Here is a 144,179-nt window from a genome sequence, read left to right as displayed (position 1 = left end):
TAGTTACTTAGTTTCAAGAAATGTTCCCCGTGGTCAGAGTTCCTCTTGTTTGTGCAATTATCCCTCAAAGTACATATCCATCTTCTCTTAGGCTTTTAAGCTTACATTTTTTTCAGTCTGATCATAATGAAGCAAAGATAGGATCATGAAAACCCCAAATCACGATTAATTCCTTACACGTGAAAGATTATATTCCGTTTTTCTGGGGTTATTCTTGGTTGTAATCTTAGCTCCTTTGCCTTCTTGAATATCATGTTCCTCTACTCTTTTAACATGTAAGCTGCTAAATCTTATGTGACTTTGACTAAGACTCCATGGTATTTAAATTGTTTCTGTCTGATTGCTATATTTGGTTATAATATTCCTGGGAATTTTCATAATGGAATTTCTTTCAGGAGATGCTTGGTAGAGTCTTTCAATTTCTATTTTACCTTTTGGTTCTAGGATATCAGGCAATTTTCCTTGATAATTTCTTGAAATATGATGCCTCGGTTCTTCCTTTATCCTGGCTTTCAGGCAGACCAATAATTCTCAAGCTACCTGTGCTCTATCTGTTTTCCAATGTGAAATGTGATCTTTCACATTTTCTTTTATTTTTCACTCTTTTGATTTTGTTTTATTGTTTCTTGAAGTTTCTTGAAGTCATTAGCTTCCACTTTCTCGGTTCTAATTTTCAAGGAATTATTTTCTTCAGGGAGCTTTTGTACCTCTCTTTTTCTATTGGGTCAGTTCTGTTTTTAAGGTATCATCTTCTTCAGTAGTTTATTGTGCTTGTTTTTATCAATCTGTTAATTGGGTTTTTTTATAGTTTTCTTGCATTGCCCTGATTTCTTTTCCTAATTTTCCCTCTACCACTTTTATTTGATTTTTTAAATGATTTTTAGCTCTTCTAGGAATTCTTGTTGAAGTTTTGTCCAATTTGCAATTTTTCTTTAAGGCTTTCCTTATAGCTATTTCAACATTGTTGTGTTCTTTGGAGTTTATGTCTTGTTTTTCCTGGTCATGATAATAGTTTTTTTTTTTTATACTCAGGTTCCTTTTTATAGTTTGCTCATTTTCCCAATCTATTTCTTGACTTTGAATTTTATGTTCAATTCTGGCTCTGTTCCTGGGATAGTGTTGGAGGCTCTGTCCCAATCTTCAGGCTTTTTCACATTGCTGATTTCAGAGATAGTTCTGTGAGTTTGCAATTTTTCAGTACATTCAAATTGTTGTGATCTGGGGAAATGTGGCCACTTCTCTCCTGGTCCTCACCTAGTAAGAGCCACTGGTCCCTTGCCGATACAAGTGATACTGCTCTTCAGGGTCCCTGCTCCCTTATGACTTTATGAATTCCTCTCTGCCTTGGAAGTGTGACCCATAAGTGGATTTAGACAGTGGAATAACAAGAAGGTATATTTAAGGAACATGTGACAGTTCTCCCCAGTTATGCAGAAGGCCCATCACAAAAGTAGCTAATTTCCCTTTTTAGCAGCCCTTCTACTCTGCAAGCAAACAGCAAATGTACTAGGAGCAATGGGCCTGGGATCACCATTCTGAAAGAGCATCTGACCTGAGGAGAGAGATTTTTCAATTTCCTCCTGTCTCCATTTCAGGCAATTCCTCTGAATGGTTCTGAGTCTTTGGAACGGTTCACTTCCCTAACCACTGGAATGCTGAAAATGTTTCCTCTTTTACTCCTTGTATACTGGACCAAGTCCTCAAAGCAGTTTTAATTTCTCTCCTGAAATATCCCAGAAACTGCCCAGGAAAAGTGATAATTCACTAAGTAAAGGGGAAAGGAAAAAAGGAAGGAAGGAAAGAAGGAAGGAAGGAAGAAAGAAAGGAAGGAAGGAAGGAAGGAAGGGAGGGAGGAAGGAAGCAAGCCCAACACACAAGAACTATTCCAAATTTCTGACCTTTCCTCGAGGAATCTTGCATTCCCTTCCCAAGTTCCTTCTCTGTATCAGGAGACTTTGAGTCCAAGTAAGAGTTATAATTTCTCTACTCAGTAAACTTCAGCAGCAACTGATCACCTCTAGTATTAAACATAAAATGCCTCATTTGGTTTTTAAAACCCCTTCCAACCTGTCCCATTCCTACCTTTCCAATATTCTTTCTCTTTATTCCCCTTCATCATCTGCAATCTAGAAACAATGGTCTCCTGATACTTAAATGAGGAAGGATAAAGCACATTTTAATATGCTAAAGAATATCTATCAAAACCAAAACCAAGCATCACATTCAATGGAGATACATTAGAAGCTTTCCAATTTTGTTGTTTGTCCTTCTTTCTCAAAGACGACTATGACCTCAGGGTGATGTCATGACTTGCACTGAATTTGATTTAACTGAGGGAGGGCTGTGCAAGGTCATCAGCCTCACTCTCTTCTCCAGAGGCATCTGGGTCCAGTGACAAGATATAGATCAGGATGACTGCAGATGTCTCTGGATGTTTAAGGCAATTGGGATTAAGTGATTTCCCCAAAGTCATTCAGCTAGCATTTGAGGTCAGATTTGAACTCGGGTCCTCCTGTCCACCTAACTGCCCAATTACCTTTCCTAATTTCTTGGCTAAGATGCAAAACTGCAGCATTTTAAATAAATATTCATTTCTCTAACTATTAGGGACATGGAACATGTTTTCTTATGATCATTGATAACATATGATTCTTATTTAGAGAACTTTTCATAGTCTTTGACAACTTACCTATTAAGGCATAATTCTTGGGGTTTGCTATAAAGAGAGATTCCCCTAAATCTTAGTGAAATTTTAGGCTCCCAAAGCTTCCAAACTACTAGAGCTTAAAACTGCACCAAGACTTTCGGAAAATCATGTGAATCTGTGTCGATTCCTTGCTTCTCTTGGAATATCAGGTTCTTTTTTTTTTTTTATCAATAAACATTTATTTAACATTTATTAAGTAAATTGAAAAAAATCTCTCTCCTCAGGTCAGGTGCTCTTTCTGCATGGTGATCCCATGCCCATTGCTCTTAGCACATTTGCTGTTTGCTTGCAGAGTAGAAAGGCTTCTAAAGAGGGAAATTATCTACTTTTGTGATGGGTTTTCTGCATAACTGGGGAGAACTGCATTGTGCTAGGCAATTAGTACAACTAGTCCTGAATTGGAGCTATTGTAATGAAGGGAAAAGATATTTTTTGTTCCCTACAATTGTATCCCTCCATGTTGCTTTGAAGATAAACTGACACCTTTATTTTTTAAAGTAATAATAAAAATTTTTATCTAAAGTTGTGAGTTCCAAATTCTATCCCTTCTTCCCTCCTTCCCCGCTGAGGTGGTAAGCCATCAAATATAGGTTATACATGTGCAATTACGAAAAACATTACCAGGAATATCAAATTCTTAAAGTCACTTTCATGCAAATATGTACACACACACACACACACACACACACACACACACACACACTTAAGGTCTCTCTTGCATCTAACCTGTAATATTTTATATGGAGTTTAAAATATTTTTAAAATTTCATATAACTGGAATTTTCTATTTTGTCTTTAATCATCATCTCTGTCCTTTGACTGAGAATTCTCCCTCAGACATAATTGTAAAAGTCTTTCTATTCTCTTTATTATTTTTATATGTATTGTACATTCAAATCATGGAAATTCTTGGTGCTTATCATGGCATATTTTGTAACATGAAAATCTAAATTTGATTCCTGGAAAACTGTTTTTCAGGATTTTCTGGCAATGTTGGTCAAGTAATAGAAAATCCTTCCCTAAAGCAAATCATGTGCTTATATTTTTTTAAAAGGAGGCTACTATTTTCAGTGGGGTTTTTCTTTGGCTCTTTCTTTTTATATTCCATTGATCTATTTATAACAGCACAAATCATTTAGATGATTACTCTTCTATAATTTAGTTTTATATCTCATAATTCTATGCCTTCTTTCCTTCCTGTTTTTCTTCCTTTTTTCTCTTGAGATTGGAGGCCTTCCTCTCCCCCTTTCACATGAATTTTATTTTATTTTTTTCCATAAAATCTTCCCTTGGTTATTTGGGCAGTGTGACAATAAAGTTGCAAATTAATTTTGGTAGCATCATAATTTTTATCATATTGGCATAGACAAACTTGAGTTACTCCAGTTAATCAGAGATAGCCCAGAGAAGAGAATACAAAGCTCTAATTATGGTTTCTGACACTCTTCAATTACTAGTATTTCCCTGTTTTTTTAAACTTTTTAATTTAATGTAATCAAAATCGTCCATTTTGCATTTCATAATATTCTCTATCCCTTGTTTGGTCATAAATTGCTCTCTTCTCCATAGATCTGAGAGGTAAACTATTTCTTGCTCTCCTAATTTCACTGTTGTTGTTTTTTTTTAAGTAATTTGATGTTGTATTCATTTCATCAAATGAGATAATATTTATAGAGCACTTAGCACAGGGTCTGGTACATGGTAGGTACTTAATACACATGCTTGATCCCTTTTCTTCCTCCCTTATATTCCTGTGTAGTTGTCTTTAGTAAGCAGTCCCAGGATTTCACACAGTAAGAGCCTAATTCATGTTTCATAAATGAACCAATATATTAATTAATGCACTTGTAATGACAGCAGCTGTTGGTAGCTAGAATAACTCCCTGATGTTCAACTTGGTAAAGAACTTTCGTGGCTCAAGCCTGTTAAAAGAGGGAAAAAAAGGTGTGATAAAGCCAAAAGGAAAGGGAAGACGAATTTTAGTTGCATATCTAAAACTCTTTACCCTAAATACACTGTACTATCAAAATAGATCAATGAGGACACGGAAATAAGGACAAATATCCCAAAAGCTACTGGAAAAGGACACAAAGGCCACACAATTTTCTCTTGGCTCTCTGGCCCTAAACGAATGCTGAAGATAAGTCAACAGTGAAGCGGCGATCAAGAAGCTGGACAGTCTTCAGCTGCAGTGATGGAAGCCCAGGGCCCCAAAGGAGGGAGATTGCAATCCCACCTGTTCTAATAGGTGTGAGAGCCTGTGTCTCCAGAGTATTAGCGAATGTCCCATTGGGCTACAGTCTAGGATTGGCACAGACAAGCAGGAAATGAGTTGATTCAAGGGTCATTTGAGAGGACTACAAATATTCTGCAGGGAGAGGGAAAGCTTTGGACATAAAATGAATGGGAGCTGTCTTCAAATGGATGAAGGACTGTCATGTGAAAAAAAGGGAGAGAATTCTGAAGCATTTATTAAGCACTTACTATGTGCCAAGCACTGAGGCCACCAAAAAAACAAAAAGGCAAAAACACAATCTCTTCCCACAAGGAACTTATATCCTAATGGGGAAGACAACATGCAAACAACTATTTACATATAAGATATATACAGTGCAAATGGAAGTTTATCTATAATTTATGCTGGGGAGATATGTTTGGGAATGATTGTTTGTATGTTACCTTCTCCATGAAACTGCGCACTTTTTGAAAGTGGAGAGTGCCTAGAACATTGTAGGCACTATAAATGATTGTCAACTAAAAAAAAAACCAACAATAACAAAAACAATGACTGCCATATCACACAGATGAATCCTATTTAGCAGGTCATTCACTAAAACCCTTTTCAGACCAATTGCTGCCTAACAATACTTTCCCTATCCTTTAATTGTGAAGTTTATTTTCTAAATTCAAGTGTTAGACTATGGTTTTTTTTTTTAAGTTTAATCTTAACAGTTTTAGAGACAACTAGGTGTCAATACCATAAAGGCTAGCTTCTCATCTGTGGATTGCAACCCCATATGAGGCCATGTAACTGAATATGGAGTTCACAAAATATTTGACATCAGTAAAAGATTAAGAAACTTTGTTCTGGGGCAGCTAGGTGGCGCAGTGGATAAAGCACCTGTCCTGGAGTCAGGAGTACCCGAGTTCAAATCCGGCCTCAGACACTTAACTAGCTGTGTGACCCTGGGCAAGTCACTTAACCCCAATTGCCTCACTTAAAAAAACAATTAAAAAAAAAAAAAGAAACTTTGTTCTAAGGGGTGGCTAGGTGGTGCAGTGGATAAAGCACCGGCCCTGAAGTCAGGAGTACCTGAGTTCAAATCCGGCCTCAGACACTTAACACTTACTAGCTGTGTGACCTTGGGCAAGTCACTTAACCCCAATTGCCTCACTAAAAAAAAAAGAAAGAAACTTTGTTCTATACCTATTTACCTGGGGCTGTGTAAAAATGTATTGGGGGAAAGGGGATCATTATCTGGAAATGTGATAAACATGTCATCTATACCCTGACTCAAGTGTAGTTTAAAAAATGTTAAACAGCTTCAGGCCAAGGACAAATCCCTGGTACACTCCCCTGCACATCCCCTGCCAAGCTTACATCTAATCATTAACAGACTCCTCTTTACACTCAACTATCTCATCAATTCCGAATCCATCTAATCTTACTATTTTCTAACCAATATCGTTCTACTTTTCCCACAAGATGAGGTATACTATCAAATACTGTGCTAAAATAAAGAATTTTACCACAAATTTTAAGTAAAATTAACTTGATCTCCATACAGGCAAAACATTTGGAATAACTTCCTGCAGGAGCCTTACAAGAGCTAGTTTGTGAGGAATATAAGAAAATCATCTAGCCCATTTCTATTATTTCATTGATAAGGAAACTAAAGAAGTTGTGATACATCCAAGATCATACAGACAGCAAGAAACACAGCTGGATTTTGAACCCAGAACACTGGCTTCGAATCCTGTGTTCTTTCTACTATGTCACAGTGCTTCTTCTTTGGGGGTTGGGATTGGGGAGAATGCTTCTTCCAGCATGTTTTCCACATTAATTTGCTCATTTTCCACAAAACTGCTTTGAAGCAATTTCATGTTTCTTGGGGCAAAACTTGTTTAATTGGTGGATTGTTAGTCAAGGTCCCTTTCCCCCTTCCTTTGACAGAGGCTCCCTCCAGTAGTCTGGGAGATTTTCCAGGGCCACAGAGCCACAGCTCTGGTTTCCAATTCAACTCTTTATAGGGTTACCAATGTTAAGAGGGGAAAAAAGGCAAAACAAAAATTCTAAAAGGAGCAGCCCAGCCCAAAGCGAGAAACACGATCGTTTCAACAGCCTCAGAAAAACCGCAGAAGAATGAAAGGCTTTGTCTGGAGAGGCTGTAACTGTGTTGGACTGAACAAGAGCCTCAAATTCAGGCACTGAACTTCCGTTTATATGTGGTTGGTGTTGACAGCAAAGACTGGTATGAAAAGTGGAGGTTACCTTAAACCTGTGGTTCTTATGTAATTCATGGCTCGTGTATAAATAATAATGTACATTTTCACAGCCTTCTACAGGGCAGAAAGCACTGTCAGACTCATTAGTTCTTTTGATCCTCAAAATAGGGAGGTAGAGAGTATAGAGGATACCATCACCCTCATTTTAGAGAGGGGACCGAGGTACAAGGGAGTGCCAGGAAATGCCATCCTCCGAGACATACAGTTAGGTGAGTCTGGAGTGGAGTGGGTAGGGAAAGAATACTTACTACATTCGGAGTTGGAATCAGATTCAAGCTGTGTTTTCTGCTATTGAAAATGAGAAGATTGGACTAGAGCAGGTTATCTCATATCTGGTGAAAGCATGTTTTTAAATGCATTTAACAATAGGATTATAAAGGAAACCAATTTTATAGAAACACATATATCGGAGTATTTTTTTAAAACTTCAAGCATCCCAGATAAAGAACCCCTGGTTTGAAGGATCTGTGAGATCCCTTCTACCTCTAAGTCTGATGAACCTGTCAGGTATCAGAGTTGGCTCTCCAAATTCAAAGGTGTTCCCACTCTACCATGGTGTCACTATGGAACGTAGACAGGCAGTATTTTCTTCTTTGTCCTATCTAAGCTACTGATTCTGGAATCAAAGGTTGTTGTGTTATTATTGTTGTCCAGTCATTTTAATTGTGTCCAACTCTTGGTGAACCCATTTTCTCTAGCTCATTTTAAAGAAAAGGAAACTGAAGCAAACAGGGCTAAATGACTTGCTCAGAGTCATACAGCCAGTAAATGTCTGAGGCTGGATTTATTCCGAGGTCTTCCTGACTCCAGCCCCAGAACTCTAACCACCACATTACCAGGAGTAAAGGAGATCAAATCTTGGCCTGATTGCTTTCAAGGTGTGTGTGTGTGTGTGTGTGTGTGTGTGTGTGTGTGAGAGAGAGAGAGAGAGAGAGAGAGAGAGAGAGAGAGAGAGAGAGAGAGAGAGAGAGAGAGAAGGAGGAAAGGGAGAGTGAAAGAGAGAAAGAGAAAAGAAGAAAGCAAGATAGAAAGAAAGCAAAAAAAGCAAAAAAAGATTTACCCAAGTTCCAACTATACGGAAAGCACTGTTAGGCACTGGGAGATGCAAAGAGAGGTGAAACAGGCCCTGGTCTCCAGGAGCCCACACTTTATTCTTTTTTTTTCTTTGTGGGGCAATGAGGGTTAAGTGACTTGCCCAGGGTCACACAGCTAGTAAGTGTCAAGTGTCTGAGGCCATATTTGAACTCAGGTCCTCCTGAATCCAGGGCAGGTGCTTTTATCCGCTGTGCCATCTAGCTGCCCCATCAAGCTTTATTCTAAGGGAGTTGACACCTTGAGAAGATTTCTGCTGCAAGTCAGAAGGCCCCCTGGTCTTTTAGTGGGCAGTAGCAGAGCAGATGGTCAGGCCTTTTCTTTAATGTCATTTCCACTGCTCAAATCCTATCAGTTTCTCATGTTGATCTATTTGACAACATGCAAGAATTTAGTGACAGCAACTGCTCTTCCTGGGTCTTCGGTAGCTCTGGATGCAGCCTCTGCAGGAGTATGTCCAGGCTGTGTCTCCCAGGGAGCTTCTTCCCAGGATCACAACCGAGGGCTCTGGGCTGGAAGTGTTCATGAACCCAGGGGTCTTGGGTTCAGAGTCCTGGAATATATCTGTGAGAGTCCAAGGGGAGGGGCCGTGGTCTAATCTGCCTGGCACACACTGTATTTCCTTTAGTGACAAACTTAGGCCTTTTGCCAAGGTTATGAGAAATCTTCCCCCAGGTGACCTTCTGGCATACCTCCAGGCCCACCCCTTACACACATGGAGTTGGCTCTGGATGCTCACTCTATCAGCATGAAAGCTCAGATCTATTCTGCTTCCTTGCTATGGGACCTTTGCCAATCACTATCTGCTCAGAGCTTTAGGCTAAAAACAAAACCGTAAAATTGTATTCTTTTTTTCTGCCTCCCTCTCACAGTGGCCACAAGGATGAAATGAGGTGATGGAGATGAAAGTGATTTGTAAACTGTAAAACCCTCTGTATACAGACAGGATGCTGAGAATCACAGAATTTCAAAGAAGCCAGGAGCAAAATGACAGGGCTTCAGAGATGGGATGTGTGTCAAAGGCCACTGAGCCCACCCTGTACCTGAATAAGAATCCCTCTCCATTTTCCCTGGCAAGTGGTCCTTACTAGATACCTACTAATGGAGGACTATGGAAGGGGGGAGGCATAACCTGCCAAGTTTTCCTGTTCTACTATTGAATAATTAAAATGGTTAGGAAGAGATACATTAGACTTAAATCTCCCACTTGGGAAATTCCATCCATTGTTCCTTTTCTGTCAGTCAATAAGTATTTTTAAGGACCTACTATGTGCTAGACTCTATGCAAAGCACTGGAGATACGAAGAAAGGCAATAACCCAGTTTTTGCCATCAAGGAGTTCACACTCTAATGGAGGAGACATGTCAATCACTACGTACAAACAAGATATAAACTGGATCGATTGAACAAGCAACCAAAAGAATGGACAATAATTAAGGGGGAAGGGGAAAGTCTGATCCCTCTTCCCCATGACAGACCTGGAAAGTCTGAAGACAGTCATTATGTCCCTCTAAATCATTTGTTGTCCAGGATAAACATCTTCAGTCCTTCAAATAATACTCATGTGGCCCCCATGACTTTCATCAACCCATTAGCTCTTCTCTGGTTACTCTCCATCTTGTTGGCATCTTTCCTAAAATGTGGTGGCCAGAGGGGGACCTGATCCAACCCAGGCAGAGCACAGCAGGACTGTTGATTGTCTCTCCTACTGCATCCCAAGATTACCTTCAATTTCTCAGCCACCATATTAAACTTAGACTGAATTGGTAGTCCACTCCCCAAGATCTTTTTCAGATGAACTGTCCTCTCTCTAGTCATGTTTCTGTTATTGTGTACTCATGACGTTGGATTTTGAACCCAAGTGTAAGGCTTTGCATTTATCAATCATATATTTTAACAGATTATTCCACCCTGCTCAGATCTTTCTGAATCCTTTCTGTTATCTAATATGTTAATTACTCCCCCCACCCCAACTTTGTATTTTTTAGAAATTTGACTAGCTGACCTTCTATGTCTATAATCGAGTCATTGATGAAAGCATTAAACAGTACAGGGCCAAGGACAGGGATACTCCCCCAGAGGCCTTTTCCAAAGTACATCTAATGCCTTTTTGTATCCTCTGTATTTAGCACAATGCCTGGCATGTAGTAAGGACTTAATAAATGCTTATTAATTGTATGACTGAGTGACTGATGTTGACAAATTGAGTCTCCCTTTAGGTCAACATAACTATACTATCATCTAGCCCACATCATTCCATCTTATCCACAAGGATAATACAAGAGTCTTTGTCAGGAGTTGGGTTTTTTGTTTTGTTTTGTTTTAATAAATCTCAGTAAATTATATAAATGGCATTCATTTGATAATTAGACTAGTAACACCATCAAAAAAGCAAAACAAGTTAGTTTAGGAAGACTTATTCTTTATTTTTTTAAATGCCTTTTAATTTTTTTTTTTGAGGCAATTGGGCTTAAGTTATTTAAGTGATTCACCCAGGGTTACACAGCTAGTAAGTATCAAGTATCTAAGGCAATACCTGAACTCAGGTCTTTCTGACTGCAGGGTCAGTGCTCTATTCTCTACTGTGCCATCCAGCTGCCCCCAAGGTTTATTCTTTTTTTTTTTTTTTTTGCGGGGCAATGAGGGTTAAGTGACTTGCCCAGGGTCACACAGCTAGTAAGTGTCGAGTGTCTGAGTCTGGATTTGAACTCAGGCCCTCCTGAATCCAGGGCTGGTGCTTTATCCACTGCACCACCTAGCTACCCACCCCACCAAGGCTTATTCTTAATGGGAAGAATTTTCCAGAAATAAAAATAAAGCTCATTCCACACTCTTTTCCTTTTGTGAAATTGGGAAAAGATTTGACTTCTTCTCCCTTGTGGTAGCTCTCCTTTTTTACAGAATTTTTGTAATCCAGCCAACCTGGTCTGTTTTCTACTCCCCAAACTCAGCATTCCATCCCTCTCTCATCTTTTATCTTTGTACAGTCTATCTTTCATGCCTGTTATACTTCTTCCTAATCTCAGCTTCTTAAAATCCATAGATTCCTTCAAAGCTCCTGTACTCCTTTGGAAAGCTTTTCTTTATCCTATCATTGTTAGTGTATTCTCCCTCCAACTCAAAATGTTATGTATGTAATTTGTTTACATGCTGTAATCCCCACGGAAAATGTAAACTCCCCAAGGACAAGAACTGTTTTTCTTCTGAATTTTTTATCTCTATCACCTCATCTTGCCTAACAAATGCTTAGCAAAAGCATATCTCCAAAGAAAAGTTCTGGAAAGATACCTTCATCCCACTCCTTTGTAGAAGTTGAGGGTCTAAGAGTTTGGACCTTTGAAAATAGTTTTCCGATTTTTTTTTTTGTACATTGATCTGTTTTGCTGGTTTCTTTTCTCCTCTTTCTTGTTTCATTTTTCCTTAAAAAATATTGTTATTTACATAAGATAGCTCTCTGGGAATGGGGTATCAAGATGAATATAAAGACATATTTGACAGTGTAAAAACAAAAGATGTCTGTATTTTTTTCAAAGGAAAGCTAGTAAAATTTGAATAAAGAATTGAGGAACACAACTGAAAATGGTTACGATAATTGTGCATTTAAATTACTCAATTTAAATGTAAATAGTTCATTAAGAAAGTTTAGCTGGTACTATTGTTGTCCAATAATAAGATTTTTAATAAAATATTAATATTTTAATAAATAATAAATGCACACTTGTTGGATTGGATTGCATTGGACTGGATGTGACTAGATTGAAATGATCATTGACAATTGCTCAGCAATTGCATCCTCTGGTTCTCTCCATGCCCTGAGATGCAGTTTTGGACTCACCAAAGGGAACTAGACTCTTTCTCTCCATGCTAGAAATGTCTTATTAGTTATTTTTGTTCTTCCCTTTCCAGTCCAAAAGTAGTTCTTGGTAGGAGAAACCAAAGGAACATGGATTCAGGCATGTTGACTTCTCACTGTCTTGTAGCACATAAGGTGGTGCTACTCTCTCAAACGTCCTTTTAGCAGGTCAGGTACCCAAATTTGTGCTGATACTTATCCCCTTAGAGTCTAGTATCCCTGAGGATTGGGGAGACAAGTGTTTCTTCTAATTTTACATCCCATGACTTCCTCCATGACTACTACTTGATGCCAATTAGCCACACAATTTGTTTTTATAAAGGGTTATTCACTAAGTTGGTATAGTGATAACAATTAGTCCAAACATTCCAGGTCCAAAAGCCTGGTACACACTTGTGTATAAGAATACAGAGGGCAGCTAGATGGCACAGTGTATAGAGCACTAGCCCTATAGTCAAAGGGACTTGAATTCAAAGCTCACTTCACTTAGCTGTGTGACCCTGAGCAAGTCACATCCCCCATTGCCTTAAACATCCGGGTCCATCTCCAGTCATCTTGATATATATCTTGCCCCTTGATCCAGATGGTCCTCCCTAGTGGGGTTCTGGGGGTGGAGAGGGAGGAGAATGAAGCGGAGACACTGTTCTCCCCCTAAAAAGCTCCTTCTCAGAGCTTTGGAGGTTTGACTGCAACTCTCTTCTCACTCACATCTCCATTCCAACAAAGTTCTCTGGCAGTCTTCCTAGAGCATTATCAAGTCTCTTGATCCATCCAGACAAATTTCCTGCTACACCCAGGAAGGTGTCCCCGCCTTAATCATTCCTAGTGAACAACTGAGGTGTGTTCTCACCTAGGTAAGGTAAGGTAAGGTGTCACAGTGTAGCGTCTTGCCAATCACTCATTTTAAGGAGATAATTGTCTAGTCTGAGCCCCACCCTTACAGTCTATTCTCAAATTCATATCCACTTCAATGACCCTTTTCGGTCTTTGATCCTTCTCTTTCCCTCTCAATCACCTCTTTTGTTTGCTAAAAAAGAAAAAGGTCGGTGTTTCTTAGCATCCCTCAGCAGAATTATGACACTTCTTTAGAACTATGCCAAACCTTTGTATTTCTCCTCATTTTCTTGCCCTTTCTTTCACCTTCTGTACATACCTTTTAAAATGTAAGCTAATTGATAGCAGTATAACACATTTTGTCCTTTTCGTATGTATACTAATATGCACTTTTTTGAGCTGGAGAAGGAAAGCACAAAGCCCTCCAGTATCCATGCCAAGGAAACAACTGAACAGCAATAAAATACACTTTTTATTTTATCTTATTTTATCTATATTTTTGTGGAGCAATGAGGGTTAAGTGACTTGTCCAAGGTCACAGAGCTAGTAAGTATCAAGTGTCTGAGACTGTATTTGAACTCAGGTCCTCCTGAATCCAGGGCTGGTGCTTTATCCACTGTGCCACCAAGATGGCCCCTAAAATATACTTTTTAAAAAACCTAAGTTTGTTTATCAATCTTTATTCATTCACTGTCTGCCTCTTTAGACTTCCTTTTCTATGCTTTTTAATTGTTTTTCTTTGTTATCAGAATTTCATTCTTTAGCACTTCCCATCACTCCTGGGTTGAAGCTTTAGAAATTTGATCTCAAATCTGAAGTGGAGATACAATTTTGGTCTCCTGTAAATACACACACACACACACACACACACACACACACACACACAACCACAACCACCACCACCACTACTAAAGATAGACAGGGATGTGAAGCAAAATCAAAGCATTTCTATAGCTGTCTGCAAAGATTGATTACCATTCCAAGTTGGTCAAGGTCTTCCTTGGATGCTGAGAACTGTGGGTTGATGTGGTAGGCTGTGATATAGTTCCTGGTTGATGGATGGAGCATGGAGCCATCACTGAGCGAGTCAAGTAAAGCAGGTGTATAAGAAAGAAAGAGAAAAGGGGAAGCTGATTATTATTTGGTAGGACTTTGGTGAAGTGGAAAGAATATCAGATTCAAAGTCAGCTGACTTGGATTTGAATCTTGGCTCTCTTACTATCTGTTTGACACTGGGTAAAGTCATGTCACTTTTCTGGCCAAAAGTTTCCTTATCTTCAAACTAAAGAGGTTGGAGTACATGACCTCTTGTCTCTTCCAGGCTTAAACATCTGTGATGTTATGACAGAGCCAGGAAGACTGGTGGGCTGCTTGAGATGAGTAAAGGTGTCACCCATAAAATATGCTGTTTTAGAAGTTCCAAAATTAAGGATCTTATCCCCAGATTTTTAGGATCATGGGAAGACTGGCTAAGAGGGCTGGCAGAGGTTGGACTTGATCAGTGCTTTGAGACCTGACACTGTGTACAGCTTAAGTTTCCAGTGCCCACCCACAAAACAAAATCCACATTTAGGGATTCTAATGGCAAGTGCCTGTGAATATAGATATCTGATTGATACAGGGCTAAGCCTGCACTGAGTGGCCCTTTTGGAAAGAGAACATTCTGGGAGAAACCATTCTGGGAAAATCATGTGAGCATAACTAGTGGGAACTGGGATGTTTCTGAGCAGTTGTGTGACATAGTCCATGGCAAGACAGATATTGATTTGCCACCTCATTGGTGAAACCTTTTCCTTCAGACATCAAAGAGATTGGGTTCTCTTAGCCTCCATATGTCACTTAGGCATAGACCATAGAAACCATTGATCTCATGATGTCAGAATTAAGACCATATAATATAGAAAGCTAGAAATTGAAACATCAAATGTTCTACCTAGAATGACTGTAAACTATAGGAAGTTGAGGGACCTTCTAGTCCCAACCCCTTATTTTTGAGAAAAGGAAACAGAGTCTCTGATACATGACATCCCAAGGTTGCATATTGCTAATGGTAGAACTGGGACTCAGAATGATGGGATTTCAAAGTCAGAAAAGATTTCAATGGTCATCCACTCCAACTTGTACCCACTTAATCTCAGTCCCCTCTGTAATATATTTGACAAGTAGTCATTGAGTCTTCTCTTGTCATCCAGTGGGAGATGATCTATTATCTCCACTTTGGGATGACTCTGATTATTAGAAAGGTTTTGTTATTGGTGTTGTTGTTGTTTACATCAATCTTATATGTGTCTTTGCCAATTGCACCCATTGTCCAGAAGTCTATTTTCTAATTCCAAGCAGAAAAAGTCCAATCTTCTTTTCCATACATGTGATAGTTCCTCAAATATGTGAAGACAACCGTCATATCTTCCTCAGTCTTTTCTTCTCCAAGGTGAGCAATCTCAGTTCCTTCAACCAATACTCATATGACCTGATATCAAGGTACTTCACTATCTTGGTAGCCTTCCTCTGGATGCTCTCCAGTTCATTAAAGTCTTTCCAAAACTCTGGCACTTGGGAACGCACAGAGAACTCCACATGTGATTTGACCATCACCTCCTAGTCCTGGAGAGTCAGCCTCTCTGAACGTAGCCTCATTTCACATGACCTTTTCTAGTTGTATATTACACTGCTATGTAAAATGCAGTAGGAGGCAGCTGGTGGTTTGGTGGCTAGAGCATAGGACCTGCAGTCAAGAAATGCTGAATTCAAATGGGGTCTCAGACTCTTATGTGTTGTGCCCCTAGGCAAAGTCACTTCACCTTTGTTTTCCTTAATTCACTGGAGAAGGAAAAGGCAAATGACTTCAGTATGTTTGCCAAGAAAATCCCATGGACATTATGGTCCATGAGGTCACAAGGACTCAGACACAACTAAATGACTGAACGACAACAAGTAATATACATTGATCTTGCCATACACTAAAATCCCAACATCCTTTTAGGATAAGAATCCATGGAATTATACGTCCCCCATCTTGTACTTAAAAAGTTTATTTTTTGAGCCCAAGTATAAGACTTTCCATTTATTCTTTTTTTTCCATTTACTTTTTAATATATTTCACTGGGTTAGTCATGTTGTATCCTATCAAAATAGTTTTGGAATCAGAAGCCAGTATTCCTTTTATTTATTTTTTTAATTTTCAAACAAAGATCCACATTTTTTCCCTCCCACCTCTCCTTTCTTCACTGAGAATGGGGAAAAATTATTATAAACATGCACGGTCAAGCAAAACAAATTCACACATTGGCCATGTCCAGAAAAATGTCTCAATGTGTACCCTGTGTCTATCAACTTTCATTACAAGATTCCTAAAATTGTGGGTGGTCATTTTATTGATCGAAATTCATATATCTTTCCAAATTGTTTGTCTTTATAATATTGTTGCTATTTTATAAATTGTCCTGGTTCTACTCACCTTACTCAGTATCAATTCATACAAATCTTCTCGGCATTTTCTGAGACCATTCCCTCCATTCTTTCTTATAGCATAATAAAATTTCATCATATTCAGATGCCATAAATTGATGGGCATCCTCTTAGTTTCCAGTTCTTTGCCCCCACAAAGGAGCTGCTATAAATATATTTATACATGTGTTTTTTTCTTCTTTCTTTGATCTCTTTGGGATATAGACCTAGTAGTGGTATCACTGGGTCAAAAGATATACAAATTTAATAGCTTTAGGGGTATGATTCCAAAATGTGAAGCCAGTATTATTGTCTACCTCTCTAGTGATTTTTTAAAAATTACTATACCTATCCCCCATCATCACCTCATCCCTGCCCTCCCTCTAGAAGTAAATTTCTCTCCTCACTCCTGCTGAAGGTTGCTGCTCCACCCCATTGCCTGACCCCAATCATAGCTCAACATTAAGCTAGACATGAATCCACAGAAGAGGGGTGGCTATCATCTCTGAAAAGTGAACTGATCTAAGGTACCAGAGATAAGAGGCCCCAGCTGGGTCTGTGTAAATAAGCAGATGTGGGTCTTATGTTATATCAATCACTTCTCTTCTCAAGGATCCAAAATGATTGGGTTGGACTGGGTGATATCTATTAGCTCTAATATTCTGTGAGACTATTAGGTCTCTCCTAAGTCAACAACAGAGATGATCTAGCCTGTCTAAGAAAGAAGGGAGATGGAAATAAGGGAGTCTCAGTATTGCTCCTGGTTAGAGTGACAGGTGGTAAAAATCATTGGGAAAAAAAAAAAAGAAATCTCCATTGAGTTAGGAGTTTATCACTGGGCTTCTAAATTCAATTCAACAAAGTTATTAGGTGACCATCATATGAAAGAAAATTTAATCTAGGAAGCAGAAAAACCTAGCAGCTGGGTGTCACAATAGTTTAAGCACTGGAGCTGAATTCAAATCTAGCCTCAGATACTTACTAGCTGTGTGACCCTAGGTGGTCACTTAACCCTGTTTGCCTCAGTTTCCTCATCTGTAAAATGATGTGAAGAAGGTAATGGCAATGAACTCTAGTTTCTTTGCCAAGGAAACCTCAAATGAAGTCACAAAGAGTTGGACATGACTGAAATAACTAAACAACAACAATATTTATATGTTCATGGACATCACCCCAGATAGAATATCAGCTTCTTGTGTATGGACATACTTTTCATTGTTGTTGTTTTTTTCTTCTCAATGATGGCTAGCAGACAGCTGACTCTTTTTTTTTCTTTTCTTTTTTTTTTTTTTTGCGGGGCAATGGGGGTTAAGTGACTTGCCCAGGGTCACACAGCTAGTAAGTGTCAAGTGTCTGAGGCCGGATTTGAACTCAGGTACTCCTGAATCCAGGGCCTGTGCTTTATCCACTGTGCCACCTAGCCAACCCCCAGACAGCTGACTCTTAACAAATGTTTGCTAATTGATTGCCAATAAACAGTGATTTGTGCCAATGTGAGGTCCAAAAGGCTGCTGGGAGGCTTGCTTCCCAGGTCAGTTTCCTTTGCCATGACCATCATTTCCATCTTTGTGTCAGTCTGGAAACTGCTGGCTTGTGTTCAGTTTACACTGCACTCTCAGTGCCTGCTCAACCTATAGCATAATCCCTGGGGATGTTATAAAATGAAGAGGTTTATTTAAGTCCAATTAGACTTTTCCACATTCCTTACCATATTTTTGCACTAGGCAACTAGCATTTGGCTGAAGTTGCTTTCTTGGAAGATGTGAATGAGAGGCAGTGTGGTGAAGGGGACAGAGACCTGCCCTAAGCGGTGGACAACCTGGATTTAACCTCACTTCTAGTACACACTGGTTGTGTGACCCTGGGCAAGTCATTGGAACTGTCAGTGCTTTGGACATCCTTGACTTGCATTGTTAGAGTTTCCTCACCTGGGATTCCCTACACCAATGAAATCACAGGTCTAGACCCTGTTTATTCTATTGCTATGATTACTAACTGTTATAAGGTCTCCCTAGATCACTATGGAAGATTTGTCTCTGAAAAGGCAGATCTGAAAAGGCCCTATTTATAGTAATTCTGCCATTGGCTATGTCATGAAATGGTGTGAATGACTCATGAGCAACAGAAGGTTTCTAACAATGGGTCCTGTGCTAGGAGAAGGCTCTCTATGCTTTGGGGCTGCCAGAGCTGTCCTCAGTCCTGAAGCCTCCAATAATGGGACACAGGAATGCAAGGATATAGTCAGCCAGAGAAATAAGGTGAGATCAGGCAGATTCTGTCTTCCACAGGATAGAAAGGCATGGTTGGGAATGAATGTTGTCACATGCAGTAGGAGTAAGGTCCTTCAGTTCTTCTCTTCCTTTCTATTGTTTATCCCATCTGACTGAGGGCCTGAAATTAAACACAAAACCAATCAATAATAATTATAACAATAATTTTTTAAAAAAGTATTATACCAACCATTTATCTCTTTGCTGTTAATCTCTGTTGATCTTATGTGGAGGTTTTAGTTTAAGAGAAGTCTCCACACCCACTGCTACTATTCGACTTCTACCATGTTTAGCCTGTACCCCACCCCTCCCTGACACCATCTCCCTTTTTTATCCTTAAGAGATTCTCCAAAAATTCTTGCTATATAGGGCAGTTAGATGGCACAGTGGATAGAGAGCCAAATCTAGAGTCAGAAAAACCTGAGTTCAAATTCAGGCCTATACATTTGCTAGCTGTGTGACCCTGGGCAAGTCAGTTAATGCTGTTTGCCTCAGTTTCCTCATCTTTAAAATGAGCTGGAGAAGGAAAATGGCAAACCACTCTAGCATATTTGCCAAGAAAACCCCAAATGAATTCAGAGTTGGACAACAACAAAAATATGGTGGGAAACCACCCTCCAGTATTAATAGCACCTTACCTTCTTCACTCTGGGAAGAGATATAATTACCTAGGTCTCTGCGGCCAACTCAGACCTTGCCAGAGGGCTATAACAACAACAATAATAACTCTCTTCCAAAGCATTTTTAAAGTTTCCAGAATATTCTCTTCCCAACAACCCTATGAGGCAGCCATTGCAGTTTTCATATCCCCACTTTATAGTGGAAGACAGTGGTTGGTTTAGACACCAGGTCAAAGCAGAGTTGCATGGAGTCCACAAAAGCCTGCCTGGGACTTCTCCATCCTAATGTGAACATTCCCATGTGATCTGTGGCTGTTGCTTTGAAGGTGCTTGAGTCTTTGGCACTCATCAGGAAAAAGCTATTTCTTAAGAATAATGGAAGATAAAACCCTCGTGGTTCACAAATATGAGTTAGATAATGTTGCACCCACCCACAAAATGCTACTTGAGTTTTCTCTTAAATGAACAATTTCTCCTTTAAAGACCTGCTTCCTTTGGCTCAGACACGTTGATTTCCAGCTGCAATCAATCAGCATTTATTAAGCACCTACTATGTGACAGTTGCTGTGCTAATCACCAGGGAAACTAAAAGAAGCAAAAGGCAGTCTCTGCCTTCAAGGAGCTTACAATCTAATGGGAGACACAACCTGAAAACAAATATATACAACAAGAGCTACATACAGGATAAATAGGAGATAATTACCAGTGTGAAGGCGCCATAATTAAGTGGAATTGGAGAAGGATTCATGCAGAAGATAAAATTTTATTTGGGATTTAAAGGAAGCCATGGAGGTCAGTAATTAGAGCAGATGAAGGGTGGCATTCTTGGCATGAGAAAATGGCCAGAGCTGAGAGATGGTGCATCCTGTTCATGGAACAGCCAGGCCAGTGTCACTGGATCCAAGAGCATATGTTGGGGAGTCAGGAGGAAGAAGAATGGAAAGGGAGAAGGGAGCCAGGTAATGAAGGGCTTTGCATTCCACACAGAGCATTTTGTATTTGATCTTGGAGGTGATAGGGAGCCACTGCAGTTCATGGAATCAGAGATCAGGCTGCTCTTATCAGACCTGAATTTTAGGAAAACCCCTTAGCAGATGAACAGAGGATGGACTGGAGTGGGGAGAGACCTGAGTTGGGCCAGCCCCCAACAGCAATTGCTAGGGCATGAGACAATGAGGGTCTTCACAGGGTGGGGGGGGCAGTGTCAGAGGAGAGAAGGGAACACATTGGAGAGATGTTAGCTTTCAATTCCCAAGCATCTTCCTTCAGAACCAGAAGGAAACCAATTGTTCCTCTTTCTTAGGCAAGTGGGTGCTTTAAATGTGTGTCTTTTGTCTTTCCGGTGACCAGGCTTTGCTACCTTTGATTACCCATGACTTCCTCACATGCTCTACATTCCAGATAACCTGAGTCGTTTGCTGCTCCCTGAATATATTTCATCTACCACCTCCATGTTTTTGCACAGGTGGTCCCCCTTGCTTGCAATGCCCTCCTTCCTCACCTCCACCCCTAGGCTTCTTCAACACTCAAGTGCTGCCTCCTAGATAATGCCATCCCTGGTGCCCCCAAGTGTTAGTGTCCCACTCCCTTACCTGAAGCCATCCTGATAGCTTTTTAGGGCTACTCAGGCTCCTTCTGCCCAAGCCTGGTGGTCATTTCTCCAAACTAAGCATTAACTTCTCTTATTATTTATATTCTATTTGATTTTGAAAGATGTGGGGCTCTTCAGGTTGTGTGCAATAACAGAAGGTTCTCAGTTTGTTTCTACCCCATGTAGACACAAGTGTTCACAACTGAAAGTACAGCAAGAGAAGGAGGGAGAGAGGCAGGAATCCCAGTGGTGGCCATTTCTGAAGCACCTTAAATTTCATAGAGTGTTGTCCTCATCAGAGCCAAGGAGCTGCAATGAGTCTTGATATCCTTCTCTCACTGATGATGGTAAGAAATCTCAGAGAAGGGAAAGAATCTGACCAAGGTTACTAAGGCCCTAATTAGTATAGCTGTAATTTAAACCCAGGATGAATCAATCAAAAATCAGCAAGCATTTATTAAGTGCTTACTGTATACCAGACCCTGGAGATACAAAGAAAAAAAAAACAGTCCCTGTCCTCAAGGAGCTTACATTTTATTTTATTTTATTTTATTGGTGAGGCAATTGGGGTTAAGTGACTTGTCCAAGGTCACACAGCTAGTAAGTGTCAAGTGTCTGAGGCCGCATTTGAACTCAGGTCCTCCTGAATCCAGGGCGGGTACTTTATCCTTTGCACCACCTAGCTGCCCCAAGGAGCTTACATTCTCATAGGAGAAACGAAATATCATAAATAGGTACCTGCCAAATAAGTACAAAGGAGATGGAAGTTAGAATTTCAAGGGACATTAGGCCAACCCCTTCATTCTTAAGATGAGGAAAATGAGGTCTAAGGAGGGAAAAGAAATTCTTCAAGGTAATTCAGGTAATGAGCAACAGAGCTAAAATTTGACTTTAGGCCTTCAGACGTCAAAACCAGGGCTCACTCAAGTGGACAACTTCTTCCTCAGGGTAAGAAGGTTTTGAGTGAGAACACACCATGTTTTCAGGGAAATGGACAAACACTGTCAAGATAATTCCCCCTACTGTTTCTGATATATCTGCCTTCATTTTAAAGCATTGGACATCCATAAAGTTGATGTGACCTGGGAGGTGATGGCCCAAGCTGAAGTGATTCACTGCCACCTTTGCGCTTTAGCAACATCTACAGGGAGAAATCTAGAGCTTTTCCATTACCTCAATAAATAGAAACAAAAGAAACCTGCCAGGAGGATACAAGATGAGCAAACACAAGACATCAGGGCAGAAGTCTGGGCTACCTAGCTTATGTCTTCTTTGAAAAAGGAAGGAAAGGAGGGAGGGAGGGAAGGAGGAAGGAAAAACATTATTTTCTTTTATAGGCACAGCAGTCCATGGCTCATTCACACACTCTGCAGAAGGTAGGGTTTCCTTCTTAGACATTCCATTCTGTTTTCTTGCAGTGCTCAAAAACTGTGAATACACACACACACACACACACACACACACACACACACGTATATATACATAGAATAAACATAATATATTTTATATGAATACATATATAATCTTATATAATATATAGATATAATATATAAACACAAGTTATATATATATACATTCACACACAGAGTGCAAGGCTACAACTGGGATTTCACCTTCTCACTTAGGCAAATACCCAAGAGCACAAGTGAACACTCAGTTCTGAAGGAGAGAAGGAAGGAGAGGAAAACCAACACTAGGCACCTTTTCCGGAAGAGTTCGGGAAAAGTGAGATGTGTCTGACAGTGTTAGTGATAAGGTTATATAAATTGTAGGGCTTCGGGACTGGCACACTTATGCTAAACCCTTTAGTCTAGTCTGCTCATGTTACAGATGAGGAAACAGGTCAGAAATGGGGACTTGTCCAGGGTCATGCAGCTAGATAATGAGAAAGAGAAGAGAAGGGAATAACATTTATTAAGCACCTACTACTATGTCCCAGGCACCATGCTGAGCAAGCACTTTATAAATATTTGAGCCTCTTGGTAGTTTTAAAATGGAGCAGGCTCTGCTGAGTCCCTGTCCCAGCCACACCCAGCTGGATTACCTCTTCTTGTGGTAATCTCACTGACTAAAATTCCTTCCTTCTAAATGGGGATCCTTAAACACAGATAACTTTTTACTCCTCTGAAAAACTTGCTGAACCAAAACTACCTGAAAAAAATGACCTCTTACAAGCTCTTACCTGAACACACAAAGAGTCAAGTCAAGGAAACACAGTACAGGGATTGTACATCCTTTGCTTGTGTGTTCTGAAGGGAAAAAGGAAAAAAAATACCATATCCATAGAAATGAACATATGGAAGAAATCAACAAAGCCCCATCCAGCTCCCCATAAGTAAATTCTGCCTTCGCCTAAGGTCATAAAGTAAACACAGATGCAGCAAAACCAGTCGCCAGATGGCACACAAGATCTGGAACTAAAGGTGAAGAAAGCTTTACATTTTAATACAAAAATGCAAGAAATCAGCTGCCTGATGGGCTTCCTCCCCTGTCCACAAACCCCCTTGGGAGTGGCTGCTGGGTCTCACTCAGTCCCCAAACATGGCGGTCTCCTGATGAAAGAAGATACCAGAGGGGACAACACAGTATTGGTAACCTTGGAGACATTCAGAGACTCCTGCTCTCACCCTGGGAGAAAAGAATGATGGGTCATGAAAACAGGGGAGACCGAGAAAAGAAAGTGGTGTTTAAAATGAAGGAGGGGAAGAGAGGATGGATGAGTGACCCAATGCTAGTTTATGGGGAAAGATTCATATGCATAAGAAATGTTTTTTTTTTAAATCAGTTAAAGCATAGGAGATAGAACTCTAGGTTTGGGGTCATGGAAGCTCAAGTTCATAAACTGCCTCAGGCATGTGGCCCTAGGCAAGTCTCTTCATTGCTTCTGGCCTCAGTTTCCTTAGCTGAAGATGGTGACAATAATAGCACCTACCACAAAGGTTTGTTGTAAGGGATGAAAGGAGGTATTGATATAAAGGGCTATGCCAGTGTTGGCTATTTGTACATGAGGGAATTAAAGCCCAGGGTCATACCATTTCTAAGTGCTGGAGGGAAGAGCTGATCCCAGGCTTTCCTAAGTCCACACACACACACACACACACACACACACACACACACACACATTCCCTGCTGTATCACCTGGCTGTCTTTATGAATCTCAGCACTCCTAATGAGGCTGATGCTTTGAAAGATCCATACTTCATGGGTGTGGCCACTCCCTTTGCCTGAGGCCGAATTAGAACTGGGGTCCTCCTGAATTCAGGGACAGTGCTTTATCCACTGTGCCACCTAGATCCGCCTATTATTTTTATTATTAAACTGGAGTCAACTGCATACTTCTAGTCTCTCCCCTCTCCAAATCAACTTTCAAACAGTCCTCAAAGGGTATACCCACCTCTTCTCAATCAATAAATAGCAATGACTTCTGGTTACCTCTCTGACCAAATATAGACTCTCATGTGACATTCAAAGCTCTTTACTACCTGCACTCTTACCTTTTCACATCCTTCTTACATATTACTCCTCTTCATATACTCAATGGTTCCACCATACTGACCCATTTAAGAGCTAGCATTCACATAGCTCTTTTAGGTTTGCAAAGTGCTTTACAAGTATCATCTTACTTGGTCCTCAAAACAATCTGGAGGTAGGTGCTATTATTATTCCCATTTTCCAAATGAGGTAACTGAGGCAAAAAGCCATATTGTAGAATGGGTATCGGTAACATCAAGCTTCTCCAGGAGGGATGGCTATGATGATAGAGAGTTCCAAGCCTTGCCATATGAATACTAGATACAAAAACAAGAGAAGTAAACTTTGCCAAGAAAAGACAAGATTTAGTCAGAAAAGTTTAGCTCTCTTCAAGTGTTTGAATGGCTGTCTTGGAGAAGGATTCAATGCAGCATTTAGCCCAGGACCTGGTACACAATAAGCATGTAATAAATGCTCACTGATTCACTACCAACTGACTTGTTCCCAGGGGGCAGAACTAGCAGAAATGGGACAAAGGAGCAAAGAGATAAATTAGGCATATTTAAGGGTTGTAAGGTGCCTAGTATATGCTATCCCACTAGATTCCTGGAGGCAATGCATCTCTATCTTCCTACCAATCAGAGCTGTGATGGTGTAAGAGGCTGCTTCAGACTAGCTTGGGCTCCCACTGACTGGGGGTCTTCAAGTAGTGGTTGGGTGATATGTGTTTTTCCACTGGAGCTGGAACAGGAGAAGCCCAAGTATCTAGATTCCAAATGAAAAGGTCTGTCCACCAATGTATGTCACACAGTTTGTTATATACCAGTCGGACTTGGGACTTTCCTTGCATGGAAGCCACTTCTGTAGGGCAGTTTAAAATGGGGGGTTCGTTGACCAGCATGCCGCCCTACCCCCACCCACCCAGCTCTCTGCACTGCCCTTGGAGAGTGGGGGTGGGGTACCCTCAGATGCGGGCTTGACTCTTTTGTAAAAGATGAGAATCTGGCATCTGCCTTCCCTTCACAGAAGGTCTTTTTCTTTTCCCCAAGAGGCTCCGATGGGGAATCAGGGTGTTTACCAACTCAGAGCTCCCCCAGCCTTGAGACTGGGACAAAGGGTTGAGAGGCATGAATGTAGTCGTTTATTGGTGTGGCCACAGAGCCTCTATGTTCTTCCCCCCTCCAAGCCCCTCGCTGGCCTTTGAGAAGTGACCATGATCCAATGGGAACTTTCAGGGGATAATTCTGGCACTGGCTTTGTGGAGAGAGAGAAAAGGAATGATTAAAAGGCTATTTTACAAAGTACTTTGGGTTTTGTGCCTCTTGTTGTTTTAAAGCTGCCATTGTGTGGGCAAAAAAGAAAGAAACCCATCAGTGTGCTCATTGTATAGTCTAGACATCCCAACAAAGGGGGGAGCGTGCTCCCATTTGGACAGCCCGGCTCCTGCAGATAGAAGCATGAGTTTGGAGGCCGGCTTCAAAGAAAGCCTTTCTGAGGACTGAGATATTAGAGGAGGCCTATATTTAGCCTCTTGTCAGCATTTCTATGATCAATTCATTTAAGTGGTGGTAATTTCCAGCTAGGCCACAGCCCCGGGGGTTAGTGGAGTTGCTGTTAGAAGCAAATTATTTGGACAAATTAGAAAAATCAGTTGATCCCTTTTTGATGATGATGTTGAAAATGTCCTCAATATCTACTTATTAAGCTTGTACTGGGTGGGCCAAAAGTTACCATGTTTTAATATCTTTTTGAAAATTATTTTTTCTTTATTTTTCGCCATTTATGAGACTTGATTTTTCACATGTAATGTAAATTCCTTTCCTATGTGTACTGTATATGATGCTATGGTATTGTAAATTAAAAACAAAAAATAAAGGGGGAGGGGCAGTTAGGTGGCACAGTGGATAAAACACTATTCCTGGATTCAGGAGGACCTGAGTTCAAATCTGGCCACAGGCACTTGACACTTACTAGATGTGTGACCCTGGGCAAGTCACTTAACCCTCATTACCCCACAAAAAATAATAAAAAATAAAGGAGTTATTAAATATCTAAACCCCTTTGTGACTTTTGGTCCACCTATATAATAATAATGATTTGGACTGGCCCTCAGATTTCATTGGTCTGGGCAACTCTCATGTGAGAAAGTGACTTCTGCCAACACAGCCCATAATATTCTCTGTGACTTTGAATCTTAGAATCAAGTTCTGAGGATAGATTTCAGGGTGTCAAGGAATTTGAGTGGGAAAAAATGACATCTTTATTTCAATATAATGGGTTTCCTTTGTAATTCTATTATTTTTCTCTCAAGCATTTAAAAATACAAAATAAGCAAAGTAAAAATGGCCCCTGCCTTCAAGGAACTTATAACTGAATGGGTGATGAATTATTATTATTATTTTTGGAGGCAATGGGGGTTAAGTGACTTGCCCAGGACCACACAGGAAATGTCTAAAGCCTAGTTTGAACTCAGATCTTCTTGATTCCAGGCCCAGCAATCTATCTCCTGCATCACCTTGCTATCCCGTTCAGTAAAATAGTAGGATTCCAAATTAAGTAGACAAAAATCGTTAGCATTTCATTTCCAAATAGCGTAGAATTCTAAAGAGTCAAGGGATCTTCTGACTAAATAAAATTTGCTATCATGAGGATATAATTTAAATAAGTGTGTTTGGGGCTCCCTGTGAATCTAAACTTTCCACAATATGCTTTTCTTTCCAGTGTTTCTTGTCACTGTAGTGAACTGTGTTGTAAGATCTTGTCTAGAACTTTCTCCATATCTCCTTGTATGACTTTCTTGTATTTTGTAACATATTGTGATCCAATCTAACTAACTGCCTTTGATTTTACTTCTGTCTGTGCATTAAATACATGTATGTTTGTATGTATATATTATACATGGGGCAGCTAGATGTTATAGCTCATAGAGCACTGGGCTTGGAATAAGGGAGACATCTCCATGAGTTCAAATATGACCTCAGACACTTACTAGCTGTGTGACTCTGGGATAGTAACTCAACCCCAATTACCTTTAAGCAGGTTTTTTTTTTCTTGTTTTGTTTTGTTTTGGTTTGGTTTTTGCAGGGCAATGAGGGTTAAGGGACTTGCTCAGGGTCTCACAGCTAGTAAGTGTCAAGTATCTGAGGCCCGGATTTAAATTCAGGTCCTCCTGAATCCAGGGCCAGTGCACCACCTAGCTGCCCCCCCTTTAAAATTTGTTGTTGTTGTTGTTTTTTGGCTTTTTTGTTTGTTTGTTTGTTTTTCCTTGCTGGGCAATGAGGGTTAAGTGACTTGCTGAAGGTCACACACAGCTAGTGAGTGTCAAGTGTCTGAGCCTGTATTTCAACTCCTGTCCTCCTGAATCCAGGGCTGGTGCTTCATCCACTACGCCACCTAGCTACCCCCCAGAATGTAAATTCTATTGGTCCAATAGCTTACCTAATTGCTTATACAGTAATAGCAATAGAAATGTTTGGGGCAAACTTAAAATATCAACATAAATATTGTTTCTTTTACTTACACTAATAGAAAATTGATAGAAAATGATAGAAGAATCTCATATATAATAACAATAACAACAAACCAAATACCTGGGAGTCAAGCTCCTAGAACATACTGAACATATAAATATAATTGTAAAACATTCTTTACATATTAAGGGTAGATAGGGATACTCACTGCTCATAGTTGGGCCACAGGACTACTAAGAAAATAAAAATGACAATACTGCCTAAATTAATTTGCATATTTGGTGCTATACCAATTGAACTACCAGGGAATATGTTACAAAACTAGATGAAATTATAACAAAATTCATTTGGAGAGGGCAAAAAAGGTCTAGAATCTAGAAATAATAGGGGGGAGGGAGTAGGAATAATGTAGGGCCTTCCAGATGTCAAATTGTAGTTTAAACAATAATGACCAAAATATTTTTGGTATACTTTAAAAATAAAAAAACAGATCACTGTAACATGCTAGATAAGCAAAAATTGGAGACAGCCACACTCAGAAACCCAGTGTTCAATAGAGCCTGGTACATGAATTCCTTCTGGAAGAACACTTTAATTTGACAAAATCTTTTTAGAAATCTGGAAAGCAATTTGGCCAAAAAAAAGGTTTGGGAAAGCGTCTTGTTCATGATCCAGTAAGCATAATTAATACATTCTAAGTGAGTATTTAAATATAAAAGGTCATCATTTTAAAAAATTTGAGAAAACATGGATGGAGTTATTATTTACAACTGGCTAGGGAGATCATTTTTAAACAAACAAGGGACAGAGGCAATTACAAAAGATAAAAGAAAAAAGAAAATAACATGCAACATTGAAAATGCATCCATAATAAACACATAAATACACACAAAACAATAAATAATAACTGAGAACTGCTGGCCTAGGATATGAACAAAAAGACCTCAAATTAAGAATTACAAAGTATTAGAAACCACATGAAACATTGCTCCAAATCATTAATAATAAGCAAAATAGAAAAGAAAACTCTTGTGAGGTTTTACCTCATGATCAATCAGGTAAACATTTATGAAGTACCTACTATGCCAGACACTGTAATTAGCTTACACAGTGAGTTGAGAAAGATTACAGAATATGGGAATATTCGGTGCTAGGGTGGGGAATATTGCATGTGGTTTCAGACATGGCTCATATGTCAGCTGGTTTTGCTGAACTTTATTTTTCTTGTCTATCCTTTGTTACAGGGGAGGAAAGAGGGACAAGAGTTTCTGTGTTGTTTTTTTTTTCAGACATGAATGAAATGTAAAAGCAAAAACAACTTTTTAAAAAAATTATAAGATTAAAAAAATCATAAAGTGGTTGAAGACATAATAGACTGACTGACGTTAATTCTTTTTTAAACTCAAACTAATCCAAGTCAGAACATTCTTATTTACAAAATATCTTATTCTGGTTATGATGGTTTGGAACAAAAGCCCACTTTGTTCTGTGTTTGGTTTTTTTGTTTGTTTAACAGGAGGCAATGGCAAGAATGGGAAAAGTTGGGAAAATTGTGTTCCCCAGACTTGAGGAGAAGAGGTAAAGAACAATTTTTACATATGTCTTGTGCTTAGAAATCAATGTCACTTCCAGAACGGTAATACAGAGTATTCAAAGAGCATTTATTCAATGCCTGTTATAGCATATGGTCTTGTGCTAGGCAAGGGGGATCCTGCCCTCAGAGAGCTCATAATCTAGTGGAGCAGTAGAAATACAACAAAGACCCAGACACTTCTAGTTCAGGATAAGAGCATGTTGGAATGAAAGAGAGAAGACAGTGTATTACTTTAAGAGACTCTGAAGAAGGCACTTTCAGTTGTGGGAATGAGGAGAGGATTTGTAAAGGCTCTGGAACATGAGCTGAGCCCCGATTTGGATAGACAGAGATGAGTAGAGAGACAGAGAGATCATTCAAGACATTGGTCCTGATATGAGTTTCACGGAAAGGACCCTGAATGTACATTTAGAGGCTCTGAGTATCATCGAGTCAGAGTTGGAAGGGATGCTAGAGGTCTTCTAATCTTATACCCTCTTTTGAAAACTGAGGACAGTGAGGCCCAAGAGCTATTAAGCAATTTGCCCATGGTCACGAAGATGGTAAGTTCTGATGTGGGATTTGAACCTCGATCTTCTGGAGTCCAAGTCAAGTATTTTCACTTTGCTACTTTAATAATATTAATAATGATCATGATGGTGGTTTGTATTTATGTAGCTTTTTAAACTCTTTCAGGTTTATCAGGCACTTTACATGTTCTCTCATTCAATCCTTACAACAAACCAGTAAGGGAGGTGCAATTTTTACCCCCTTTTTAGAGCTAAGGAAAGGGAGGCTGACATGTTAAGTAAGTGAATTGCTCGATGTGGCACAGCTATTAAGGCAGGATTTGAGATCAGGTCCTCCTGACTCCAAGCCCAGGGCTCTATCCACTATGCCAAGTGGTCTTGGATAATATTCTTCACTTCCTGGAGCCGAGGACTCATTATTGTATCATCGTTGATTTTGTTGTTGTTGTTCAGTCGTGTCTGACTCTTCATTACCCCATTTGGGGTTTTCTTGGCAAAGATACTGGAACGTTTTGTTATTTCCTTCTCCAGATCATTTTATAGATGAGGGAACTGAGGGAAACAGGATGAAGGGATTTGCCCAGGGTCACACAGGTAGGATGTATCTGAGGCTAGGTTTGAACTCAGAAAGCTGTCTTCCTGACTCTAGGCTTGATATATGGTGGCACCACCTAGCTGTTTCCAGGTGAACTCTAGGTTCCCTTCTCTAAATCAATGATCCTATAATTAGATTCCTGTAGATTCCTGGGATCTGATGAATGAGAATTCACTGATGAGGGACCAAAGGAAACAGTGAACACTAATCTCTGTTTTTATCTGGTTGGTAACCAGACCTCTCCCATGAGCTGACTGATTAACTTTACTTTGAAGCCGTAAGCCCAAGAATGTGTGTTAGGTCTGTGGTCATAGGAAAGTGTTATAGATTTGAAATTAAAAACATGTCCAAAGTAAGCTTGGCCCAGAAACAACAACAAGAAACATTCAATTTTGTAGTGACACCTGAGGAGTAGTAGTAGTATGCCTCTACCAGTCTCAGACGACCATGGATCAGTGCCTTGAAGAGCCACAAGCCACAGTGTGGCTCTGCAGTCCGATACAGGACCCGCAGCTCCTGAGTAACCTATAACCGGTAACTGCCACATCCCGTGTCGTATCTACCCAATGAGGAGTAGCTGGAGTGTCCTCGCCAGGGCGCTGGCCTGGGCGGATCAGTATGGAAAACAAGCTGTTGCCCATGCAGCAGGTTTCCCCTCTCCGAGACTTTGGTGGATCCAAAGGAGAGGCAGAGCCAATACAGTTTGGCACCAGTGCCGTGCAGGAGTTGCCAGACGGATGTGATGTCCAACATCCAACTGCCTAAGGGACTCTGACTCCTGATTTTTCCTCGGAGTTAACTCCCGAAGCCTTTCCCATAGATGGGTATAGCCGCAAGGCAGTGGAGGCTTAAAATCAGGGTTTCCTTCCACTAGGCGGGTTGCCTGCCAAGGCTAATGAGCCCCACCTGCCTGAGAATCAGTCAAGAATTCCCCAAATCCTGAAGCCCAGAGGAGTATTTATGGTCTGTAATTGCTATTCTATATGAAGCATGACTTCTCTCTATAGATATGCAGACAGAAAGACACTGATACTTAAATTCATTTGATTATGGGGAACTTACTGCTTCCCAAGGAATCGCATTGCATTAGAACACTTAGAGCTTGGTTAGACACAGAAGACACCAAGGTCATGCACTGCATCCCAGGTCTTCAGCGGTCATCCTGATTTTGGTCCTTCCCCTGGGCTTCAGTGACTCTGGAAGAGAGGATGATGCTGATGACTGGGCAACTCTGCCTCATTTATAGCCAATTCAAGATGTCACCCTTGTGATGTCATTGGTCCTCACTGAAAACAAAGCATGGACAAATAACAGGAGGTGGTCAGAGAAAGAATTCTCACCTTCCATTTGCAGATGAGGAAATGGAAGTACAGGGAGGAGAAAGGATTTGCTCTTAGCAAGGGTAGGATTCCAACCCCTAACTTTCTAGGCTGTTACACACGTGATTCCCCTCCATGAACCACACGATCCAGGCACACTGGCCTTATTACTATACCCACACATGACATTTCATCTCCTATCCTGAGTGTTTGCACTAGTCATTACTATGCATGGAATATTCTCCCTCTTCACCCCAACCTGTTGGTACTCTTTCTTTCTTTCAAGACACCATTGAAAGGCCACGCCTTCTGCATGAAGCCTCTTCTGGTCCCATTCCCCCAGCTATTACTTTCTTCTTTCAAAAAATTCCTGGGGCAGCTAGGTGGAGCAGTGGATTAAGCACCCGCCCTGGATTCAGGAGGACCTGAGTTCAAATCCGGCCTCAGACGCTTGACACTTACCAGCTGTGTGACCTTGGGCAAGTCACAACCCCAATTACCTCACTAACAACAACAACAAAAATTCCTTTATATTTAGTATAGATAGCTGGACATACACACACACACTCAACATGTACATATAATATGTATATTGTATCAGTGTTGAGAGCTTCTCCTCTTCCTCTGGTGGCTTCTCAAAGAAACCAGGAATGCTGAGCAGAAGGAAATCCAAAGGACACAGAGGACCTTAATAACGTCGTCCCTGACACATTCCTGTGTGACCTTGGGCAAGTCCGATCACCTTCCTTTGCCCCAGCATCCTCAGCTATAAAATAAGGAGTTTGGATGAAATGGCTTCTGAGGTCCCGAGCTGTAGGTCTAGGATTCTATGACTGAGAGCTTTCATTCTTTCATTCATTCATGCATTCATTCATTCAATATATTGGATAACATACTGTTAGCTTATCTCAGTCCACTGAATCAATCAATCAATCAATCCATCAGCAAGCATTTATTTATTCAGCATCTGCCATGTGCCAGGCCCTGTGTTCCGTGCTGGAGATGCAGATCTTTGCCCCATGCTATCCAATACCCTCTTCTTCTCTACTTTTCCCTGATTCTGTAAATATCATTAAACAGGCCAAGAAGTTGCACACAAAGTGTTGGGGCGCCATCTTCAGGTGTGTTCTATGTCTTTCAAGGAAAGGAAAATAACCACTTTGGGGTCATGAAAAGGTCCCTTTGCTGATTATCCCCCTCTTTGGAGGGGATAGAAACCAGTTCAGAGGTGATTGATTGGGAGCTAGAAGGGACTTCAGAGGCCACTGATTCCAAAGCCCCCAGGTTACAGCTGAAACTCAGGGAGAGGAGTCAATTGCCCGAGGGAACCCAGGCAGTGAGCATCACAGGCAGAATTTAAACCCAATTTCTCAGCCTCTAAAGGCTCTGTGCTCTCTCTCTCTCTCTCTCTCTCTCTCTCACACACACACACACACACACACACACACACACAGAGGAAATACTGAGTTTGGGGAAAAGCTTAAAATGGGCATTTTTTTCAGATTAATAACATCAGTAACCATCAATTTTCTGAGCAGTGAGTAGCCTGTGGGTCAGATATCTTTTCTAATACTCTAAAAGGTGTCATCAGTGCAGATGCTAATCCCCACCTCCCCAGAGGACAAGCCCTCAATGCCTTCCTGAGTCTTGGGAAAGTCCTGCAACCAATCAATACGTTTTTTCTTAAGCTACACCATTGACCAGTCAATGGTGCTGGGCTCTGGGAACACAAGCACAAGGGATCTAAGAATCCTTCCTTGACAGAAGCTTCCATTCTAACAGGAGAGACAATAAGTACTTCTAAAATAGTTGTGGCTAGATATAAAGAGAATGGATACAAATACATTCAAAATAGTTTAAAGAAAACATAGCTCAGGAGGGAGGAACAGCCTCAGAAGATGCTGATTGAACTGTGTCTTGAAGGAAGAAAGGGACTCCATGAGGAAAAGGTAAGGGCATGCATTCCAGGCATAAAGGATATGACCAATACAAGTTTGTGGAGATTTGAGATGGAAGGTCCATGCATGGGAATAGCCAGTTAGCCCATAGCACAGAGTATGGGAAGGGGAGAAGCACAATAAGACTGGAAAGAGGCCAGGGCCAGTTTGCAGAGGGCTTTAAACACTAAACAGAAGAGTTTCTTCTTCTTCCTAGAGGCAATAGGAAGCCAATGGCATTTATGGAGTGAGGGAGTGACATGGCCAGATTTGCTCTTAAAAAAGATTATGTTGGTGTTAGCCAACCCTTGGGTGATGAGCCAAGTTTCTTCTCCTACAATGGACACAATCCATCTCCAAACCCATTCAGGCCCTTCCCAGACTGGTACAATATGCCAGAGCATGGGTTCTTCTGGTGTGGCTCACAGGAACCTCCACTCCACCACCCATTAGACTGGGAGCTTCTTAAGTTTAGGGGCTGTTTTTACCTTTCTTTGCATCCCCAGGGCTTAGTACCATGCTTGGCATAGGTACTTAAAAAATGCCTGTCGATTCGACTCAACAATGAGGCATCAGAGATGAACTTTAGTGAAGCAATCAGAATCTGGAAGTCTCAGCTCTTATTCTATATCTTACTGTAAACAGCAGTTTACCCCCTTCTGCCTCAGTTTTCTATAGGTCGGATGTAGTAGCCATTGAAGGTCATTGTAAGGATACAGGAGACACAATTAATGTCAGATAGAACACTGGAGTTGGAATCCTGAGGGTTCAGATCCTATCTGTGACATTTAACAGCTGAGTGACCCTAAAGGAGTCATTTTAATCTCTCTGTACCTCAATTTCCTCATCTGTAAAATGAGGGAACTACAATCAATGACCTCTCTGATCCTTTCTAGCCAATGTTCCTATGTGAAAGGCTTTGAGCTTGTTAAAAAGATTGTGTCAGATTTACCTCAGTTAAACTTTTAGTTTAAAAACCATGTGCAGTGCCACCAAGTATCATATACAAGATTGCTTCTGTGAACATGTTTGTCTTCTTCCTAAACACTCCCCAGGAGAGGAAAGCCCAGTTGGTTTCTTGTCATGGAAGTGACTCCCAGTCCAGAGTTTTGACATATTACCATTTGACAGGTTTCAAACTACTTGTTTATGTCCAGTCTACACTTGTTCTCTCCAAACATGAACTTTCTTTTGTTATATGTGTCTGACCAGCTTTGTTCTCATAGACAGGAATATAGGTGTCTTCAGATAAGTGTCCTTGGCCAATATTCCCCATGGTTATTATCAAGCCTAAAACTGACACCATTTCTCTGATGATCTTTACCTGAATTCAGTGTTGCTTGCTGTTCAATCTACCCCATTCCCATAATCTATGCTCTTTGGCTGGACACCTAATTAATCATTTCAGTTAATATGTGAAACTTATATTCTCATGTTATTTCAGAAAAAAATATATTGTATTAAGATTTTTCTTTTTGAGGCACCTAGGTGGCGCAGTGGATAGAGAACCGGCCCTGGAGTCAGGAGTACGTGAGTTCAAATCCGGCCTTGGACACTTAACACTTACTAGCTGTATGACCCTGAGCAAGTCACTTAACCCTAATTGCCTCACTAAAAAAAAAAAAAAAAAGATTTTTCTTTTTACTAGACAAACTGCCACTTTTTCTCAAAAATATATATCTTTTTTAAATTTGAGATTTGAAAGAGTTTTAAGTCTTTGAGTCTTGGAATACAAATGATGCAGTATTAACACCTTCTTAAGAAATGTTTCCATATTAAAATGTATATTAAAGTGTTACCAGAATAGGGATAGAGACTAGACTTAGGATTTCATTCATATAGGAAACTTCTGCACTTTTTCTTTTCTTTTTTTTTTTTTTAGTGAGGCAATTGTGGTTAAGTGACTTGCCTAGGGTCACACAGGTAGTAAGTGTTAAGTGTCTGAGGTCGGATTTGAATTCAGATCCTCCTGACTCCAGGTCTGGTGCTCTATCCACTGCGCCACCTAGCTGTCCCACATGGGAAACTTCTAAATGAGGAAATCCCCTCTACTAATACAGTTCAGCACAATATCCGCAGCTTAGAGTCCTAAAGAATTAGGAAGTTTAATGACTTGCCTAGAAACACAAAGTCAGTATTTATCAGAGGAGGCTCTAAAGCCCACTGTCTTTCTACCCAAGGCTGTCCTTGGGATAATGATAACAAATAAAATGACAAACCAATAAAGTTGTTGCACTTTGAAATGTTGTGCTATTACATGTAATATTGGGAGAGGTCCCCATGCCGGGAGCTCCCTCCTTCCTTGTCTCCACCTTCTAGCTTCCTAGGCTTCTTCCAAGGCTCAATGAAAGTGCCACCTTCCTTATTTCCCTGTCCCCCTTAATCTCAGAGCACTCCCTCTGAGATTACCTCCAGTTTACCTTGTAGATATCTTGTTTTGTATGTACCTGTTTGCATACAGTCTTCCCGCATTAGACTGTGAGACCATTGAGGACAGGGACTGTCTTTTGTCTTTCTTTGTATCCTAAGGACTTAGCAAAGTGCCTGGAACATAGCAGGAGTTTAATAAATGCTTGCTGGTACAGTGGATATAGAGCCAGCTTTGGAGTCAAGAAGACTTTCATTCAACAGTTGTTGTTTGCCAGGCAAACTTGAGGATACTAAGAAAGACAAAAGGCAGTCCCTGTCCTCAATGGTCTCACAGTCTAATGGGGGAAGAAAACATGCAAACAACTCTGGACAGACAAGATATATGCATATAAATTTGGGGAAATCAACAAAGGGAAGGCTCTAGCCCCAGCCCTGCCTAAGAAAAGCTTATGACTCCATGAACATTGTGTGAAGAATGTTTTGGCTATAACACATTTCAAATAGCATCTACTAAGGCTTGAGAGGTTGAAATCTGTATCAACTGCCCCACTACTGAACTCATAGATCCTATTCATCCTTGACATGTTCCTCTGGATTGACTGCATTCATGAAGGCCTTCTAAAACATGGCACTGAGGATGAGAAACATTCTAACCTCTCATTCTGTGAAGACCAAGAGTGGCTGAGGTACTGATAAAAGAGACAGCATTGGCAAGAGGAAAGTCAGAACACCTGGTATGAAATCCTATCTCTGCCACTCACAACCTGGGTGATGTTGAACAAGTCAGTTCTCATCTCCAAGCCTCAGTTTCCTCATCTGTAAAAGGGATGGAGTTGAACTAGATGATCTTGAAGGTTTCTTCCAATTCTAAATCTAGTATTGAATAATCTCCAATAAAGGCAACAAAAATATGAGTTAAAATATGAATCACAACACTATTTATTATTTCAGTCCCCAAAGAACACAGTACTTGCCACATAGTGAGTGTTTAATAAATGCTTTTTCTATCTTTATAAATATTGAGGTCCCACTGCATGTCAACAGAGGCACTGTGTTCACCCTAGGTCTTACTACCCTTCTCTGACATTCACAAGAGCAGCAAAAACAAAAGGGTGCCTAAGTGATGCCATGGAGAGAGTATGCCACCTCGAGTCAGGAAGAACTGAGTTAAAATTAACCATCAGTTATTAGATGGGTAACTCTGGGCATGTTTCTTAACCTCTGTTTGTCTCTGCCTCAGTTTTGCTCATCTGTAAAATGGGGATAATAATAGCATCTACCTCCTAGCATTCTTGTAAGACTCAAAGAAGATGTTTTGCATTTTGCAAACTTTAAAGTACTATGCTTATGTGATGTATTTTTTAAGGATCAAAGAGATTTTATGTTTTCTTGAGTATAAGCAGCATGTGGAATGTTTTGACTTATTTGACTTATAAAATTTCCTTTTTTAAAATACAGATTTTATGACAAAAAGTACAAAGTATTCTTGAAGCTTGTTGAACACCAGAAAGAATATGCAGCGATCATGAATGACGACATCTGAGCTCTGCTCTGCTTGGTCAGATATGTTCAGTTCTGGACTCTGGTCATTCCCTCCACTGGTGTAATTTGTAATGGGGTAAGACCACTCCTGTGTCATCCTTAATAAAGAAGCCTGAAGTGTGGAAAGCTGGAAATGGAGTCTTCCATTTAAAAGTCCTCAGCATTTTGGGGTATGGGTGAGATGACATGGCCACTGAGGCTCCTCCCACCTCTGAGTGTCTCCAATTTGGTCATAGGGGATGATGTTATGCAAAGCACTTCCCCAGTGTCCAAAATCCCCCGTGCTCAGGAATGAAAAGTGATGCTTACAGATATGTCAAGCAGCTGGATTTAAAGGGCTGAGTTGTTGTTTTTTTAATACTTAATGACCATTTCATTGGATGTCATAAGCTTTAGACAGATGAGCTAGAGATGTCACCATGACTTTATAAAGTATCATGCACACACACAGATGCATGTGCACACATAAACATCTGACCTATTTCAGTCATTAGGAGGTTCCCAAAATTGATTTTTTGTAACAAACATTTATTTTATTTTTTCTAGTTTCATGTAAAGGCATTTTTCAATATTCATTTTAATAAGTTTTATAGTTCCAAATTTTTCTCCCTGCCTCCCTTTCCTCCCCCCTCCACAAGACAGCAACCAATCTCATATAGGTTATATATGTATAATCCATAAGTGCTCTTTTTTTCATTATTCTGTATTCAATCAATATCAGTTCTTTTTCTGGGAGTGTATAGTATACTTTATCATTAGTCCCTTGGGATTGTCTTGGATCATTGTATGGCTGAGAGTAGTTAAGTCCTTCACAATTGCCCACCTTACAATACTGCTATCACTGTGCAAAATGTCCTCCCAGTTCTGCTCACTTCACTATACATCAATTCATATGAGTCTTTCCAGGTTTTTCTGGAATCATCCTGCTTGTCATTTCTTATAGCACAATAATAACCCATTACAATAATATACCACAGCTTCTTCAGTTTCAGGTTCAGTTCAGTTCTTCACCCAATTGATGGCCATTCCTTTAATTTCCAATTCTTATCTACCACAAAAAGTTGCTATAGATATTTTTGTACAATTTTCCCCCTTTTCTCTTTTTCACAATTACTATTATTAACTGTTTCCCTCCATCCTACTCCCTTCCCCATGATATTTACTCTATTATCTATCTTCTTTCACCCTATCCCTCTGCAAAAGATATTTGCTTCTGACTGTCCCCTTCAACAATCTGTCCTCTTTTTTGCTCCTCCCTCTTTATCCCCTTCTCCTCCTATTTTCCTGCAGGGTTAGATAGAGTATTCTACCCAATTGAATGTGTGTGTTATTCCCTCCTTAAGCCAATTATGATGAGTTTTGGGCTCATTTACTGGCCAGATTAAATAGATTACTCCACCCAAATGTATGTGTGTGTGTGTGTTTTAATCCCTCCTTGAGCCAACTCAGATGAGATTAAGGTCTTTGGACCTATTCTGATGAGGGGAAAGTTCATTTACTGCCCTGCTCCTCCCCCATCTCTTCCACCACTCTATAAGCACTTTCCTGTTTCTTTCATGTGGGATTTCACCCCTTCCTCCTCCCCCAGTGCATTCCTCTCACCCCTCAATTTTACTCTAAAGTTGTCATCATGGGGCAGCTAGGTAACACAGTGGACAAAGCACCCACCCTCAACCCAGGAGGACCCCAGCCCTGATCCAGCCTCAGACACAAGACACTCACCCCCCGCATGACCCCAAGCATGTCATCTAACTCCAACTTTTTATGGTTCTCTAGGGTCTTGTATTTGAAAGTTAAGTTTTCCATTCAGTTCAGGTCTTTTCATCATGAATACCTGAAAGTCCTCTTTTTCATTGAAGTCCCATTTTTTTTCCTCTGAAAGATTATACTGTTTTTCTGGATAGTTGATTCTTGGTTGTAATCCCAACTCCTTTGCCCTCTGGAATATCCTATTCCATGCCCTCTGATCCTTTAATGTAGAAGGTGCTAGATCCTGTTCTATCCTGACTGGTGCTCTGCAGTACTTGAATTCTTTCTTTTGGGTAGCTTGCAATATTTTCTACTTGACCTGGGAGCTCTGGAATTTGACTATAATATTCCTGGGAGTTTTCCTTTTGGGATCTCTTTCAGAAAGTGATTAGTGGATTCTTTCAATTTCTATTTTACCATCTGTTTCTAGAATATCAGGGCAATTTTCCCTGATGATTTCTTGGAAGATGATGCCTAAGCTCTTTTCTTGATCATGGTTTTCAGGTAGACCAATTATTTTGGAATCATATCTCTTAGATCTATTTTCAAGGTCAGCAGTTTTTCCAAGAAGATATTTCACATTGCCCTTTTTTTTTTTATTCATTAGGATTTGTTTAATTGTGTCTTGGTTTCTCATTAAGTCACTAGCTTCCATTTGTTCAATCCTAATTCTTAGGCAATTATTTTCATCAGAGAGCATTTGTATCTCCTTTTCCATCTGGCTTTTCAAGCTATTGACTTTTTTCTTATGTCTTTCTTGCATCACCCTCATTTCTCTTTCCATTTTTTCTCTACCTCTCTAACTTTATCTTCAAAGTCATTTTTGAGCACCTCTATGGTCTGAGACCAATTTATATTTTTCTTGGAAGCTTTAGATATAGGGGCCCTGATTTTGTCATCCTCCTCTGAGGGTGCACCTCAATCTTCCTTGTCACTAAAGAAACTTTCTATGGTCCTCACCTTTCTCTATCTGCTCATCTTGTCTTTCTTTTACTTGACTTTTAGCTCCTTAAAGTGGGGCACTGTTTCCAGGCTGCATTGTCCTAAGTTTCAGGGGTTCCCAGGTAGTATGATTTAAGGAGGGTCAGGTTCTTCACTCACCTGGCTTGTTCCCTGGTCCATTGATAACTCCAGGCCAACTTGCTAATTAACCAGACAGCAAAACTTTCTGTGCTGTGGTTGTCAGCTTCAAAGAGCCTGTGCCCTTCCACCACCTGGGCCATTACTACTCAAGCCTACCTCCTGGTTCCCAGCTGGGATGAAAAACCCAAGTTCTGTCTCAGTACCAGCAGAGACCCCTGTAATCTCCCCCATGCCAAGGGCTCTGCCCTCTCACCAGACCGTGAGCTTAGTTCCATACGACACTGGTGCTTCAGCTGATTCAGAAACTCAGGGGGTCTCTTTCTCTGGCAAAGCCTTCCTGGGACTGGATCTGTGTCAGGGTGACTGTGGGGTAGGACTCCATTCCTATCTTGGCACAGCAACTCTCTCCTTCTGACCTTCCAAGCTGTCCTTGGTTAGAAAATTATCTCAGCACATTCTTCTGTGGATTTTGATGCTCCAGGAATTGTCCTATGGCATCATCTGGAGGTTTTGGGGAGTGATCATGTCATGAGTTTGAGAGCTTACTGCCTTTCTTCCACCCCCAAAATTGATTCTTGAGATGTGAGTGAGTGTGTGTGTGTATGAGTGTATGAGAGAAGAGGAGGAGGAGGATGAAGAAGAAGAAAGTGAGAAAGGGGAGACACAGAGAGACAGAGACAGAGAAACAGAGACAGAGACAGACAGAGACAGACAGAGACAAAGACAGAAACACAGAGAAACAGACTTACAGAGAGACAGAGACAATTGAATTATTGAAGGAGGGTGGGGGTGGGAGAGATTCCAGCAATTAAGACAGCAGCACTCTCAGATCCCATGGATAGACATTCATTGAAGGGATTCATTTTCTTAGGTGGATCAGTTCTAATGAAATGCTGGTATATCTCACTATCTCCAACTCAGTCAAACAAAACTACATCTAGATAAGCCAAGAGAACATGAGCACTCTCCACTACTACCACTATACCTTAACTTAGGTCATTGGTCTTCATCCTAGAAGGTGAGAGATTTTGGAGCAGCCCAAGCAGGGGTCTCTTGCCAACATTTCTTCCTCTGCTACCTATTGATAGCTGGAGTGGTTCGACATTTTCTTCTCCAGCCCATTTTATAAATGAAGAAACTGAGGCTAACAGGGTTAAGTGACTTGCCCAGAGTCACACAGCCAATAAGTGTCTGAGGCCAGATTTTAACTCAGGAAGGTGAGTCTTCTTGATTCCAAGCCCACCACTCTGTGTATTATGGTGCCACCTAGCTGTCTCCTGTTGCCATTAATTTCCATTGAACCTATCCACTTCCACATCCATAGGACTTGATAATCAATACTTCAATTACTATAATACTCTTTTTTTGGCCAAGAGAAAGATTCACGTACATGAAAAAATAAGCTATTATTTTACATTGATGAGTTAGAACTAGTAAGGAGGTGAGAGTGGTGTCGTGAAGTTTGGTGGGTTTTTCTTCTCAAAATAAAGCTTGTTTTTCTTAATAAAATCACCTTGGTAAGAAATGCAAGTACTGATCTGGAATTTTGAAAATATATACCCAATACAAGATATGGATGAGTATAGTTTTGAGAGAAAAAGGAAAAAAACAGCAAAGGAGAGACAGAGAGAGGGAGAGGGAGGAGGGAAAGAGAGAAGAGAGAGAGGTGGGAGAGAAGGAAGAAGGGAGTGAGGAGGAAAGGAAAGGAAAAAGGGAGAAAAGCAAAGAGGAAAAAGAGGAAGAAATTTTAAAAAACATTTTTAATATGCCTATTCTATGTAGGGCACTGTGCTATGTGTGTGTTGGGGAGAAGATCAGGGGGACACAAAACATTTCCTGTATTTCATTGTTTCCTACCACATGTTCTTGGTATAGAACTTTAATGAACATCCTTTTCTAAAAATTAATTGAAGTCTGGCTTACTAATTGTCAATGGGAAGCACAGTGGTGGAATCTTATAAGCACACAGCCCCTCATGGGTACTTCTAGTTCACAGAACAGGTCAGCCGACCCCTTTGGGGACCCCAGCCTACCAATGAGAATGCAGCTTAGGGAAGTGGCCCTAGAAAGGATGTTATGCAACATGATGAGGTTCCAATAAGACAGTGTACCTAGGTAAACCATTTAACGACCCTTGTATCTCTCCCAGTACCTGGCACAGAGTAAAGGATTAATAAATGTTAAATGAATGAGAGTGCCAAATTATATTCTTTCACTTGACTTATTAAGGGCATATTCATACACCTTGACCCTGGTCTCTAAGTCTGATATTTGGAACAAAACACAATGAATGAGCTAATGGATGAATGGATGACTGACCAAGTGAATGAATGAGTGCATGGATTAAAGAAGCATTTATTCAGTGCTTACTGTGGGGGATACAAATACAAAAGCAATCGAGTCCCCATCTTCAAGTTGCTTATTCCAACAGACAAAGACAAAGCAAACAGGGACATGGTGGCCAAGTTGGTGTGTTGTGCTCAGAGAGGCACAGGGATGATGAGTCATTAGCATATACTTTCCAGGAATGTTTGTGAGGACTTGGCTCCTATTCCTAGACCTAGGGTCTGAAGGGGTCAGGGGTGATAGGATTGTCTCAAAGATGTTGGGAGATAAGCAGAACTCTGCTGGGGCTGCTTTGGGCTAGTTATAGTGCAAACTCAGAATCAGAATTCCAGGGGTCCACAACAGTAATGTCCGATGTGAGGCAAAAGCTGGAGTGTGAGACTATAGCATCCAGATGGTCAGAGAACAGTATATTTGGGCTTGTGCTGGATAAAGAATTGTCTTTAAAATATTAACCTATTTTTAAAATCTCATTGACTTCAGTGGTACTTCACATTTAGAAACATCTGGTGAGTTTCCAGAAAGTGGATTTCTAAAAACCATTTCTAGCTTATGGAAAACCCTTTTCCCTCTTGGTCTCAGAAATGTCCATTGTTTGTGATACATCTGCTTTCAGAATCCAGAATATTACTTCCAGACAATTCCTATCAAAAGATTCTGAAAGGAGGGCACTAGGAGCAAATGACAAACTACTGCAAGGGAAAGAGAAAGGAGGGGAGCTGTGTAATATAATTATACTTAAGATGGAACTTCTAATGAATTGCAGACGAATCAGTGCTGGCTTGTGTCTCCATAAATATGTTTAACTACTGTTTACAATAATAGGAGGGGTTGAACCAGATGACCTCGAAGACTGGCAGATTCTATGAATATCAAGAAAAGGATATATTTCTTTAGAACATTTCTGGCTAACATATGGAAGATAAAAAGCAAATTTCTCAAATTGATACCTCTTCCCCCATCCAAGCTTGGTATAAAGAAAACAAAGGGATATTTATTAACAAAGGGGATGTTTTCCAAATAGCATTAACTTGCCCTTGAAATCCATACCCAGTTTTGTCATTATAGAAACAGACCTTCAGATTTATATAAAGATGATAAATACTAAATGCTTAGAAATGTTTCCTTATTTATAAATGTTTACATGCCTAAGTCATGTTTTATTCCTTAATGGGAAAATATATTCCCTAGAGTCAAATGGAAGGCTTATGAAAATCAAACATGCATGGGAAACGCAAACTATTGGACATTTGTTAATGGCCATTAGTGACCTTATGCATAGGCATTGGATCTTGAATAAACATACAGACTATTAGCTTGTTTGAGATGTTAACAGAAGATGACTCATTAATATGTTAATTATCTTGGCTTAAGAATGTCCTGTAAACTAGAGAGATGAATAGCTGGAAAACCCCTTCTGTGTTCCTCTTATAGTTGTTCAAAGTCTTTGAAAACAGAATCTCCAAGTTGGAGGGGACCTCAGCCATCAGGACATCCTACCTCTACTGAAGAATATTCAATATATCATACCTGATAAGCGTGTCTACCTCAGGTGACTTCCTAAGGCAACATAGGTGAGAGTTTGGTGACAGATGCACACCAAAGGGAGATACGATAATTTGTTCCAAAGCCCAGAAAGACATCTGACATAGACATTGTGGAGCTTTTAGGGTGTGGTCAAACATTGAAGAAGTCAAGGTCATCTACTGCATCCCAAGTCATTGCCAATCTTCCCGACTTTTGTGTTATGCTGGACTTTGATGACTCGGAAGAGCGACTGAAGATGATGACTTTGTGCAACTCCCTTTCACTTATATCCAATTCACACACGGCTCAAGACATCACCTGTAATGTTGTTGGTCCTCTTCAAAAATAAAAGATGAACAACAACAGATAGATAGATAGATAGATAGATAGATAGATAGATAGATAGATAGATAGATAGATATAGATAGATGGATAGATAGAGAGAGAAAGAGAGAGAGAGAGAGAGATGGATGGATAGATAGATGGATGGATAGATGGATAGATGGATGGATAGATGGATGGATGGATAGATGGATGGATGGATGGATAGATGGATGGATGGATGGATGGATGGATGGATGGATGGATGGATGGATGGATGGATGGATGGATGGATGGATGGATGGACGGATGGACGGATGGATGGATGGATCTATGTATAGGTAGGTAGATAGATACCAGATTTGATGAGCTCCCAAGAAGAGGAACACACAGTGGTACAATTGACATTAATAGGAGGGATTGGACTAGGTGATCTCCTAAGGCAACACATAACTTCGCGATAATCATCACACTCAAACCACTGCCCAATATGCAAGGAATAGAGAATAGAGGGTCTGCTCTTTGGTGTGGGAATGAGGAAACTCCTTCTACTAAGGCCATTGAATACATGAGCTCTAAAATTTATAGTCTTTCACTTAGGGGTTCAATGACTTGTCCAGAGTCACACAACCAGTACTGTCAGAAGCTGGACCCAGGTCTTCCTGAACTGAAGGTCAGTTTTATACCTTGATGGATGTTGTTCAATATGCAACTTTATAATATTCCTGACATTTATTCTTCATTTAGCTGGGACAGAGAACTCACTACCTAGTCAGGCTGTTTTATCCATTTTCTACATGGTTCTAATTGTTAGTGTGAGATATGCTTGATCATGTAATATACCATACAGGTTATTTCATGCATCTTGAAGAGGGGCATGGATTGATATTGTAGAATCTAACCCACCCCTCTCCAAGGGACACTGTGATGTCTACCATCAAGTGAGAGGGATGAGGCCTACAAGTGGTCCCTTTCTCCTTCCCTCACCTAGCTACAAGATAGATAGTGAAATCCCCTCCTTGCCACCTTCCCTGTCCACTGATATTTCCAGTCTATGAGCTACTTCCCTGGTCACTCTTTAAGCAAAGAGTAACTCTTACTTTATATTTACCAGCTTAACTCCTTCCCACTAAATGCTGGTTACATAAAAGACCATGACAAATAATGAATAGCAAGTACACCCATTTCCCCAAGCAAACAGAAATTATACAAGTCATACAAATTGAAATGTGCTACAAAATATGAATTGAGCTCTTTAGCTAGAAACAATATGGGATCTCAACTAAAAACAAGAGAGGGTCCAATCTCACCCAAGAACATCCATCTCTAAGAAGACATGCTAGAAATCAGGAGCATACTGAGATGCCATCTTGCCCATATATTTGTAGGGTCTTTCCCAGAGGCTCTGAAACTATATATATTTCCCCCAAAAGTTCTGGCACCAACTCGATAAAGCCCTGATGGCAAGCAGATAGATACACAGCATGACAATCCAAAATCATGTCTCCTTCTATATAACCCTATGTCATATACCACCCCCATTCCCCACCCCCATGGCTTGGTGGAAAGACAGGTTACATTCCAAATATCTTTCTTACAATAAGCCAAAGTTTGTCTCCATGTAACTCCTAATCATGGCCTTAGCACCAGAATAACCCTACCAAGTTTCTTTTTTTGTTTGTTTGTTTGGTTTTTTGGTTGTGTTTTTTTAAACATCTACTAACTTTCTGCTAAATTTCTCTACCTTCTTATCCTGCTGAAGCCTCAAACTCAGCATGTCAGAAATTTCAGGAATCTGCCTTTCTTCCTAACTTCCCTATTTCTCTTCATGAACCCAAAACCTAGTCTTCCTGGTGGTCACCCCTGACCACATGCCCCATAGCCAGACATTTGCAGAATTCTCTCAATTCTCCTATAGCTCCTGAATTAACACATTCCTTTCTAGTTACTTACACAATCCTAATTTAGGCCCTCACTGCTCCCACTGGTCTGGATTATTGTAATTTCCTACTAACTCATCTCTGCTCAATATTTCTCTGCACTGCAATCCATTTTTCATACCAAAACCATATTTTTGCAGTTATATAAGACATTTCCATATTAGTCATTATGCACAAGATGACTCAAACAAAAGAAAAAAAAGAAAGTGCAAAATAGCATGTTTCAATCTATATTCAATCAATGTCAGTTGTTTTTTTGGAGTTGAATAGTATGCTTCATCATTAGTCCTTTGGGATTGTCTTGGATCATTGTATTGCTATGAATAGTCAAGTCATTCACAGTTCTTCATCAAACAATATTGCTGTTATTGTGTACAATGTTCTCCTGGTTTTGTTCACTTCAGTATGCATTAGTTCATGTAAGTCTTTCCAGGAAAAAAAATAATAAGACAAAGTCTAATCACACCCCTCTCCTGATCAAAAACCTTCAGTGACTCCTACTAAATAAAATGCAAACTCCTTTGCTTAGCATTCAGTTTTCCATGAACAGGCTCTAATCTAACTTTCCAGCCAAGCTGGGGTCCTCACTCTTCCCCAGTCCTATCCTGTCCCCTTCTCTTGATGTATTTGCATGGAATTTCCTCCCAGGTCAGGAACAGAGGCCTAATAACACCTTTGCTTATTCAAAGCACCTTCTCCCATTAGCCCCCAGCTTGGATCCCACCTCCCCCATCCCACCCCCACAGCCTTCTCTGTTCCAAATGCTTGTTGCTCACTTTGACTTTCCCTGTGAATTGAATCGCTGACTCCTGTGATAATCATGTGCCTACAAGTCTCATATCCCCTCAGTAGAGGGTGAGTTCCTTACAGAGAGGGCCAGAGCCCCCTGTTTTCTACCCTAGATCTATCTCTGATGACAAACAAAGTACCTCTCAAACTCTGCAGTCATTTACTGAACATTTGTTTGGTCGAGTTGTTCAAGTCTCACTATTGTTCAATGTAATAACCCTTCAGATAGTAGAGGACAGCTAAGTAAGCCTAGCCCCACTAAGGTTCCTCTTCTCCAGACCACAGATCCGTACCCCACTAGCCCCTAAACGTGGACATCCCACTGACATCTTACACTCGTTATCTTCTCCCGCAATGCTTCCCCTCCCCCTAACCTTCCTGTTACTGTAGAGGCCATCACTATCCCTCCAATCACCCAGGCTCCAGCCTGGGTGTCTGAACCCCGCAGTCTCTCTCTCAGCTTCCCCCGCCCCCGCCATATCCATTCTGTCTCCAAGGCCTGTCATCTCTACTTTTGCAACATGTCTTCTATGCTGCCTTATATATTCACCCTGACCCCGACTTTCATTTCCTCTGACACAGGCCCTCATCACCTGACCCAAACTACTGCCAAAATAGCTGCAGGAGTTGAGGGGGAGGGGTCTGCCGGCCTCCAGGCTCTCCTGGCTCTGATCCAACCTCCACTCAGATGTCCCATCATTCTTCCTAGAGTACAAGTCTGACCATGTCTCTCTCTCTCTCTCTCTCTCTCTCTCTCTCTCTCTCTCTCTCTCTCTCTCTCTCTCACACACACACACACACACACACACACACACACAAACACACACACTCCCCCATTCAGTGAACTACAGTGACTCCCTATGGTTTTCTGCTTCAAATGGAAATCCCTCTGTCCTTTCCTGTCTTCTGGTCCTCTTATACCTTGAACATTGGATTTGGAGAAAAAAAAAAAAACCTGGATCTAAGAGCAGGCTGCATCACCTGGATCTCTCCGTGGTCTTGGGCAAGACATTTAACCTAGCTCTGAGCCTTAGTTGGCTCATCTGCCAAGTGGGGCATCATACTTCCGTCCACCCCATAGGGTTGAGAGACAAGTGGATGCATCAAAGACCATTGAAGCTACAGTCCAAAATCCTGGACTCAGATCCTGAATTTATCCTTTACTCTCTGGTGATGTTGAACAAGTGGGGTATCCTTGCTTCCTCTTGTCAAGCCTCAGTTCCCTCATCTGTAAATTGAGAGAAGGTGTAGATGAACTCTAAGGTTCCATCCAACACTAATTCCTATTCCTTGAATGCTTACGAATGTGAAAAATACATTTCATGGTGGTCACCATTCTCGAGCTGGATGGGACTGTAAGGGTCACTTAGCCCAACTGTCTCATGTTTGTAGATGAGCAAACTCAGACCCAGTGAGGTAACTTGTGCCAGGTCACACAGGGAGTGCGGTAGACTTCGAGGCCTGGTCCTCTCTTGGGTATGGACTCCTGGCTTGCATGTAAGGGATGGAGGGGGTCTGACTTATTCTTTACATTCATATTTCCAGGCCCCAGCACCTGTCACATAGTAGGCATTTACTAAATACTTATTGACTAACTGACTTAAAAGTGTTCTTCAACCTGTAGCTAGAAAGGATTATCCTTATTACTCAGATCAAATGAAGTCACAAACATACACACACACACACACACACTCTCACATACTCATACCTGCACACATACAAGTATACACACTCATATATATATCAGCACCCACACATATACACATATATACACACACCAGCATCCATATTCACACCAGCACATACAATACACACATATATATATATACTCACAGCACCCACATATTCACACCAGCATATATATAGACATATATATATACACACACAGACTCATCTACATATGCCAGCACCCACATATATACATACAAGCATATGTACACACACATACATACACATATACACACATACACACACTCACGCTAACATACCTGCAGCCCAAGTTTCCCAAACACAATACCTACAGGCCCAGCACAGCTGGGAGATAGAAAGAACACCCCATTCTTTCACATATTCCCAGATTTCCAGCACTCTGAGTGTTTGTTCCATGAAGCCCTTTCCTCAGCCGGCTTCCTGCTATTTATATGAGGACGATAAACTCGCTGCGCAGCTGGTTTGTTCTGTTTAGGAAGAGAACTTAGGAGAAAACATCTGGGAGAACACAAAACGGGCAGGAAGTAAATACAGCGTTGACTGTTATAAAAATGGTGCCTCGAGTTTGTTAGGAAGCCGTTTGACAAAGGCTTGGACTCTGCACGCAAGCTGGTACTGCTGCAGAGTGAACAGAGCGGGCCCCTCTAATCTTTGCTTGCCATTCCCGGCCCCTCCAGGGAGGGCCCCTTTGGGCCTTCGATAACAACTGAATGGGAGAAGTTCTCAGACTTAGCAGAGCGGTGACTTCCTCTCTTGCAGCCTCAGTTTCTTCCTCTCTAAAATGATAGTCAGGCTAGATGAGTCCTGTGCATCCTCCCAGATCTAAGTCTACAATGTCACGAAGCCTGGTCCCCTCTTGGGGCCTGGGTCATGTTCTCTGACAGGAGAGAGGTAGAAGAGATAGCTTTTGTGCTAATTCACACTCTGTATCACCACCAAATTAATATTCCCAAAGCATGCCTGCTCACATCACCCCTGCACCCCCATCAATGACCCTCCATGATCTCCTATGGCCTCTAAGAAAAAATACCATGTTTTCCAAGTTTGGAATAATAATAATAATTCCCATTTATATAGCACCTTAAAGTTTACAAAGGGCCTTACAAACATCTCATTTGATCCTAATGACAGCCCGGGAAAGTAAGTGCTGTCATTATTCCCATTTCACAGATAATGAAACTGAGGCAGAGAGGTTTAGTGACTTGTGCAGGGTCACACAGCTTGTGTGTCTGATGCTGGATTTGAACTCAGGTCTTTCTGCCACCAGGGTCAGTGCTCAATGGGCTGTACCTCCCAGATGTGTTTCACACCTTTCACAGCCTGCTGTAGGCCTGCCTTCTCAATCTCTTCCACTTTATTCCCCTTCTCTCACTCTCTGTTCCAGAAACACTGGCCTGATGTTTCCTCAGCTTGGCACTTCTTCCATTTCCGTCTTTGCCCGGCTTGTCTGTCCCCCGAAACTGAAATGCATCCTCCCATTTTAGAGGCCCTGGCTGCCTCCAAGCCTCATGCCAACTCCATCAGGAAGCTTTCCTGGGGTCCTTTAAGCCAACAGCACTCTCTCACTTCTCTTCAAATGACTATGTACACACTCATCTCTTTATCCCTCTGGTATGCTCTTGGTGAGGCAGAGGCTATTCAGTGTTCATATTTGTATCCCGCATGCCCAGAACAGTGCTTTGTGTACATAAGGTGCCTAATAAATGCTTGTTGGATTGAAACTTGGAAGCTTCAAGATGATGGGCAGGGACAAAAGCCTTCCCTACCTTGTACCTTGTAGCTTGAACCTTATGGGTTCATCAGATCATCTATTTAGAGCTAAAAGGGATCCTTAAAAATCGAGTCCAGTTCCTTGCATTTACAAGTGAGGAAACTAAGCCCTAGGGGGGCAAAGTGAATTGTGCAAGCTCCCAAAGGTAGTGTCAGAGGTAGGTGTGTTTGTCTCTCTTCAGTCCCCAGAATAAGAGTGAGTACCTTTTCTCCTACTTCTTTTATTTGGGGGTGAGTATTGTTAACAGTAATATTAATAACAATAATAGCAACACCAACAATGGTAACATTTCCAAATGTCCTTCAACCAAGGATGAGGCTATGTCTATTTCACTGCCTAATTCTACCAAGGAAGAAGTTGTTTGGAATGTGGGTGGTCTATTCTCATTGTGCCAACAGAAAACTAAGCTTGACTTCCCCTGATCTCTGCATTCTTTCTCTGCGCTTATACTAGAAAATCACTCTGGGACACCTCCACAAACTATAGTTAGGCTGTAGTGAAGAATTTCAATATGACAAAGACCTTCTTAATCCAATATTAGTTCATTTTAAATAGCACATAATTTGAAGCAATCTCCTGACTCAGTGTGTACCATTATTTCAGGGGTAGGAGCTCGATTGAGGAGGGCTATACTCAGATGAGGTTGGGGAGCCAGGGTCAAAGCTGAGTTCTTCTACTTAAAGCCCACTATGATCATGGGGAAGCCATCACAGCTTCCCTTGGATTCAGTTTCCTCACCTGTAAAACAAGAAGATTGACTTGAGGGCGTACAAGGTCCCTTCATTCTCTAGATTGATGGCATTATAATGGCAGGTTCTTCTTCTGTCTCACCCCACTCACCCAGCCAGGAGGTGCCAGATGTCAGCTGGGGCATTAACAAGGATGTCAGCACTAAGGAGATCTGACCTCAGTTCCATCTTCATTAATCAGTGACTTGACTTCATGGGAGGGCAGGATAGAACTCTAGCTATAAGGCAGGGATTAGGACCTGAGCTGCAAGCTTGACTTTTTCCCTTTGATCATCTGTGAACCAATAACATAATATGTCCTGATTGGTCAGCTTCTGAGTTGAAACTCATCTATCTTTTTTGTTCCATATTTGTTGCTGGACTGTAGTGGAATGGTATTCTTCATCATTTTAATTCCTTATCAGAAGATACTTCAGATAAAGGCCTCATTTCTCAAATATAAACGTAACTGAGCCAAATGCATACAAATAAGAGCTGTTCCCCAATTGATAAGTGGTCAAAGGATATGAACAGGCATGTTTCAGAAGATGAAATCAAAACTATTGATAGTCACATGAAAATAAATGCTCTAATTAGAGAAATGCAAATTAAAACAACTCTGAGGTACTACCTCACACCTATCAGATTGGCAAATATGATAGAACAGGGAAATTACAAATGCTGCAATGGATGTGGAAAAACAAGGATGCTAATGCACTGTTGGTGGAGTTGTGAACTGGTCCAACCATTCTGGAGAACAATTTAGAATTATGCCCAAAGGGATACCAAACTGTGCATATCCTTTGACCCAGTGATTCCATTACTAGGTCTGTATCCCAAAGAAATGAAAGGGAAAAGCATCTATTTGTACAAAAATATTTATAGCAGCTCTTTTTTGTGGTAGCAAAGAATTGGAATTGAGGAGCTGCCTGTTAACTGGGTAATAGCTGAAAGAGTCATGGTTATGATTGTGACAGAATACTATTGTGCTTTAAGAAATGAAGTGGTGGAGGGGGCAGCTAGGTAGCACAGTGGATAAAGCACCAGCCCTGGTTTCAGGAGGACCTGAGTTCAAATCTGACCCCAGACACTTGGCACTTACTAGCTGTGTGACCCTGGGCAAGTCACTTAACCCTTATTGCCCCACAAACAAAACAAAACAAAACAAAACAAACAAAAAAAGCCTTTACTAATAATAAAAAAAGAAATGAAGAGAGGGATGGTTTCAGAAAAACCTGGAAAAACTTACATGAACTGATGCAAAGTAAAGTGAGCAGAACCAGGAGAACATTGTACACAATAACAGCAACGTTATATGATGAACGAATGTAAAAAACCCAACAACACAAAAGCTTAGCTACCCTGATCAATACAATATTCTATAATAATCCCAAAAGACTCATGATGAAAAATACTATCTGCCTCCAGAGAGAGAACTGATTAATTCAGTGCAGATTGAAGCATTTTTTAACTTTCTTGTTTCAACGTGTTTGTGGGTGTGTCTGTTTTCTTTTGCAACATGGCTAATATGGAAATGGGTTTTGCATGAATTCACATGTATAATTGATACCAAATGTTCTGCCTTCTCAAGGAGGGGTAGGGGGGGAGGGAAGGAGAGAATTTGGAACCCAAAACTTCAAAGAATGATTTTTTAAAATGTTTACATGTAACTGGGAAATAGATAAATAAATGCCTATACACCATAGCTATATAACTATATATGTATGTGTGTATGTATATGTATATATATATATATATATATATATGTGTATGTATATATATGTATGTGTGTGTGTGTGTGTGTATAAAAAGAACTGCCTCTTTGATCCCAGGTTGCTTTGATTTAAATCAAGTAGAGGCTTTAGAAATCATCCTCTTGATAGAAAGTAAGCTCCCTGATGTCTAGGATTGATTCCTTTTTCTTTTTGAATCTACCGCTTCTTGTAAAGTAGCTGGCATGTGAAAGAGCTTAATAAGTGCGTGCTGCTTTGCATCTAGCAAGAACTAAGCATATCTTTGTTGATTGCTTGCTTTGTCTAACCCAAACTGCTCATTTTCCAGATGAAGAAACTGAGATGTACAGAGGTAGTAACAAGATCACATGGGGACTAATAGCTAAATCAATGCTGGGACTTGATAGATGAACAGAATTCAGGTAATATAGAGAGAAAAGTGGATGAGAATGTTTCAGCCTGGGAATGGCACCGGTAAAGTCAACAAGTCAAGTCAACAAGCATTTAGTAAGCAGTGACTGTATGTCAGGCATTGGGCTCAACGATATCACTCTGAAAATATGGCTCATGAGCTTCTTTGATGTTTCTGGATGAATCAGTCTATTAATTGAGGAATAGCTTCTGAAAACTACAGTTCAACTCCTCTTTCTTCCACTTATAATCTGCTCCTAATTGCAGATTAGAGGCTCTTTGCAAAGAGATGCATCTCCTGTGTTTTGAGCATATTGAACTCATCGGAGCATAGTAGAAAGAGTAGCAAACTTGGGATCAGGAGGGGATAGGTTTGAATCCTGCTTGGACACTTACTAGCTATGTGACCCTGCACATACCATTTCTCTATCATCTCTAATCCTGATTTTCCTGATTTCATTGATGGAGTCAATGACCATCTCTGAATCTAGGACCCTGTCATCTGAATGGAAGAGCAAGAAGGACCATCAACACTCAATATTTCCTTTGAGGAACCAATGGAATGAATTGGTCATTGTAAGGTAACTCTTTGCTCTCTAAGAATATCCTATTTTTTTATATGACAAGGGTCTATGAGTCCCCACCCCCAACTCTTATTCCTACTGATGCAAATTATAATCTGTCTACACTTGGGGAGAGAGTATTTGAGAGTTATTGAAGCTGAAAATAACCTCCCCTTCTATCTCCTGGGTTATGAGCTCCACAGAATTTAAGCAAGCCAATCCTTATATAGCAGACACATAATGGGTTCTGGGCCATATCTGGAAACCTTGGCAGTTTAATAGGTCCTGCTAGCTCTATGTTCCCCATGTACAGCTTTCAAGAATCAAAGGTCACATCGGTGCATGCCAGGAGGGCTCTAGTAGAAGGCTCCAATACTTCAACAACAACAACAACAAAAACAACAAACAACCTTTATTTATCCAATATTGGTTCATTTAAAATAGCACATTATTCAAAGCAACAGCTGCTCATCAGATGAGAAGTTCCCTAATGCTCTTTAGTAAAAATGTTGGATGATGAGAATGTGATTAATTCAAAGTCTGTTTTCCTCTGGGTCCTTTGCATTTCAGATTAAAGGGCCTTATTATATATTAAACACAGGAGGAATAATATTTGAGTTAAATGCATATAGTAAACAATGGAACTTCAAATGCAATTATCCCCACGGATGTGGACGGCATTTCCGGACGTGGATAGTTGAACACATGCTTTACAATGCACCAAAGGCAGATAATTATGCCCAGAAGTACTTTATTATGACTGTTGCTTAATTGGGGTTTATTTTTCCTTTCTTCTCATCCTAATTATGCATTCATTTGCCCACATGCTAAGTGAGGCTGACACTTCAGTGACAGAATGTTTGCTTTCATTCACATAAAGCCTTCTGAGAACTTTTGCCTTCCTTTGTGGCCTAAAGCAAAGAAAGAAAAACAATTTCAGGCCTGAAATATATTTTCTTGTTTTGATGGATTCAAACAGCCTGATGATTAGCGGATGACTGGATCGTTTTAGGGATATTAGTACAATGTAAGGGGAAACAATGAGTGGCAGTGAGGCATAGTGGGTAGAACACTGACTTCAGCCCCAGGGAGACCAAGGTTCAAGTGCCACCTCTGAAACATACTGGTTTTACAACCCAAGGTGAATTGCTTAACCTCACAGTATTATAGGCAATGCTCTAGAACTGAAGGGAACTAGCATTTATTAAGTGCCTACTGTTTGCAAGGTACTATGCTAAGCACTTTACAGATATCTCATATGATACTCACAACAACCCTTTGAAATAGGGGCTATTGTTATCCCCATTTAACAGTTAAGGAAACTGAAGCTAACAGGTGAAATAACTTGTCCAGGATCATGTAGCTGGTAAGTGAGGTCGGATTTGAACTCAGGTTTTCCTGACTCCAACACTCCACCCATTTTACTACCTAATTGACAATGAATTGCAGAGAAGGGGCAGACCTTAGAAGTTCCCTACACCAGTGAAACCATAGGTCTATTCTCTCTCCATCACTGAACTGTAAAATACAATAAATTGAGTGAAGAAATAATGGTCTATGAAATAATGCCAAAGGAGATCTGTAGTGTGAAAATGGAAAACTCATCACCAATAATAACTGACATTTATAGAACACCTACTATTTGCCAGGAACTCTGTCAAGCACTTTATTATCTCACTTATCCTCACAACAACCCTGGGAGGTGGATACTACTATTTTCTCTATCTTTTGAATGAGGAAACCAAGGCAGACAGGTGAAATGACTTGCCCAGGGTCACACAGCTAGTTAAGTATCTGAGGGCAGATTTGAACTCAGATCTTCATGACTCCAGGCTACCTAGCTACCCAGTGACAGGACTAGACAAAACAAAATCAAATGAAACCCAAGATAAGGAACTTTCTAAGACCTCAGATTCAGAAAGAGAAACAGATAAAATGGACTATTTTTTATCTGGATTCAGCCTCAGACACTTAAAAACTGGGTAACCCTAGGCATTGTGGATGCAGATACAAAGAATGAAATAATCCCTACTTGTGCTTTTTTTGTAACAAAGTAACTATAAGGAAAGCTTTTTGTAAACCTTGAGATATTATATAAACTGTGTTACTATTTCCACAGGCAGAATGTGAGGTCCTTGATGGCAGGAACTGTTGAGGTTCTGTCCTTGTATTACCAGTTCTTAGTACCATTCCTTGCATACAGTGGTTGCTTTATAAAATTTTTTTGTTGTTTTTACTATCTTTAGATGGACTACCTTTGAGGGATGTTCAAACAATTCTCTATCATGGCTTGGACCATAGGCATACTTCATCCACATGTTTTTTCCAGTGTAGATGTTTGGACTAATCTCTTCTTGGCAATTACCAATCTAACTTCAGAGACTCTGCAATCATACTGAACAACCATAAAGTGGCAGACCCTGTGCTAGGAGCTAGTGAAAGAAAGGGAAAAGGAAAATATGCCCTGCCTTCCAAGAGCTTACACTTTACAGGTTCCCTCCTTTTGGCCTTGTGCCATTCAGCATAGTTCTCAGTAACTCACGTGAGGGCAGAGATAATGCATTTTGGGGGTTTGCAGATAATGGGAAGCTTGGAAGGAGAGGTAACCCTGAAGAGAAAAGCCAAATTCAAAAATATTTCAACAGAACAATTGGCGGAATATCATACATGGAAATCCAATAGGAACAAATATACCTTGAACTCAGATAGATAGATAGATAGATGATGGATGGATGGATGGGTGAAAGAATAAATTGACAAATCAATGAATGAATGTGTAGAAATAAAGTCTGTATTTGCAAGAATTCAGGAGGTGCAATTACATTGCAGTTGATCTGAAAAATATCTGGGGGTTTTACTCTCCAGCAAGATCAACATGAATCACCAGTGGGATGTGATAGTTAAAACAATGGCTGCTTTCCCAGACTGCATTGAGAGATTCAGTGTTCAGAATGATAGAAGTGATGATTCATATTCATTGTGCCCTGGTCAAAGTACATCGAAAGTATCGTGCTCCATTCAAGAAAGCCAACTGAGAAGGAGCAAGCAGAGAAATAGGAGAATCAGGAGAAAATAGGCCACAAAAACCTAGTGAGGAGAAAGTATCCAGGAAGAGAAGATAATCCAGTGTTATTGGCTGCAGAAAGGCCAAGAAGGAGGGGGGAATGAGGAAACGGTTAGGTTTGGCAACTAAGACACCATTGGTAACTCCTTGACTATCTCACTTGCCCTAACTGGCTTTCCACTATGCTTATCTGAGCATATGATGAGGAGTGTGGGGGTTGGGGGTGGGAGGTGAGGAGTGAGTTGAAAGACTGCTGGATTTGAAACCAGAGGACCTGGGTTCAAATCCCACTTCTGTTACTTAGTAGTTGTATAAACTTAGACCACTCTACCACTCAATCCTTCTGTTCTTCATCTGTAAAAACAAATAGGTAGGACTGGACAAGTTCAAAGATCCCTTCAAGCTCTACATCTATGATTTCATGACCCTAACCATGGAACAATTTAATGGAATAAACCCAAAGGTGTTCTAGGAATGAAAACAGAATTCCATTGATGCCTGCGCTCTCTGCTCTAGAGGAGCCAAAAGGCTTACACAAGGGAGACGAGCAGAGAAAGGTTTTTTGCTGGGTGATGCAGAATGCAGAATGCAGAGAGCACAGTTGGATTCTGCTGGCCAAGAGTTTAGGGAGAGGACTGGGAGTACAAGCAGAGCACCCAAATGAACAACAGAAGAGGTCTAGTACCATCTACTGGAAGATTTAAGACAGAGATATGCTGAAGATGGAGGTAGGACATGGTAAAAGGCTATGGAGATGCAGACTGAGGAGATACTCTAGGAAGATAATGGCAGCATCTGCCACCTGGACTATCCATCCTTCATTAAATTGCCAAAGTGCAGATCTGACCATGTCACTTCCCTACTCAATAAATCCCAGTGGCTCCCTATCACCTCCAGGCAGGTGCAGTGGATAGAGCACTGGGAATCAGCAAGACTCATCTTCCTGAGTTCAAATCTGGCCTTAGACACTTCCTAGCTGTGTGACCCTTGGCAAATCACTTCACCCTGTTTGCCTCCCTTTCCTCATCTATAAAATGAACTGGAGAAGGAAATGGCAAACTACTCCAGCATCTTTGCCAAGAAAATCCCATTCAGACATGACTAAAACATTTTCCCAATAACATCGCTTCCAGGAGCAGATGCAAAGTCCTCTGCTGGATATTCCAAGCCCTCCCAGGCTTCTTACACCCTACTCCCCACCACACTTTTCAATCCGGAGACAGTGGCAATCTCGCTGTTCTACAAACAGAACAATCCAGCTCCCTGCTATGCCCACGTTCTCTGGCTATACCCACACCTGGAATATTCTCCCTCCTCATTTCTACCTCCAGCTTCCTTCAAGTCTCAGCTAAAATTCCACCTTCTACAGGAAGCCTTTCTCCACCACTCAGAATTCTAGTGCCATTTTGTTTTTAGTTATTTTCTATTTTTCCTGTATTTAACTTGTTTGAACATATTTTTGTTTGCTTGTTATCTCCTTCATTGAGACTGTGAGTTCTTTGAGACAGGGACTGTCTTTTGTTTTTGTTTTTTTGTACCTCCAGCACTGAGGACAATGCCTGGAACATAGTAAGCACTTCATAAATATTGATTAATTAATTGTTTGATAGACCACGAAGCAGAAAAAGCCCCACCCCTTTCCTCCAACACTGACTGATGTAGAATGAGGAAAAAGGTTGGTGTTGGAGTGTGTCTTTTGCCTTTTTTTGCATCTATATCACTGAACATAGTGTCTGGCAAATAGTAGGTCATTAATAGATGTTTATTGACTGACTGCCTAACTGGCTATGGCTAGGAATGCATGCTGAGATCTGGTCCTCTAAGGAAGCATGGCTCCATGATGGGTATTGTTCTTTTCCATGGGGCTTTTCTACTAGCTATATTTCTTTTCTTCTATAAGCCTTGCAGCCTGCATTTTGGTGACAGGAACTGGGAGCATCCCACTGGATGGATAAATAGATGAAACAGATATACCCAAACTATCTAGGGAGATGGAATTAGTAAATGAAAGAGCTATATGAGGCCAAAATCGATTCAAGATATGAATTTCTGACAAAAGGAGTATCCGAGGGGTGCTGTGCGAAAGAGAATTGGCCATTGAGTAAGAGACAATGCCCAGTCAGTAGAATTGTAAGGAAAGAGATAACTTCTCATTTTTCCCTTTCTCTTCCCCCCTTTTGAGTGCATGACTTGGGACTCCAACAGCTCTTCCTTGGACTTCCTGTAAAGTGAGAAGAGATGATGTCTCTCTCCTCTCCCCTGGTAGCTGCTGTTACGACTCATGCATGACAGGGAGAGCATGTGCTTGTAGACATGAGCCTGAGATTGGATCTCAAAGCTATAGCAATCTCTTCTTCTTCATGTTTCTTTCCCTGAGCACTGGCAATTGAACATCAATCCTGAGATGGATATTTCAGTCCTTAGTGACCTCTCAAACTCATGAGCTTTCTTCTAAGGCTAGAAATATACACCCCAGAATTATTGCTCATTTGATAGTGCTGAGGGAAATACCAAGAAGAAGAAGAAATTCAAGACAGACAGAGAGACAGCCAGATAGTCAAAGACAGAGACAGAGAGTCAAGACAGAACAAGAGAGGTAGAGAGAGACAGAGAGAACATAATACAAACATAATATGATGAAGTCTATAGATGCAAATGTATGTATGTGTGTGTGTATATATATGTGTGTATATATATACACACATATATGTGTGTATACACACACATATGGAAATGTTCCTGCAGATCAGCGGAAAGCTTCCCCTGATTACATCCATAATACTTATTGTCTTAAATTGTTATAGAAATGTAAGCTATTTGAATATTGGGGTGCATTCAGGATCTCATCAATATGAAAATGGAAACCCATTCATGCCCCCCATCTTGTGTGATTTGTGCCCATATCCTTCCATAAATCAATCGAGCAATGAGCATTTATTAAGCACCTAATATGGGCCAATCTATCAGGCATTCGAAATATATAGACAAAGCATGGAACAACCTCTTTTCTCAAGGACCTTGTATATTCTATCTTCCACAAAAGATGGCATCAATGTGCTAGAGATATTCTATTAGATCTTTTCTTCTATCATATACCCAAGCAACACATGGGCTTTTTATGTTTTCTTTTCCTCATTTCAAAACAGTCTAGACTTTCTTTCTAGTCACACATCTCCTGGATTATGCCTTATATGATGTGTCTCAGGCACAAATCTTTCATTGGTAAAATGCTACTACTCACTTTCCTTATGTATATTGTCATTCCCTTTGGATTCACCAGGATGACATTGGCGATTAAAAAACCAAACAAATAGATGGGCTTTGGTAAGAGGGAGCAGCTTGGCATCACTATACATTTTTCCAAGTGTGAGTTAGTTTTTCCTCCTCTTCTTCAATATGACCCAGCTCATTGTCCATTGGCAGCAGCTCTTCTAAGATATATATGTCTGTGCTACTGGTCTAATGCAAAGGACTGTCCATTGCCTAAGAAACTGGGCAATGCTCATTTTTATCTCATTATTTTATGTGTGTGTGTATCACTAGAAAGAAGCAGCCTGGCATAGTCAAAAGATAGCCTAAGGTACTTAAAAACTGAATGGACCTAAAGGCAGGGGAGAACTGAATTAAAACCCTACCTCTAATATGCACTAGCTTTGTTATTATGTATATCACTTAAGTTCTTTGACCCTGGTGTTTGGTTTGTTTTTCTTTCTTCTTTTCCTCACAAGCATAAAATGCAGATAATAAGATACTTTGGCTGCCTCACCTGGTCTCTTTGAGAGTTATATGCAATAACATATGTAAAGTGCTATGAAAATATCAGTGATTATTATCTCATAAGTTAGCTATTAAATAAATTGACGCTACATTTTATAATAGATTTCTTACAACCAGACACAGAGACCCTAAGTTAGGCAAACATCATTAATAAGTAAATTCACAGGGCAAAAGGTTGCCTAAGAAATTGTGTCCCCTGCTTGTTTTCTTATTGTTTATTTGTTTGCTTTACCGTATAGGAGATACAAACTGTCAGATATTTTCATCCTACTTCCAACTCTCATAGGTAAGTGAGGGTCCAAGTGTTAGGCTAACTACATCTCCCCCTTAATGTCCTAGTTGTACCCTTGAGGGGTCAGAAGTGGATTCCCAAATGCTATCAGCTTTAACTCCCACTAGTGTGTTCCTCCTCAAGATTCTCAGTTGAGACTCATTGAGTCAGCCATCCTTCAGTAGCTTCTAGAAAGAGTATTTACTAAGGTGGTACAGGAAGAACAATTTGTACAAAATATTCCTCCGTAGATTTGAGACACCCTCTCCCACAAAAGTCAACAGTCTAATGGATAGTGGATTCATGTTAAGGGAGCAAATATGGAAAAGGGCTAGCTCACCACTGTTGCTTGCTCAAAGCCCTCTTCTCCTATGAGGAGGATGCTCAAGAAGTCCCCTTTTAACATGGTGAATGTGTTTCCACCTATCCTTGGCTTCCAATGATGCTGACTGCCACCAAGAGATACAGGTTTATCACTAGGAAACCAATGGGAAGACAGAAGCCACCACTGTCCTAGAAGATGTTAGGACACTGATGGGAATATGGCAAATCTAACAGTCTTCAGATCCTTTAAATCCCCCAAGATATTCATTGGGTCAAAGATGGAGGGAAGGAAGGAGACCTGACCCACCCTTATAGTTCCCTCTCAGGAGGGTTAAATAGAATTACACACATATCAATTTCACCATTCCAGCTCTAAGGCCCAGAAAGCATAAAGAATACCCATAGATACTTGACCAGCACCATTTCACCTTATTAAAAGGCTTCCAAATACTTTTAGCACTCAGTCTGAGGTATTTTGATTGACCGATTGATTGATTGAAATTTGTCCTTACCTATTTAAGGTATCAGGCTAAAGTGAGGCAAGTTGATTTTGACCCCACTGTTACACTGTTTTGAGGCTAAATTTGCCAGCAGGAAACACCTCATGGAGCATGCTCAGAAGTGCCATTCATTCTGGTTTTGGCCAAGCACATGGGATTTTGAGGGCCTGACTTTAGACAGTACTGAAAGGGCTTTACATTTTGGCATGGATGGGAAACCTACAATGTACCTTTGGTCCTTCCTAACCTACAAAAAAATACTGCAGGGTAGGATATTGTGTCTTGTTGTTCATCCTTCATTCTCAAAGAGGACCAATGACATCAGGAGGGTATTAATCTTGACTCACAGTTGATTTGTATTTGAATAAGGCAGAGCTGTGCAAAGGCATCAGCCTCACTCTCTCCTCCAGAGTCACTGGAATCCAATAGCAAGACATAGGTCAGGATGACTGGTGATGGCCCCAGAGGATGCTATGTTGGTGAAAAGATGAAAGAACTAGCTCAGACTCTCTTTGCTTCAACTCAAGTGGTAAGAGGTATGCTTTATATTCTAGATGACCTGTGTGGGGCATCAGAGGATGGACTGAGCTCTTTCTCCCATTCTACCACAGCTCCCACGTCAGCCCCACAGAATGTGGACTCAAGGAAGTCAATTTGTGCCTGGGTCCACGAAGCCTTTTCTCCTTGTTGTTCTTTCTGATCAGGTGATTGAACACCAACATTGAGGTCAATGTGTCCAGGTTTAGAGGTAACCTTGGAGTTTCAAGAGGGCCAGAGATGTTAGGTACAATGAAAGGTGCAATTGGTTGTAGCAGAGGCAACAGCAAGTTGGTTTTGGCTGATGGAGGAATGTTTGCTTGTGGAAGTGACTATTCATAAGGTTCAGAACTGGTCCAGTTCTGGAGAGGAGTGATAATGCAAAGCTGAGGTAAAATGTAAAATGCTTTACTTAACAGGCCAACAAACTGTTTTAGGGCATTTAAGTATCAGCCACCCAGCTGTTTTAGGTTACTAAATCTTGTTTAAGCTATTTTGATAAAATATATGCTGTGAGCCCATCATGGTTAACATTTCTTTGCATGTAGGAATAAATTACCAGTTCCATACCTGATTCATATTGTACATCAAGTTCCTTTCTTGTTCCCCAGTTTTTGGAAAAAATCAAGACATGAGCCATAACCTAAAGCCTGAAGAAAATTATCCACAGGATTGGGGGTATTAATGAGCCACAGAGCATGAGCACAGGGAGCCTAGGCCCAGAATAATTAGAGGCCAGGATCCATTAGACAGAACTGGTTCCAAGCCACATGACTGGGTACAGAACAGGGAGTGGGAATAGCACTCCCCAGGCCCTATGGGCCTAGCTGTGTTCTTCAAGATTAGATTTGGATTTTCCATGTATTATTAACATGCAATGCTGCTACAAATTTAATGAAAAAAATAAGTACCCAAGGTTTAATAATGAGGTGCTACATTAGCCACTTGTGGTTCTTTTGCCATGGTCAGCAGAGTGACACTTAATACTGACCTAAGGATTTGGGGTTTTAGATGGAGCTTTTCTCAAAATCTCTCCTGTGTCCCAGATGTGACCTAGATTCTTCCTGGGAAATGAAAGGACAGAGCATGCTTAGTGGTGTACCAACAAACCACGCTCTGCATCTTGCCAGCAAGGAAGGTCTCAGCTATTCTAGGAGCTATTAACTCATTTTGCGTCCAGAAACAAAATACCCAATGCCAGCTGTCGATGGAAGAATGTCGTGGAAGTTGGAGACCAGAGTCCATTAAAACAACCACATCAAAACAATCAGATAGAAACAAGGGGACCCTCTCATTTTAAAATTGTCCAAATCATTATTATTTTTAGATGTGGATAATATTCTCAATGTTTCTATGCTTCAAGGAGCCATGGGGTCCATCCATTTGGGTGTGAGCTCTGTAGATGCAGAAGAAAACTCCTCCACCTTTTATGATGTGGTCTTATGGCAGAAAAGGAAAAAAAAAATAGTCACCTGGAGGACCAGGTCAGGTAATGAGCCTCTAGGCTGGTCCTTGGAATGCACTCACAGAATTTTTCTCCAGGACCAGATTTGGGTTTTTTTTGTTTTTGTTTTTGTTTTTTTTTTTGGCGGGGCAATGGGGGTTAAGTGACTTGCCCAGGGTCACACAGCTAGTAAGTGTCAAGTGTCTGAGGCTGGATTTGAACTCAGGTACTCCTGAATCCAGGGCTGGTGCTTTATCCACTGCGCCACCTAGCCGCCCCCTCCAGGACCAGATTTAAATCAGCACTTGAGAACTCCTAATAGTTTGTGCCCCAATGGCATGGACTTCAAGAAACCTGTCCCCATCTTGCCTCCCAGTTTCCTCATATAGAAAATGTAGCAATTGGAGTAAAATGATCTCTTAAGATCCACCCACCCCCCACTCCTAAATCCTATAATCTATGATTGTCTGCAATGAAGGGAAAAAAAGGAAATACTCTAAGGGAGCTATATTTGCATATAGCTCAGTGTGACTTAATGCAGGGCTTCTTAAACTTTTTTCCATTAGGGAGCTAGACAACTGTCCTCAGAAACCCAGGCCTAACCCTGCCTCTGACACATAGTGGCTATGTAACCTTGAACAAGGCTTAATAGTCCTTTAATCTTTCCGTGCCTCCACTTATCCACAGGAGGTCAACAAGCACTTATAAAAACAAGCCAAAAGAACAACAAAAGGCAAAAGAACAGAAAAAACAAAAACAAACTCCCTCCGCCAAAAAAAACCTTGCCCTCAAAGAGCTTATAGTCTAATACAGGAAAACAAGATACAAAGATAGACAGGAGAAATTGGAGATAATCAAGAGGAGAGACTCTAGAACTAAGGGGGAATCTCTAAAGACTTGTAGGAGGCGAGATTTTAGCCGAGACTTTAAAGAAGCCAGAGAAGCCAGAAGGAGATAAGGAGGGAGTCAAGCATGAGGGACAAAGGAGATATGTCATTATTTCACCACCAGATTGCACTCTCCCCTCAAGACTGCTCACTGCAAATACACACACGCAGCCTCACCATGTCACACTTTCTACCTCACTTACCCCTAGGATCAAATAGGCTCCTCTAATTTAGATCCCAATTTCCTTAGTGGTCTCTGCACCCTAGAAGAAAGTCTGTAAGGTATCCTGGGCCAAATGACCCTAAGCGTGAATATTAATAGCACTGGGGTTCAATGTTAGTGGTTCTATTACTTTGAATTCCTATATTCTATATCTTTTCAATGTCTGTCGTTGGATGGAGGGCTGGACCTGGTGTCAAGATGACTTGAATTCAAACCCAGCCCCATATACTTGCTAGATGTGTGACTCTGAGCAAATCACTTCACCACTGTCTGCCTCAGTTTTCTAATGTATAAAATGGGCATCATAATAGCACCTACCTCCCAGGGTTGTTGTGAGAGTAAATTGAGATAATGTTGCTAAAGTTGTATTTTTTTTGACAAATCTTAAAACACTCTGTAAATGCTATTATTTCTAGAATATGGGGGGGCAGGGTGGTGGAGAAGGGAAAGGAACATGCTTCTCCTATATGTCAGGCACCATGCTAAACCCTACAGATATTTTCTCATTTGATAGTGAGGGTTTGGGTTCAGTCCTGAATAATATCAAAGAAATAAGTGGAATGTCCTACTTATCTCTCTCCCGTCTGTTCTTAGGTACCTGACCAAAACAAAACCCCCAAAAGCACAAAAATAGCTCTTCACAGAAGATTGTAATTCACCTCAGGCTCCAGAGTATTTTTAGATAGCTGCATGCATCACCTTCCCCCCCCCCCCACCACCACCATTGGTTTACCCAGTATGTCCATAGAAATTACCCTCCCCCCTCTACTTGACATACCGTATCTCCTAAAAGAAAACCAAAACTTTTACAAGTTTTCTTTTTATCTCCCTATTTTGGGGGCTTTTTAAACCTTTATTCCTTCTCTTGCTGACTTCTCAGATCTTAAATAAAATCTGAATTGTAGACTCTAAAGCTCAGAGACTGTAAAAGCCATATTGGCCTCTAGTCTCTGCATTTCAATTGTGACCCAGAAAAGCTGTGACTTGTTCAGTTTTAGAGAATGAGTACTTGGCAGCGTGAGGATTCAGATACAGGTGTTGTGACTACAGGTGCAATGTTCTTTTCATTGCTTCTCCTGCGATGCCTCCTCAGAATGGGTGCGGGTCATCTCCCTTCCCCCAAATTCGGTCCATTTCATCTCAGATGCCCAACTCTTATCGTGTTTCAAAATCTTTCCAAAGCATTTTGTCCTCTTTTAAAACAAGTCCCCCTCATGCCCTAAGCCTTGGTGACTGTCACAGGTTACATTAAAGATTGCTCCCACTCAAAAGGTGCCCAAAAGATGATCTTCTAAGGCCCTATCAATGGAATTTTGGTTCTTGGCATAGGAAAACCCCTGGAAGGAGATGGGAATATGATTAGGAAGGTATGAAGCTTCAGGGAGGTCTAGGAGGAGGTAGCAGCAGGGTATACTGGTAGGTGGGAGGAACATGGAATTGGGCTAAGTAGGTAGCAGGTAATGGGCAGTGATCCAAGTCAGTAGGTGGTCTCCTCTGAAAGGTCTGGCAGGAGACAAACCCATTCATTGGAGTTCTTTCCTTGTCCAGGACAGAGCTGACAAATCCAGTCACTGGCAGAGCTTCTTGGAGGCAATATTCCACTTTTTCAAAGTAAGCATCTTTATCATTGCTGAGCTTCTCCATTGATAGAGATAGGGCTGGTGATGGAGAAAAATAAATACCACAGGTGAGAGCATGTACCTGGGGTGTGGGGGGGGGGGAGAAAATGGACAGGGTCCGAGTCATGATTGAAACAATAGCCCAAATCCATGCTGGATCAAGCCAAATACTTCCCAAAATAAATCCATGAAATAGAGATTAGCACAATGGTCCAAAACCAGAACGGGATTAGGAAGGATAAGGGAAGCATTCCAACATGGAATGGGTTGGATAACACTATGGCAGGAAGAATACAATATGCAAGGTTTACAACCAAGATAAAAATCTTTCCATGTCACAACAACACACCAGCCACAGCCCAGCCCACCTTAGGAGTTAGGAGCCTCCAGTAGTTATGGGCTGAAACACCAGGTTTCTAATCTTGAGGAAGTCATTTAACCACCCTAAGCCTCAGTTTCTTCATTTCTTTTTTTCCCCATGGGGCAATGAGGGTTAAGTGACTTGCCTAGTGTCACACAGCTAGCAAGTGTCTGAGGCTGGATTTGAACTCAGGTCCTCCTGAATCTAGGACCGGGGCTTTATCCACTGCACTACCTAGCTGCCCCCTCTTAATTTCTAAAATAAGGAGGTTGGAAAAGATGATCTATAAAGTTCCTTCTATCTCCAATTCCATGATCTTTGATCTGGTTACAATTTACCTTTCTTACCCTATTTCCTCATGTGGACCCTTTCGAGGCTGGGTAGTGTAGTGGTTAAAGCACTGGACTTGGAGTCAGCAAGACCTGAGTTTAGATCCAGTCTCTGATATTCACCAACTGTGTGACCCTGGGCAAGTCATTTAACCTATCTGTCTCAGTTTCCTCAACTGCAAATAACAATATCACCTACCCTCCAGGATTGTTGTGAGAAATAAATGAGGCATATTCCCCTCCCCTACTAGATACACTATTCCTGTTTGTTCTATGTACATACAATGTATAATCCATCTTCCCTTTTTTTTTTAATCAAACATTTATCTTTCCTGTAATATTCTCCCCACCTCTTCCCTATCTAAGCCCTTTGTTCCCAGAGCAAGAGAGGGTTTCAGTTTAGGTGCGGATTTAGTTGAGGGTTATTTGTGCAGAGATGAGCTCTTCACTGTTCTTGTGTATTGGATCCTTTAGCAGCAGTGTGGTGAAGCCTTTGACCCTCGACTCAGAAGCAGGTTTCCAAATCCATTAAATAAAATACGTGGGCTTACAAAAGAAACCAATTCTACAGAAATGATAATATCAAAATATGTTGAACTGTTACCCATTTTTTCTATTATTTCCCCTTTGTTCTTGCCTATAATGTGTTCCATTCATTTCTAGCTTTTGCTCAGAGGACAATAAAACTGAGCTCATCTTTACCTGGAGAGAAAACCCAGACAGAAAATAAACAATATTTCATTGTAAACATGCCTGTTCCCTAGGATGCTGTGAAACAGAGAATGGGAGGGTATAAATTTATCCAATACTAGTTTGGCAGGAAATCCTGTCCCGGCAGACCACACCTTCAGCAGGTCGGGAAGGCAGTGGAGGCCCAACTGTTCATGATCATATTTGATTCAGAGGAACAGAACCACCCTTCCCTTGTACTCAGCTGGCTGCTGGTGCATTCCCAGGGGTTGTGCTGGAGCCATCTTGAGCCTACCTTTGAGCCGATCCATAAATTTTCAGTATGAGTATTTATACCTTGGAAGTCAGCAGATGCTACAGATCAAGGCTAGCTATGTTGTTTTGTTGGCTGTCTAGACTTTTGGAAGTGATGGAGAAAATGTTAACAATAATGCAGATTCATTTTAAAAGTGGGCTGTGGCACTTTTCTTTTTTTCCCCAGAGAGAAAGTTAAACATTTACTAAAACCCTCCTTTATCTCCACTTCCTTCTATTCTCTCTCTTCTCTGTGGGGATCAAGTTCCAGGGCTTCCTCTTTGTCAAAACTCCCATTTCACAAGGAAGGAAAGAAAAAGCAGAGAGGAGCAGGGGCTTTAGATCAAAGCAGACAACATCTTGCAATACTTTCAGCCTTGGCTAGCTAGTAACAAAATGGAGATTGGACTGGTATTATATAAGACTTCCACAACAGTGAACTGTCTGAACCTGTTTTCCAAGCCCTGGCTCCCATCCCACAATGTTGCCTCCTCCCCCAACCATGCCCTGCCCATGATTTGCTGACCTGTTAAGCCTGAATATGGAGAAATACGTCAACCTTCTTTTTGATCCAATTTTTGTCACTGGGCTGATAAGTCTGAGTTTCAGCCTAGCATATGAGGCAGCTAAGATTGGCAAGTCAACGATGCAATCAATGAATTGACTAAAGGTATAGGAGATGAAATGAAGGGCAATGAATGCCTAGGAGCTGTCGGGATTCATTCTCTTTAGATGTTCTTTTTACATTTTACAAAACCCTTCCAGGCTTGGTTCATAATCGTGTATAAGTTCTGCCCTCTGGCCTCTTGGTGGGCTGTACCAGTAAAATGGTATTGAGACATCATGGTGCACACCACCAAGGCCACTGGCATAACTGGACAACCCAGGTGAAAGCCACAAAGGACTTTTCTGCTGAACAATCCTCTGAGGCAGGCACTAAGAGCATGGCTATTTTTCTTTTATAGACAAGGAAGCCTGAGGTTCGGAGAGTTTAAAGTCACAGCCAATGGTCACAAGCGTCTAGTTCAAATTACAGCCATAATCAAACTCAAGTGTGTTGTTACTCAGGGTCAGTAATCTTTCTAATCTGACCCTCTCTGCCTCTAAGTAGGTAATGGATTGTACAGAGGAGGCAGCTGAAACCCTGAAAGTTCAAGAGACTGGCCCAATTTAGAAACTTCTAGAATGGGGAATACAACCCAGATTTTTTAACAGCTTTTGTGTAGTCCTTCCTTTGTTCATAAAATGAACATTTACTAAAGACTTATTGTGGGCTAATTGTTGTTATTGTGCAGTCATTTTCAGTACTGTCTAACCCTTTTTTTGTTTGTTTTTAATAGTTAAGTTTTTGTTTTTGTTTTGTTTTGGGGGGAGGAGGCAATTGGGGTTAAGTGACTTGCCCAGGGTCACACAGCTAGTAAGAGTCAAATGTCTGAGCCTGAATTTGAACTCTGGTCATCCTGAATCCATGTCTGGTGCTTTATCCACTGAGCCACCTAGCTGCCCCATATGTCTGACCCTTTGTGATCGATCCCATTTGGAATTTCCTTGATGAAGGTACTGGAATGGTTTGCCATTTTCTTCTGCACTTAACTGAGTTAAATGACTTGCCCAGGGTTACATCAATACTAAGTGTTTGAGATGAGATTTGAACTCAGGAAGACGAGTGCTAAGCACTGTCTTAAATACTAAGAGGGTTGCCAAAGTTATATACAAGATAGTCCCTGACCTCATGGAGTTTATAATCTTGGACAGGAGAAAGCTGTTAATACAGATGGATTTGGAGCCAAGAAATCTTGCTTGGCCTCAGGAAGTTCATAATCCAGGAAAGGAGAAAGTTGGATATGCAAATAGTAAGAAGAGGTAAAAAAATCTGGGTTCCAGATAGTAGTCCCTTAGGTACTACTTATGTGACCATAGGAAGTGACTTGAAGGCTGAGAGCCTCAGTTCTTCACCTGTTACTGGAGCTAATTATATTTCTACAGACTGCTTTATGAAGGAGTCATCTCCCTCACTGGCACATCGAGTCAATCTGCTGTTGACTGGGTTATGGGGGGATTCTTGGTCAGCAATACCTCTTTGGTCCCTTTGAAACTCTGAGACTACGATTCTGTTTATAATCCTTTGTGTTAGAATTACACAACAAACTGTTCCATGAGGTCCTATCAGTTTAATGATCTCATATAAGCCTTGAAGATGGAGTTCCCACATCTAGCAGTAACCTCTTGGGCATCAGCAAGTAACAGCTTTGAAAAGCTTAATTGAGACTACATTCAACAGGCGATGCCTATCTATCTATATCTTTTTAAACTCTGTCTGAAGGTGGAAGAAACAGAAATAGGCTTAATGAACACCAGAGAGAACACACTTAGATCTTATCCTGGATTGCTGGACAAGGCTCATGGAGTTAGCCATAGACTCAGTTTTCAAAGAGCATCCTAAAGCAATCCTGGGAGGGATGGAATAATAGCCCTCAGCTTTCCATTCCCTTCTCCTGCATGTGGGGGATCTTCTTACTGACTCCTCCAATCCAGATGCCCTGGCTTCTCAGGTTTTCTCAGCCTTATGAAAATTTCTTCCAAAGAAAAGCTTAGATAAACTAAGGTAGAAGAGTCCAACACAGCCCACACCCTCTCCCCAGCTCACCTAAACCAAATGAAGATTAATTGGGAAATATTTAACAAAAGAAATAAAACACAGATATTATGTTTGAAAATTAAGTCAATATGCAGCTCACAGGGATCTTTATGGATGGTTTCAGTTGTTTTTGTTTGTTTTGTTTTTTTCAGTCATGTCTCTTTGTGATCCCATTTGGGGTTTTCTTGGCAAAGTTACTGGAGTGGTTTGCCATTTCTTTCTTTAGCTCATTGGGGGGGGGCAATGAGGGTTAAGTGACTTGCCCAGGGTCAAACAGCTAGGAAGTGTCAAGTATCTGAGGTCGGATTTGAACTCAGATTTTCCTGAATCCAGGGCTGGTGCTTTATCCACTGTGCCACTAAGATGCCCCCTAGCTCATTTTTATAGATGAGGAAATTGAGGCAAACTTGCCCAAAGTTACACAGCTAGCAAATGACTGAGGCCAGATTTGAACTCAGAAAGATGAGTCTTCCTGACTCCAGACCTGGGGCTCTGTGCACTATGGTGCCACCTAGATGCCCTATGTGTGGTTTGGTGGCCCCTATTTCTATCTGAGTCTAATGCCATAGGGATGTGGACTGAATTTGTAATTTCACTGGTATAGGCCAATGTTTCCCCAGATTTTTGCACCTCAAACACCTTGCAACAACAACAAAAATGTGTGTTGAGTCCTCAAGGTAATTGAATATACTACCCATATCATTCTGCAATTACTTACTAATTAAGGTTCCATTAAATAATTTTTAGTCCGAATCATCCTGGAGAATTGCCATAAAACCCATTCATTGAGAATGACAGATAGAAAGAACTCTATATGATGAGGAAGCTCCCTCTACTAAGGCCTACCAGAGTACTCTCTGGAATTGGAGAGCCCCCCAGAGCACAGACATAGGGATGTGACTCACCCAGTTTACACAGCCAGAGGGAAACCTGAATCCAAGTCTTCCTGGCTGGCTCTTCATCCTCTGTCAAGCTCTGTGTCTCAGAACTAATTCATACTAAGGTAGAAATGACTAAGTAGGCTTTTCTCTCTCCTGGGGCTATGTGCATTTTAAAAGTAGACAAGTTAGCATTTGTTAGGGGATTTCAGGCTGCCCCAGAGTCCAGGGGAGCTCCTTGAGGGGATAAATGGCCCTTTCCATCCTCATGAAATCCTATTACATCAGCAGCAGCTATTCTGCCTTTTTATGAGAAAATCACATAAGGTATTTAAACCATGGGGCTCACAAGCATCCTTCCCAGAGTCTTGCCAGGCTTGTTTATGAGCTGCTCATGTCACTTTCATCTTAGGATCACAAAGGTCTATTTTATGATATTTAAATCATCTCACCTGTCCCTCAGGAGTCAAGCAGTTATTTCACTGGAAGGTAACAATTAATCGCACTTGTCTAGGCACAGACTTTGCTTTTTTTCTCTTTGTTCCCCTGTGTTGTTAAACAATACAACTTTTCACCATCCGCTAGAAACCTTTCAGTTACAAAGGAGACTTTTGCAACAGTAATAACTGAAGAAGAGAATGTACAAATTGAAATAATAGAATGTTTAAAGCTCAAGAACATAGGCTGCAACCGCATTACAACAGCAACGTGGGATAGGTAGACCAAGTACTATTATCTCCATTTTGTAGGTGAGGAAACTGAGGTATAGAGAAACCAAAAGGTGTCCCCCAATGACAGAGCCAGTTCACAGCTGCAGCATCTCTCAACAATGGCACCTTCCATGATTTTACCACCTCAGGATCCTCTGAATTCTGAACAAATATTGATGTGACCTTTTATATGAACATTGAATTACTGTAGTTAATACTATTTTATATTTATTCAGAAGCTGCATCTGAGATGATTAATGTTTGATTGATTGAAAATAAGGGTTATTTCTTTATAGAAAGAATAAAGCTACACTTTCCACCCTGACCACTTTTCCCATCTGTTTAAATATGTTAACATAAGTCAAAGCGCTGGCAGTATCTTTTGGCATAATAGCATGCTCACATATCACTATATCAAGAGTTGTATGGGGTAAAAAATTATAAAATTACAATTTTGATTTATTTGTAATTAGAAAGGTAGCTGAGTGCCATGGTGGAGTGTGTCTGGCCTGGAGTCAGGATGGCCATAGTTCAAATCTGACCTCAGACACTTACTAGCTGTGTGACCCTGTGCAAGTCATTTCACCTCTGTTCACCTCAGTTTCCTCATCTGTAAAACGAGGATAATAATAGCAGCTACCTTCTAGGGTTGTTGTGAGGATCAAATAAATTAATATTTGTAATGTACTTAGTACAGTGTCTGGCACATACTAAGTGCTATAATTGTTCAGTTGTGTATGACTTTTTGTGACCCCATTTGGGGTTCTGTCAGCAAAGATATTGGGAGTGGTTTGCCATTTTCTTTTGCAGCCTCATTTTACAGATGAGGAAATTGAGGCAAACAGGGTGAAATGACTTGCCCGGGGTCACACAGTTAGTACACTGCTGAGAGCAGAGTTGAATTCTAGGCCTGGCACTCTATGCACTATGGGGCCACCTATCTGCCCTCAAGTGATATATAAATGTTAGTGATCATTATTATTATAATCATATATCCCATACTTAGCATATTAGAAAAATGAGACTCCGATCACAGCAGCAAATGTCTATTCCTTGGTCCAGTAAGGGCAATGATGTTCCGTAAAAAAATTTGTCTCTTCCAGGGACATCATTTATGATTCATTACACATAAATAACTTGGGCCAGGCTTTATGAATATGAGTGGTATTTATTTTTCCATCTTTATGATTACTTTAGAGTCAATAATGTGAGAACTGGGAAGATAAATTACTGATCTTAATGGACATATCTCTCATTTATTTTCAGTTAACATTCACATGAAGGCTTCATTAGTCTATATTTAATTGCAATTTTTTTCATCTATCCTCACACTTTCCTTTTTTTTTTTCTTTTGTGGGGCAATGAGGATTAAGTGACTTGCTCAGGGCCACACAGCTAGTAAGTGTCAAGTGTCTGAGGTCAGATTTGAACTCAGGTCCTCCTGAATCCAGGGCTGGTGCTTTATTCACTGTGCCACCTAGCTGCCCCCTATCCTCACACTTTACTAAACAATAATAAAATATAAAAAAATATTTCCAAGTTAGTGATTTGCAAGCTCCTTGTAGTTTTGACACATTATTATTTGGCTTTGTTAACTGCTGTCCCTCCTAAACACACTTATGTTATACATTGTACTTTTCTATAAGTACTAACTTAAAATTAATTTGGTTTTTAAAATGTTTTAATGAATTTCCCCTCATCTCAGATACAGAATCTCTGTAAATCATCTTAGTTTGAGGGAATAAAAACCTGTAGATCACATAATTGGCCACTATGTGTCACTGTTTTCTTTATTTCTTTAATCTAATTAAATCTGATTAAATATGGATGTAGAAAGAATTTGCATAGAAATAAAATAGATCAGTCCCTTAAAAGAGTAACCTAATATTTTTTTCTAAAGAAAAGAAAAATGTTAATATGTCACTGTGGTTAGAAGAGATTGACCACTGTATTTCAGGAAGTTAAATTATAGTATAAGATTAAGAAGAAAAATGAGGTATATTTTTAAGACTTGAAACTTGCTTTTCATATATACTATGTCATATAAATCATGCTGATTCATGCTATCAACAGTTTAATTGAGTGTCCATGAGCCTCCCTAGGTTGTTTTTGTTTCTTTGTTTTAATTTTTTGAATAGATAATAGCTGCTCAAAAAAAAAAAAATCTTACTCACTTGAGGCATAGCTAGACATCATAACATTAAATTATTGTAGTTAATTGTAATTTATATTTGTTTAGAAGCTTCATCTGAGATGTTTAAATGTTTGATTAACTGAAAATGATAATTGTTTCTTTACAGAAAGAGCAAAGCTATCCTTTCCCCCCTGACCACTTTCCTCATCTATTTAAATATGTTTATTAATGGAAGTCAAAGTGTTGACAGTTTCTTTTGGCACAGAATCATGTACGAATGGAATATCAAGAGTTATATGGAGTAAGAAAATGCATAGCTCTCTGGGGCATCAAATAATCATTCCCATTGTAAATTGACTTTAAGTGATGAAAACCCAGCCCCCATACCTCCTTCTTCTGCTATCCAGATTCTTTATGGATGAACTCCCCTTCCAACCACCTCTTTCAGCCAATCTTAGCACTCAGGCATATCCCTGGGTAACAGCTAATGATAAACAAAGGGTTTACATGATGTGGACACCACTACTTAGTGACTGTTCTCCTTGTAGGACTTGGATGTCACCCAGGGAATATATTCATTTCAGGCACTTTTCTTTACTTTTCTCACTCTTTCTAATTTTTCTCTGGTAGGTTACCTTCATTCTAAAAACATACTGATATGGTCATGTCCCCTGAATCCTTTTTAATATTAGTGAGATCAATTTAATAACTTTTTAAAGATGAATCCCTGAAATGTGTCCTCTATCAGACTGATGCCCTCTTGTGTTGAAGGGCTGCATGGCATAGAAAGCCATCCGTGAAGCCAGGAAGACCCGAATTCAAGTTCTACTTTTGGCACATTCTGTCAGTGTAATAGTGGGCAAGTCTCCCATCTTACATTGTGAAGCAGGAGCCCACCTGTACAGGTAAAAGACATCTCTATGTCATGAAATCCCAGGTCCTGTCCCTACCTTATTGTCTATTTAAGCTTTGTTAGCTCTCCCTTGACAGGGACACTCTTAGATAAAAACCTCATCAGCCGGGGCAGCTAGGTGGTGCAGTGGATAGAGCACCAGCCCTGGAGTCAGGAGTACCTGAGTTCAAATCTGGCCTCAGACACTTAACACGTACTAGCTGTGTGACCCTGGGCGAGTCACTTAACCCCAATTGCCTCACTAAAAAAAACCCAAAAAACCAAAAAAACAACCCTCATCAGCCTAGCCTAGAGTCTTCTTTCATCAGTTGGGTGGAACACTAGCAATCTGGCCAGCTGAGGTCAGTCCTTCGTGACAATCAGAGATAGACATGGTATAAGGTCCCCCAACAAACCTCTCAGTGGGTTCTGTATCTACAAGAACCCAATCATAAATGATCTCCCTTCTGCCAGTGCTTAAGGTTCTGAACTCATACACAAACTCAAACATGGGTCTAAGTTGAAGGCAAATAACAAACAAAATAGGTAGGAGCTCTTCATAATATTAAAAACATAATGTTAAGGGGGCAGCTAGGTGGCACAGTGGAAGAAGCACTGGCCCTGGATTCAGGAGGACCTGAGTTCAAATCCAGCCTCAGACACTTAACACTTACTGGCTGTGTGACCCTGGGCAAGTCACTTAACCCCCATCACCTCACCAAAAAGAAAAACTAAAAACAAAACAAAACAAAAAACAAAATAAAACAAAAATAACAAAAACCATAATGTTATGGGGTGGCTAGGTGGTGCAGTGGTTAAAGCACCAGCCCTGGATTCAGGAGAACCTGAGTTCAAATCTGGCCTCAGACACTTGACATTTACTAGCTGTGTGACCCTGGACAAGTCGCTTAACCCTCATTGCCCCGCAAACAAACAAACAAACATGTTAAAATATGACATTTCTGTGGTATTTTATGGACTTCAAAGAGCTTTATTTTTATCATGAGATGCTAATAACCCTGTAATACAGGTAGTGGAAATATTACTATTCTCATTTTGCAGATGAAACAACTGAGGCTGAGGGAGGTTACATGTACAATGACACATAGCCAGTTAGTAGCCAAGATTGTAAAATTAGCAGGTGTGTGCTGGTAATTCTTTAACAACTCATGCTCAGAAAAGGCACAACACACTTGTATGTTTAATTTGCATTTTCTCCATTACTTTCTTAAGTCTACATGATCAACAGAACAACATACCAAGCCTTGACTTGTAGCATTTGCCAATTTAAGCCTGTGTGTGCTGGCTCCAGCACAACCCTGAGTCATGAATTCAGATCTTCTGATTGCAATTCAATATTACTTCCACTGGATTTAAAAGGGGGGAAATACATATGTAATAAAGGCTTGTTGATGACAAATCTTGCCAGGATCGAGAAAAATGAGCCTCAAATTCCCCCTGGCCACAGCTGAAGAATTTCCCACAAGGGTCTTAAGACCATTCAAGATTCCATGACAGACATAGCTGTGGAGATCATTTTGTGTAATGGTCCACATGGGCTTTCAAAATGAAAGAAGGCATAAAATAAGGAAACAGATGATCGCGCAAGCCATCTGCAAATGCTATCCAGAAAGACTTGTCCAAAATCCAAAGAAAGGAGGGATTCTTAATTGATCATGAGGGTCTTTGGATGTTTCTTATTGTGGATGATTTTGTGCCAATTGGATCAAGCAACAGAATACAACAGAATCGATACAGTCCCCAAGAGAACAGCCTGACCAACTGCCTTGGCCAAAACAAGTGAATGAAGAAAGGCCAGGTCATGATATGAAATTGGATGGACAATGTGCTGCCCTGATTTGTCAGTACATAATACACATACCACAGATGGACAACAAACAGGACATAGAAATGAAAGGTGGTAAGAGGCAAGGTAGGGGTGAGGGACCATTCAGAAAACCACATGGAATTTTCAGTGAACCCCTGACCTTTTCCCTGCTCCCAGAGTCCCCTTTTATTGTTTATTTTGTTGGTATCTTTTGCTTTTACATCACCTTAATTTCCAAATACATCATGTCATCTCCACTACCCAGAAAGCTATACACTAGAACAAATAATTTAAAAGAGAGAAAAAGAAAGGCTACTCAGAAAAATTCACCAACACATCAAGTGAATAACACATTATATGCAAAGTATTGCACACAGAGCTTTCAATTCTACAAAGGAGGGAGGGAGGCACATCTTCTCATCTTTTCTTGGGGGACATACTTATTAATTACAATTACAGAGCATTCAGGATGTTCTCTCCTCCCACTTCCCTTTGTACACTGCTGTAGCTGTCACTTTTATTTTCCTGGTTCTTATTTCACTTTGTATCAGTACATATAAGCCTCAGCATGTTTCATGCATCTCTCATTCACTATTTCTTCTATATACACTATACTCATATTTACTATGGTGAGGGTAGGTAGGTCTGCAGTGGATAGAGTGCTGGGCCTGGAGTCAAGAAGACTCATCTTCCTGAGTTCAAATTTGGCCTCAGATGCTTACTAGCTATGACACCCTGGGCAAGTCACTTAACCCTGTTTGCCTCAGTTTTCTCATCTGTTAAAAGAGTTGGAGAAGGAAATGGATACTCTATTACCAAGCAAACACCAAATGGACCTACAAAGAATCAGACACTACTGAAAACGACTGAACAATAACATTTCTTACAGCACAGTAATAGTCCATTATAGTCACCTGTCATGATTTGGTTAGCCATTCCCCATTTAATGAGCATCTTCTTTGTGTCTAGGTCTTTGTACCATGAAAAGTTCTGCTAGAAATATTGTGGTGGACATGGGAATCCTTCTTTCTGCCTCTGATATCCTTGGCTTTCTCTTTGAATCCCCAGAGCTTACAGTTCCTAACACACAGAAAATATTTATAAATACTTATTGACTGATCCTTAAGATATATGCCCAGCAATGGAACCTCTGGGTCAAAGGTTATGGATGTTTTAGCCATTGCCTTATCATAATTCTATGTTGATTTCCAGAGCTTTTGGACCAACACTGACTATTCTTATCTTTTGCCATCTCTTCCAATTTACTGGGTATGAGATGAAATTTCAGAGATACTTTGATTTGAATTGCTCTTATTTTTAGTAATAGGACACAATATTTCATATGGTTTGGGGGAGTTCACAATTCTGTTCTCAAGAACTATCTGTTTATACCTATTGATAACTTATCCATAGAGTCATGGTTCTTATACATCTTGGATGTAAGTATCATAAATACCGGACAGCTTCCCTTCTCCTAGCTGCTCATATGTGTCTCTTGCTTTTCAATTTCATGTGTAAAGGAGATAAATAAGATGAGTCCCTAATCAAACTGGGGAGGGTTTGCCCAACCAACTTTACAACCGTATAAAGAAATTAAGTAACTACAGCAGAGTGTGAACAAGCTGAAAACATTACAAGTTGGTCATTGGATGATTAGCTGAACATTGGCAATAACTCCTTGAGTGAGGGGTGGGAAAGCAAGCTGGTTCCACTTTAAGGTATTAAACTCTAAAGAAAAAGTCAACCCTGATGAAAGAACTGAATTGTTGACACAAACAATCAAAGACCATCTTCCTTCATCGGAACTTAAGGCCCTGAAGCAGTAGGAAACACCAAATTCAAACATGGGGCTAACTGAGAACAATTACAAATAAAATAGGGTAAGAGCCCTTCATGACATCAAAACCATAATATTAATAAATAACATTTATGAAGCTTCCATAAGGGGAACCCAAGGATATTGCTTTTTGGGCCCCAATCTTTTGGGTAAAAAAAATGAGGGCTTTGAATTCCCTAGATAACATGATCCAGAATCCATCCTGCTAGGAGAGAAAGGTGGTTCCTGGCATAGTGATATCTTTGAGTGTTCTCTCACGGGCAATTGCAAGTCCGAAAGTTCCTGAGGTCAAGATTGATGTTCTGGAGAGAGAAAATATTTCATCATGCACCCACTCCTTAGAGAAGGAAAAGTCAGCCTAGTACTTGGGAGTAAAAAGCCACTGAGGATTTCAGCAGAGATTTCAGCCAAATTGTCCCCACCAACAAACAGGGGAGCAACTCTTGAAAAAGACTGTAGAAAACAAACAAACAAATAAAAATATATAAATGAATGAATGGATGAATAAAGAGATAGGTAGATAAAGAAAGGAAGGAAGGAAGGAAGGAAGGAAGGAAGGAAGAAAAAGAAAAAGAAAGAAAGGTTGTAGAGATAACATTAACAGTAGCTCTGGAGGCTAAGTTGCCTTAAACATACCAGATACTTAATAAATGCTTGTTGATTGATTGATTGATTGAATGAATGAATGAATGAATGAATGAATGAATGAATGAATGGGTGGATGGATGAATGGAAATGCCTTCCTTCCTTAATTAGCACAAGGTTACATTCACTTTTTTGGCTTCAATCCCTCAGACCATTTGTCATACAAATTTCATTCTACTTATGTCTTCCTCATGTCATACTTGGGAGGTTGATTTTTCTAAAATTTAAATATAAGATTGTATACACTTTTCCTTCCTAAATTTCATCTTACTAGATGAAATCCAATATTTTAGCCTGCTAGGACCTTTTTGAATCTTGATTCTGTTATCTAGAGTGTTGGCTTTCCTTCTCTGCTTTGACGTCTTCATAAAAGATAACATACATACATGCACATGTATGTATATACATATATTTATATGTGCAGACATCATATATTTATATTCATATAAATACATTATATATATAAATATACATGCCTACATATATGAGACAGAGACAGAGCAAATTAAGGGTTGGTTGTGAGACTTGAGTGAACCACACTGACTCCGGCTTGTGATTCAATGCTAGAACTAGTACAGCTCCCTTTCTATTCAATTATGGGTCTAGTCCAATCGTGTCCTGTGAGAAAACTTTATTCAGTTGTGAGAACTGGGATGAAACCTTACTGTATTATTGAAAGCTGGACTACACCTAGCTGCTTAGAGACTCTTAACCACGAGCCTATGGTATGCTGACCAGAAACCCAGTCAGATCCAAAGATGGATGCAAGGAGTTTTCTCACAAATGTACATTTCGAGTAACACATACATCTTATCTGAAATCTGGCCCCATTCTGATCAATCAGTTATTATTTCCACGTTCTTTTGATTGTTTGCAGACACTTGCGGGGAGTAGGACACCATATTTTCTGAATTCAGGGAATTAAACAGGCTACCTCTCCCCCTCCCAATTTAGAAAATCCCTAATCATTCATCTAATTAGAAATCAGATCACCCAATGTTGTACTTTTTCATTTAGTTTATTGGTCTTATTTGATTAATTGTTTTTAATGTATAAAAGTTTGTCTTCCCCTATATGTGGGGTCCAACCCTAAGCTGAGGAAGGGGCTTGGTCCCAATTTGTTAGGCAATTGCCATGCATTGCTTAATAAAGTAATATGCTCTGGAGATCAAACCTTTGTTTCCTCAGTCATTTCATCTTCCACCCACTACAATGTATAAATATATATGCTTGTCGGTTGCTTTTAATGATCACAGACTCTTTATTGTTATAAAAGTCCATTCCTTTAATATTAGTCTTCTTGTGATGATCTATGCCTATGAACTGTGGATAACTACAGTTTTTGGAAAATTGGAGCTTTGGATTAAATCTAATAAGATAAAATTTAGTAGGGATAAAGGCTTACACTTAGGTTCACAAAAGTTAGATTCACAAGTATAAGAAGTGAAGTGGTGTTGTTTGGCCTTCATTTTCAAGAAGGGCCAATGACATCACAGGTGATGTTTTGACTCATACATGAATTGGATTAAAGTCAGGCAGAGCTGCACAAAGTCATCAGGCTCACTGTCTTTTCCTGAATCATCTAAGTCCAGTGGCAAGACAAAAGTCAAGACAACTGGCAATGGCCTGGGATACAGTGGATGACTTTGGTGTCTGTTGCCTGACCAAGTTCTAAGCACTCTGCTGCACCTTCTTCAGCTTCCTCCATGGCCAATGGAACAAACTGTTCCCATCCACCCATAGTATAGGGGGAAGTCTTCACATACTTGGGACAGAACCTCCCAACTCACTGACAATGAGGGGTGAGGATTGCCACTTTGGCCATATCTGCTTCAGTGTCCTCAACCATAAAATGGGGATAATAATAGAACCTATATCTCAGAGCTGTTGTGTGGATCATCCAGTCAGTATTTATTAAGTGCCTACTATGTGCCAGGAACTGTGCTAAACACTGAACCAAATGACCAATATTTGTAAAAGTTTTCAAAGCAGTAACTGATATATCATCATCATCATTCTGTAAAAGTCCTTTTATTCTGATTCCTCATTTAGGCAAAGAGGCAATCTTGGCTTCTTGAAAGCTTTGGTTTTAATCTGTAAAATCTCTGAGTCTGGGTTCAGTGAGTGGCCCTTCCTGTCAGTCCTCTGTCTGCCAGGTGGGACCCCCTTACAAGGTCATGTGTTTTTTTTTTCCTCCAATGACAGACATTTGGTTGAGATATTCAGTGGTAGAGGTGATACTCAGTGAGGTGATATTTAGCTTCTACTGGTGAAATCACTCCTCCTTTAAGCATTCTAAATACACATTCAAGTGCATAGATGAGTTTCCATAGTGTCCAACATGGTCTTGTGTCAGTAATTACACCCTCAGACATCAATAAACATTGATTAAATTATCAGCTATGTGCAAATCACCAAAGAGAGAAAGAGAGCCATGATATACAATTTGTTGAATCTCTTCCTATAAAAACCTTGTTTGAGGTCACCATCACTAGTATTAAGATTCTACTTAAGAAATGACTTTCATATTATACAAATAGACTATTACGGTATATTTTATATTCATTGGCACAAATTCTTTCAAATACTAGTGTCATGGTAGAAAGAGGCTGAGAGTAGAAATCAAGTCGTCCACCTTCTTATCCTGTTTCCGACACTTACTCATATGATTTTAGACTTTCCTAATTCTCACCTTGCTCATCTATGAAGTGAAAATGCCACTTATCCTGCCTATATCACAGGACTTCCATGAGGATCAATTGAGAGAATGGAGGTAACCCCCCAGGGGAGAAAGTAATTATCTAGGAGTAGAGGATGGCCATCATTGTCAAATATTTGAGAGAGTTGGGTGAGGGTGTGGGTGAGGATGGCAATTGGGAAAAGGCAACCCCATGTGGCAGCCAAGAGATCACTTTGAAGAAGATATGCTTTGTGAACCCCTTAAACTATATAGATATATATAAATGTGAGCTATTATTATTGTATGACTTGATTGGTCTTCCCAACAATTCTGTGAGTTAGGTACTATTAATATCCCCATTTTCCAGATCAAGGAACTGAGACTGATAGAATTTAAAGTCAAGGGCCACACAGCTAGGAAATTTCTGAAAGGAGATTTCAACTCTTTTCTTCCTGCCTCTAAGTTCAGCACCACTCAATGACTGGACAGCACTTTACAAGCCATAGAAAAGTATGCAAACAACATGTATTAATTCCCTTTATTTCATTTTTTTCCCTTGAGGCAGTCGAGGTTAAGTGACTTGCCCCGGGTCACACAACTAGCAAGTGTCTCAGGCTAAATTTGAACTCAGGTCCTCCTAACTCCACGGCCCATGCTCAATCCACTGCGCCATCTAGCCACCCCAATGTATTACTTCTCAAAAAGAAATTCATTCCACATCTGAGTCATGTGTGAGAAAGATACCAGGGTATGGAAACAATCTGGGTAATGATATGAAGAGTGGGAAATAGAGCATGAAAAAGTAGGCAGAAAGGATGCACTAGGAATAGAAGGAAGCATTAGCTAAAGAAATTCAGTATTGGAGTTGACTGCTAGGTGTCCTAGGAAAGAGATCAAATTGGGATGGGCCAGAGATAGAAGTGACTAAATAAAATTGTAAACATAGAAAGTTGTCAGATTTATTTTGACATCTGTGAATAACAGCACCATGGAGAGAGCCTTGTTCCTGGACCTGATTTCAAATTCAGCCTCAGGCACTTCCTGTGTGATGCACAGTAAGTCTAAATTTCACCTCTGTTTCCTCATCTGTAAAATGGGGACAATGATAGCACTCACCACCTAAAGTTGTGAAGATAAAATGAAATGTTTGTAAAGTGTTTTGCAAACCTTAAAGTGCTATATAAATGCCAGCTATGATTAATATTATTATTCTCTCCACCCAGCTGCCACCTAGGCATACTGATCTTTAGCCTAGTGGGTGTTATGGAAGGAAGGCAATAGTAGGCAAATTGCATAGTACAAGGTAGAAGGAATCTTAGCAATAAGCAAGCCCAACCCTTTAATTCTCCAAATGAGGAAGTGGGGAGGGACAAAGATGTTAAACGGGGATTTCTCCAAGGTCATACCTCAGACTTCAAATCCCAAGCTCTTTCCACCAACCCAGGTTCAACACCCTTACTTACTACCCTGGTAAACCCTGAGAAGCTTCACTCCACTGTTCAACCTCAGAATGCTGCTATACTTCTATTTTCAGCATTTGGCAACAGTCACGTGGACAAACCATAGAATTTCAGGGTTGAAAGGGGACCTCTGGTCCAACCTATAAAGTCCCACTACATAATACTTAGAAAATGTGGTCATCTAGCTTTTGACTGATGAGCTTCAGGAGCAGCTCACTACCACTGAGACAATTGATTCTGCTTTTAGAGAGTTCTTACTGTTAGGAAGGGGCTATTTGGTGGTGGTGCGTTTTTTTGAGGGGGAGGGTGCTTCTGTGTTGTTGAAATGAAGCCTAAATTTGTTTATTTGATCCAAGTTCCATCATATTGTGAGAAAATAATTATTAATAATGGATATCTTGGGGGGGACCCAGAGATTAGTTTAGTTACTCTCTCCCCCTTACCCCAAAAAGTTCAGCCCTGGCCTGGGATCAGTCCAGGTGAACAAAAGAAATGGACATTGATCCTTTTGTTTAGCTAGGGGAAGAAGCACACCTAGAAGCTGAAATTTACCCTTTTGTATACTTTAGAGCATCCTCAAGTCATGTCAATCAATAGAACTGAATGATGCAATAACCAATTAGTTTAGATCAATGTATGGTGACCTGCCTCTATCCAAAGAGGATAAAAGCTTTGAGCCCTCTTGGCTTCCTGGACCTGCTCCCTTGGCTGAGGGCGCTATCCCTTCCTTCAGGCTCTCCCTCTTAGGGGTACATAGGTAGGTATGTAAGCCTGAGGGCCAGAGACCAGTGGGGAAGTTAGGGAGACATGCAGTCAATACTTTAATGGTATATATGGTATGAATAATAAGTGCTTACTGCCAAAACGGGTGTAGTAGCCATTAACATAGAAAGAGCCATAACTTTAGAAAGCAGAGCTTAGCACAGTATTTACAAAACACAATCGATATGTTGTATACGGCTTTTTCTTTTTCCTCTTGGATGGCAGTTCCAGAGGTGACAATACGTCATTCTTCCTCTCAAATGAGTAAATACAAAGATGTGGAACAGGTTCTATACAAAAGGACTGGTTATGCTTTCAGCCTCTTCATGGGCCAAAACAAGCAGAACCTGCAGGCTTTGGGGAGAAGGAGTAACTCTCCAGCTCTACCTAGCTGCCAGTTACACACCCTGGGTCTCCTTTCCCTTGGAAAAGCCATAGTGTATGGAAGTATCCTTTCTCCTTCTGTCAAGTGAAAACCCCAAGATGGGTACAGACTAATACTGGCTTCAAAGGTGGAACCTCAAGGGCAGGCTGGCCTCTCTGATCTCCTCCTTTTACAGACAGGGAAACTGAGGCCCTGGGTCACACAGATGGTGGTAAGTTAGCAGAGATAAAATCTGTACCCTATTCCCTCGACTCCAAAGCTAGTGTTTGACATTAGCACAGTGCCTAGCACATAGTGGGCACTTAATGAAAGTTTCTTAGATTTATTGGACTGAAATTTCCATCATGTCATCCTGCCTTCCTTGACTCATGAAATATGAGAACCAGAAAGGACTTTTGGTGACAGTTGGGCCTGGACCCTTCTTGTTTCTAAGAAAGGTTTTGCATTATTGTACTTTAAGGCTGTGTACTAGGCACTATGCTGAGCACTAGCGACATAAAGAAAGGCAGAAGCAGTCCCACTGTGTGTCAGTCACTGTGCTAGCGCTGGGGACACAAAGAGAGGCAGAAGCAGCCTTACTGTGTGCTAGGCCCTGTGCTCGCACTGGGGACATAAAGGCAGAAGCAACCCTACTGTGTGCCAGGCACTGTGCTAAGTGCTAGGGACACAAAGAAAGACAGAAGCAGTCCAACTGTGTGCCAGGCACTGTGCTAGCGCTGGGGACACAGAGAGAGGCAGGAGAAGCCCCTACCCTCAAGGAGTTCACAGTCTAATGGAGGAGACGACATGCCAACTACCTGGTACAAACAAGACGTGTGCATGATCCATTGGAGAGGAGGAGGAAGGAAGGTAGGAGCGGGCGAGGGCAGATCTAGGGAGGCCCCGCCCCCGCCAGGTCACAAACCCGCCCCGCCCCCGCCGCGTTCATTGGCCAGGGCCTCCGGGGGCGTGCCCAATTCCGGGCTCCGCCTCCTCCTCCACGCCCCCCCTCCTTCCCCTTCTCCCTCCCCTCCCCCCTTCCAGTGGCTCTGGCGGGCACGCGACACCTTCTTTGTGACTGGTGAGGGAGGGAGGCTCGGCTCACTCGGAGGGGGCGGTGGTTCCGAGGGCGGAGGGGCCGGGCGGGCGGGTCATGGGGGGGAGGGAGGCGGGGGGCCGGGCGGGCTAGGCGGGGCCTGCGGGAGGAGGGCGCGGGGGCGCGCGGGCGGGCGGGGGCGCGCGGGGGCGCGCGCAGGGCTGACGCCGCCTACGTAGCCCGCGCTCGTCTCGCGCCCGGGCCGGCGGCTGCAGCCTCGCTCCCGAGCTCCGAGCGCCAGCGCCGGCCGTCGTGGACGCGAGCTGCGGGCTGCGGGCTCCGGGCTCCGGGCTCCGGCGGCGAAGGAAGGCGGCGGCGGCGGCGGCGGCGACGGCGGCGGTCACGGCCACGGCCGCGGTCATGGAGGGGCAGCAGCTGCACCCGCAGCCCCAGCTCCAGCTCTGCGACAGCCTCATGATCTGGGTGAGCGGGGGAGGGGACACCGGGGCCGGGGGGGGCGCCGTGACCCCCCCGCCGCTCGCCGTCCTCGCGGCCGCCACGTGCGTCACCTGCCCCGCGGCTGGGGAAACCGAGGCCCCGGCCCCCGCCCCCGAGTGCACCCGTGCCCCGGACACTCGGGGAGCCCCCCTTCCCCCGCCCTCACACCTGTCCTTCCCACCTGGGCGAGTGACCTTGGCCTGGGCCGGCCCGGGTGGGCCCAGGACCCCCGAGGGGCCGCGGGCGCCGCCTTGATTGACAGCAGCCCCTCCTCCTTAGCTGCCCCCCGCGGCGCGAGAACCGCCCCCGGTCCTGGGCAGGCCCCCCCCCCCCCGCCCGGAGGGACGGGCCGGGCCGTGGCCGCGGGGCTCCCGCCCTCCCCCCGGCTCCAGCCCCGTTTGGGCAGCAGGAGGGTCTCCACGTGCACGCGTGTCCTAATGGCCTGCGCGGAGCGGAGAACAGGCTCGGGTGCCCACACCTGTGCGTGGGTCAGCTCCGATGTCCGCAGCCTTCCAGGAAACCGTGGGCGCCTAGTGTCTCATCTTCCACGCGAGTCAAAGGGCAGGTATTGTAGGTGTGGCCCTGGGCAGGGTGCCCGGCTGCCCGGGACCCTCCTGATGCCCCCTCTCTCTGTCCGCCTTGGGCCAGGTGCGTATCAAATGGAATGTTCCGTGCACAAGACGGACCCAACTGGAGAAATCCATTCCCGTAGGTTTCTTCAGATAGATAGGAAGTTCCGTATTCATCTTAAGATAGGTTTAATTATTCGGTTCTGAAAGAATTGAAATGGATCGAGTTTCTGCACTACACTTAGCAGGTTATTTAACGATAATAATCACCGGGCAATTAAATATAAATATTAGAAATTGTAGTATTACCTCGAAATATGCGTTTTGTTGACAAGAAATAAAATTAAAGACCATACAATCTATTATACTGTTACATTGTACTTACTCCTGACAGAGGTGAGGAGTTTAGGTCTTTATGATGTCATTGGCACATTAAAGTGTGTTCATTTTCTCTAGCTGGGTTTGAAGACTTTAAGTAGTGTGAACTCCATTGTACCCAGTAGATAATTGACTGTCTGCTATGTGTAAGGCACTTACCTATGTGCTCTGAAATAAGCCCCTAGGTGAGTGCCTTATACATCGTGGACTCTCAGATATATTAGAAAAGCTTATATTTTTAAATACTCATATACATATATGGGATATAAAACCTGTATGTTGATATATACACACCTATATGTCTAACACTAGGCAGTGTGTAACAATGATAGGAATAGTTCTATATAGGAGATATAAAACATATGTATTGCATGTGTGTACGTGTATGAAACTTTAGTACTGGCAGTATGTCAGAGTTGCTATAGGAGTACAAAATGTTGCTGAGTTTTTTAAGAAGCAAGAGATTCTTAAGTCTGGGGCCCTAAGTCAAGACTTTGTCAAGCATTGTAACTGAGTCTTGTAGGCTAGGTTGCTTTAGAGCTCAGGATCGGGATTGAGGATTTTATTGGTAGAGGGAACTCCCTGATGAAGAGACTTCCTCTGCCAGTGTTAGTCATTCAGTCAGCAAGTATTTATTAAGCCCTCCTTATAGGCCAGGTCCTGTTCTAAGCATGGCAAACACAATGAGAGGCAAAAATAGTCTTTGTTATCAAGGAGTTCATATTCTAAGGAGGGAGACAAGGTTCATAGAATTCTGTGCATACAAGATATGTCCATTCTAAATGGAAGAATTTCAGGTCGTGAAGGCACTAGCAATTGGGGGTAGGGTGGGGAAGACCAAGAAAAATCTCCTGGAAAAGTTGGGATTTGACTTTTGAAGGAAAACCCAGGCTGAAGTGGGGAGGAAGACAATTCCAGGCCCCTGGCTGACAGCCAGGGAAAAGACCTACACTAAGAGACAAAGTGACCTGTTCCAGGAAATCCAAGCAGGCCTGTGTCACTGGATTGGAGAGTGAATGGTGGAAGGGAGTACTTAGATGTTTCCTACTGAACAGAACTTTTGTTTTGATCCTAAAGGTCATAGGGAGCTCATGGAGTTTATTGAGTGTTGAGTGAGGGTGGGGCGATATTTTGGCCCCTAAGAGGAGATGTATTGGAGTGGCTAGAGATACTTGAGGCATAGAGGCCAGTCAGAAAGCTTTTGCAATAGATAGTTCAGGCACAAGGTGATAAAGGCCTGCAAAGTACTGCAGCTTTGTGAGTGGAGAGATGGGAAAGGTAGAAGCTATGAGCAGAGAGCCTTGGCAGTGGATTGACAAGGTGAGGGTGAGTGTAAATAAGGAAGGAGCTGAGGATAGGGCTTCTCTGCAGCCTGTGGTCTTAGAGAGTTGCCTGGGCTCTGGAGACCCTGAGGACTTTTGTCAGAGGGGAATTCTGGTCTTCCAGGCTCCAAGGCCAGTTTTGTCAAGAACACTCACTCTGCCCTGGTGCTGCTCCAGTAGGATGGAGAGAGGCAGAGTGGGAGAAGATGTTCAAGCAGAAATGTATGAAAGTGATGAAACGTCTTTTTGGAATAATGGCAAATGTTGACCCTATCAGGGGCGAGCAGGAGATAAGCCTGAGAAGGTCCAGTAAGCAGGGCCACTCAATGGATGGGATACTGGGCAGAAGAGTTAGGTGTGGTCTTGGTGGTGATTGAAGACTAGGAAACTCGCCAGATTAAAGCCAGTGCTTTTACTCTAGTAAGGCTGCTTAGGTAGCAGTGATCACAGAGCTAGAAGGGACCGCAAACAAGAGTCATCTCCCCAAGTCTTCTTGTGACCAAGCTAAACTCCCCCAGTTTCTTCAACCCAAGCTATGACATGGACTGAAGGCTCTTCACCATCTTGTTTGTGCTTCTCTGAGTAATCTCCATTTTTTCAATTTCCTTCCCAAAATATGGTGTCTGGAATTGAACACACAGTACCCTAAATGTGGTTTGGCCAAATCAATACCTCTCCATGTCTGGACATTACCTAAAGTGTGCATGAGCCTTGATGGATATTGTCTATTCATACTGTAGACTCGTTGAGCTAAACCAACAGCCTCATGTCTTTTTAAAGGAACTGTTTTAAGTTCCCCTTATCCCAATCTTGTCTTTGTGAAGATGATGTGTTTTAACTAAAGTGTAAGGCATTTGTCCTGACTAAATTTCTTCTTGTTAGATTTGGCCCAGTGTCCCAACTCGTTGAGATTTTGTTTTTCGGCTCTTGGTTGCCCCGTAGTGTGACAGCGATCTCTCCTAACTTGGTGTCTTCTGCACAGCTGATTGTAGAGGATTGCACCTGACCTAGGCAGGACATAGCAAAGGTCTAGGTCATGTTGGTGGCATTTGGCATTTGAAAGGAAGCTGTAGATCAGAAAGACTTGGGGACCTGGCAACCAAGAGGATGACAGGAAAAGAAAGAGCCAGAAGATGACTCTGGAGTTGTGACTTTGGATGGCTAGAAGAACCACGAAGCCATTAATAGAAACCGAGAAGTGTGGAGGAAGAAGACTCGGGAGATAGGTGGTTGTAGAGTGTGAAATGCTGTTGGGACATCATGGTGTGTGCCAGCACTTTCTTTTTTTTTTTTTTTGCAGGGCAATTGGGGTTAAGTGACTTGCCCAGTGTCACACAGCTAGTAAGTGTTAAGTGTCTGAGGCCGGATTTGAACTCAGGTACTCCTGAATCCAGGGCCGGTGCTCTATCCACTGCGCCATCTAGCTGCCCCTCAGCACTTTCAAATACATTGAAGCCCTGGATGAGGAAGGTCAGAGTCTGGGACGGAGCTCAGAGCTCAGAACTGGGCGGGGGTTGTGTGTGCGTGCATGCGTGCATGCGTGTGTGTGTGTGCGCGCTCGTGTGTCCACGTGCCTTCCATTGTGTTCATGTGTGCATATACATGTGTGTGCATTTATAAGTGTAGGTGTATACATACTTCTATTTGCATGCATGCATGCATATATATATACACATGCACACACATATGTATTCACATGTCAGACAAGGAGGAGAGTGGAAATTATGGGACTAGTTCAGATCTCTGAGGAAAATTCTTGTAGCCAGAGAAGAGCAGGCAGCACCAAGGACAGAAGAATACTAATTCTAGGCCTCATTTGGGTTGAGAGAGAGCAGAATCCCATTGGGGCCCTGCAGACTCAGTGAGGGATACCCACTAGTAGAACCGGGCTCATGAGAAGGGAAGAGATTAGAAGCAGCATTTCACATTCTTGATAATTTACTTTCAATGTTATCTTAAAATACAGCAAACAGATCACTTCCCAGGACTTGATTGTCCCTTGCCTGGCCACTGGGATTAGTAGAGGACCTCCTTTGTGGCCCTGTTAGGATGTCTGTTATTTTTGGGTCACACACTAAAGAGGCTTTGCTCTTAAATCTCATTGTTAAGGAGTAAGTATGAAGAAGCCTGCTCCCTCCCAGCCCTTTGTCCCTCCCTCCCCCACTACTCCCAGTTTTTTAATTCATCGACTGCACTTGGTTATATAATCTTTCAATTTACCCAAATGAAATTACATTTTACTCTTATCTAATTTATTTTGTAGCTAAATTAAGCTCTGCCAAGAGGCATTTATTTCTTGTATGACTGTCAGGAGAAGAAACTGACCTCAATATGGGCATTGTGGGCATTGAGGCAGATTCTTAGCTAGGAAACAAGGAATTGGCTCATAATGTTTTACATAATATACTTGTCCAAAATGGTCTGGGTTTTTTTCCCCCAACATATTTCAGCAAATACTACACTAAAGGGGTGGTATATAAGGTAGTGTATAAGAGTAACCCATTTAAGCTTTGTTCCATTGATCCCTGGGGACTTCAGAGTCTATCATCAGGGGCTTATTGATGAATAATAAACCTTTTTCAATTTTGTTCTGCACCATCATTTGCAGATTCAGCCTTAACTGTAGAGAGAAGGGCAGGATCAGACAGCTGGGTGGTGGAGTGGATAGCCGCACTTGAATTCTGGAAGACTGAGTTCAAACTCTGCCTTAGACACATTGCTTTGTGACCCTGGGCACAACACTTAACGTCTCCCATCCTCAGTTTCCTTGCTTGTAAAAAAAGGGATGATAGCACCGACCTCCCAGGGTTGTTGTGAGGACCAAATGAGATAACATTTGTAAAGTGCTTTGCAAAAACTTAAAACCACATATAAATGCTATCTTTTATATGCTAGTTTAACAATGACAGCACTTTTCCAAAAAGAAGAAGCCTCTTGGGGTGCTAAGATGGCAGTAGGATTTTTACTAGGGTTGGGAAGGTGGTAAACTGAGGAATCTGAGCCTTAGCCAAAAGGTCATCTGAGCTGGAGGAGGTGGGAGAGTGATCCCTTGAAAGGAGATATCGTTGTCCATGTTTGAGAAGAGGGGGCTGGGATCAAGTGAACACTAATGGGGTTGTAAGTGAAATTCTATCATGGAGTTATGGAAATTTTGGGAGAGAGCCTTGCCAGACTAAAAGAGTGTCACTGAAATTTCCCTGGCCATCATTAATGCTGATTTTTTAAAAGGGGGGAGTCCATTTCTCATTTTAATTTACTCACTTCACTGTAAGATTTAATTTCTCTCAGATCAATTTGTAAACTCTCCCACCTTTCCAGGTCACCCTGTAGAACAGTGTCCATGTCAATACTGTCCAATTGAAATAGAGCATAAGAAAGTCAGAATGAATACAAAATGGAAGTCATCACATAGAAAGCTTGTTTCTCATGCCCTGAGGAAGGTTTACAAGGTCCTTGTTATAGGTTAACTAGCCTCAGGCTAGCCCTGGCATTGGGCCAGTTATGGGAAAGCAGGCATCTTGTCAGACTGCCTTTCCTTCTTATTTTCAGAACTAAATGACATACTTAGCAAACAGTTTTAGACCTGAAGTTTCTAGCCTTGGGCATGTCATAAGGTGGTAATGTGGGAGTGGAATTTTACAGTCGCAAATGGAGAGAAGAGGGACCAACTTAAAAAAAAAGTTTGCTACTTAAAATATAATATTTCCATTGATTAGTTTTCAGATGTAACGAGGGCAGGGGAACGTTTTGAAAGATCATATGAGCATTCTCAAATTTCTACCCTCGGCTAACTGAAAAACAACCCCCCCCCCAAAAACCAAACCTACTCCCAACCAAATTCCCCAACCTGGGTTGCTCGTTGCTCTTTTGCACAGAAAAAAAACATGCCATGTGTGCTTTACTGTCATGATTTTTATCAAAAATATGTGGATTATTATTTTTCCTGAGTATATTTTGTGACCAGGGAAATTTGATGATGGAATTTTGTTGAGATCTACTTATAATGAGGTATTATCTATTTACTTTTTCCCCTTCTTGCCCTCTCTTGTTTTCAATGTCTGATAGATTGTAGGTCATATTGTGCTGGCTGCAGAAGGAAAACGTCTCATTCTGCTTTTTGTCTTTTAGTTGCAGACATTCAATACTGCTGCCCCTTGTAAGAATGTCCGGCAGTTAACAAATGGGGTTGCCATGGCGCAAGTTCTTCATCAGATGTAAGTAGCGATTGTCAGTCAGTGCACTTGAGAAGGTATTAAGATGCATGTCTTCTGTACCTGGTTATCTTCCCTTTGAGCATTTCAGTGTTCTTTCTAGTAGGGATTTTTTTTTAAGTCTCATTTTTTTTTCTTAAGGATCTTTATAATTTACTTCATCTCAACCAGTATGCATTAAGTATCTCCATGTGCCACTGCTAATGAGGGTCTGGGGATTCAGGGACAAAAATGCAAACAAAATAGTCCCTGCCTTCAAGGACCTTAGGTTCTGTTGGAGAAATACTTGTGCAAATATAAGGAAGCACAAAATAAGTACAATCATTTTGTAGGCCTGGGAGTTGGGACAGAGAAGCAAAGAAAGGGCCTTGTGTGGGAGCTGTGAATGGGGTTGGCCCTTAAGGGGAGCTTCAGAGAGAAAACCTTTCAGGCACAAGGCACAGCCTGGGCAAAGGTCTGGAGGTCTGGGGGATTAGCAGGTAGACTTGGGGAAGGTACATGGTAGAGAGGAGGCTGGGAACTCGCTATCAAGCTAGAAAGAGAGGCCGTAGCCAGCTGGAACCGATAATAAAGGGCGTTAAGCCCCAAGTAGAGGAGTTTGTATTTTGGCATTTGGACCAAAAAATGAAGTTCCTTTTCAGAAAGAAGTATAAGCTTTGAAATCCATGTCTGATGAGGAATCATTCAACCAGAACTTAAGGTCTTACTGTGTTGGTATTGTGCCTGGTACTGGGCATAGAAAACCATAAATGAAGTAGTCCTTTCTCCTAACAGCTTTGCATTTTATATGGAGAGGCTACACGTACGTGGATAAACATACGTATATAAACGTAAAAATATATGTAAATATATACAAATACAGGCCAGTTTTCAGGGTGGGGTGGGGAGGTACTAACAGCCCAGGCAATCAGGAGGAGAGCAGAGCTTTGAAAGAAGCTGAAAGACAGAAGTAGGGAGAGGGGTATTCCAGGATCAGACAAAGCTGGGAGGTAGGCAACGAATGACACATGTGAAGAACAGTAAAGCAGATTTGGCCTGAGCAAAGGTTTACCTGAAGGGGAAGTGTAGTGTATGGCAAGGCTGGAAAGGTTGATTGAAGCCCACTATGAAGAGCTTTAGATGCTAAATGGAAGAGTGGGCATTTAATTCTAGAGGAAAGGAAGCCACATGAGAGGTGAGACAGGTGAGGTCTGTGCTGAGTATTGCTTTAGTAGCGATGGTATGGTGCAATATGAAGGAGGGATTGGAAAGGGGAAAACTGCATGCAAGAAAATCCATTAAGGGACTGATGGGAGAGTCCAGGTGAGAGGTGACGATGGCCTGAGCAGTCTGAGCGGAGAGAAGGGACTGATGGGAGAGTCCAGGTGAGAGGTGACGATGGCCTGAGCAGTGTGAGCGGAGAGAAGGGACTGATGGGAGAGTCCAGGTGAGAGGTGGTGATGGCCTGAGCAGTCTGAGTGGAGAGAAGGGACTGATGGGAGAGTCCAGGTGAGAGGCGGCGATGGCCTGAGCAGTCTGAACGGAGAGAAGGGACTGATGGGAGAGTCCAGGTGAGAGGCGGCGATGGCCTGAGCAGTGTGAGTGGAGAGAAGGGACTGATGGGAGAGTCCAGGTGAGAGGTGGCGATGGCCTGAGCAGTCTGAGTGGAGAGAAGGGACTGATGGGAGAGTCCAGGTGAGAGGTGACGATGGCCTGAGCAGTCTCAGTGGAGAGAAGGGACTGATGGGAGAGTCCAGGTGAGAGGTGACGATGGCCTGAGCAGTCTGAACGGAGAGAAGGGACTGATGGGAGAGATGGCGTGCAGGGAGAATCAGGAAGACTTGTCATTCAGCTGGGTGTTTGAGGTGAGAGGGAAGGTCAAGGATGACAGCATCTGGGAGGAGTGATGGCGCCTTCAAGAATTGGGAAGGTTCACAAGACAGATGAGTGTGGGGAGGAAAGACGATGATTTCTGCTTTGAACGGATCTAAGAGACATCCAGTTGATGATACAGAGCTGGAGCCCAGGAGAGAGAATGGGAGGAGGGGGAGGTAGATGGTGGATCTGATGATGATCGAGCACAAGGAAGGTAGCGAGAAGACAATTGGGACAAACCTTTGACTTGAACTGTAGGTGAGGCTTTCACAGGAAAGTGATAATGCTTCTGTAAATTTTATTGAAACTTCACCTTTTGTCAGTGAAGGTCATTGGCTCTGCCAGTCTTTGAACTAAACTAAAATTTACTGTTGAAAGACGGAGGGCGGAGGTTGGCTTTGGGCTGTGCAGATTTTTTGGTTCCGTGTCATTTAATTTGACCTATGCTCCTTGCAGTAAGTTAGAAGAGGAATGAGGCAGAGAGGAGTTAAGAACCCAAGATTCCAGTGCAAATGCATTTTTATAATTATGTTTAATAACATTTAATTTGCCAAACACATAAATTGAGGTGACATCATAGGGTTAGAGTTGGAAAGAGATCTGGGAGATTTTCTCCTCCCCAACAACCCCCACTTTTATCGCTGCTCCTGTTTTGCATCTGAGGAAATGGAGCAAGGTAGAGCCAGGCTCTGAACCCAGTTAGACCCCTCTTATATCATGGACAAGTCAGACAAATGAAGGAGAGGGGCAGAGCGCGTCTTAAGAATCCTGTTAGGTTAGGAAGTGAGTGAAAGAAATGTGGGCTTGGCTGAAATAGGGAACCATAACATACCTGTAGGAACCTGCGGTGGATTCCCCTATCACCAATCGGCAAAGGGGGTGCCTTAAGGAGCTTCGAGCCCGGTGGTTTTCAGTGTTTGCAGCAACAAATTGAGGCTTGCAGAGGCCCCGCCATCCAAAGTATGAGGGCCCAGCCAGCCGCTCACCTTTGGATGTCCCCATCCCTGTGTTAGCTTCTTGGGAGCCTGCACGGCCTTTATTTCTGGTTTCCCCAGGGCCTAGCACAGTACCTGGCCCATTGCAGATGCTGCATCAATATTCATTGGCCAACCACTTCATGGCTCTGGCAGCCTCAGTTTCCTCCACTGCCTCAGGCCAAAGTTTCCCCAGTGACAGAGACAGCTGCTGAGTGTCTCCTCCTCAGGTGATCCGTGGCCTTTATCAGTCCTCTGCTCAAAGGTTTTCCAGCTTCCCAGGTCCTTGGTGTGCTTGTGCATTATAGCCTTCAGACAAGCCTCATTGAGGCTTTGAAGGAGGACCTGGGTGGAATTATTCCAATGAAGATAAAATGAAGGAGGCAGGGAGGGAAGGAAGCAGGGAGAGGGAGAGACAGGGAGGAGAGGTCGAGAGAGACAGACAAACAGAGAGAGGGAGAGATGGGGGCAGAGAGAGAAAGAACAGGTTAATTCACTCCTTCGCTTAAAGTGGCATATCCAGTATATGCACATATATACATATACACACACACACAACACACACACATATACACACATATACATACATGTATGTACACATGTATATACACGCACACATATAGACACACACACACACACACACACATATATGTAGGTACTCAGCTGCCGCCTCAGCAGACAGGTGTTTATTAGTTCCTCTTTAAGGTCCTTCTGATGCTAAAATTCTGCGATTTCATGATTCTAGATTTTCAGGTTTAAAATCGTCATAAGGGTGGTGCATCTATTATAGATGTTTGTTTTAGGGGAGCCAAATAAAAGGCATGTAGTAGAAGGTGCCTTTCATCTGGAAGTGAAGTGGAGATATTTGAGATTAGGTAAGGTTATGTAGTATGACATCTGTAGGGAGCTATAATTAATCATTTCTCTCCAGGTGAAAGTCAATTTTTATTCTAATGGAAAGATAAGTCTTATAAAGTGAAATGAATGGTGGTAAAATACTTGGGTAATTGTTATAAAGCCTTTTTAAAAAATGGATTTAAAAAATATTTTAACTTGAAAAATGGACAAAGATGGGGGAACTAATTTATTTGTATGTTTCACCTAGTATTCAAATATAAATTTGTTTTTTATTATTAAAAATATATGGTAGGGGCAGCTAGGTGGTGTAGTAGATAGAGCACTGGCCCTGGATTCAGGAGTACCTGAGTTCAAATCCAGCCTCAGACACTTGACACTTACTAGCTATGTGACCCTGGGCAAGTCACTTAACCCCCCCATTGCCTCACCAAAAAAAAAAAATAAAAAAAATTATATATATACATATATATATGGTTAACTTTCCTTTTTTCAGGAATCTTACTATTATAGAATGATCTTAGTTCTAATTCAGTGAATAAAATGGGATTTTGTTGTTCTGTTACACCTCTGGGAATATGATTTTGAGAATTGCAACCCCAAAGAAAAGAAGGAAAGTTCTGAGTTTCAATCTTAAGTTCGGGGTTAGTGTTTGCTTTTGTTATTTTTTGCATATTTCAGACACCTGTTGTTTTTTTCATGTTCATTCCTCTTTTATTCTTTCCTCTAAAAGAGTCTCAATCAGTGTAGCTAGTGACCAGTAGGGGAGTTTTTGTTGAGTGGAGAAGCTGGGTTATATTTGAGGTTGGAAGAAAGCAAAGTATGCTGGAGGAAGGAAGAGGAAGTGGACTACAGCTCCTGTGTGTAAAGCCCACTCTTAAATTCATGCCCACCACCAGCCCAGTGCTTCTCTTTAGTGCTAAACTGTTCAGCACTTACCATGAAATCAGAGAGCGGCACTGAGTGTCAGGAGCCGCACCGGATTGCAGTCAGTCAAGCTCAGCCACTTGGCTCTGCCACACTGCTTATTAATAGGCTGCTTTTGTCAAAAAGTTTTAGCCTTGTACACGTCATGGCCATGATGACTGGGTTGGGGAAAGGATTAGGAAGACTTAATCTTGTTTCTCTGAAAGCAGAGAAGACAAGTGAGAGCACATATTTGCAGAGTGCACCATTGCCTCTGAGCAGGGTGGGACAACTCCCATTTCTACCAGGTGACTTTCCCTGACCTCCTTAGCTGCAACCCTGGTGACTCCTGGTTTGTCCCTCTACCTTGGTATATCACAAGATCTTGTATGCGCGCTACTCTTTCTCCTCTCCTAAATGAGAAAACCCTTGAGGCAGAGGTACATCTTATTAATTTTTATATTCACCCATGGCACCTAACATGGTGACTTTCCCATGGTGATTGGTCATTGTTGATTGAATAAATGCATGAAAGTTTTATTAGTTATAGATAACCAGAGTCCCATGGTGTCCCTCCAAACTGAGATACATTAAAAGGCTGTGACAGACCAAGAGCTAGTCTTACCCTAGCAGCCATCCAGTTATAGTCCTATAATTTAAAATGAGCTTCTCCTTTCACATTTTATATATGCAAGATATTAATTTTATTGAAAGACTTACAGAAGGAATAACTTTGACTTGACCCTAGAGGGTATTCAGTGGATGCGGTTAAATATTTTATGGCACTATTTGCTTTGAATATTAAAGTGATTGCTTTCTTGATAAAGTAGCTGGTCATTCTTGATGGATTCTCCCTGCATTCAGATCTTAATGGTTGGCTTATGTGTATGTTTTATTTCAGAGATGTTGCTTGGTTTAATGAATCTTGGTTAGGCCGAATCAAAGAAGATGTTGGTGACAATTGGAGAATAAAGGTATCCATGATGACATTGACTAGTTTGCCTGAAGTTCAAAGACATGTTGGTACAGTGGAAAAAGTACCATTTCTGGAGCCAGAAGACCTGGGCCCAGATCCTGCATCTAAAGCATATTAACTGGTGATCTCTGGAAACTCACCTAACCTCCCTGGGCTTTTGGTTAAGCTTCATCTGTAAAATTAGAGGGTTTTACTAGACAACTTCTCAGTTCCCTTTTTGCTCTAGGTAAATGATATTGTGCTTTAAAATTTATGAAACCTGATCTGAATTAAATTTCCTAAAAAAAACTACGATGTGGTCTTAAAATAATTTGAATATATCTAAAAGTAAAAATTATCATCTCATGCATTTACACCTAATTGAATTATATAGACTCATCTCAATTAAATAGCATGATCAAAGACTGGAATTGAATGTACCAGTTTATCCCATTCTTAATCATATCTCAACAATTGGAAAAATAAAGTAAAAAAATATATTTTTTTTTAGCAGGAAAATACTAAGAACCCACCAAGTGGGCATTTCTCTTATAGAAATTACAAAATAAGAGTTTGTGTTCTTTTCTAAAGGAGGACGTTAGATGGTTTTTCCTACTCTATAGTTGAAAATGAGGGAAGGGTAGAATTCCTAATGCTTTTCTTATAACACCCAGAGTGTATGTTGAGCGATTTATAGAAGCATTTTCTGGACATTTTTTTGTATTTTGTCACTAAACAGCAAGTGTAGTAGTGAGCTTAGTATCTGCCGTACAGAAGGCCTTGTGGGCCATTCTGGGTTCAGTGACTTCATACAGTGAAGTTTCACTCTTGATTCCTAGTGGCTGAGAGATCAGCAATGGCTGTGAGGAGAAAAGAGGAGAAGGAAAGGCCGATCCATTTCTGTGAGGCCAGGGCCTTGGCCGGCTGAAAAGCCATCGTCTGATATCTGATCTGATGCTCCCTGGGTAGGCCTCGAGGCCCAAGCAGTGCTTCCTTGAGGAACCATCCCTGTTCTTGGTGATGGCTCAGCACCCAGGCCATGTCCTGGTTCCTAGGATGAGTCACTTCATGCTCCGTGGTTTTCACTGTCCTGCAGCCTGCTGTACAGAGATGTTGGGCAGCCAGGGGAGAGCTCTGCACCCGTGGTGGGGGTGGGCTGAAGTCATTAGGGTTGTCGCATTCTAGTGAACCAGGTGCGTTCCTTCAAGTACACCTGGACTCTCTCAGCCTGTTTGCTTGTCTGTATAATAGGAATGGGCGGTACTTACACTTGGAGCTCCTGGGGTTATGGTGAGGAAAGAACGTCAGAACATGACCAGTGCTATTGAGGAAAGCCTTGGTCTCCTCACTTCAGTTAAATGTGCTCCTCTGCTGGGTGCAGACAAAAGGTAATCCCTGTCCTGGGGGAGCCCACCTTCTGTGGGAGAACACACGGCATGCACAAATACGCAAGCCAAGGCATTGTGAGGATGGAGAGATTGCTGAGGACTTGGCTGATCCGGGACAGGTGGAGCCCAGGATGTGGCCCCTGAACTCGGTCTACAAGGAGAGGGAGCCTCGATGATGAGCCTGAGAGCTCCATCAGTGGGGAGTACAGCACAAGCCGGCTCCCAGAGGCCAGAGCTAGAGTCTGGTCAAGGTGGGCTTTGGCTGGGACGTGGATGTCATAAAGCTTCCTGGGAAATTAGCTTGGAGACAGACTGGGGAGGCCTGTGGCTGGCAGCCGCAACAGGGAGTCCTGGGAGCTTGGGGCACACAGCTCGCTCTGATAGCCTGGTCAGAGGAGGAAGAAGTCTTGACTCAGGAGGGGCCGTGTCCAAATCAGGTGATCAACAAGAATGTTGTTAAGCATCCGCTCTGTGCCGGGCCCTGTGCTAGGCCTGCTGCATGCTGACCGAGTAGGCTTTCATCGTCACAGGGGAGGCCTGTTTTACACATAGCGGGCACTTAGCAGGTGCTGTAGAAACACCATCAGTATTATTAGATGATGGCAGGAGGAGGAGAAGCGAGCCGTGGCCAGCAAGGGTGGGAGGCACGTCCTGGGAGCCCAGGGGGGTTTAGAGACTGGGGCTGGAGAACAGCGCACGGCACTCGAGTTCAGAGCACCCAGTGGGACCGGGGGTGGTGTGAGGCTTCCTACAATGGCCAGGCCAAGGGGAGAGATTTCCAAGCACGGTCCTGCTTGGGGAAGTGGAGAAGCTGAGGAGATCCGCTCCTCTGGCCCAGATCGGCCGCTGCCCTGTGAGAGGGCAGAACTCTTCCTTTGTGATTTGGTTTCACATGTGTCTTTATGACCATGTCAGGGCCTCTGCCTTGGGCAATGCCATCCAGACAATACACTTGATCTTTCTTTTGAGCTGCTGCAGTCAGTCGGCGAGTGTTTAAGTAGCACCTACTAGGTGCCCAGCACTGTGCTAAGCACTGGGGATACACAGTCCCTGCTCTCAAGGACCTCCCAGTCTACTGGGGGAGACAACATGAAAAGAGTTCTGATGCCCAGCAGATGAGCACAGAGCAAAGTGGAGACAGTACTCAGGGGCCGCACTACTAATGGTGATGGTAGCTAAGAGTTCTGTAGGGCTTACTGGGGGCCCGGCACCGGGCCAAGCCTTTCATAGCCAAGACCTCATTTAGGAGCTAAGTGCTGCCGCTATCCCCACTTCACATATGGGGAAGCAGAGGCAGACGGAGCTTCAGTGACTCGAGAAGGGTCCCACAGCTAGCCCGTGTCTGAGGTCAGGTTTGAACTCGGGGTCCTCTGCTGCCTCCTGGCTGTCTCTAGACACCAGCATTTGGGACGTCAGCTGGGAACGGGAGAGACGAGGCCAGCGGGGTCCTGGAAGAATCTAGGACTGAGGTGTTGTGACGGCGGCCTGAAGCTCGCAGGTGTGGCCCCAACCAGATGACAGTGTACTTGAGCAATATTTCAGAAAATACAAATGCAGAAGGACTTAGCGGATGCTGATGTCTTTTTTAAGCGAGTTTGTGACTTCAGGGATCCTAACATGGGGCTGAGTGCTTAAGGGCTACCTGCTCCTGCAGCCTTCCTGACCATCTCCTGGTGGCTGCCTGCAGAAAACTCCTTTGTCTTTCGTATTTCTGTGTCTGTACTGTGCACATGCTTAGATGTGAGGGCAGCGTGGAGCCAGAGAGCCCTAGGTTCAAATCCTGCCCCTGACGCAGCCTGGCTTTGTGACCCTGGGCAAGTCCTTTCCAGCTCAGGGCTGTAACTATTGGAGTGACGCCACCTGCTGGAGAGTTACTGCAGGAAAGCTCCACCATGAGGAGAAGGCATCTGAGGGCAAGCCATGTGGTCAGTTCCTTGGCGTCAGGAAGTGACGTTTGCTTGTGGGTACTGTCAATCAAAACTACCAGTCACTTAGCTTGGAGCTGTGCGCGTGTGGATGGGATGTTCCCAGTTTCACAGGAGGCTTGTGGGACGAAGAAGGAAACGTTGGGTCCTTTTTGTTCCTGACCTCGCCATGGCAGGTCAGATGATGGGGTCTCTTAGAAATAGTTAGTTTTTTACCTTTCTCTCTGATCATTAGATCCTAATGCTCTTTAATAAATACTTAAACACTTCAATACTCTTGTCGACTACTCATTAGATATTTTAGACAGACTAGCTAGAACTTGAGCAACTTTACAGGGCTCTGTGGTGCTAGGAGATGCCAAGCTGCACATTCTTCATCTGGGCGCTCCCATTGCTTTTCTTATGCATGCCCATGCGGCCTCACAGGATGGAATATAAAGTCTTTGAAGGCAGAAACTGTTGTAGGGTTGCCAGTTTCTAGCACCTAGGACAGTGCCTGGCACAGGACAGGCTCTTACCTTAAATGCTGATTGATTGACAGGTATTTGTGGAACTGGACTGTTTTATCTTTGCTTTAGAAGAAAAGCTGTGACATTCACATTAGTATAAAACAGACAGTCATGGGTCTCATTTGTTTATCATTGTTATCCTTTTGCATTTTAGGCTAGTAATTTGAAGAAGGTTCTTCAAGGAATTACGAGCTATTATCATGAGGTATGAACAATGAAAGACTTATTTTACATATGTATACACATATACATATATATCATGTATCACTTTAAATTTTGCTTTTCATTCAAATCTTGTCATGATTGTAATGTTTAGTATTAGCATGGCTGTGTTTTTTCTTTTTTTTACCAGCCTACTGTTTGTAAAAGTAGTGATACTTCAACACAAAAACATTGCAAGGTGGATACAATCAATAATATTGTTACTTGGGCTTAATTTTTTTTTCAAATGAACTGTATATTCAGAAGTTGTGGGACACAGAGCTCTAACCATTAATCTGTACACTCCTAGGCAGTTTGGTATGGGTGTCATAGTGCATAAAGTGCCAGACCTGGAGTCAGGAGGACCTGAGTTCAAATTTGGCCTCGGACATTTACTAGCTGTGTGACTCTGGGCAAGTCACTTAACCCTGTTTGCCTCAGTTTCTCATCTGTAAAAAGAGCTGGAGAAGGAAATGGAAAAGCCGCTCCAGTGTCTTTGCCAAGAAAACACTGGACACCACCACCACTAGGGAGCTCATGTAACGCGATAATACCTGACAGCGTGACAAGGGTGTCTAACGTCCCAGGGTCTAGAAGCTCAGAAACGTCAGGTCATTTCCACAAAGTGCTCTGGGCAGAAGAACCAGGTACGAAGAAACTGCATTAAACCATAAGCTTCCTAAGGGCAGACTTGTCTTTTCTGTCCTTTTGATGTCCAGTACCCAACCTGGACTTATGCCCACAGTGTAGAGAAGTGTGTAATGAGCGCCTTGTTGCTCGCATAAACTTTAGCCTGAAAGCTTGGGATAGTAAACAGCACAGTCTGCTGCTTGTTCTAAACATGGACTTACTAGCCTACTGCTTATTGGTGCGAAGTGTATTTCAATTTTTCCTAAAGATTTTTCTGATGCCCTTTTTAACTTGTTATACAATTAGATTATTATTTGTTCAGTTGTTTCAGTTGTAAGTGACTCCTTATAACTCCATTTGGGGTTTTCTTGGCAAAGATCCTGGAGTGGTTTGCCATTTCCTTCTCCAGCTCATTTCACAGATGAGGAAACTGAGGCAAATAGGTTCAGTGACTTATGCAGGGTCACACAGCTAGTGAGTATCTGAGGCTGGATTTGAACTCAGGCTTTCTTTACTCCAGCCTGGTGCTCAAGTTAAAAAAAAAAAAAGTGCCATTTTGGAGGATTCTTTCCAAACTGTCTCTGAATTTTATCTAAACTTACCCTATTTCCCAGAGTGCTTTTATATTCATTTGAAAAATGAAAGATAAACTCTACTACATTTCCAAATTGGTCCTTGCAGGTTATCCTTTTCCCCTATTCTACAGGTATTACTTTCACAAGAAATTGTGGATATAGGCCTCATTGATTTAGGCTTTTTTTACATCTGAGACTCTCTATAGGACTCCTTTATCTGCCTTACATTTATTATGGTATATTTTTGGCTGCTGAGAGCTATACAAAGGGACATTTTGTGAAAAACTTTTATAGCTTTCCTTGGTGGCAAGAATGTTTAGGGTACATTTTTTTTTACTTTTCTAACTCATCCTTAGTAATCCTAATAATTGTGTATTCTGTCAGTGATATCAAGTCTCCTTTAACCCATTTGTGCTTCTAATGTATAATTTCTTAATGTTTTCCATATGCTAATCAAATGTGTACATATGAAATGACACTGGAAGTGTCACTGATTCGTTCTGTGCATCCCATCACATTAGAAGCCTGACTCTTTTGCTCTAACAGTTTTTAGGTCAACAGATTTCTGAAGAACTTATACCTGATTTAAGCCAAATAACTGAACGCTCAGATCCTACGGAGCTCGGCAGGCTCCTACAGCTTATTTTAGGCTGTGCAGTCAACTGTGAAAAGAAACAAGGTATGTTTGGGACGGGGGCTTTTTGTTCCTGGATATGACATTGGCAGGTTACTTCTGGAAAGAAAAGCAGCAATGTCAAGTGACAAGAATTATTTCTAAGCTTGCTCAGATACTTTGCACATAGCTGTCATTCAGATTCTTGCTGGTTGTGTAGGTGTATTTGTGTGCAGGTAAGTATATGTGGCCTTAGGCCCCCCAGTTCTTTGAAATAAGACTCTGGGGATTTTGGTGCCCTTTTCTGGTTGTGGCTGCAGAGACTAGAGATCAGGGCTATTCTTCACCTCATTTTGTGAAGAAGGACATCAAGTGTGATTCTCCCCAGAAATACGGACTTGAGGGGTGCTATCTGTGGCATACAATCCTTCCAAGTGATTCATTCTACTTGATCCAGGGGAAATGAAAAGACTGATTGAACTGACTCTGTAGGGCACTGAAGGCTCTGCTCTTCTGTATTCAATTATGTTAATAAAGTCTCTCCCTTCCTGAGGACAAGCCAGGAAGCAGGATTAAAAAGCAGTTCCTTTAAAGCACATCTGAGGGCTTTCGTCTGAGCCTGCCAGGGGCTATGGCAGCCCAAAACAAGGGGGAGATGTTGCTGTCTTCTGGCTTGTCTTCTCTCACCTAGTTGAAGTCCTGACCTCCTGACCATCACCTTCTACTCTAGATACTTCTCCTTGTCTCCCTTCTCATGACCCCACACTTGCCTCCCTCCTCCATCTCAGTCTCTTGTTGGCTCCTCCTCTTTACCCTTTAAAAGATACGGATCCTTTCAAGGTTCTGTTCTGTCCTCTGCTTTCATTCACTTCCCTGACTTCAACTCTGAACTCCTCGTAAACGAATTTCAAATCCATGTATCTCCAGCCCTCCCTTTCCCTAGCTCCAGACTCATTTGTCCATGTACACATAGGACCAGACCATGGGAGCGTTAAGCTGACATCTCGGCTTAGCCTGGCCAAAGCAGAGCTACTGCTTCTGTTTCTCCTTCTGACTTAGCCAGTTGTGTTAATGGCATGGGTACTCACTGATTCTCTATTGCATAAAATCTCAATGTTGTGGATAACCTGTATCACATTGCTTGCCTTCTCAAGTTGGGGAGTGGAGGATGGAGAGAATTTAGAACTCAGAATTAAAAAAAAACAAAGAATGTTGAAGGACCTATATGTACCAAAAGAATATTTATGGCAGCCCTTTTCTGGTGCAAAGAATTCAAAATTGAGGAAATGCCCATCATTTGGGGAATGGCTGAACAAATTGTGGGAGGAGACTATGATGAAACACTACTGTGCTATAAGAGATGATGAGCTAGTTGCTCTCAGGAAAATCTGGAGAGACTTACATGTACTGTATATAAAGTAACAGCAATATTGTAAGATGATCAGCTGGGAATGACGTGGCTATTCTCAGCAATACAATGATCCAAGACAACTCTGAAGGACTTATGAAAAATAAGATTCATCTTCTGAGAACAAACTGATGGTGACTAAATACAGATTGAAGCATAAAAAAATTTAAAACTTGTTTCTACATGTAATTGAAATATATATATACATACATATATATATATATATATACGCACATACACAGACATGCATACATACATATATACATCTATAAAATAAAATCTCCATGAGCTTTGAGTCTTCTCTCTCCCTCCCATCCCAGGTAGCAGATTTGCAGGTGGCTTCTTGCTCCCACACCTGGAATCATTGTCACATCCTGCCTAGTCCGTTACTGCTTGGCCGTCCTTTGCTATGCATACCAAGACTCTCTTGCTTCTCTCCTCCCAAACCTCACTGATTTCCCACTGCAGGCTGAACAAAGTTCTCAAGCTCTTCCTCAGCCTGGCCCTTCTCCCTTCCTAGCCTTACGTGGATGCATGTGCCTCATGTCTAGCCACCTGGACTGCTTGCCCTCTTGTGTGCTCGTCGGTGGTCCTGTCCCTTTGCTTCTGCTGTCCCCCCTCTGTGGTCTTTGTTTGTGGAGATGCTGCTGGGCCCTGAGAGCCCCTCTTGAACCCTTCATGAGTGGGGGGCTCTGGCTTCTCGCAGCTCTACTACAGTTTTCCTGCAGGCTAATCAGCCTTGAGAGGCTGGACTTAGACGGTCTCTCATGAAGGGCCATCTGCTTCACAAGCCCTTTGCCCCTTTTCCATCTTAGACCTTGGATCTGCCACCTCTTGTACATTATCTTGTTTGAAGGTGACTGATTATTTGATTGTCTGTGGATCGTGTCCCCCTACTAGACTCTGAGCTCCTTGAGGGTCACTGCCAGGGCTGGTATCAGTGCAGCATCCCCCCCATAGCTGCTTACTCTTTGTTGCTCCTTCCGTTGTGGACAGTTCTTGATGCATGTTGGGCAAAGGCAAGTGTTTCTCAAATAATTTGATGTGCTTTGTATCCTAGAACACATTCAGAAAATTATGACCCTTGAAGAATCTGTTCAGCATGTTGTGATGACGGCAATTCAGGAGGTAAGCCATGGTCTGGTTATGACCAGAAATGGAGGGTAGGGGTGCCAAGGAGCAATACTTGTATTTAGGAAAAGGGAGAAGAATGAGGTTTATATTGTTATCTACTGAGGCATAGGTCTGAGTTTTATTTAGCCCTATGTTTCTGTAATCTCTAATGGAGAAGACAAGTATTTTGTGTGTATAGACATAGATTGCACATATACATTTTATACACACACACACACACACACACACACACACACACACACTCATCTTCTCAAGAGAATGGATTGTTTCATTCTTTGTGTTTGTATCCCCAGCATTTTGCATAGTGCCTAGCACTTAGTAGGCATTTCACAAATAAATGCTTGTTGGTGGATGAATAGAGACAGTACCCGACTGGCCAGGACTCTGAGGTCCTGCATGGACACCTTCAGCAGCTCCCTCCACTCAGGAGTGGTGGCTCTTGAGGCATGAGCTCAGGATCACTTAGATGCCTTGCAGAGAAGGAAGGGGATGGGTCTTGTTCCAATGGATGTAGCCTGATGGATGGCCCAGTCATGTCGACAGCTTGGTTTCTGACCTGGACTGTTCTGAGCTTAGAAGTTCTCAAAGAAAGAGAGGCCTCTGGGACCAAGACAGGTGGGGCCTGGGAAGACAAACCAAGAACAAAACGCTGGTTGTTTTCTGGATGAATAGGTTTGGGGGTTTACAGAGGGGCTTAGCTTTGGAGTTAGATGCTATTTGGGGAATCACTGGACACTCGACCTTTGCCTGGCACATTGTAAGTACTTTAGCACATGCTTTTGCATTCATTTATCATCTCGATAGAGTTTTGTGCAGTTTTAGTTTGTCTCCAGAGCACTACATGGTTCAGTCTTTGTCATGGACATGTGCTTGACATATACATGCACACATCTACCTGCACATCTACATTAAAGACCGTTTTATAGAATCTCTTTTTGGTCAGTTTGGTATAAATCCTAATTTGAAAATAGCATTCCAAATGAACAGTTCCTTTTAATTAGTCACTTATTACATTGTATTTTTGAAATGTTTAATGCTGGGGTCTAATTTTATTGGTATTACTTAACAAGCATATTCTGTTCTATGAATAATATTCTAAAACCAGACTTGTGATTTTGAGTTAAAAATTATAATTTTTACCAAAATATGGAGTATCCTGTCTTCAGTAAAGGGATTTTTGCTATACTTTTACTTGATTCCATTGGTCAGTGTTTCTCTTTCCCTCACCTGAACAGATCACAAATATACACCTTAGCATAGATGTTTCCATGCCCTTTTCATGGCCAACAATACTTGTGGCCTGCATGCCATTTGTGGCATTTGTGGGGCCGAGCCTCTGACCTAACTAAGACTGGTCCTTGGCCTAGAAATACAGAGCCCTTGCCCAGTGCCCTGGCCAGCACCGCTGGCATAGCCTCGTCTTTGGAACCCAGGATCACTTTTGGGGTATGATGAGGCCTGTTCTATGCTTACTGCGTTCTGCCCAGCACAGACTCTCACACCTCTTCTACATGGCTGTCAGTCATTTCAGGACACCCCGAAGCTGTGATAGTAAAGTTATTGTTAGGACAATTAAGCTCCTGAGTGACGCGCATGCTGAGAGTCATTCGAATTCAGACTGATGCCGCCAATTCTAAATTATTAAATGTGTGTTGCCACTTATCTTTTATATTGTATTTGATTAATTTTGACACTTCTCTTTTATAGTTAATGAGTAAAGAAATAGTGAGCTGTGCTTCAAGTGATGCTGGAGAGCTAGAACATCAGGTAATGAATGCCTTAGAAGGTTCCCCATACCGCCCTCTAATGGGTGGTACCTGGCACAGAGTAGGCGCTTGATGGACATCTTCCCCCGCGTCCCCTCCCAGCATTAGCAAAGCTCCTACTCTGTGCCCAGCACTGTTTCGAAGAGCTTGATATGTGCCTGGGGTCATGCTTTCCCTCGGAAGGTGGTTGGGCCGCTTTGATAGAATCAGCTCCAGGCGATGTCAGAGGCAGTTTGTTGTCCCGGCGACGGTTATGAAGTGGCAGGTTAAGGGTTCTGACATCAGATGTCTAAGGAGCTGCTAGCTGAGATGAAGCCTCCTATAAAAATCCTCATGCCTTCTTTTCACTGCCTGGTAACCAGGAATGCAAGTAGAAAATTTAATCCTTTCCTAGGTGACATGTATCCAGGCTGCGTGAGGTCATGTGGGAGCAGGGTGAGGTGGGGAGCAGAGGGCGGCTCCACAGGCTTCCCTCCTTCCCAAGCCTTTTGGGGTCTTCTCCCCATGGAAGGTGGTCAGTGCATTGGGCTGTTGGCAAGCCTGATTCTAGGCTTATTGATCTTCTTATTGACAAGTGAGATCATTGGCCAAAATGCCTTTGGTTGGGCTGAAAGAGCTAAGTATAGTATTCACTTTTTTTCTGCTTTGCTCCTAAATCCTCAAGTTTCAAGCAACCTAAAGGACAGATGTATTCTTCTCAGTTTGCCTAATTCAATAACAGGCCTCTATTGTGGTTGTACTGCCTGACCCTCAGCTGCCATGCAGTCACAGGAGAGCCCACTTCTCCTCCTCTGCTTGATACCCTTCCCCAGACTCATCATCTCACTTTACTGTCCACCTCCCTTCCCTTCTCCAGCAACTGACCCTGGCCCTGGCAACCTGTGTTCCCCTACCCAAGGGATTTTGTAGTGTCTATCATGTCATAAAGTTGTCTCAAAGGCATTTGAATTTGAATTCTTCTTGATTTTTATAGTACTCTGTGTGTGTGTGTGTGTGTGTGTGTGTTAGTGAGGTTGGATTACAAAACCAGACAATAATTCATCATAAGGGGGCAGCTAGGTGGCGCAGTGGATAAAGCACCAGCCCTGGATTCAGGAGGACCTGAGTTCAAATCCGACCTCAGACACTTGACACTTACTAGCTGTGTGACCCTGAGCAAGTCACTTAACCCTCATTGCCCTGCACACACACAAAAAACCCAAAAAAAAAAACAAAAACAAAAAAACAGAAATTAAGACATTCAACATGATTCCTTAAATCAGGGATCACTGTGTTGTGATGTCTTCTTAGAAGTCAACAAAATCATTGTGTTCACTGTTGGTTTTTAGTCAGAGTATTGTTTGGTGCCTAATTGTTTATAGTTCCTGTGGAAATTTATTTATTTATAAATAATGAGGCTCTTTAAGCATTGTTTTCATTAGGCACTGAATTGCCTCTTTGTGGATGGATCTACTGACAATTTAATCAGTAGATAACATATTTTAAATTATTTCCAAGCCTTGTATGTGTGTTTACATAGAGAGGTTCATCTACCTGTCACATTGTTTATGTACATGTGTGTGCACGCGTGTGCTTGCACATGCACACCAGACAAAAATATTTTTCAATTTAAAAAGTATAAATTTAATTTTATGCCCCTTTTTGTAGCTTAAAAGAGCCTTAGAAGAACTTCAGGATGCATTAGCAGAAAAAGAGGAACTAAAGCAAAGATGCCAAGAACTAGACATGCAGGTAAGTGGGGAGGGCCTGGGTGGGACCTGGGCAGAGTAGGTGCAGCTTTCGCCTGGGGGGAGGGGGTGTTCTTTGTGTGAGTCACCCCTGGACACTTCCACCTGCTGTCCTTTGAGCCACACATTTTAGCTGCCCACCCTTGTCCCTATTCCACAATGTGTAGAGGCTAAGATTTTTTTTCTATTTAACTGAATAGGTAGTCTTAAACCTAAATAATCTCTATGATAGAGTATAGGACCTGGAGTCAGAAATATGTCAATTCAAATCCAACTTAATATCTGCCTCAGTTTCCTTATCTGTAAAAGGGGTCTAAGGATGGCACCTACCTCCCAGGGTGTTTGTAAGGATGAAATGAGATCATATCTGTAAAGTCTTTGCAGCTTTTTGAGCACTATATAAATGCTAGCTACTCCTGTGGGTGTTTTTAATATTTTAAAGCCACATATGAAGAGTTAAAAGTATATTCGTAATTCAAAAAACAGGTTAGAGATATCGTTCATTTCAAGCGATGAGCTAATTATTTTCTCTTTGTCAGCGAATCCTTAGAGTACCAGCCATAGACGGAAGAAGTTGGCATGAGGGTAGTAGTGAGATAGCGTTTGCCTGTTCATCCCTAATGAGGCGCAGCTTTGAACAAAGTCTTAATCATTAGAAATGCATTTGTTCTCTTTTGGAGGCGGGGAGACTCTTGCATCGCCACTTCATATGTACTCATGCAGAGTCTGAGACAGCTGGGGGTCTTTGTTCTCCAGGTGACCGCTCTTCAAGACGAGAAGAACACCCTGGTGTCTGAGAACGAGATGATGAACGAGAGGCTGGACCAATTGGATGGCTCTTTGGAAGACCCAAACACCGTGGTGGCAAAGAAGTACTTTCATGCCCAGTTACAACTAGAGCAGCTCCAAGAAGAGAACTTCCGGTAGGAGCTCATCCGAGGCTTCGCTAGGACGCTTGTCTGTCCTGCTCTGTGTCGTCGGTCCCATCATCAAGGCCATCGTGTGGTGGGGGGACACCGGCATGGCCAGCCCCTCCCTTACAGGATCGGGCTTGGACCACGCGGCCTCCTGGGTAGCTCGCAGCTCTGTTGTTGTGCTTCTGCTGCTGGGTGTCGGCCCTGGGCACACGCACTGCACGCCCCCAGTGAGGCTCTGATTGCCTTTGCAGGCTGGAGGCGGCCAAGGACGATTACCGACTTCACTGTGAGGAGCTCGAGAAGCAGCTGATTGAGTTTCAGCATCGGAACGATGAGCTGACGAGTCTGGCCGAGGAGACGCGAGCCCTGAAGGACGAGATCGACGTTCTCAGGTGGCCAAGAGCTCCAGGGTTCTGTGATCTGGGGGGAGGAGGGGCCAAGGCAGGAGCCAGGGACCCCCGCCCTCCTCCCTGCGGGGAGCCCCAGCCGAGCGCCGGCCAGAGCTCTGCCACTTCTGTCTCACCTCAGGCATCAGAGGCCGCCCCCCCCCCCCCCAGAAGATTGTGTGTCAGGAAGGCCTGAAAACCCGTCCACTAGAACCCTGGCGTTGTTTCGTCTGCCTTTGGAAAGGAGGGAATTGCCTTTTCTTTTCCCCATCCCAAGCGCTGGGGCCTGTGCCACCCCACAGAGTTGGCCTCGTGGGTCTCCCGACGCTGTGGGGCGTGGCCAGGCTCTGGCTCAGGTTGTCCGCAGGAGGCAGGACTGGGGGGACGGTGGCGCAAGGCTGAGGCTTGACTACCCACCTGAGCTGCAGCACCCCTTCCCCCGACCTGCGCGGGGCAGGACAGGGCTGCAGGGCTCCTGGCAGAGCCCCTTCCTTCAAGTTCATCACTGTGTGAGAAGCAGTTTTGAAGGTGGATTGGTGTGTATTTGCCTTGGTAGTGAGCACGCTGTGGCCTTATTGGAACTTCCTTGGGTCTCTTGGCAGAGCTGAGGGGCGAGAAGGGAAGAGGGCTGCAATGGGGCGAGCCCCTCAAATAAGTTTGCTCCTTATTCCTGTAAGTAGGCGGGCTTAGTCTCCTGACATGAAGAGGCGAAATTGATCTGCGAGCTCTAGAGGGGCTTTTAATTCATTTCCTTGTCTCGGGGATCATTTATTAGAAAAGATTTGGCTAAGAACGAGATAGAGTCGGGCGTTTAGGGGAAAACTGCTATAGCATAAAGAGCTACAGATGAAGATTTTCAGAACTCTGGCCGATACCCAGTATTATCAACTGCCTCACTAATCGGGACCTCAGTATTGCTCCCACCTCTGTAAAGTTTGTGTGAAGTTGGGGGCTGCTCCTAGCCATTGGCTAGGTGAAAACAGTCTGTTGTGGGACTTTTGTTGGCCTGCTCCAATTTCTTACTTTTTTATTGTAGGACTACCTCTGATAAAGCAAGTAAACTGGAATCCACAGTCGAAGTCTATCGTCAAAAGCTACAAGATCTGAATGACCTAAGGAGGCAGGTGAAGTCGCTGCAGGACACCAACATGATGTACATGCATAACACGGTCAGCTTGGAGGAGGAGCTCAAGAAGGCCAATGCTGCCCGCACCCAACTGGAAATGTACAAGAGGCAGGTGAGGGACGCTTCTGGCTCCACCTCCTGTGTGGCAGGAGAGCCATTGGGGAGCACAGCATCAGTGGCATGCGGGGTGAGCAGTTGCGTCATGTGTTGAACAGTGATTTTTGTCAATGACTGAGTGTCAGTCTTGGGCATCCCCCTTCCTTTCTGTAGTCATATTTTGGGCATTCGACTTTTTGGGCGTGTTCTTCTGCTGACTGCTGGTCAGACACTTAGGGAGAGTAGACAAGATCTTAGCCCAGAAGGCCAATGCTTTGACCTTAGTATGACTTGATGGCTACCTCTCAGTGTCTAGGATCTCTTTTGGCCCGAGGCCCTTTTATATATCCTTCCTCTTTGCTATGTGTAATTGCTGCTCTGCTTCAGATCATTATTTTTCTGGGCATAGCCTCACCTCTCAGACTCAAGGCATCACTGGTCAGCTGAGGGAGCCTCTTTGTGCCCACCACACATGTTCATCTCTGGCCCTCTTGGTTGCTTGTGATTTCTATGCTTGGTTGGCTGTTCAAAAGTCCAGAAATTATTCCAGCTGGAGAACATTTCAGGCCAAGCCCTAGTCTGTGACTGTAATCTGATTGGACTGTCTTCTGGATTTGTCATCGTCCCTTATAAGTGCCTGGATTCTCTCCTTTTGCCTCAATGAAAGGTCAATGTGTTATATCTTAAACCTTATTTTGTTGTTGTTTTTTTAAATGACAGGTTCAGGAACTTCATCTTAAACTCTCTGCTGAATCCAAAAGAGCTGACACGTTAGCCTTTGAGATGAAACGCCTGGAAGAGAAGCATGAAGCTTTACTTAAGGAAAAAGATGTGAGCATTTTTCATTTGTTAACTGCATCTGAAATCTGAGGAAGACATCATAGGAATGTAAAACAGGATTGAGGAAACTGGGCTTCTTTGTCATTTCTTAGAAAACAACCATTCTGTACATGAATGTTAATCGTGAATACTGTCTATCCCCCAAAATAGAAGCCGAAAAGGTCTAAATGGGAGGTGTCGTGAATCGCTAATAATGATTGGCCAGAGAGACAGTTTTGGACATTCTCCGATTTGATCATCACAAGATGATAGAAGCTAGTGATTGTTTCATGCAATTATATTGATGTTTTCCTCAAAAGTAAGCCAGGGATCCCAGAGCCAAGAATGCATCTAGAGTGTAGATAGTTCATAGCACTGCTTCTCTGTGTGCGTGTGTGCGTGTGCATGTGCGTATGTGTGTGTTGGTTTTTCCTTGTAAGTCCACAATTTTAAATTATTCTATAAAGACTCATCTGTATAACCACTGCCACCTCCAGCCCAGAAATGTCTCCGTTGACATTTCCTTCTTTCTGTACTCTTTCCTGAGCCCCAAACCCCTCTCCCACTTTTGCATGGGAAGTCTTTTTGGCCATGAAATTATTTCCTATGTCCCCTCAAATGCTGACACAACTTAGGGCTCAGAGTCAAGACTTAAAGGCCTGGGCTGAACTCTTGGTGTGCGCCACAATCTGGGCTGAGGGAGGAATGAATATTTGTTTGAAGTTCCAAAAATCCTGGCTAGAGAGGACATGAAGAGCCCCTGGCCTTCCTGCTCTGTGGGTATTGGCTAAAAGAACTGGGGACATGTAGCCCAGAGGAGGGAAGACTTGGACCCGGTAGCTGTTGTCATGTGGGGTTTCCATGTTGAAGAGGGTTCACTCCCATTCTGTGCAGTCCCAGAGATCGTGGCAAAGGCAGAAAGTGCCGCCTCAGGAGGCTCAGGGGCCGAGGCTGGAGTGACTGGTGCTTGTCTGGCAGGCTCAGAGGACGCTGGGGCCAGGTCGCCCCCGAGGGCCCCTCAGCTCCGGGATTCTTGGCATTTTGAGGATGGGCCAAATGGTCCTGTGTTCCTAGTGGTAGAAAGTCTGAGGTGGGTAGCGGGAGTATTATCTCCATTTTATAGAAAAGGGAACTGAGGCATTGTGGAGGGCACTGCAGAGATGCCGGCGACAGGGGAACAGTAGCCCTGAACAAGATGGTAAACCCTCACGTTCCCCCTTGTTTTCAGAGGCTGATCATCCAGCGTGATGCTCTGAAAGAGACCAATGAGGAGCTGCGGTGTTCCCAAGTGCAGCAGGATCACCTCAGTCAGGCAGGTCAGTGTGCCCGAGCCACTGCCGCAGCGGGGTTGGCGAGAAGCAGCGTTTGACTGAACGCTTCCCCAGGGAGGGTTTGCTTTTCACAGGCTCTGTCTTTCTTTGCAGGTACCTCTGTCTCAACAAGTTATGAGAACCTTGCTGCTGAAATTATGCCAGTAGAATATAGGTAAGAAAGGAACAGTGAAATTTTCATATCTGTTAATTGTCATCATCTTTTAAAAAATCATTTCTTGGTCGTAACTAGAATCATGGAACTAGGAAAGACCAGCAGACCACCTGGTTTGCATAAACTTTCCAAAATGTTGCTTGTAATTTAAAAGTTGATGAGATACAGCCACTCCCTAGCTCACCCAATAGGCATATTCCAATTTTTAACATCAAAACACATTTTCTCTGAGTCCTTTTTATTTCCTTTTGTTCAGTTATGTGCAGCAAAGATCTTACTTTGCACCAGCCCATTTAGGGAGCATTAAAACTATTAATCATCAGGTATCCAGATGAGATTGTGGGGACCACTTTCTGCTCCTGAATGATCACTCTCTCCCCTTTCAGTGTAGACCCATCCCCCAGGCCAGGTTTGTGTTCTCATGACATTGGTTAAGATACCAGCCCCTGTTTTCCGTGCTCGGTGCTTGGGTCATGGGAGCCAGGACCAAAAGGCTTCTCAGATTCTAGAGGGATGACATCTGCTGTTTCCTATTACTTTACGTGTCTTTTCATGGGTCAAATTAATGTTTTCAGGTGTGGTTTGCTCTTCAGAAATCTGTATCAGTTGCTCTTCAGAATTTTGTGTTCTTTTGAAAATAGATTATTTTTCACCTTCATTTTATAAGGCCTTATATCGAGAGGATAAAATCATTCAAATTCCCTTTTTCATTTGTACAGAGAACTTTAGATGCGATACTAAGATGTGATGATATGCTCTTTTAAATCTCAGTATAGCGTGTCACATATCATAGTTCAGGAGGACCGAGTGGATTTTCCGGGGGGCTGTTTGTTAGGTGTCAGAATTCTGCCTGTAAACATTTTCAGGCAGTAGGGTCTCACCACTTTTGTCAGGCCATTTAATAACATTTGCATAGATAGAACTGAATTTTTAAAAACGTCTTTAAATATTAAGAACCAAAGGAGAAACTTGTAAGCCAAACTCTTGCTTTTCCCAAAACAGAGAAGTGTTTATTCGCCTTCAGCATGAAAATAAGATGCTTCGATTACAGCAGGAAGGTTCTGAAAATGAACGGATTGCGGAGCTCCAAGAACAGCTGGAGCAGAAACACCGGAAGACCAGTGAGATGGAGACGGAGCAAAGGTCACTGGGCCCTTGGGCGTTGGTTTCCCTGGCATGCTTCCTTCACCCCTTCCCTTTCTGAGCTGGGGCCCAGACCCCAGGGCACCAAAGGGGAACAGAGCATTGGGTTTCCTGGAGCAAGATTCCAGACTGCTTATTTCTCAGGGACAGCAGACGCACCGATGCTGGATTCAGGGCAGGAAAAGTGTGGGCTTGGCCACAAATGCTCGTTATCTGTCCAGCATCATGGGGAGAGAGATAGAGGGCATCAGAAGCCACACAGGAAGCCCTGAGTTCGGGTTCTGCCACTGACAGACTGACTGTGTCAGTCACTGTCAGGTCACTGCCCTCTCAGGAGTGCCCGCCAACTCCAGGAGCCCACTGTAGACCGGCCCTGATCTGCCTTGGTCCGAGGGTATTTCCTCTTCAGGAATAGCTCACGTGGCCAATGAAATCTTTGTACTGGCCTTAAAAAAATTCCCATGACTTAGTCACAGTGCCTGGCACAGGGAAGCACATAGTCACTGTTTTGTTACTCCTTTTTATAAATTGGTGCTGATGAGCACTTAGGCAACTGGCTTCAGCTCCAAAGGAGTCTGAGGGATCTATTGCTGGATTGTTATCCAGCTTGCTCCCTGACTTGGGAATCGTCCGAGGGAATATCCACGTGTCTGGCCAAACCTCTAACCTTAGGATTCATCAGCACCGTCAGCTGGACTGAGGTTACCATCATTGGCCACATCTGGATCATCCCTTGTGGCTCACATCTGTCCTCTCACTGTTAGCTATTTTCCCTCCTCTCCTTCCCTCCTGCCTTCCCACCTTTCTGCCTCCTTCCCTTCTGCTCTCCCTCCTTTCTCTCCCTCCCCTTGCCCCCTCTCCTTCCCCCACATCCCCCTTTTCATCCAGACAGATCAGTCTTGTACTTGGTGTCCCTCCCTCCAGGCCCCCTTTCCCATCAGACCCCCAGAGAAAGCTTGCTCACGCCCTGCTTTGGCAGGGTCCCTTCCTCTGGTCAGCATCCTTCAGTGACTCCTGGGTGACCTTCATGGCACTTTGCGGCCTGGTGCCCGTCTGTCTTTACAGACTGACTCTGTGCCACTTGTCACACATGCCAGTCACACCAAGCCCCAACTCAGCAGTCAGTGCATCTGTGTAGACCATCCTTCATGCGCAGGACACACTGTCCGTCTTTGCTTGTTGAGATCTTTGCTGCCCTCCAGGATCATCCCAGGCGCTACTGCTTCCAGGAGGTTTTCCCTGACTTCCGTGAATCCCCGCGCTCCCCCAAGCCCAAAGTCCTCTCTCCCCCCTCACAGGGTCCCTCGTGAACATGAACAGTCTTACGTATAGTAGACGCTACATGCATACTTAATGGGGAAATGGAATGGGTGAATGAAAAAGCATCGATTCAGTGATTACTGTGTGCCAAGCTTTGGATGCAAATAGAAAAGTGGAACCAGTCTCTGCCATCACTGAACTTATGCTCTAAAGTGGGGAGACGAACCCGCAGAGAGGCATCTGGCTGCAGGTGGAGAGGCCTGCCAGCCCAGAGGTTTCCCCAGGGCAGGGGGTGGTAGGAGGTAGGGGTGGATGACAAGACCCGGGAACCCTGAGAAATAAGGAGGGGGTGTTTCACCTCCAGCAGGCTTTGTGATCCTGGGCCGTAGAGAACTCATGGGGCAGGCAGGCAGAAGGCTTGAGTTTGAATTCTAGTCCAGTCATTTGTTAGCTGCCTAACCAGGAGCTTCAGTTTCCCATCTAGAAAATGGGTCAGAATCTCCTTGAAGAAAGTGTGTTCGAGGTCATTGTGTGCAATAGAAATGTTTGCTTATTGAACTTTAATTTGGGGCTAAAGCTTGGTATGCGGCCCCAACATGGAAGTCTTTCCTGATCTAAAATGGTTTCAGTGGCCCAACCCCCTTGCCCCCGTCCCCTGCCCTGCCCAACACAGGGCACCTCATCTCAGACTGGAGCCAGGGTCTGCTGCTTCTCTGCCCCATGTCCCCTCCATTGTGCTGGGACAGGTGAGTGACAGTGGTGTCTTTTTCTCCTAGGCTTAGCAAAGACTATATCAGAGGTTTGCAGCAGCAGATAGAAGACCTTCAGAAGACTCTCCAGGAACAAGGGCCCAAGCCTGAAGGGGAAAGTGTAAGTAACCTGAAAGACAAGGAGTCCAGCGTGCTATGAGCCACATCTGGTGGGGGCCGGGGAAGAGGGGGGGCCTCTCCTGCTTTCACACCCTAAATAATCTGTCTTAGAAATACCGTATATATCTGCATACCAGATGCAGCAGTTTTGTAGACTCGGAGCCTATCCACTGACCATATGTAGGATAAGCGAATTCCTCCTCGGGCTGATCCTCTGGCTGCAAGTTGGGTCAGGCTGGTGCTAGGATGATAGCTGGAGGTGGGGCCTGCCACGCCTGAGGTTTCTGCTCTTCTGGAACTCTCACGGGGCTGCTGGGCTAATGGGTAGGGAGAGTAGAGGCAAACCCAGGGCCAAAGGACAGGGAAGAGGGATCTTCATTAGGAGAACATCTCCACGAGGTTCCCCTGGACAGCCCTTGCATACGTTCTCAGAGCTCTCTGTCTTCCTTCCCTTAATGTGGCTTTCCTTGCCAACCGCTGACATTGATCATTTGAATCTTCTGAGATTGTCTTCACAACAGCCCCGTGATGAGACTGGGCTGGGCACTAGGACCCCCATGTCACAGAGCAGTGTCCAGGCTGGGCTTTGGGCTGAGGCCTGCCCCTTCCCCAAGGATTTTTGCTCTACAGGACCCTACCTACTAACTGACCTCAGTGTCCAGGGCCTTCAAGGCCCGATTTCACTAAGCTTTGAGCTCACTAAGCTTTGTCTCCACTTTGGTCTCCTTGGCTCTCTGGGGAAAGAGGAAAAGCCAGACGTGAGGGAGGGATTGACTCAACCTGTAGAAAAGAAAGATAACGTGTGTGTGTGCGTGTGTGTGTGTGTGTGTGTGTGTGTGTGTGTGTGTGTGTGTGTGTGTGTGTCAGTGCTTCTGTGTGAGAGATGACCATCAGGGGCTAATTCTTAAGTTAGCATATTGGGGTTCATGGGTGAGGGGAGGAAATTTAGTGGGCAGAGTAAGGGAGCAGTAACCCCGAAAGGGAGGTGAGTTTCCTTTCTATCTTGTGTGCGCTATGTATGATTTTCTTTTTTTTCCCCTGGGGGCTTGGAAAATAGAGAACGTCTCATACGTGGCGGCATCTCATATGTGCATATATACGGTATTGTAACCTCTCTAATACAAATATTTGTTATTAAGCCGTATCTTTTGGGGTGAAGTCTCTTTCAAAGACTTCAGTAGCTCTCTGCCCTTTATTTTTAACTCCCGTGGTCATCAGTGGTGTTTCTGGCTATAAAGTGAAGGGCCCAACTAATGGAAGTGCCTTCCATTCCTGCCAAGGGGGGCAGTTAGAGCTTACGTTGGTATTTGGCTTTTTCCAAAGCCCTATGGAATGTTTCATGAGGCTGTTGAATTAAAGCCTTTAAAAATGCCTTTGTACATACTAATTATAATAGATGGAATCATTTCAGTCTAATTTAAAGATTGCAAATCAAATTTTTAAAGCAATTCAGTAACAGCACATTTTGTAGTAATTGTCAGATATGTAGCTTGTTGAGTTCATAGTATGCCTTTTCATACAGCATCAGACTTTCATGAGTGATAATCATTTTTATCATGGATTTTCTCTTTAGCTTTCTTTCTTTTCTTCTTCCTTCCTCATCTCTGTCCCTCATTTCCTCTTTTCTGAGGTACTTTTAAGTAAGAAATTGATACCTCCCAAAAGTTCATTTTGTGACTTGAGCCACAAGTATTGGGCATAAAGACTAGTCCTTATAAATTTATATATGTGTGTGTGTGCATGTGTGTATGTGTGTAGTATACATATATATACACATATATACATACATATGTGTGTGTGTATATATATTCGTTAAATGGCAGCATGCACCATAAGTAGAGAATTGTGGTTTGTGGTTGGTGTCTGTATCAAGGGCGATCATCTAACAGTCATTTGTGTTTTATCTTGTAGTCCAGCAAATTAAAGCAGCAGCTGGAAGCTCATATGTAAGTCGGACTTATCAGTTGTGCATTTCCTATATCCAAAGAAGAAGGTTAAATGCTGGGAAAGTTTCTGTCTTTTTGACTCTGTTAAGACTGACTCTGACCTTAAATTCCCTCTTGCATCATGAAAAGAAACAAACACTTCCACAAAACCATCAAGGTGCCGAAAGAACACCGCGGGTCCTTTTATCCACAAATATGCTGACCCTCCTACCAAGTTTTCCCAATATGCAATTATAAAAATACCACGTTTTAATGACATTTTAGAAATTACAGATATTGTTTCACAAGGCAGCCGATTTCTTTTGTGGGCTTTTTAAAGTCTTCTCTTCCTATGGCCAGATTTCTGCAAGAGGCATTAATTTGGAACTAGTTTGCATTTGGGCAGGTCTGCTCTGCCAGCCATTCTCAAATAGGCTCACAGGCTGAAGCAGCAGGTCTGATTAGCATCTGCAGAGCCGGGAACTTGACATGAAACAATAAAATGAACCATTGTCCCTGCCCTTTGGGGCCTTGCAGCTCTCAGGAAAGAGAGAGCATGCATCATAACCTATGTGCTGGCAGAGCTCTTAGTCGACACTTATTAAATATCCCTCTTTACACAGCACAGCCCAAAACATCAGGTATTGGTGGAAGGTAAGGGGAGAGGGGTCCACAAAACCCCAGAACTCCAGGAGGGTAGAGTATGACTTAATCCTAATGAATTAGCCAGAGTCCCCTTATTGAATTGAATTCTGTTCAAATGTGAGTGCTTAAAGACCCATAGTAAAATACATCTTTTGAATTCTTTAGGGAAAAGCTTACGGAAGTCCATGAAGAATTACAGAAGAAGCAAGAACTTATTGAAGATCTTCAGCCTGATGTGACTCAAAATGGTAAAGATCCAAGGGCAAAAATACCTGGTACTGGGGGAGGCGGGGGTGGGGCTGTTGGGCTCCTATCTCCTAACCACCCCGCCCCCCCCCAATCCTACACATGAGGGAGTAAGCCCAGACAGGGTGGGCTGGCATGAAGGAGGAAGGCTCTTCCACCCAAGCCCATGTCATTGGTACAAAGTGGTTCTTTTGGTTCAGAACATTTGAGCTGCCCCAGTGGTCTCCCATTTTTCTACTAAATAGTTTAAATTTTCTGTCAGATTTTTTTAAAGTATTGTTGATACCTTTTGTTTTTCACTCAATAATTATTTCCTGTTTTAATAGCTTCCTTGACCCCTGACTTCCCCCCAGAGCATCATAGTATCCACTTTTGTAACAAAAAAAGTGAAGCAAATCATACTCACCGAGAGGCCGTGCCTGCTGTTAGGCCCCATCGGAGCCCACGCTTCCCCACCTAAGGGACTTTCTCTGTTGTTTGTCCCCTGGAAATCATCCAGGCATTGAACAATGTGGCCGAGTTCTCCTCATGGGCTGGACATTGTGTTCACTCTGCCCAGGGTTTTGCTTTCTTTACTTGGCATCATGTCACATGGAGCTCCCCATGTTTTCCCCCGTACTTTTCTAAATTCTCCATTGTCCTAAACTCTCAAAGCAGAATGTTGCATCACATTCATAGACCAGAACTGGTTCTTGCTTCAGGTGGGTCCCTACCGTGGGCAGCCACTGTTCCACATGTTTTTTTTTGGGGGGGGGGGGCAGTGTCTGGTTTCATTTTTTGGTTCTTTTCCTTTTTACTATAATCAGTGTCCATTTCCTGGTTCTCCCTAGTTCTGTATGAGTGCCTCCAAGTCTCTCCATGTATCACTAAATTCTTGATAGACATTGTTTCTTAGGGAATCACAATAGTCCATCTCATCCCTGTACCATAAGCTGTGTGACCATCGCTCAACAACCTGGGCATCTCCTTTACTCCCAGTTCTTGGCTATGATAGAACTGCTATGAACACTTTGATGTGTGTGAGCCTGTCCCTGACAGAGAGATGCCTCTGCCTCAGGGCGAGCAGGTCAGTCCCTGCTAGAATCAGGTCAGTCCACGCACGCCGCCCCGTGCTCTGTCTGTGACCTGGTGTCATTGTCTACACCTCCCTCCCCAGGCTGTGTCCCTGGCTGAGCATCATCATCCACTTGCATTGCCCCCATGCGCTGTCCGTGGTCCTGACTCTCACCCGTCAACCTCAGCCCATCCTTTCTTATCTTGGCCTGTCTCCCAGGGAGGTCAGACCTCACTGTTTGGTCGGCATTTGGCTTATTCTTGAGTTGGAGCAGGCTTTCCTTGAGTTGTTCATCACTTGCGATCCTCCAGAGTTACTTTTTGTGGATCCCTTCTCCATTACAAAAGTGCTTTTCCTTTTATACATCTGTGTTACAGTCAGCATTGATAGGGAACTCAGACACCCTAATCACAGAGACTGGATTTCATGATTTACCCCTTTGTTAGTTGTCTCCCTTATCTGAGCTGCATTGATTTTGTTCATGCAAAAGCTTTTCAGTTCCATGAGATCCAGTGTCCTGTCCTCCTCAGCTCTTGCATTGAGGAGCAAATCACAACAACGTTTCTTCAAAATGACTAGTTACATTTTAAGGGACGTTGGATTAAGGGAAAAGGCCAAAGAAGAAAATTTTTAAAAATTTTCTTATGTTTTTTTCCTGTTAGCCCTAGTCTTTCAGAAAATAAATAAAATGTAAAATATTTTATTTTTTCTATTCAGGTAGGGAATACCATGAATATAAATTTGAAATGTTTATGGTTTTGTTTATTTCTATCAATAGTACAAAAGATAAATGAACTTGAAGCTGCCCTACAGAAGAAAGATGAAGATATGAAAGCAATGGAAGAGAGATATAAAATGTACCTAGAGAAAGCCAGAAATGTAAGTAGATCAATAGCCATCCAATCATCATTGCTTCTGTTCCTTTATTAGAGCCCTAGATTTACAGACTCTATGGGTTTTATTTATTTTTTGGATTAAAAATATATTTTCCCTAATTACGTGTAAAAACAATTTTTAATATTAATTTAAAAAATTGTTTCAAAATCCCTACCTTGTCAAGCCCCACCCCTTGAGAAGACAATTTGATAAAGATCATACAGTCATGCAAAACAGTTCCACGTGAAAGAAAACATAGGTGAAAAATAAAGAAAAAGTATGCTTTAATCTGTTCAGATTCTATCAGTTCTTTCTCGGAAGTGTGGATAGCATTTTTCCATCATAAATCCTTCTCAGTGATCTTGGATTATTGTATTGCTGAGAACAGTTAAGTCACTCACAGTTGATGATCACACAGCATGGCTGTTACTCTGTAAAATGATCTCCTGGTTCTCGTTTCACTTTGCATCAGTTCACGTAAATCTTTCTAGGTTTTTTTTTTTTTTTTTCTGAGAGCATCTTGCTCATCATTTCTTATAGCACAGTGGTACAGTAGTGTTCCACCACAGTCACATGTTCCACAACTTATTCAGACATTCCCTCAATTTCCAGTTCTTTGCCATTACTAAAAGAGCTGCTATAAATATTTTTGTACGTATTTTTGTTTTTTATCTCTTTGGGATACAGACCTAGTAGTGGTATTGCTTGGTCAAAGGTTTTTCATGGTTTTATGGCCTTGGGGTGTGGTTCTAAATTGCTCAATAGGGTGGTTGAATCAGTACCCCACTCTACCAGTAGTGCGTTAGTGTCTCAATCTTCCCACATGACCTGCAGTATTCATCACTTTTCTGTCGTTTTAGCCAATCTAATGGGTGTGAGATGGTACCTTGGAGTTATTTTAATTTGCATTTCTCTAATCAAAGTGACTTAGAGCATTTTTTCATATACCTATAGACAGCTTTGATTTCTTCTTCGGAGAATTGCCTGTTCATATCCTTTGACCATTTATCAATCGAGCAATGGCTCTTCTTTTAATAAATTCGACTCAGTTTTCTATATATTTGAGTAATGAGGTCTTTATCAAGGAACTTGCCGTGAATTTTTCTCACAGTTATAAGTTCTAGGCACTCCTCGTCAGCCTCTTTTCCCCCGTTTATGCTGCTCTCTCTTTCTCCTTTCACTCTGTGTGTTCTCTAAAGTGCTTCGCTTTGGACTTGTACCTCCACCGATTCTCCTTTCTGTCAACCCCTTCTATTATCTCTTTCCCTGCCTACTCTCCTGTAGGATAAGATGGATTTCCACACCCAACTCAGTGTGTATGTTATTCCCTCTTTGGGCTAAATCCAGGGAGAGTAAGGCATATGTGTGACGCCCCCTCCCCAAATCCTCCATCTTCCCCTCCACTATAACAGTTTTTTCATGCCTCTTTTATGTTAGATAATTTACCTCATTCTACCTTTCCCTTTCCCTTTCTCCCAGTGCCTCCCTCTTTCTCATCCCTAGCATTTCTTTATATATTTCATCCTATGTAACTCACAACTGTGACGTCTGTCTCCATATTTTCCTTCTAACTGCCCTAATAATGAGAAAGTTTTTAGGAGATACAAGTATCATTTTCCCATGTAGGAATGTAAACAGTTTAATCTTTTTGAATCCCTTATGATTTCTCTTTCCTGTTTAACTTTGTTTGCTTCTCTTGAGTCTTGTGTTTGAAAGTTAAATTTTATATTCAGCTCTGGTCTTTTCGTCAGGAATGTCTAGAAGTCCTCTATTTCATTGAATATCCATTTTTCCCCTGAAGGATTATAATCAGTTTTGTTGGGTAGGTGATTCTTGGTTGTAATTCTAGTTCTTTTGCTCTCTAGAATAACATATTCTAAGCCCTCCAATCTTTTAATGCAGAAGCTGCTAAATCTTGTGTTACCCTGACAGTGGCTCCACAGTATTTGAATGGTTTCTTGTTGGCTGCTTGCCATATTTTCTCCCTGATCTGGGAGCTCTGGAATCTGGATATAATGTCCTGGGTGTTTTCATTTTGGGACCTCTTTCAGGAGGCGATCAGTGGGTTCTTTCAATTTCTCTTTCACCTCCTGGTGCTAGAATGTTAGGGCAGTTTTCCTTGGTAACTTCTTGGACGATGATATCGAGGTACCCTTTGCAACCTACCTGGAGTGTACGGTCGGTTGAGGTTTCACGTAGATAATCTGTGAAAGGGGCTTTACGAACCTTAAAGTGTGTCCTAAATGTGAATTACTAGTATTAGTAACTATTACTAAAAAGAAAAGGAAAAACAGTCTTTTTCATGGACAGTTTGCAAACACTAATGTGTATGTTTTTAATAATGTTAATTGATAGGAGAAACAGAAAGCACTATTTCATTGCCCTTGTAACTAACAATTTTAGCCTTTTGCTTTTTACAAAAATAATTTGTTTGCACCTACATGTTCTCATAGCGTGTCAAAAGTTACTTCAAGTTGGATGGTCTTGCTTTCCATCATTCAAAAAGCAAGCATCAGAGAGTGAGTGTGTGGATGCAGGCTTTCACTGTATCAGATCCTTTAAAAAACTTCCTCCAGTTTTGCTGAAATGCCTGCAGGGCCTTGATTCTCTTCCTAAACAATTTTGTTGAAATGATTTGTCACCTGTTTACATTTAAGCAACATTGTCCTTTCTGAGTCAAGACTCCTACAAAACATAATGAGAGGCTTTGTGATTTTTTTTTTTTAAACGGGGCAGTGAGGGTTAAGTGACTTGCCCAGGGTCACACAACTAGTAAGTGTCAAGTGTCTGAGGCCAGATTTGAACTCAGGTCCTCCTGAATCCAGGGCTGGTGCTTTATCCACTGCGCCATCTAGCTGCCCCCAAGGCTTTGTGATTATTAAACACAGTTAAGAATTGAGGGTTTAGTTTTGGAACCCAGTAGACCCACGGTGTAACATTTCTGGCATCTCTTAGCTCTTGGATGTCCTGGGCAGAGCCCCTGTGCCCTTTATCTGCCAATGAGCCAGGCCTGGGCAGTGGGGATGCTGCCAATGTTGTTACCCATCCCCCATGAAGGCCATGACCCTTCCTGCTTAGACCCTTCCTGATTATTTATCACTGGAAAAGAAACCACTAAGGATGCCTAGAGCAAGGCTGTCCCTGGCAAGGTTGTAAATGGAGGAGGCCCCTGTAGAAGCTTTGTAAAGAGGCCAGCATAACTAGGCATGCTGAACAATCAAAACCTTGTCATTTAATTTAAAGAGGGGAAAATGTTTGTCATGCTCATTTAGCAGGAATTTACATATTAATCATGATAATGATAATAATACTCACCAGCCTGTGTATGGCTCTAAAAACATGATAATAATCAGCATGTACACAGTGCAATGATAACAGCAACCCTGGCCAGTGTATACGGAGCACTGCGCGGATATCCTCTCATCTGACCCTCACCACAACACTGGGAGCTAGATGCTGTTATTCTCCTCACCCCCACCCCCATCCCCACAGCTGCCGGCGCCTCTTCTGCTCAGACAGCCCAGAGTGCTGATGCACTGGTCCATCTGGGCACCCCGTTTTCCTGAAGCACATGCTCTGCACTGTGATGGCTGCAGGGAAAAACCCAAGAGCCCAGAGGGAAAAGGGGGGCTGGTAACCAGCCCAAGTCAGGCCATCGCTCTGTGAGCCCCCTTCTCCAGGTGGGAGTCCAGCAGCCAGGGTGTGGTGGCGCTCAGGAACCTCTGCTCATTGGGAGGAGATGGGGGTGGGTGGGGTGGGCATGGCTGCTCAGCTAGGGAGGACCTCGAAGAGTATCAGGATTTCCAGTGGGCAGAAAACAGAAAAGAGGAGGGGGCTGAAGTGGTGGGCTCATCCCAAGCTGGAAGTACCCAGGCGCACAGGGCAAGGGCATCATGCCCTCCCAGGGTGGGCCCTCTGCTTTTCAAAAACCTCATTGATGTTGAAGGAGAGAAAACAGTTGAGTGGAGGCAAGGATTCTGGTGCTGGGTGGGTGTTTACTCTGTCCTTAGCTGCGCCTGCTCACAGCCCTCCCTGTCCCCACTTCATGAGCCAGGCAGGAAAATAGGGAGCCTGTGGCCAGGCCTGGCTTTCCTCTCAGGGTCGATTGTGCCAGGCCCACAGGCCTAGTGCAGTGCTCTCGAGAACAGAGGGTCACGTTCCTAGTATGGGAGGCATTGAAACTGTACTGACCACTCGGGTGTTAAATTATATCACCGCATGCCAAGTACTTTACAAGTGGGAGGGAGGTGCTGTTATCACCCCCATTTCACAGAGGACGAAGCAGACAAGTAGAACTGAAGTGACTTTGCAAAGGGCTCATTTGACTTCTGGTCTTACTGACTCCAGGCCCATTGCTGTCTATTGTGCCAGCCCAACTTTGGGGGGCTCTGGCCCGTTTACAGAGACCTTGATCTTCAGGTTTTTACTTAGCCAGCTTTACGATGGGTTAGTGTTGCTCCTGAACCTTGAATCCATGACAGCTCACCCTATTTCCAGTCATTTATCATTTTCACTTCAGTTTTTGGTTGTAGAATGTTTTCTATCCATAGTTAAGTCTTGATATGCAGAATTTGTTTTCTCTGAACAGGTAATTAGAACCTTGGATCCCAAATTAAATCCAGCATCAGCTGAAATAATGCTACTGAGAAAGCACCTGGCAGAGAAAGACAGAAGGATCGAGATACTGGAGGTATATTGGCCATCTTTGCTGGGGCTCTTTGCCAGCTCCCAGCCCGGGGGGTGGACTCTGCTTTATCTGGGTGTTATGGAGCAGGAGCCCCTGGCCCTGGTAGCCCAGTGAATAAGGGACAGGGGCAGGGCCAGGATCTGAGCCCCAACCTTTCCAGGCCTCTTTCCCACCCTGCCCTGCACCAGTCATCCCTGGCTGATGGTTCTTGATTGGAATAGGAAGATGCATTTCTAAAAATGTACTAGATCTCTTTTCAGTTTGGTGGAGAATCATCTGGGTCGGTTCCTTTGTCCCATCAACAGCCTCAGGAATCGAATGAGTCCAGGCCTACCAGGGACAGCCGTGAGCCCAAGTTATGGCTCCTCCAGCCAAGCCCTGGAGTCACTGTCCTGCTGTCCAGGGTGGCCAGGGAGCCCTATTAGAGAACACGTTCTAACTCACAGAGCCCTTTAGGAATATCCTCACAGCAGGAATTCTTGTTCCTCTTCCACAGAGAAGAAAACTGAAATTCAGAAAGAAATGTCTTTAAGATGACACAGCAGAGCGACAGCTAGGTGGCGCAGTAGATAGAGCACCAGCCCTGGAGTCAGGAGTACCTGAGTTCAAATCCGGCCTCAGACACTTAACACTTACTAACTGTGTGACCCTGGGCAAGTCACTTAACCGCAATTGCCTCACTTAATTTAAAAAAAAAAAAAAAAGATGACACAGCAGGGGGCAGCTAGGTGGCACACCAGCCCTGGATTCAGGACCTGAGTTCAAATCTAGCTTCAGACATTTGACACTTACTAGCTGTGTGACCCTAGGCAAGTCACTTAATCCTCATTGCCCTGCAAAAAAAAAAAAAAAAAAGATGACATAGCAAAGCCCAGTGTTCTCATTCAAGATTTTAGCCTTGCACTCAGTGCTGTCCATTACATACAGTACCACTTACCACTTTGCCTGAGGGGCCTGGAACTTCCTTGACTCCAGCTGAGCTCCTCATGACCTCCCCCAAATATCAATATTTTTTTTTTTTTTAGTGAGGCAATTGGGGTTAAGTGACTTGCCCAGGGTCACACAGCTAGTAAGTGTTAAATGTCTGAGGCCGGATTTGAACTCAGGTCCTCCTGACTCCAGGGCCGGAGCTCTATCCACTGCGCCATCTAGCTGCCCCCCCCAAATATCAATATTGCAGTGTTGGGGTTGGTCCCCAATGACCCTTTGATTAGCCCCTTTTAATTTTTACTTTAAATATTGCCTTTTGTTATCAATATTTTGAGGTAAGCAGTGCATCTTTAGCTTGGAGCTACCTTTTCTGATGAAATCACAGATCCGATTTAAACAAAAAAAAGCACCTTTTGATTTATGTGAATTGATATATTAAAAAATAAAGTACCTACTGTGTGCTGAGTACTTTGCCAGGCTTTGGGGACACAAAGACAGATGAAAATGGTCCCTTACCGCTCAAGTTGCTTACATTCTGTTGGCTTGTACACGAACACATGTAAACACATAAAAAAGAAATCAAAACTTCTTATGGGAAGGAAGCACTGGCATGGGGGAAATTGGAGGAGAACTAGGGATCAATATATTTGAAAATAACATGTTCTAGACTAATTTAAAGTCGTGCAAATCACTATATTCCTAAAGAAAACACATACGTGTCCATAGATCTGTGCATAGATACGTAACTTGGCCAAACTTGCCCAGTTCTGTTTATTTCATTACAAAAACACTTGAGAACTGTAAACGATTATTTGTTTCCCTTGGTAGGTGGTAGGTAGGAAGTCTTTTTTCCACTATTGACATGTTTTGTTTGTTTTATATATCACTTATATTTCCCAGTATGTTCCTACCTCCAGAGGCTCTGCCTTATAACAAAGAAGAAAAAAACCCAGGTCAGCAATACTGACCTGTCACACATCACCTGAGTGTGACAGCTGGTACAGCATTCGGCCTCCTAGGTCCCCACCCCTTCAGAGAAGAGAGGACCATTTTCACCCAGCTTTGCTTGGTCACTATAACTAGGTCACTGTGATTTCATAATGTAGGGAAGAAAAGGGAATAAGCATTTACATAATATCTATTATGCGCCAGGCACTGTGCTAAGCACTTTACAAAGATGATTTCATCTGACCCTCATTACTACCTTGGGAGAGAGGTGCTTTTATGACCCACATTTTTCAGATGGGGAAACTGAGGTAGACAGAAGGTAAGTGACTTGCCTAGACAGTGATGAAGTACCTGAGGCCAGATTTGAACTCAGGTCTTCCAGACTGCTAGTGCATTGTTCTTTCCACTGCCTTGTGTTCCAAGGCATTTGTAAAAGGTGGTCATGTTCAAGCTTTGCAATTCTATATGGAATTACAGGCTTATCTTTTATACTTTCAGGAACAAATTTTATTAAAATGTTTGGTAAAAGTAATTCATTCTATTTGTATTACCTGGGACAGTCTGATTTTTCTAATATTTCTTGCATCTTTTCCCAGAGTGAATGTAAGGTAGCAAAATTCCGTGATTATGAAGAGAAACTCATTGTGTCTGCCTGGTATAATAAGGTAGGTTGAAATCTAGCTGATTTAATTGATTAGAGAGAAAAATATGTTAGCCAACTTCACTTCATTAATAGATTTTTAAAAATTCTTTGATCTGAAACAACCGTTCCATAAACATGTTTCTAAAAACATCTAAATTCTTTTGTCACCAAATTCAGTTCAGCAAATGTTTATTCAGTGGATGCTTATGTTTAAAACACTTTGTTAAGTCCTGGGGATACAGGGTGAAAGACCAATAACCCCTGCCTTCTGTGTGCATACAGTCTCTGGGACTTTGGAGGTAGAGTGGGATGGGGTCTACCTGGGACCTACATGCAAGTATGATATAAGGTGGAACGTGGCAGGAGCAAGGCTTGGAGGCAGACGGGGCATCCTCAGGAAAACAGCAGAACAGAAAGAGTCCTGGGGGGGACACTGCCCATGGTAACATTTTCTTTTATGAGAGAGATGTAGCTAAGGAGTGTCAGCAGCCCAGGGTACTTCAGGCTGACACTGGTGACTGGAGAGGAGACAAAAAGTAGATAGATGTGAAATGGAACTTCTCTGTGTAGACTTTCATAACACACTGTCTTCATCCTTGGTGATTGTGGAGTCATAACCTCTGGATGTGATGTCACTGTGCTGTATATGCTATGTGAAGAACTGGAAATTACAGTGACGAATGCAGAGACAGGCAGAGCCCTTGTGTTTGATAAGTGTCAGGAGGAGATGCATGCTGGGCAGCACACCTCTGTTAAGCCACTGATTCTACTTTTATCCTCAGAGATGAAAGAATCCCTAAAATTTGGACAAACTCCTGATGTACCAAGGGCATCCTTGATGAAAGTCTGTGAAGGGAATCAGGGAGTTTTCACTCCTGGTTTCCTACAGCAGTCACCCCCTCCCAGAAGAAAGGTGTAGAGAATGTGAGGTCTCACTCAGCCCATTGTTTGATTCAGGGGAGCAAGCAAACACTGTGGGGAGGTTCTGCTCCTTGGGTGACTCCTCACATGCCAAAGTCGTACAGGATTCCATGAGAGAGAGGGAGAGAAAGAGAGAGAGAGAGAGAGAGCACAAACCCTCTGATTATCACCATCAGGCAATACACAAAATGGCCTAACAAAGGAGTCTACCATCATCATGAGAGAATCCAGATGGATGAAGGGATGCCCTCTGGATGCTCCTGTTTGAGGTGATGTGGATCATAAAGCATGCAGCCCCAGAACACTGCAGAGCCCCATCCATGAGGGCGTGATCATTCAGAGCATTGAATGAAGACTGATGCCCCATGTCCCCATGACCATGCATATGGATCAGCATGCACAGCTCACAGGGCAGAGCCGCAAGAGCTCAGATTATACAGAAAGAGGATTGCTTATGAGGACCAGGACCCCAGGCTTTGGCCTGCAACAAAGGTCCATTTTCGTTGCTCTTGTTTTGTTTTTTCCAAGTAAGCACTGATCTTTTTCTGCCTTGAAGAAATAAAAGGGGGAAAACCTTTGTAACAATATTCCATGGTCTGATGAGAAAGCATACTTCCCACTTCCTGTCAGAAAGGCAGTAGAATCAATAAGCAGGAGATGAACATTTTTGGACAGGCAGTGTGGTAACTTGTGCTGGAAAGACCGGTGTTCTGGTGATGCTGCATGTCTGTGAGTCCTGAAATTCTTTGAAGAATTAAAGTTGAGGGTCCTCTCAAGGGAAATGGAGATGTGCATGGCAGATAAGAGGAAAAATGAGCTGTTGTACAAGAGAATTAACATAAAGGATGATGTTGCCAGCATTTGTGAGTAGAAAAAAGATGAGCCAGTTACATAGTGAGAAGGGAGGATGATCAGTGTGCAGCCCATATTCCCTTTGCTAGACGCACCATGTCAGGAGAGCCGCCTCCTCTCACTTCAGCTTGATGCTATAATACAAGGAGTCCTCACGCTAAGAAGATTATAGACCTGTGGAAGTAGGAACAGGGTGGCTTAAAAAAATCTTTGGGATAAAAATCCATAATTGGCTTTCTAACTTAGATACTTGACTTTGAAGCTGTTTTTTTTCTTCTGTTGAATTATTGTTGTGCTGTTTAAACTAAGAAGGGGGAAAGCAAATAGAAATAAAAAAACTTCTACAATCTGTTAATACTTCCTAATAATCATTATTATAATAACACTATTATTAAGGCACGAGAGTATTGTTCACATAGTCCAGCTGTAGAACCAGAAATGGAGGTGTGGGCTTCAGATCGGGATGATGAGACAGAGGGAAAGGTCCCTTTCAGCAGTGCAGAATGGTGTTGGACCAGTAGTCTCCTCCACTCCCCATTGCATTGGCATATTCATTCACTATCCTGATGTTTCTATAAGCTAGCTGCTGGAGGAAAGGACAAATTAACTTTGACATGAGGATCTAAGAGTTTTCTGGCTTGCCTTAATGAGAATTTCTTTTTTTTATCAATTTTTATTGAATATTTTTCTTTTTTATGTCATCAGGATTTCTTCCCAGTATCGCCTTCTTAGAGAGGTATCCCATGTAACAAATAGTATATTTTTAAAGAGTAAAAAAAAAAAAGGAAAACAATTGGCATAATTGATCGATACTTTGAAAAACAATCAGCATAACTGATCAATACTTTGAAAAAGTGTGAGAAATTAGGCAACACTTATGGATGTCTCACCTTTGCAAAGGAATGGGAGAGGGGTCTTTTCATTGTTCTTCTCTCAAGCCAGGCTCAATTGTTAGATCTTTTCAGCATTCACTTTGTTTGATTGTGTGTGGTGGTCCTGGGTCTTTCCATTTATGTTGTTGTAGACATTTTATGCATTGTTTACTTGGCTTTGGTGACTTTGCTTTTGGTCAGTTCAAGTAGCTCTTTCCAAGCTTTTCCCGTATTTGTTATATTCATCATTATAGTCATAGTCTTCATTTTGTTTAGACATTCCCCATTGACATCTTCTGTGTTTCTGATTTTTTGCCATAACAAAAAGGGGTAATATAAGTATTTTGTTATACAGGGGAACTTGCTTCTTATCAGTGGCTTCCTTTGTAATGAAGCCCAGTCATGAAATTTCAAGGCCAAATTTAGTCACATTATTTGTACAACACCAAACTGCTTTCCTGAACAAGTTGTATTGATTCCCAGCTCTTCCAGCAATATACCAGCGTGCCCCTCTTCCCACAATCCCTCCAGCACCGACTATTGCCATGTTTTGTCATCTTTGTCATTTGGCAGGGTGTGAGGGGAAACCTCGGGGTTGTTTTGATTTGCATTTCTCATCTTAGCAGTGATCTGTAGTGCTTTTTCAGGTGGTTATTAAGAGTTTTCAATTCTTTTGAGACGGGTTTGTTCTCATCCTTTGACCATTTGTCATCTTGATAATTGCCTTCTTTAAAAGGAAGCACCAGTTAGGAAAACATCTGTTCAAGATCTGATTCTCACCAACAAGAAGTGTTAGGTTCCTCGTGGGAAAACGTCTGCTGTTTTCTAGATTTTGTGATAGGGAAAGAAGCTAGTTGCTGCTGACATGATCCTTTGCTTTTGGGAGAGCATGTTTCATTGCCGTCAGAGAACCACAGAAGAGCCTAGAATGTTCTGGGTGGGAGGGTTAACCCATGTCAACCGGACAGAACCAGCCTCTGACTTGTGAATGACCAGAACCAAACAGAGCAGGCTAGAGACAGGTGAGTTAGGAATTAAAGAGAAGTTTGATTTTCAGAGAGGAAAAAAGGCTTGCAAGCAAGGCACATATGGGGGGGGCCCTGCCCCTAGTGGGGGGGGGCGGAAGCAGTATAGAGAGATCCCAATAATTACACTAGTGGCTGCCCATTGAGCTGTAGCTTTGGCAATGAGGGATAACAGCAAAAATGTGACAAGTTTGATTGATTGCAGGACTTTTCGAATTTGTCCTCTGCTTGTCGTTGATCAGAGAACACCTGGTAATTGTGTGATTCTTCCAGAGGGTGAGATCATACAGAGAGTGATTACAAAGGATTGTTGTCCTGCCAAGCTCAGGGCACAGCTTGTATGCTGGACCTTACCTCTGGAAAAATCAGGGGTCTCTTAATATTTTGTCATTTTCCCCTTTTGGCCAAAGGGAGGGGGTCTGAAAGAGCCCAGGGGGGTAGTTAAGTATATCCCAGGTATCATTGCTAGCCACTGTTTGCTTGCAAGCAGAAAAAGTGGGGCAAGAATGCAGAGAGGGAAAATGCCAACACACACTTGAATCAGGGTCTTGGTGGCTAAGCACATAACAAAAGGAAAGAGTATTAAAATTGTAAAATGTTCATACTTGCATCTTATAATAGTTCCAGTATCTACCTATTGTTTAATAGAATTAGTATTGTACTTACAAAACTTGATTATAGAAATTTTCTATAATTGGACATAGTCATAGGGTGTTAAAAACAAGGCTCAGGGTTAACCAGGTGGGAATTTTCATTTTCAGAAAGGAAAGAGCACAGTAGGGAAATAGAGTCATAAGGATCTTACCTTGAGCCTGGCCAAAGTTGTGCCCCAAACTTTTCCCAGGCACAAATAACCACTTTTAGTTGTTCCTAGACTGCAACACATGCCATTTTCTATTATTGACTTCATGACAAAACAGACAACTATCCCTGTAATCAAAGCTTAAAATAATAGAGATTACAGTCCCAGGAATTTTTACTTTAAATAGCAAAATTTCACTAACTACAACTTGGGGCTTGAATGTCTTTCCTGATGTTTCCCTAACAGTTAACATTTCATTTATCCTTTCCTTATGAATTAAAACTACCCTTATTCTGGGGCTTCATACATACAGCAAATAACTGATAGTTGACTCATCATTAATGTGTCAAAGCTACATCTTTAAACTACCTTATACACTTTCATAATAGCCAAGATTTTTAAATGAAAATTCACTTAAATATTAAAATATTTAACAGTTTTCAAATATCTATTTTAATCACATCCTTTTAAAAGCCCAATTCATGTGTAACAGTATCCGGATAAAAAAATTGTTTTGTCTAACATTCATTCTTGTTACAATGGTCTCTCAAATTTCACAATATAAGAGAATTTAGAAATGACAATAACACAAACAATATCATGCATTTGAAACATGAAACAAAACTTCAGAAGATATCAATTGCACTTCTAAATTATTGCATATAAAAATCATTGATCTATATTACCTTTGACATTTTAAAACCACTTTTAAATAATCAGGTATGAAACAATTACATTCAGTTAAATAAATAATAGTAATATGGTGCTTATCATATGTTAGTCACTGTGTTAAGCACTTTACCATCATTATATCATTTTGATTTCACAACAGCCTTTGGAGGTGGGTACCATTATGATTTTTCTCTTTACAGATCAGGAAACTGGGGCAGAGTAAGATAACATGCCTAAGATTACACAGCTAATAAATTTCTGCAACCAGAACATGATTCGTTTTCCTAGATTTTCCAGCAATTTTTTTAAACACCTGTATTTGGGAATCTGATCTGAGATGAGAGGGGTTAAGAGAATAAGAGGGAGAGGGTGTCTGACAAGAGATTTTTGGTTTAAATAATCTTTTCTTTTTTCATGGTCAGAAATGTCAAGGAAGGTTTAACAAGCAGTTGCTTTAAAGTGCAAACCCTTACCATTTTTTTTCTTTCTTCACTGTAGGATTATTTCCAAACTAGTTGCCTTCCTTCATTGTCCTAGAACAATGAAGCTATCAATCTTCAGAGGAATTGCCATTTTACATTTAACTTTTATAATTTTTTAAAAATAAAATTTAATCCTTATTCTTCCTTAAAACAAATTCTACGGAGTGATACCCCCAAACTTACTAAGATATTTCAGAAAAGACTGAGTTCCTGGAATTATTCCAACCTCAGGAGTTTTCCTCTGCAATCTTACAATGATTAATCTCCAAATGTCCAGAATCTGCTCAGATCTTTTTAGTTCTACAAACTTTAATTATCTGACCATTTCTGTAATTCCAACTTAGCCCATGTTGACATAACAAGAAAAGTGTTTTTCAGGCTTTTCCTCTTATAACTTAATCTCCCGCAGAAAGCAGAGAGTCGGAGTCACTCCTGCATCCAGAGGTAACTGCTTCAAATATGAGAGTTCACTGATCTCTCCCAGTGTCCTAAACTCTTTAGCTGCAGCCCTTAGAAGTTTCTTCTGGCTGACTGCGCTTTAAATCTTTCAAGGGAACAGAATCTACAAACAGCACAAACAAGACACAGACATTTTACAAAAACACACCGACAAAATGACAGGACAGATACAGGCACAAAGCTAGAAGTGTCACAGAAACACCCCTTCTGCAACAAACACAGGCAGCATTCCACAAAGACAAATTAGACCACAGATTCACAAAGCTCACAATTATAATCTCAACTTAACTTTAACTGGTTCAGCAGAGGCACACAGTCTGCATGGGGGGAACCCAACAGAGGCACACAGTTTGCATGGGGGGGAACCCAACAGAGGCACACAGTCTGCATGGGGGGGAACCCAACAGAGGCACACAGTTTGCATGGGGGGAACCCAACAGAGGCACACAGTTTGCATGGGGGGAACCCAACAGAGGCACACAGTTTGCATGGGGGGAACCCAACAGAGGCACACAGTTTGCATGGGGGGAACCCAACAGAGGCACACAGTTTGCATGGGGGGAATCCAACAGAGGCACACAGTTTGCATGGGGGGACCCAGCAGAGACACACAGTTTGCATGGGGGGAACCCAGCAGAGGCACACAGTTTGCATGGGGGGAACCCAGCAGAGGCACACAGTTTGCATGGGGGGAACCCAACAGAGGCACACAGTTTGCATGGGGAGAACCCAACAGAGGCACACAGTTTGCAAATGTTAACCCGAGATGTGCACAGAAAGAGAAAAAACCAAACCAAACCAAGGTGTGCAAGTTATGAGAGGATGTCCCTCTTACCAGAGTGATCTGAGATGAATCCCCAGAGGAGCCCAGGGGTTTTTCCTCACAAAGAAAGGCAAGCTTGAGCAAAGGTGAGAACTCAGAATGGATTGGAACAGGAAGACTTCACAGACTCTCCAGACGAGGAGCTGGACTCCGGAGAATCCTCCAGTAGATCCTAGTCTACTTTTGCTGGTTCTGGAAAGTCCACTTGTCCCAGTTCCATGTCCAATCCCATTTCTGAGACCAAAATGTCAACTGGACAGAACTGGCTTCTAACCTGTTTGGCTGTAGACAAACAGAACAGGCTGGAAACAGGTAAATCAGGAATTAAAGAGTGAGGAAGAAGGCTTACAAGCAAGGACCCATGTGCTGGGGCCCTGCCCCTAGTGAGGGGACCCGAGACAATGTGGAGAGAACTCAGTGCTTATATTAGTGGCTGCCCATTGAGCTGTAGCCTTGGCAATGAGGGGTAATAGCAAGGATGTGACACGTTTGATTGACTGCAGGACTTTTCGAATTTGTCCTGTGCTTGTCTTTGATCAGAGAACACCTGGTGATTGTGTGATTTTGCCAGAGTGTGAGATCATTCAGAGAGTGATTGCAAGATTGTTGTCCTGCCAAGCTCAGGGCACAGCTTGCTTGCTGGGCCTTACCTCTGGAAAACAAGGGGTCTCCTAATATTTTGTCACCCAGGAGGGCCGTGAGGTTTGGGGAATCGCTATGTAAGAAAAAATGTTTCTAATGAGGTAGTGGAGGAGGCCTGTCCAGAGACCAGTGTGGACTCACAGGGTATCACTGACTGCCTCCAGTTGACGAAGGGCACATACAGAAAGTGGGAAGAAGAGTAGAAGAGACAGTGAGTCATGTTTAGTGTTGAAAGAGTATAAATAAGTCTGGAGATTGAGGGGCCTGCAGCAGGCCAGTGGGGTGAGAATATCCATTCATTTCAGGTCATTACAGCTATTGAAGAAAGGAGGGTCATTGGGAATAGTCTGGCAGGGGTGAGCGTGGTGACTGGTGAAAACAAAGGCCAAACGACTCCATTCATCTCTTGCTTAATAATGACTTTTGGACAGGGATGTTTAATAGCCAGCATAGGTATGGAAAGAGCAAGAAAGAACGTGGCTGGCCTTCATGATTTGCTAGGCCCAGGGTGGGTGTGATTTCTGAACCATTGGGGGGGAACCCAACAGAGGCACACAGTTTGCCATCGCTCCCCAGGAGAGGCCTTGCACTACTAAGAAGGGGCATATCTGGCTTTCCAAAGAAGCGAAGAACAGACCAGAGAGCTTGGCTTTGATTTCTGGCAGAACTGTAGAGCCTATTGTTAAAAGGATTCCCAGGAGCCAGCCTGGCCTCATCGAGAACAAGTTTGCCTCACTTGCTTTTGGACGGGGTTCCCAGGCTGATCCAGCAGGGGAACACTGTAGATGTTGCGTACTTGATTTAAGAAATAGAGGCCTTTGATGAAATCCCTCACACTCTCTATTTGAGCTACAGGAGAGCACTGACTGCTGTGTCTAGCTGGTTAATGGCCAGATTCAGTCAGCATGAATGGTTCCATTCCCTTGGAGGGGTCTTGAGTGTGGTTCCTCAGTTCTCTGTTTAGCCTGGAAGTCAGCAGCAGTGCATCAGTGGGATCCTGGCCTTGGGCCTCCAGAACATGGCCTGCACTAGAATCCTGCCCCAGATAGGGAGTGGTCTGGGAAACCCAATGGGACAATGCACGCAAAATGCCTGGCAAGTTTGGCAGCCACGGATGTGAGCTTATCCACTGTAATGGAGGCACAGCTGGCAGAAGGGCTCTTGTGTAGAGAGCAGCAAGTTCACTGGTTCTCTCTGACCTCCAGAGGCTGCAGGAGGATTGACCTGTGGATGTTGTAGAGAGGTGTCTCTGGGCATTTTTATCAAGTGCCTTTTAAGTGCTGGGCACTGTGCCAAGCACTGGGGATACAAACTAAAGCAAACAGCACAAAAGAATGGCTGCTCTTTAGACAAAGTGCATGAAATTCTGCAGTGCTTTGAGATCACATGAGGGAGAAGTCACTTTAAGAGGGCTCAGGAAGTGTGGAAAATGGCAGCATCTGAGCCTTGACCGAGAAGCAGGGGTGGGGAGCAGAGTCATCCCTGGCCTAGGGAATCTGAATATGTGTGGCACAGGGGCAGTGGCATTGGCAGAGTAAAGGCCAGATGGATTGTATCTTATAGCGAGCCACAGAGAGTCCAAAGCCCGTCTGCTGGAGGGATTCAGAAATCACTCCCTCACCCAGTGGGCGTGGAGGCTGCTTCCAGGGTGGCCACCCTCGCCTTGTCAGCCATCGAATTGAGTGAATGTGTTCCATGTTGTTTTCTCTTCTCTAGAGTCTCGCTTTCCAGAAGCTGGGGATGGAATCCAGACTGACTGGAGGTAATGGGGGCTGCAAGGATACTGTTGCTTGCCCTCCCACGCGCTCCTTCCTCGCACAGCAACGCCACATCACCAATACCAGAAGAAATCTCTCTGTTAAAGTACCTGCTGCAACATCTGATTAAACTCCAAAAGAAACACAGACCCTTAAGTGCCCTTAACCCATTTGTAGCTTCCACAATCCTTGCAGATTAAAGAGCCAGTCATGGTGCTGGACAGATGCAGATCAGCTCATCAGAAAGAAAATCAATGAAATTGATTTCTGTGAGGCAGTTGTAGCAGCTACATCCATCTTTTCAGATGGCCAGAAATGAGGAATTGAAATATATTAGAAAGCACATATCTCAAAGAATTATATTTGTCTTCAGAGTATAGTGTTTAGAATTGCAAATTGGCAATGTATATTTAAATTAAGATGTCAGTTTAGCCTGGTAACTTGATTAACAAGGCATCATTGGAAATTTATAATTTGAAAAAATGCCAGCTATTTTTTATCCTACAAGATAAAAATCACTGATGTGAGCACACCAAACTGAAGAAATCTTGTTTGGGCGGGTTGGTGTGCTGCTTTAGTTATACCAATACTTGTTCAATTTATTCTTTCTATTCTTACCATTAGATGAGATGATTTTAGTATTTATTGGAAGATGATTCTCCTGTTGGAAAAAAATAAAGGTTGCAATAGCTTTTCTATAAATGCATATGACTAAATAGGAACATTTTCAGATACCTGAGAGGTCAGAACCTCTCTGGGCAGCTATTAATCATAAATGGGACCATTCCTAGGATTAGGCCCTAGCCAATTTTGTTGAAATCTTAGACAGGAATTTAACTGTCTTTTAAAAAGTTATTTTTAATAACTAGAAAATAAGCTAAAAACTAAGATTTATTGTGATATATTCATAGATGTTTTTTTAAAAGTCAGTTGGCAGGGCAAAATAATTTATTGCTTCTAACATTCCAGAGTTTTCAAAACTGACTTGAAACATTCATTTTGCCTCTGTCTTTAAGAAGGGGCATTATATTAGAAAACCACATGAAATGAAATTAATTTGGCTTATTCCCTAGGGAGCCACCCTGTGGTACTGAATCCACCAACGCCAAGAGTCATCAATGTATTATAGCCTGAAGTTTTGGATTATCCCTAATGGATGTGATTTTTTTCATCTGTTATGGAGATACACGCTGAGTCCTTGTCTGGGCAGTCAGTAAAAGTACATTCGCTGTTTAAATAGCAGCTTCATCCCATCTCAGGCAGAGTTGTAGAATGATGGTGTGGGCAGGTTACTGAACACTGAAGACGAGTGATTCCCAGCATTAAGACCTATATTTCTGTCTACTGAGGGCTTTTCCAAGAACTCTCTTCTTGGTGTCTGCCCCTTAGACATGATGTCTGTCCTGTGCTTAGCCTTTTAATGCTAGTGTATCTTTACAGAATGTCGTGTTGTTCTGTCTAAAGTATTATGTGTTTGGATCTTTGGTTTAGGGACTGTCCCAGTAAGCTTCTTCAATTTATTGAAAGGATAGAATAATATACAGCTTAAGCTGGTGCAGGCTGGGATCCTCGTGAGCAAGCATCAAGCGCTTCTTGTACGACGCTTTTTGTATGATTTTTTTTGTGCAGGGCTGCCCACTTCTGTTGACTACCTCTGGGGTTTTGATGATTTTGACTGGTGCAATGATGTGGTTGGTTTATATTTTGTATCTTTGTAAGCTCTGCTTGTCTGTGATTTTATTGAAATGGAGAAAAAGCCTTTATAAATATTTTAGCATGCTGTGTAAAGTTTTGTAACTTTGTGACATTTCGGTGCACCCTAGTGAGCAGAGAGGATTGTCACTTCAGTGTTTAATACATGTTTGTAAATGAGATTTAACAAAAGCATCAATTTAATTTTTAAATGAGATTTATTTGAAAGCAGCAGTTTCCCTTCTGGCTAGCCCTGCTCTTTTCATCAAATCTCAGTTGGTGCTAAATAGAATTCCTGTGTCCTAGTTGAATTGCTAGTGAAATTTAACAACTACAGTACTGGAACATCCACGTCTGTGCAAGGGACATGGTCAGGTTGCGTTTGGTTCTCTTAACATATGGGGACAACAGCAACAATAACCACCACTACCACCCCCCTTTGGGAGACACCTCACTTCTTCAGTGAAGCCCCAGGATTGCATAGGAAGGGTAGAGGTAGAGTTTCTCTGTGATAGTGGTTGTAATAAAAATAGGGAAGTTCAAGGACCATTCAAATGTGAGTACCTGGCCTGGTTGGTTGAAAGAGAAGGTTGACACCCTGTGGGTGATGGACCATTAGAAATAATTTATCATGATTCAGGATTGGTGTATTTCTTCTTTAAAGGTGTATGTTCTCCAGGGACTGGGATGAGTTGACCATGGAGTACACACACACACACACACACACACACACACACACACACACACACACACACACACACACACACACACGGCAGGGGGGGGGGGGAGAAAGAGAAAGAACCCAATTCAGGATCAGTTCTTAATTTGGAGTCTCTATTTTGAGATTTTTATTTCTTTTTCAAAGTGTGGTGGTGTACTTACATACATGTGTGTATACATATGTATGTGTATATATACTGTGACAATGATGTTTAGTGTATCTAAGATTTATTGAGAATATTGAGAAATATTTGAATTTTACTCTATTTTTCCAGTGAATAATTAAGGTTTTTGAACATATTATTTAGTACAGATTTAAATTATTCATATATCTCTTAAACTTTTGTCTGGAAACCTAAATGGGGTCTCCCTCTCATTTTTTGTCATCTTATGTTTAATGTTAACTGATAAGTTGAATGCCAATAGATAAAGTTCTTCCTAATCTAAGACTACTTGTGTCTACCTACAAACACATCTGAACCAGTGAAAAATCATTCCAGCAAGTGAATCTTATCGTCTCTCCCTTATGTTCATCCTGCTGTATTTAGTCAGAAGCTTCTCAATTTATGGAAATGTGTGTGCATGTAAATATGTCTGCATACATTCTTGTGAGTGTTCTTTTTAACCTTCAGTGAAATAGTTTATGGAATCACTAAGGCATCAACTTCATTTTTTTTTTTAAAGTAAACCAACAGTTTTCTGAACTTGATGTAGTTTTGTGTAACAATCTACCTGTCAAAGGTACGTGAAGGCCCTTCCTCTTTTCTGTGGGAAAGTTTTACTTGGACCCAGTTTTGAAACCCAACAGAAGCAATACTTGATTTATTTTCCTGAGTAGTCAGGACATCCTTTTAAAGTCGTGGCTGTCCACTAGCAGACGGACCAACAACAAAGCACATGGTCAGGTTCCTGATGCCTTTCTTGCTCTCATCTCCAATGGACCTGCCGGCTTCACAGTGGACACACGCAACACATTGCCTGCTTTAATTTCCAAATGTTGCTGTATGTTCACCTTAATCAGTTTAGAAACAATGTTGCACTACTTTTTATTCCTCCCTTCTTTGAAAATGTTCTTTTTATATTTACATAAAGACTGAAGAAAGTGACTTTGGGTTTGTCTCTTTTTTGGGTGATAACCTTCCTCAGTGCAGGAACTAAAAAGCAGTGCTTTGTTTGCATCCTCTTTGCAAATGACTTTTGCCTTTTTATACCTTAAAATTCTTGAATCTGTTTATAATATTGGGGGAGGGAGGCTTCAGAAAGAGACACAAACAACAGTAACATTTTAATACAAGCTAAAACAAAAACTTTCCACAAGAACTTTCACCTTAGTTTGTCATATAGTCTTAGGTAATAATAGATCCACCTTTGTGGCCCACTACCTTTAAATAATGAAGATGCTTCTCAAACAAGTGCTGATGGAAT

General features: G+C 42.3%; 2 protein-coding genes across 13 annotated transcripts in view; both read left to right on the top strand.

Moving 5' to 3' along the window:
• Window positions 1–37,849, top strand: part of FGGY (FGGY carbohydrate kinase domain containing) — a 559,614-nt gene extending 521,765 nt beyond the window's left edge. For 6 of the 7 annotated variants that reach the window (XM_044002606.1, XM_044002608.1, XM_044002603.1 and 3 more), the window contains 2 exons: window positions 29,378–29,439; window positions 37,644–37,849. In XM_044002606.1, the coding sequence (XP_043858541.1) occupies window positions 29,378–29,439; window positions 37,644–37,728 (147 nt within the window). In that variant the 3' untranslated portion in view covers window positions 37,729–37,849. The remainder of the gene's footprint in view (window positions 1–29,377; window positions 29,440–37,643) is intronic. The other variant, XM_044002610.1, reaches the window with a different exon arrangement.
• A 48,506-nt stretch (window positions 37,850–86,355) lies between these two features.
• Window positions 86,356–143,860, top strand: HOOK1 (hook microtubule tethering protein 1). 6 transcript variants are annotated; one of them, XM_044001674.1, is made up of 22 exons: window positions 86,356–86,416; window positions 93,478–93,563; window positions 99,051–99,123; window positions 103,081–103,131; window positions 104,879–105,011; window positions 107,414–107,481; window positions 109,195–109,254; window positions 110,901–110,984; window positions 111,737–111,903; window positions 112,149–112,289; window positions 113,320–113,521; window positions 114,226–114,336; window positions 115,553–115,640; window positions 115,749–115,809; window positions 116,812–116,952; window positions 118,989–119,082; window positions 120,993–121,027; window positions 121,817–121,899; window positions 123,730–123,830; window positions 128,416–128,517; window positions 130,989–131,057; window positions 140,302–143,860. In XM_044001674.1, the coding sequence occupies exons 1-22, from the start codon at window positions 86,387–86,389 to the stop codon at window positions 140,470–140,472; spliced, it is 2,151 nt and encodes a 716-aa protein (XP_043857609.1). In that variant the 5' UTR covers window positions 86,356–86,386; the 3' UTR covers window positions 140,473–143,860. The 6 variants fall into 6 exon arrangements, 5 of the variants coding, with proteins under 5 accessions (XP_043857609.1, XP_043857610.1, XP_043857607.1 ...); XM_044001675.1 differs by lacking the exon at window positions 86,356–86,416 and adding an exon at window positions 86,607–86,627; XM_044001672.1 differs by lacking the exon at window positions 86,356–86,416 and adding an exon at window positions 86,889–87,065.
• The last annotated feature ends 319 nt before the right edge of the window (window positions 143,861–144,179 follow it).

This window comes from Dromiciops gliroides, chromosome 4 (genome assembly GCF_019393635.1).
Source record: "Dromiciops gliroides isolate mDroGli1 chromosome 4, mDroGli1.pri, whole genome shotgun sequence".
Classification (NCBI taxonomy): Eukaryota; Metazoa; Chordata; class Mammalia; order Microbiotheria; family Microbiotheriidae; genus Dromiciops; species Dromiciops gliroides.
Note: the sequence above shows the minus strand (reverse complement) of the source record. Positions and strands in the feature narration are given on the sequence as shown.

What these genes read in the sequence shown, in the direction of transcription:
- HOOK1 (XM_044001671.1), top strand. Translation starts at nt 90,610, where the DNA reads ATGGTGTGTGCCAGCACTTTCTTTTTTTTTTTTTTTGCAGGGCAATTG. An exon ending in CAACTGTGAAAAGAAACAAG is followed by an intron (nt 105,012 to 107,413) that starts GTATGTTTGGGA and finishes TTTGTATCCTAG; the next exon opens with AACACATTCAGAAAATTATG. An exon ending in CTGGAGAGCTAGAACATCAG is followed by an intron (nt 109,255 to 110,900) that starts GTAATGAATGCC and finishes CCCTTTTTGTAG; the next exon opens with CTTAAAAGAGCCTTAGAAGA.